Source organism: Silurus meridionalis, chromosome 4, assembly GCF_014805685.1.
Source record: "Silurus meridionalis isolate SWU-2019-XX chromosome 4, ASM1480568v1, whole genome shotgun sequence".
Classification (NCBI taxonomy): Eukaryota; Metazoa; Chordata; class Actinopteri; order Siluriformes; family Siluridae; genus Silurus; species Silurus meridionalis.
The window spans coordinates 8,921,242-9,057,043 of NC_060887.1; the positions used below are offsets into that span (position 1 = coordinate 8,921,242).

Consider the following 135,802-nt stretch of genomic DNA (forward strand, 5'->3'; position numbering starts at 1 on the left):
AATATACAGAATTATGGATACCCGTAATAAAAGAACATTCGCTGTATAAAATAAGCCGCAAAATTGCTTCTGTATATCTACTCAGGCAAGCCAATGGAGCTTTATAAGGATTCAATGTGCTCTAATCCACAAGAACATCACATCAGCCTGTTATAATGGCCATCTTATCTACCAACAATATAAACAGTCATAATTAAACTCTACAGATGAACCCAAGTCATAGCTCATTCCTCAGTTTCTCATATAAAAGCAGATTATTTAGTATGGTGTTAAAGAGTTATGCAATGCGAATGTTACGACTGAAAGTGGGTAAAATGTGTTTATAAGACATCAAGGTTAGTTTGGTTGCTTTATATAAAGCATATTATATAAACTAGGACCAAGCCTTCGTCATGTGTGTATGATATCGAGTTGATCTAGCATCGTTAGCAAGTCTGTCTATTTAAGAAGGATTTCTAAATTAATATGAAAAGGCACAGGGCTTTTTTTCTCTTTTAATTATACACAAGTCAGCCATTAATGTGATAAGTGAGCCATGCAGCATTATCTGATTTTCACTAGACGTTGATCAACATGGAAAGGAGGCAGCTTGCTGCTGAATCAATTTTATACTGTGAAAATCCTTGGACGTTCAACTGGTTTATGCAAATGTAGTGATATGACTTTAAGGTATGCTCATGCAATAGGAAGCTAACATGATTACTGTTAGCATAACAAGGCTCAAGCTTTAGATCTTTAATCTGATTTCTCTGTTCTTTTTTTTTTCTAAAATAAGTATGGTGGCTTTTAAGTCATTTAATATCGTTGCTGTTTGAAATTAAAGCATTATTTTTTTATGTGGAAACAAGTGACCGGCTTTCCTACAAAACAATTAAAACATGGTTCTTCTGTTTTATGATTTTACATTTTCTTTCTTGATCAGGGAAACATGTCTTGTCTCTGATGCCATACATACTGGGATACCTGACTTCACCAGCCATATGTGGTTCTTTCCACAACATTGGAGGCACACAATTGTATAGGATGTCTGTATTATGCACAATTGTATAGCATTACATTTTCCCCTCACTTGAACTCAGAGACCCAAACCTGTTCCAGCACGACAAAGCCCCTGTGCACAAAGCCAGCTCCATGAAGATATTATTTACATGGATAAGAGTGGAGCTCTGACATCAACCCTACCCTATTATAACAGCTAAATGTGGAATTGGATGTTCAAAACACACACTTATGGTCAAGTGTCCACAAACTTTTGTTCACTTTGTGTATCTGTGTATAATTAAGGTGGTGCATGCATTCATTGAAACATGCTTTCCTTTCTATTGCCCTCCCTTTGAACCCATGCTGCATTAATGTGACTGTGAGGTTGAAAATACAGTACAGTACTTGGTTGTACATGAAAATGTCTAATATTTAATAATATGAAATATATTTGGGTCATTATTATAGCTTTGGTGCATCACCCACGTTTCACAAATGCATCGGAAACATTTGTTAAAAGTAAATTCTCCAAGTTGTACAGAGATGGAATTCAAGATCAGGGAAATTCTAAAGAATTGAGATAAGCTGTCTGGAAATCACTCCTCCAGAAATTCTAGGCATAGAAAGTAACAAAGTCTAAACTGATTGAGAAATAGCAGGTGTGAATAGAACATAACTCTTTATATCTTTATTAGTACCTATAATTAATTTGAAATAATACACTCTGAGGATTCATCTCTCTCCCTTTAGGGGTGGGGCCTTGATGGTCCTAAAAGAAGGTATTATTTACTATTTTAAAAAAATTTACATAATTCTTAAATTGTAATTTCCATGATTATAAATTTTTGATAAGTTCTGTTCCTGTGCTAACACTGTTAGGATCATATGCAAATCTTGTATTTTTAAGGACAACATACACAATAATCTATTACAATTTGCATTGTTGACATGGTGCCAATAATGCTCTACCTGTTCAAGCATTAATAAAACATTGCACAAATAATCTCACCTAGATGTTTAGAAGAAGTATAATTAGAATGAAATCCCTAATTCTTGTGGTTTTTAACATGAAACCTTCTCCCCAACCTTTTACATTTTTATGATATAATCCTGAATTTTCCGTATCCGTTTTTCCAACCTTGTGTAAAGGACCTTTGTATTCATTTTCACAGTAAAACAGTGAAATTTTCTTAATAATTTTTTTTTCTTTTCTGGTTTGTATTAATGCATCCATGCAAATAAATAAATTAAAAACAATTTGGGTTGACTTTCTGAAATATAATCTAATGAGTGACTTTTGGGGAAAAAGACATCAGAAAACATTAATGATTTTATAAAGCAGAGAACTGGTTACATCAGGGATTTTTGAAATGCCCAAAGCATACCACTAATATTTGCTTAATGAATTACCTCAGGTGCACTCCCAGTCTATGATAGCTCTTTTTTTTCTTCAGTTTGTTAACTAATTGAGTGATTCCTATCTCTAGTCCTGTAGGACCAGCAGTATTTTAGAGTTTAAAAAAAACTGATGGGTTGGAACAGCTTCATTAATTGAGCACAAATATGCTTTGGGACCAGGTTATGATTTCTTTAACAGACTCTTGTTTCCCTCTTGTGGTGAAACTGCCATTGTACAGTCACTTCATATTATTGGTATTAGCTCTCAGTTAAACTTTTAATATTCATAGGCAATTTTATTTAGAAAAATCTTGTTAAAGATTTTGTTAAAAGTTTTTTTTGTTGTTGGTTCATGTGCATGTGATCATCAGGTGTCCACATACTATATAGAATGCGCTAGATACTATATAGCTCATATAGCTTTTTTTTTAAAAACATGGACAGCAAAAAAAGTGCCACACAATAACTGGATGAAATTATTATGTTTTGGACCTTAATTTTCTGATAAAAGTAATTGCACATTGAAACAGATCTTTATAATAAATATGGGCATAAACCCTCACATACACAAACTATAAGTTTTTATTTACATTAACATTAAGTTGTTTGCTAGCATGAAAGTTTAACCCTCTTTGAGAGAGGATCAAGCTACACTGCTATAAATGCTTAGTTATAACTATATTATTCTTCGAAAACATTATTGTTAAATGCATAACTGTTAGAAAGGATCGCTATCTAGCTCGAATAACCAAATGTGAAAAACCAAGCGTGTCAGTAAAAACATGGTATTCATGCTGTCATCTGCTAGCTGCTGTTCGGTAGGTTGTGCGATGTCGAATGACTGACTGCTAGATGCTATCTGTGTACAGTCGACCCTTAAAGTTGACCTCTGCAGACCTTACTTGTTTATCTACTCCAGGAAATGACCTTTTCACTCTCCCAGTCAACCAAAGGACTCGTGGTAGCTGGGGGTCAACCATCATAACAACAGACCAAACTGCAAGGGTTTTAGACTCTGCATGCCATTTGTGCCATAGCTGGAGATTAGGTAAGTAGTATCTAACGAATCTTGACCAAAAATGATCAGTGAGAACTTGACTTTGCCTCCATCTATGAACCGAATATGTCATTTGAGGTAAAGAGCTGTCTGGTCGCCCCATGAGCAGGAGATTAGAGGAGACATAACCTAGAGGTTTGCTATTGAGAATTCCCTCTTTCTTTATAAGTACTGTTTGGAGAACTTCCTCTGTTACTGTTTGTGCACCTACGACTGTACAGAGGGCATTTTTAAGAGATCAGATCTCTTTCGAAGCTGCCACCAAAGTGAGGGGCATTAGGCGGGTTAATCGAAATTCAATCTTTTGTTTGGTGAAATGTTGTTGAAGTTCCTGGCTGCAATTCATTAAGGCATCTCTTAACTCTCTCTCCACCCTTTAAGTTAGTGCCCTGGTCAGATAACAGTTCTGATAGGGTGCCTCTGCCTGCTATAAATCTCCCCAGAGCCATAAGGAAGGAATCAGTGACTATAGCTGTGAGGAGATCAATGTGTACACATTGAGTCGGTAAACACTTAAAGATTATGCCCCGTCTTTTCTCCAGGCGTCTACCTATTTTGATTTGAAAAGGCCCAAAACAATCCATACCAGTACTGTAAAAGGGAGGATTGTGGAGTCTTAAGTGTGCTGGAGGAAGGGGTCTCAGGTTTAGCCTTCCACTTATGACATTCCATGCAGTTATGTTGGGATTTACGAATTGCCTCACAACCTCTTAGCATCCAGACACTTCTCCTCATTTCGTCGAATACTTGTTCCGGTCCTGGGTGACACAGCTTACTGTCCTAGTCCTGAATGAGTAGTTGTTGGCTCGATGATGAGGATCTAGGATAATGGGGTAAAATGTCTGGAGTTCCAAGCCTTCGGGATGACGTAGACGTCCTCCGACCCGTATAAGCTGACTGGCTTAATCAAACTCTGGGGCTGAAGTGAGTAATAGGCTTGTAGTGGATACAGGCTTACCAGATTTTAGTTGTTCATATTCCTCTGGAAAACTGTCTTGTTTAAGGTTATGGAAGAGGAGATGTTTTGCTGTCACATAGTCCTTAGCTGTAGGTAAACTAGATTGATTTAAGTCCCTTTGACGGTGTTGAACTGTGGCTTCAACAAGGTATTTCCAGGAACTGTACTCACTGGGATTTATGGAATTTGATGTTCGTGTGACAGCGCAGAATACACTGGCTCTCCTTTCCAATTCAGGAATTTTAAGGAATGTCAGAACTAGCCACTCTGAATCAGCTTGAAGTAAGAACGGTGGACCTTGACTTCACTTGTTTGGTGTAACAAGCTCTAGTTTCTTAATCTCTTCATTATATACAACAGGCTCAGTACAGGCTCAATAGGTCTTATAAGGTGAGGATGGTCTACTCCTTTTGAAAAAAGAGGGGTTTTAGTTAGTCAATGGGCTGTAAAGGAATGCCTTTCAGGTGTTGGTATCTCTGCTGGAGTGTTGCAATGGGTTAAGAATGCTCAGCCAAACCTAAGCATTCAGAGGTGAAGGCATTCTGGATCTGGTAGCTCCGTTGTAGCTGCGATATAGAGAGTACTCTAAATGAAACTGCTGCCCCATTGAGTTTCTTAACATTTTGTCAAAATGTTCTTAATGCTAAATCCTCTGTCCATGCTTGAACCCCTAGTTTCTGAACTGCATTTGGGATTAGCATGGTCCTTTTCGGATCCATTATCGAGTAATACATAGGTGTTTAGGGTTCGATTGTTGTGTTGTAATACAACAGGGATCACTTTCAGCAGAATATGCTTGGAACCTTTAGGCCTGTATAGGGTTTCGTTCGTAGAATTTACTAGACAGGTATTCTCTGTTTGAGATCAGTTACTTACCTCATAAAGGATTTGAAGGCGTTTCCCACTGCACAGATGACAGGGCTTCTTGGGTACAATTTCTAGCTAAGTGTGATCGCCCACATTTTCAACAACATATGCTGTCTTTGATACATTTGATCATCTATTCTTTACTAAATGTCTGGAAAATGGTACACTGTCTTAAAAAATGTTTGGTACTGTCTCAGGAGGGCACAGAACTCTAATCTGTTCAGATCTCTGTGAAGGTTCGGACTGACCCGAGGGCTCATTCAGCTCCATGCATGACAGAAGCGAGTCTAGGCTTTGCTATTGTGCCTGGTTGCACCATCTTATGTCTCTGCTCTTTAATTTAATTCAAATTGTCACAGTTTTGACACCAGGATTCAAGCTTGAGCCACTCTGCTAGATCCAGTAGAGTGTAGACAGTCTGATAAGGCATGTGTCGTCTGAATGAGGCACACAGATCTAGGGGTAATTCGGTGAGTAGATGGGCTACATGTGAGCCGCACTGTGTACACGTTACCCTTAGAACCTAATGACTTTAGGAGACCCACGAGAGCTTGAATTTGGAGGGCAAACTAATCAAAACAGGCTAAATCTCCAGGCTGAACATCAGAAGCATCTATGACTGCTGCTATCTTAGTTAAACCTAACTGATAAGGTCGTCCGAATCTGTCCGGCGAGCCTCTTCAAACCTCAAGTGGTCTAGGAGAACCTGATACTGTAAGAGCTCAGTTGCATCAGCAGGGAGAATGTAATCAAGGGCTAACTTTGAATGAGTGAACTTGCCATGCTCAGGACGGGTAAAATTTAGAATTGTTGGATGCCGGTTTCTGGACATACAGTAGGCCGCACCATCAAGGAAGGATATAGTAGATCATGATCGGTATTAGGCTGTGGGCTTGTCTTGTAGGCATATGTGTCTGCTTTTGACTTTAAGGAACTCTCTCTAGGTTGCGCTTGGGGTCTACGGGGAGTAGGTTGTGGAGTATAGGGCACTGGCTTGGGCACCGGTGCTACAGGTGGTTTATAAATAGTTCTCGGTAATGGAACTTGAGTCTCTTTGACCTGCTGTGATTTATGAGCTGGTAAAACTGACTGCTGCTTTACTGTTAAATATCCTTTGAAAGGATCTGTAGTTGTCAGACTTCCTCCTGAATGGCTCCTGAGCTTTACACAGTTGCCTATTTTCTCTCTCAAGATCTTGAAGCTTCGACTTGTGCCAGGTGTGAGTGCAGCCTCGTCCTCTTGTAACATAAGCTCCCCCTCTCCATCACTTACAGAAGGTGGTGTGGTGAACCGCGGTCTATTTGGTTGTTTGTCAACATTATCATATGGACTTGAATGAAGAAAATTACTAAGACCGAGGGGTAACACACATGATTCGACACTCACTGTGTCTCCTCTTCTTGTCCATGTGAACGCTGCATAGGTTATTGCACTTCATTGTCTTTAAGGAAGAAGGTTGCTCTGAAATCCTGTCTCTGTGGTAAGCACACTTATCTGGCTCGAAGGACCAAATGTTAGGAAAGATTGCTATCTAGCTCGAAGGACCAAATGTTAGGATGTTTTACTATCTGGTGTATGCAGTTTAGGAGATTGCACACGCTCCCTCTAGTGGTGAAGCATGGAAATACAACTGAAGGGGAATCCTTTCCTACAATAACTCTGTACTGTACTGCACTGTACCACCTGCTGCCAAGAATGTATGAGGAAAGCTCTGGAATTTTTACCTATTGAACACCTTTGGGATGAATGTGAATGCTGACTGCACTCCAGGCCTCCTCACCTCACCTACATTAGTAGACTGCACTAATTCCTCTGTGGCTGAATGAGCACAAATGTCTACAAGCTCACAGCAAAGCCTACTGAAACATCTTCCCAGAATAATGGAGATTCTTGGAATGTTTAAAAAGCACATACAAATCTTATTGTCAGGTGTCCACAAGCTTTTATATAGTGTTAAATATTGTGTATTTTTGGATGACAAAAAGAAACAAAAGAAAAAAGTGTGATACAAATAAGTCTCAGCAAAAGCCAGTTCATTTGCATTTACACATGTTCTTTAGGCAAATTATTATAGGCTGCTACTCCAACTAACTAAGATGTACAGTAGCTCAGCACTGGTAGCTTTGCGGTGCTAGATTTGATCATCAATTCCACATTTCCTTATTGCTGCATTTCCCCTGCATTTCCCACTGCATCCTACGTCACATTTAAAACACTTAATTTTGTCTATGAAGCCAAACACAGGGAACGTTCCTCCTTAACATCCTAAGGATCCATTAACAACTTTTTGAAGATGGATTTGGAATGTGATTGATATCCACACTCAGCTAGCAACAGGGGCTCAGGAACACAGGTCGCATGAACGGTTTTGCATTTAATCGCCTATATCACTGGCATCCAACTACCTGCCATTGAGCACCTTCACCACAGCAGATGTCTGCGCAGAGCTCACAATATCATCAAGGACCCTTTACATTCCAGTCACAAACTGTTTAATCTCCTTCCATCAAGAAGGAGATGCAGGAACAAATGCACTAGAACCAACAGGTTCAGAGACTGAACTTTAAACTACACTGTTAGATCACTGTATGTAATTTCTGTTGATACAATATACATATTACATATTGTATTTTGTTATAACCCTCATTCTCTGCACATATTGTGCCTTACATACACCTGCACTAATTATTTATGTGTATTTATATATACCCTACTGTACATTCTGCCTAATATTATATAGTATATATTCCCAAGCTGAAGTGGTGAAAAACAGTTACTTTAATGGGTCCCTGAAATCGGATATACAGTATATATATTTGGTGGACTTGTTTATTCAGCTTGCACATTTTTTAATGCCATAACCTTATAACCTTCTACTTGTTGTTCCTATAATCACAGGATGGGGATGAGGATGGGTTCCCCTTTTGAGTCTGGTTCCTCTCAAGGTTTCTTCCTCATAACATCTAAGGGGTTTTTTTCTTGCCACGGTCACCATGGCTGCTCATCAGGGATAAATACACATTGTTCAACTTAACTCTTAAATTCTGTAAAGCTGCTTTGAGACAATGTCTGTTGTGAAAAGCGCTATAGAAATAAACTTGACTTGACTTTACATAAAAATTTTTTTCAATGCCATAGCCTTAGAACCATTTACTTGTACTTCTCAACAATGTCCACACGTCTCTGTACTGCTACAGCCTTTATATTTATTTACTGTATTTATTTAATTTTCTATGTGTGTGTGTATATATATATATATATATATATATATATATATATATATATATATATATATATATATATATATATATATATATAGTACATGCTGTACATATGCTACATATTTATCTGCACCTGTCTATTTGCAGAATTGCTACTATTTAGAATTATCTATCTATCTATCTATCTATCTATCTATCTATCTATCTATCTATCTATCATCTATCTATCTATCTATCTATCTATCTATCTATCTATCTATCTATCTATCTATCTATCTATCTATCACTGCACACCTCAACAATAAACTTACAATTATAAGGAACAGAAATAGGCACTAAATTTAGGCACTTGTTTATATAACTTTATACTTTATCTTTATGTGAAGCTGCTTTATGACAATGTGCATTGTTAAAAGCACTATACAAATAAAAATAAAGACTTTTCTTTTTGCTAACACAAAAATAAACAAAAAATGAATGAAATAAACAATAAAAGAAACCGAAAAAGAGGTTTCTTTTAATATAATAAATAAAATAACTAAAGGTTACTGTGTGTGCAGAGTTTCTGTTCGTGTTCATTTATTCACATGAGGATGGGTTCCCTGTTGTGTCTGGCTCTGTTTCTTCCTCATATCTTCTCAGAGAGTTTTTCTCACCACAGTCACCTCTGGCTTGGTTATTAGGAAAAAATAAATGTATATTCTTAATCTATTTACTTCTTTAAAGCTGCTTTGTGAGAGTATCTTTAATAAAACAGCTATACAAATCAAACCAAAATAAACTGAATTGAATTCCAGTAGGTTCAATTGCTGCTTGGTGTGTAAGTGTGTTTTCATTGTGTCCTGCATTACCTGTTGTACCATTCAGGGGGTATCCCTAGAGTCCTAGGATAGGCTCTGGCCACATCTGATCAGGATAAACAGTGACTGAATGGATGAATACATTTGGTATTATATCCTGGTCTATTTAATAGCATTAGAATATGTTATTATTACATACAAACTATATAAAGCATGCATGAGAGAATACAAAGCTGTTATCAAAGTCTGTTATTTATAATGCAATCTGTAAAAATGCTAATTAATAAAAATGGAAATAATGCCAGCTGTTTCTGTGGTTAAACGCAAGAACCTTGAAGACAGATGTGGACTGAAATTAATATAACCTGCTACTGGCCAGAGGTGGCAAAAGTACACACATCCTTTACTTAAGTAGAAGTACAGATCCTCATGTTTTAAAATACTCGGGTAAAAGTTGAAGTACTGATTATACTTTTTTACTCAAGTGAAAGTAAAGAAGTTTTGGCTCAGACATGTACTTAAGTAAAAAGTAGTTATTACTGTTTCCTGTTTTAGCTGTTAACTGGACCTTACATCATATTAGATAGATAGATAGATAGATAGATAGATAGATAGATAGATAGATAGATAGATAGATAGATAGATAGATAGATAGATAGATAGATAGATAGATAGATAGATAGATGGATGATGAGTTTGAGAGTTTGATTCCTGGTCAAGCTGGTTGCTGTGTTGGTAAATAAAACTTCTGGACCTTGTCCCCTCTGAAAACATTTCAATTCTGTGTTGGATTAATTTCTTGATTTCCTGGTCTTTAATGAAAGATAACTTTAAAAAAAAGGCACTTCTGTGGTAGCTCAGTGGGTTAAGGCTTGTGCCTGAACATGGTCTTTAATATAGTCCACGCTGGTGATTAGGTTTCAAAGCCAGTCCTACATACCTTCTTTCTTACTGCGCTGGCATGAAACAAAGTATAAACCCTCCAAAAAGCACACATGCTTTTCAGCAGTGGTCGCTCAGTGTTTTAAGGCTTGTGCCTCATCTAAACATGCTTTCCAGTCTGATCTCTTCCATGGTTCATCAGATTAAGGCTGGTGCCTCGCTGATGTTAAGGATCATGGTTTGACTCCTGCTTTCTGCCTGCTGGTTGCAATGTCGGTTATATTCCTGCTTCCTAAATCTGTCTTTAGCTTTATATTTCTGTGTTGATGGTTTAAAGGTTGTTTCGAGACCTGCTTGAAACAACCTTCCGGGCTGGTCTTCTCTGATGGTCCAGTGGGTTAATTCAGGTGTCGTGCTTTTGGTGGGCTTCAGGGTTCGAATCCTGCTTTCTGTCTGCCAGTCACGATCAGGATTCACTTCCTACATCTTTCTTTAGCGATATATATCAAACCTGGCTTTCTGTCTGCTAGTCATGAGGTAGGTTAAATTCCTGATTCCTACATCTTCATATTCTTGTTTTAATGGGTTAAAAAGAAAGATAGACCTGCTCTAAACAAGCTTCCCAGCTTGTCCTTCCTGATGGTTCAGTGGGTTAATGCTGGTGCCTTGCCAATGGCATGAATCAGGGTTCAAATCCTGCATTTACCCTTCTAGTCACGATATGGGTTTGCTTCCTAAGTCTGTCTTTAGCATTATATTCTTGTTACCCACACTGTCTATATTGTCTCACATTGTCTGTATTGTCTTGTATAGTCTGTTTTTGTCTTGTTGTGTCTGTTTTGTCATGTATAGGTTTTTATTTATGTTTGTACTTTTGAGAGTAACAAACAGCTGGAACCAAATTCCTTGTGTGTGTCAACAGACTTGGCCAATAAACCTGATTCTGATTCTGATTGTGTTGATGGTTTGAAAGAAAAGATAGACCTGCTCTAACAATTGCCACAGCCTGTCCTTCCTGATGGTTCAGTGGGTTAAGACTGGTATTTTGCTGTTGGTGGGGTTCAGGGTTCTGATCCTGCTTTCTGTGTTTCTTTCTGGTCTGAATTTCTTGCTTTGAAGCATGAAACGAAGGATAAACCCCCCCAAAAAGAAGGGGTGTTGTGGGACTTGATGGCTTTGTGGTAAAAGCTTTGCCTCTGAGCTCAGAGGTTGCTGGTTTGAATCTGGCTTTTCCCCACACTGGGTAAGTTGTGTGGAAATTAGTTTGTGGTGAACAATGGAGTGGGTTACTGTGAATTAAGGCTGTGAAGACCTGCTGGGTTACAGCCTCAGAAAAAGTGGGGGTAATAGTTTTGCAATTGGGGAGGAGAAACATTTTTTTTTATTAAATACATTTCTGCCAGGAGCCTAAGTTGATACTTTTGTCAGAGGGGCAGATGCCTGGATAATGCCCCCCTGGTTCAGGATACGCCCTCTGAAACCATCCACATCCAACATTCCATTTCTGACACCTTCCTCACTACAGTCACGGGAACTTTCCACACTCTTAACTTTGAGCCCGGGCCGGGGTTTGACCCAGCAACCTCCCAACCCAGAGGCAAAGCTATTCCAATTTAGCCACAGGATCTCCTGCAAGAACCTGATTTTTAGGACCTTTTTTGGTTCTTTTATAAAACAATTTAAAGGACAGCTAAGGGGTAGGAATTGAACCAGGTGAGTCAGATAGCAGAGACGGCATCACTAACCACTACACTACCAGAGGGGTGGCAAACATGGGTTTGCTTATTGGACTCTTGGCTTTTCTATAGTTAAGAGACCACTGTTTTCTCTTAGATCATGATGGTAGAGGGTCAAAACTTCTCCTTCCGGTTCATTTTCTCAGTAACTCGAAGTCTATGAGAAGTGACTCAGGTACAAGAACCACATCTCCAACACCTGCACTACTGATATACCATGATTTAACAGCAACCAATTTTAATGACCTTTCATTGTTCTGTTTTTGAAAACTTCTTATAATGTTTAATATGAAACTAGAGGTAAGAATTGAACCAGGGAAGTCTTTCATCATAGATTGCTAATGGCATTACTTCAAAACTCAAAACTTTGTTAGACATGTAAATAAGCAGGAAAGACAGAGACAAAGACAAAGAGACACAGACACAGCTTTAGAAAGAGTTAGAAACAAATAGAGAGACAGCAAGAGAGAGACATATACAGTGAGACAGAGACATTTACTAAAAGAGACACAGAGACAATTAGATAGAGAAAATAGAGAGACAAAGATAGCGAGATATAGCCACTTCCTGTTGGAAGTGTTTTTCCCGAGCGACTCTTAATGATCTCATTTACTAAATGAGCAGTAGTGAGTTAAGGGCTTGCTCAGGTGCCCAAAACTGTCAGCTTGGAGGTGTTAAACATGTATCATATTTACAGCATGTGATATATATGTAAGCATATGTACAGTGATTAAATATGAAGGCTATATCAGTGCAGAGATGTGTGGACATCATTAAGAGCCTTTGCTGATTATATATATAGAAAATTATAGACATTTTACAGATTTGAATGATGTATTGTTTTTATCTGTACGATCAATAAAGACAGTAATTTAAGTTTGTGTCGCCATTATGAGGGAAAAACCCACAAAACGCCACCCAGAGGGTTAATTGTGTAAAACATGGCGGATTTTGGAGTTTGATTTGAGACTAGGCGCAGAAATAAAACAAAAGTTTACTGATTAAAAATATTTTTATCTGGAGTTTATTTATTTTATATCTAAGAAAGGACGTCGTGGATAAACGTATTTTTTGCCGAAGTTTTTAATTGCGCCTCTTTTTTATTTAGTTATTTATTTAGGTATTTACATTTTCTATCTATTAAAATGGTGAAACAGAAATGCGCGCTAAATTGATAGCGTGTTAATAAAATTTAGTGCCGTTTACAATAATTTTAATTTTGACAGCCAAATCTACATATTTATACATACATACATATATATATATATATATATATATATATATATATATATATATATATATATATATATATATATATATAAATACAAAACGAATTAAAAATGTTGTTACCTAATGAATGTGTCCAGGCTGAAGATCCACATATAGAACACAAGCAGAGAAAAGATGATGATGATCAGGAATGTGTCTGTTCTCAGTCATGTTTACGTCACTGACTCCCTCTGTCTCATCCACATTAACCCCAAACTTCTTACTGCCTTCTGCCTGCTGATTCTTAGCTCCATAAACTAGTCTACATCTGTGGTGAGTGAGAGACAGGATTTTATAGACCAGTGGGTTAAAAAAGACACGCAATGACAGGAAATCGGTTGTTCGGCTGAAATTGGAACGCAGTGAAAATAAAAAAAATATTTCACCAAATCAATGGATTAAAACTAAAGTAACGAGCCGGTTTTGAAAATGTAAGAAGTAAAAAGTACAGATATTTGTGTAAAAATGTAATGAGTAAAAGTAAAAAGTTGTCTGAAAAATAAATAGTGGAGTAAAGTACTGATACCAGAAAAATCTACTTAAGTACAGTAACGAAGTATTTGTACTCCGTTACTTCCACCTCTGCTAAGGGCTGCATTTGCAATAAAGTGTTTTGCATTCAAGTGTCCATTAGTGAACAGTCGATAACCAAAACATTGATGGAGCTGTAATGAACAAACATTGGGTGTCACCCAGATGAGTCTGATTCCTCTCAAGGCTTCTTACTCATACTATCTTAGGGAGTTTTTCCCTCACCACTGTCGCCACTGTCTCACTCATTATGGATAAATATTTAGGTACTAATTTATCATGTTTAAATAATATTGCAATCTATTTATATCTGTAAAGCTGCTTTGAGACAATGTCTACTATTCACTTCTGCTTCATGTCAAATCACTTAATCTCAATAATCCATGGAAAATCTTGTAAAATCGTGTATAATTGTTTAATACTCTGTACAGTTTTTTTTCCCTTATTTGTCAGCCAAATATTTTCCTTGAGTCATCACCATGTGCTGATTTGTCTCCTGGCTTGAAACTGCTCATGGCATAGGGAAGTTCCAATTTAACTCTCTTCATGATTTATCACGAGGTCTGAAAATGTGCACTCTGTTTTCGATCAACAAATGTGTTTATTCTGTTGAAAAGATATTGTATACAAACAATGCAACAATGGTATACATACAGTATAGAAATGTGTTATAGCTACATGATAGATTTAGATTAAGGCAATAATTAACACACTCAAAAACACACCCACACAATCATAATGTTATATTTTAAAATTTCAAAATTCAAAGTAATAGAACTAAGAATGTCTAAATCTTGAAGCATTTGTCCAGTTTATAAATTGTTGCTGCTAAGCATCTGAGACCTTTTCACCCGTAGAAGCATTATTTCCGATACTGGTGAAGATCATTGTAAATATCCGACTGTACTCCATAGAGTTCCTGTTACAAATTACACAAAGAAACAGATTCCATTACAACCAGGAATTTTAGTTGTCAAGGAAATAACTGCTTTTAAAAGTGTTTAAGGACGTGTTTTATTACAAGAGGTTATAAGGGATTCCATTACATAATTGTAGCAATACAATTAAATATGGGTTATTTCTACTATTAAGCGTATTAATGTTGTTCATCAGACAAGGTTCTTATTGTTCTTAAGAACTAAACATTTGACCTGATAAGGTGACTCTGTAATTTCCACCTCCTTTGGTTTGCTTGATGACTGCCGAAATTTTGCTTTGACTAAGGGTGAGAAGAAGCATCAAGTTCATTTATGTTCATATCCAAGTCTTTAACATTTCTCAAGCAAATGAACAAACAAACAAGCATGCAAACTCTTACGTGGACGCAAACTGTTCTTCTTTTTTTCCCGTGATGCAAAACAGTAGACTGAGATAGTAATGAGTAGTGTAAGAATTATATCACAGGTAATTATGGCGATAATAACCCCCATGTTCAGCTGATAGCATGTACCACAGTCTGAAAAAGAAACAGACAGACAGAGAGTTTGCCATACGAGGGGAGATAAAAAAAAAAACAAAATACTGGTATCTGTTACCATATCACCATATCTGCGAGGATAAACATTACCTTCAGTTGCTGCCACATAACCTGACAAAACAGTAAAGTATAATTTAAAAAAGCAACCAATGAAAAACCTCTCTCTCTCTCTCTCTCTCTCTCTCTCTCTCTCTCTATATATATATATATATATATATATATATATATATATATATATATAAGCACTTACAGAAAACAGAAACACAAGACAAACTTACCAAGTCCACTAAAAAGAGCCAATGAGTGCAGGATCCAGCCCATGATGGCTACACTTTATCCCCATATAAATGATGCGCAAAGGCTTGTGTTCAAATCCAGATCTCACATTCAGAAGCGCACAATCCTTTCTGTTGACTAAAACCTAAAGAGGGCCACTGCGGTGAGAGTCTGAGCAAAAGCTGAGATGTGTCAGTTTCTGCCGGTCAGTGTGATACTAGGAGGAGTCAGTAGTTGTTGTGCTGGGGTTTTTTTTTCTTCTTTGTCCTTTCTTTAAAAAAATGCAAATGTATATTGCATAAAATTGCTAAAAATACTTACAAAAAAAGTTAAGAGTTTGAAGTGTTACATTTACCAATGTTTCAATGTGGGAATGGTCAGGACAAAACAAACACACAAACACAAAGTTCTTATGTTTGAGCTGGTGTGTAGTGTAGTATGTAGGCGTGTGGCTTGAGCTTATTTCCGTCCTCAGGCCAGTTGAATGCAAACTTTGCCTTCTCAGCATGTGGTTTATTATTTAGATCCACTGTTGTGGGTTTCTATTTTCATGTTAGATCTGTCCGCTGTAGTTTTGTTTTATCACTATAAGCATGCAAAGCTTACACAGTGTCACCTTGGCACAGCCTTTATTTCATAGGATAATGTTCACAGCAGTTGCAAATCATAGTGAAATTGGCTATCATTACAGTCAGAGTTGTTTGGACCGTCATGGTGGCAGTGTGCATTTTGCATAAGTGAAGGTGGTTATGTGGTTTACACTTTCTGTTGTTGTTCCTTAAAAAAATTTGAACATGGTTTACTGTGGGTTTGAAATGAAATAAAAAAATCTTAGTGAAAGAGGAAATTTTTTGTGAAATAAAAGTAGGATGTCTACATACGAAATAATATAGAACGTTTTAGAAATGTGGCCAGGTCACAGTAACACGAACATGGTTGCAAAATATGATATTAATCATTCACTTCCTCTCAACACACACACACACGTGCACACGCATCTCTTTTTCTCTCTCCATTTGTGGGTTTTCCAATGACCTTGATACTAATCAAGGTATAAGCTTTTAACTCTTATTATTAACCAGATAAGTATCAGGGATGAAGAGTGGAGAAGGACTCAGACATAAAGAGGGGTTTTATGAAAAGAGGCGGGTTTAAGATCAGGGTTTGAAAATGGCTAGGTCAGGGGATCAACGCAGAACAAGAAAACCAAGAAACAAGACCTGAGAATAACACCACGAAATGAAAAGAGCTTGGCAGGCAGGTGTGTAGTTTTTGGGTGGTTTGTAAGACTGTGATGCAATAATTAGAAAGCTGGTGTGCTCAGAACACACGGAAATTTGTAAAATAGAATATTTATATTTAACTATTTTAGCCATACAGAAAAACCACAGGCTTTTTGCTAGCTAGCATAGAATTAGTCATTAGCATAATTAATTGATAGGTTGTAATGACCAAAGATGGCATGTATATACATAGACAATCATCCTGACAGGTGATTGGCCTATTATTTACATTTTGCATTTATTTACATTTGACAGACGCTCTTTTTCAAAGCGACTTCCATTTATTTCATTCAAACAACAGAGCAGCTATGTGGTTAAGGGCATTGCTCAGGGGCCCAGAAATGGCAGCTTGGTGTGGCTGGGATTTTAACTCATTACTTTCATATCCACAAGTATAATGGCTTAATCACATGCTATCACCTCCCTGTTAACTCTGAAGGAGGCTTATCAAAGACATACTACAGGGTTAACAGTGAACAATATTTGAGAAATTCTCACAGGACACAGATACATGGAGGACTGAATATACACACAAATCAAAGAGAAACTGAAATATAAAAGTGCAAGTAGTAGAAACACATGAAGGAGACAACCAATGGCAAGACATAGGTGCAGAAAGGACATAAACCTACATTACTAAACAACATTAAACAACAGTGAACATTAAAGTTAGTGCTTTAGAACTGCTGGCTGTTATGAAGAAGAAACCAGTCACAACATTATACCACAATATCCTTCCTCTTGTGTTAGGGTCGGCACCGACCCGTTTGTAGTTTTAAATGCACAGAAGTATCACATAAATTTGTTTATTGCATCAAGGTTTTTTTACTTTGTCAGGAACCTCTATTTAAACAAAATAAAACAAAAAAAATCTCTTTAACTAAATTATCAATTTCTCTGATTAAAATTATAACCTTTGTGGTGTTAGGGTCGGTTTTGACACAGTTATAATATAACATTTTAAAACAATAATTAGTACTAAATCTAAAATCATAAACACACTGTCAGCTCACTAACACAGTCAGCCAACAGCTCACTAACAGTCAGCTCCTTTCCTAACCCTGTAAGCTTTACTTAGGGGCTTCTCTCTTGGCCTGTTTGTCGCCTTCCCTGAACAAGCAAAACAAACAAACAAAAATGGACATGTAAGACATGCATAAGACCAATTCAGTTTAGAGTTGGTGACTTGCAGAGTGCATATATCCAGTTTGCAGCATGCAAAAAATGAGAAGATTGAGATTATCTCTTCGCTGAAAATGAGACAGAGGACACAGAGCAGCATCGTGATAGAGATGAACCAGGAGACACAGACACATCTGATGAGTCTGATGAAGAGGTCGCCAGTGCTGAAGCTGCTTCTGCTCCTTCTGAAACATTAAAATCCAAAAAGTGGTAACATCTGTTGGACCTCAGTACCTCCTGAATTACATGGCAGGGTAACTGCTGCAATTGTCATCAAAATGACCCCTGGGATCACTAGGTTTTTTTGTGATGAGAGTAAGTGACATCAAGACTCCACTTTCTTCAAAATTTGCTTTTACAAACACCACCATTGTTTTTTTATTGTCCAAAAAAAAATGTGCGTGTGTGGAGGGGTACTTATGTCCACAATTCACAAAGATGCAGAAGTGTCATCAGGAAGTGAGACGAAGCCCATACTTATCCTGGACTATAATAAAAACAAAGGAGGAGTGGACAACCTGGATAAGCTGACTGTCACCTATACTTGCCAGGGAATGACCAGGAGATGGCCAGTGGTTGTGTTTTATAACATCCTAGATGTGTCTGCATACAATGCATTTGTGTTGTGGCACCACATCCAGCTAGGGTGGACCTCAACCAAAAAAAAAACAAGCGAAGAATGTTTCTTGAGGAGCTAGAAAGTTCCTCAGTCAAGACACCCATTGAGCGAAGCTGAGACGCAGCCATGGTTAGACAGCTGCAGAGTTCACCTAGCACTCTATCCATGTCATCAGCAACTCAAGGATCATCAGCACCAGCATCCTTCTCAGCCAGCCCTGCCTCAACATCAACCAGCACAGCAACAGCCACAACCCCACTGAAGCCACCTGATTCTAAAAGAAAGAGGTGTCAGGTCTGCCATAGCAATAAGGACAGAAAGACAAACATATTGTGCTTCTACTGAAAAAAATATCTCTGCAAGTTTTTGCCACACATCTAAACACACACATACACATGTATGTTTTTGCAAACAAAGACTTTTTTTGGGGCTAGTACTTGATTTGCTTGATTTGTTGTTTTGTTTGACTGCAAATCTATATACTTTTATTATTACTAGTTTAATTTAGTATTTCTCTTAAAGCTCTATTTAAAAAAAAAAAAAAAAAAAAACTTTTTGCCTTTTTTTTGGAGTAAAAATATATGGGTCAAAATTGACCCGAACACCATAGATGTTACTATAGTTAATAACATTAAAATAATTGTTATTTTTAATTTTTTTAAATTTAGAGATGTGTTCTAATACCCAGTAAACAGTAACAGTCAGGCAACATAACAATCTTTAATTTATTTATATAATTCTCTTGAGGTTCTATTTACACTTTTTTAAATTGAAAACGAGAGGTATGCTATCAAATGAAAGGCCCAGGGGGCCACACCAAAAATATTAAAAGCAATATTTTCATGGGTAAGGAAACCTAACAAGTTAACCAAGAGGTAGGAAACAGATTGGATGATAAATAATAGTTTAGAGGGTATTTTATGACTGTTTTAAGACACGGGTCAAAACCGACCCGTTAACATAAGAGATAGTAACAGAAAGCTAACATAAGATGAAGGATATACTCACGGGTCACGGGCATCCAATATTGCGTTTCAGCCTTGTCTCCTGTGCACAGAGACTTTTCCCCACTTCCTGCACCATCTCCACATCAACCAACTTTCTCTCTTTCTCATTTTCCTCGTTCATCAGCTGCTCAAAATACTCCCTCCACCTTCTCAACACACCCTCCTCACTAGTCAACACATTTCCAGTTCCATTCTTTATTACTTTAACTTGCAGCACATCCATCCCAGCTCACCCCTACACCATTTCTCTTTCCATCCACAACATGATAGAACAGTTTAAACCCACCTCCAATGTTCCGGGCGTTACTCCCTTTCCACTTGCTCTCCTGAACAAACAATTTACACTGGTACCCTGTTGGCTAACAATACCTGTGGCAGTCGTTGGTAACCCGTGCCTCGACTGATCCGGTATTAAATTCTGATTCGTGATCCGCATATTGTTTTTGAGACGTGTTGCTGCCATTCATTTCTAAAAAAAACATATTTTGTTTCTTAAAATTGTACATTTTCTCAGTTCAAATATTTGACATGTTTTCTATGTTCTATTGTCAATGAAATATGGGTTTATGAGATTTGCAAATATTTGCATTCAGTTTTTATTTATGTTTTACTAAATTAAATTGGTGTTGTATGTTTATTTGCATATTTGCCACCATTTCTTATTTGTATTTGGTCATAATATTCTAAACTAGTTTTTTTTTTAATCTGAATGGACCAACAAGAAATTGAATTTAAGGGAAGAATAAAGCAAAATTTTCCCATCATAATACTGACCTTTGACCTTGAGTTGCGGATTTACATCACTTAATCTGAATATTAAACCTTTTACCCATTTGCTCCTTGAAACACTTAACCATGAAAGGTGAAACATGAGTGACCAAATATATATAAATAGCAGTGGTGGGCGGTCAGGACAAGCAAGGCCTTCTCTGCTGGCCTAAACACTATCACAAGCACTGAACTACATTTACAACCTAAATTCTAATATTTGTTCCATGAAATTGTTTTTATTTATTCTCAATAGTTTATACTTTTCATTTTGTAGTGTTTCTCTTGGCTGCACTACTTTCAGTACGTGTATGTGGATGTTTGATTTTTTTGTCCAATCAGATTTCAGCCTCTATGTGCTGCCATGTCAATCAAATCTGCCCAGGGCCTTCAAATTCAGTAGTGCTGACCGATGAACCTTAGACTATATTAGCAATGTTTCTGTTTCTTTAATCAATCTGATTTCAAATATGGCAGCTAGCTGGCCCAGAAAAGCGTCAGCATTTTTCCGGCTGGTCAGAGGGAAACTGTTACAGCCAAGTTTAACTAGCAAAAAACATCTGTAGCGCTCTGCACCCAGTAATACATCTGAGTTTGACTTTTTTAAACGCTGACAGAGGAAAATAATTTAATTTGGTCTCGGACATACTTAAAAATCCATTTTCAAGAAAAGCTAGACATCGTGAGGATAGGTCGGCCCACCCCGAAGCTAGCTAGCATGTCTCAACCTGGAACATGGTTTGTTTGCCACTTCCAGACCAGTTAATACGAGCTGTACCACTGACTTACAGCCTCTCAGGAGCGGTACAAATTATGAGTATCCATCCCTGGTGAGTAGGTTGTATTTTATTTACATTTTTTATGTTTTTGTCATGTTATTAGACAAATATTGATTCTGAACTGCTCCAGATGATGTAGGTGGAACAGTTGGGGTTGTAGTGTAGAGGTTTGGAGTTGTCTTAACTGGTTTTCTGGCTTTAGTGAAATGGTATTCACCCTCCATATGCAAAATCTCTCTCTGTATTGCCACAAGTTGTTATATTGCATTTTTGTACAGTTTTGATGGTTTTTATAATTGCGATGTGATCATGGTGGTATTAAGAGGTGGATTAATTTCGGTAAGTCCCCACTGAAGGCCCAGGTACCAAATGCACGGCCCGCCACTAATAAATAGACACAATGCATCACGCTATATGTGTTTATTGAACATAACATTATACATATAGTCATCTTTGCTGTTTTCACTCTTTTGGGATGGCGTTCCACTATATTATTTTAGGTGCAGCTGTAGGGATTTTTGTTCTTTCAGCTACAAGAGCATGAGTGAGGTTAGGGACTTATATATATTTACAGCACATAAAGCCACTGTCTGTTCTGGTTTTGTCAAGCTGACTTCCAGTTTCACAGTGTAAGAATCAAAACTTCACAGAATGTACTTTTTCAGCTTATTGTTTCCAATCAGATTAGAACAAAATGCTGAAGTGTTTTTCGTTGGTTTATTATCAAGATGAAAGATAAAGAGACTGCTTAGCTGCAGATGGTCATTAGATGTACATACAGACTGCAGTACAAAACAATTCTACTTCATTTACCTCTTTGCACAAATAAAATATTGTTGACAGAACAAACAAAATCAGAGTTTTTTAAAGTAATAAGTAATATTATTATGAAGAAATAGTGAGAGATTACAGCAAGGGAGGCCAACCCGAGGCTCGCGAGCCGCATGCGGCTGTTTGGCTGGTTTCTATGGCTCTTACACGTGTTGTTTTTTTTATGTGTGTGTTCGCTTCGCATTTGACGAAAATACCGTATTGAAGTGAACATAAAAAAAAAACCCACAAACAAAGTGTGTGTTTTCTACCCTGAAACACGTGAAATCAAAGCATCGATCTGTTCTGACTGACACACGTGAAAGAATTGCTTCGAGTGGCAACAACAGAAAACGAGGCAGATTTGAAGGGGATTGTTCAAGGCAAGGAATGGCAAAAGTCCCACTAAGTAACATGCATAGTAAAAGAAAACCGTTATTGTAAATTATTATATTTTTCTTTGTGGACTTGGTTAAACTGAGAGTTTGTGTGTGTGAGACAGTGCAAACAATTGTTGAAAATGACTGTCCTGTGGTCTTAAAACTGTAGGAGTCAATTTCTGTCATTATGTTAGTGTGTGACATTTACAATAAATCTGGCTGAGCAGAGGTGTGTGTGTGTGTGTGTGTGTGTGTGTGTGTGTGTGTGTGTGTGTGTGTGTGTGTGTGTGTGTGTGCGTGTGAGAGGAAGGGATGGGTGATGTTCATGTGTGCCCATGTGTATGATGTGGCTCTTTGCGGTAACACAGTAAAAAATGTGGCTCTCGGTCTCTGACTGGTTGGCCACCCCTGGATTAGACGTTACATAATTTACATGGTTTGTGCAAAACATATATTGTATTTTCACACTTTTATACACTGTATGTATGTTTTATAATGAGCACAAATGTGTAATAGTGGCGTAGGCAACCTTGGAATTAAGGAGCTCTTACAAAAAAAGAACTTGCTGGGTGACAGGACTGGTCAGAAAATATGAGACTTGCATGAAGGTTAAGTTTAATGCTACATTGAATTATATTAAATTATATTAACTCTGAACTCATTAAACAATTTATATGTACTTTTTCAGATGAAAAACAAATCAGTTTTTTTATGAAAATGCATTCATTCATTCTTCCTGAGTTACTGCTTTGTCTTTTATAAAGCACACATTAAATCTCTCCTAAACATCTTCACGCATCTACCAGTATGTCAATGTGGTCCTACTGAATTTCCACTCTTCATCCTCCTAATCGCTGCTCTTCTTTCCTACTTACTAATCCTATCCCAGCTCGGTCTCTCTGCCTGGCCAATCGGTATAAATCCTTTTCTCTTTCTTTATTATCCAACCTCTCATACAGCTCCTCACTTTTCTCATCACTCTATCTATCCCGATTCTGTTTTTTTCCCTTTCTCCTGATGCTTTCCTGCACGTCCTCATTCCACCACCATGTCTCTTTGTCTTTCTTTCTATTTCCAGATGTCACAGCAAGTACCTTACTAGCTGTCTCCCTTATCATTTCTGCAGTAGTTGCCCAATTATCCAGCACCTCTTCACCACCACCGAGCCCCTGTCTGACCTCCTCCCTGAATCTCACACTACACTCTTCCTCCTTCAGTTTCCACCATCTTATTCTTCTTTCAGTCCTCACTCTCCTCTTTTTCTTCATCTCCAAAACCATCCTACAGACCACCACCCGATGCTGTTTAGCTACACTGTCCTCTGCCAACACCTTACAGTCTCTAATCTCCTTCAGGTTGCAGCTCCTACATAGAACATAGTCCACCCTATGTCACCCTTCACACGTCACCCTATGATCCTTCTTCTTAAAATACGTATTTACCAGTGCAATTTCCATCCTTTTAGAAACACCAACCATGAAGGGTAAAACATAAGAGACCAGACATATATAAATAAACACACTGCATCACCCTATATGTGATTATTGAACATAACATTATACATATAGTCATCTTTGCTGTTTTCACTCTTTTATTTTAGGTGCAGCTGTAGGGATTTTTATTCTTTCAGCTACAAGAGCATGAGTGAGGTTAGAGACTGATGTTGGCTGAAGAGTACAGTTCATCATAAATGTGTTCAGTGGCATTGAAGACAGAATCCTGTGCAGGAAACCTGAACTCTTCCAAACCAACCATGTCTTCATGGATTTTGCTTTGTTATGTTGGAGCATGTTTGGGCCTATTAGTTCTAGTGAAACTAAAAAATTAAACCCATATACTGTATATTTAAAGCACATAAAGCCACTGTCTGTTTTGGTTTTGCAAGCTGACTTCCAGTTTCACAGTGTAAGAATCAAAACTCGACAAAATGTACTTTTTCATCCTAGTGTTTCCAATCAGATTAGAACAAAATGCTGGTGTTTTACGTGTGTTCATTATCAAGATGAAAGACAAAGAGACTGCTCAGCTGCAGATGATCATCAGATTTACATAAAGACTGCAGTGCAAAACAATTCTACTTCATTTACTTCTTTGCATAAATAAAAGATTATTGATAGAACAAACCAAATGTTTTTTATTAATAAGTAATAAGTAATATTAGTATGAAGGATTAGTGAGAGATTAGCAGTTATATAATTTACACGGTTTGTGCAAAACATATATTGTATTTTCACACTTTTGGCCACAAATGTGTAATAGTGGCAAAGGCGACCTTGGAATTAAGCAGGCGGGTGAAAAAAAAAAGAACTTGCTGGGTGACAGGGCTGGTTAGAAAATATGAGACTTGCATGAAGGTTAAATTTAATGCTGCTTTCGATTATATTAAATTATATTAACTCTGAACGCATTACACAATTTATATGTACTTTTTCAGATAAAAAACAAATCAGTTTTTATGGCAATGCATTCATTCATTCTTCCTGGGTTACTGCTTTGTCTGTCATAAAGCACACAGTTTTTTTTATTTTTTTAAATGAAACATACCTGGTAAAAATCAGAGAAAATCTCCTGTGATCTAAAAGGGAAACAAACAAAAAATCATGCCGCTACATGTAACAGCAATCACCTTGGAACACAAGGGACCTGTTGGCAAGGCCAGACTTTCTATCTTTTATAAATCATCGCTCTAGTCGCTACAAAATGGTCAACTATCTGTTTCATTTAATAATCTGCTTTAAGATGAGTAACAGAATAACAGTATATGAATGTAATTAATCCCTACATGTTTTAAACAGTAATGTTTACATTTACAAACCCGATTCCAAAAAAGTTGGGACACTCTACAAATTGTGAATTAAAAAGGAATGCAATAATTTACAAATCTCATAAACTTTATATATTTTATTCACAATAGAATATAGATAAAATATCAAATGTTGAAAGTGAGACATTTTGAAATGTCTTGCCAAATATTGGCTCATTTTGGATTTCATGAGAGCTACACATTCTAAAAAAGTTGGGACAGGTAGCAATAAGAGGCCGGAAAGGTTGAATATAAACATAAGGAACAGCTGGAGGACCATTTTGCAACTTATTTGGTCAATTGGCAACATAATTGGGTATAAAAAGAACCTCTCAGAATGGCAGTTTCTCTCAGAAGACAAGATGGGCAGAGGATCACCGATTCTCCCAATGCTGCGGCGAAAAATAGTGGAGCAATATCAGAAAGGAGTTTCTCAGAGAAAAATTGCAAGGAGTTTAAAGTTATCATCATCTACAGGGCATAATATCATCAAAGGATTCAGAGAATCTGGAACAATCTCTGTGCGTAAGGGTCAAGACCGGAAAACCATACTGGATATGACAACATTCCTATTCCTAAACTTGAGCAACTTGTCTCCTCAGTCCCCAGACGTTTGCAGACTGTTATAAAAAGAAGAGGGGATGCCACACTGTGGTAAACATGGCCTTGTACCAACTTTTCTGAGATGTGTTGATGCCATTAAATTTAAAATCAACTTATTTTTTCCTTAAAATTATACAGTTTCTCAGTTTAAACATTTGATATGTCATCTATGTAATATTCTGAATAAAATATTGAAATTTAAACCTTCCACATCATTGCATTCCGTTTTTATTCACAATTTGTTCACTGTCCCAATTTTTTTGGAATCAGGTTTGTAATTTAGTTTTAAATAGTACTATTAATATGGACATTATCCCACAGAACCAAGGAAAAACTCGAGACTTCATGAGGAAGACAAATTGAGTGGAATCAAATTCAAAAACAACCCTAATCATTCATAATAGTTCCATCGTTCTGTCCACTGATGGACACTTGAATGATAAAAACAGTTCATAGTTAATTACAGCCCTAAGTCTGTAGCAAAGTGTTTATATTAATTAAAGTCCAAATCCAACCTCATGGTTCTTGGGTTAAAACCTTCCACAGGATCATCATGGGTCTTAATTGTAGAGCACTCACTGCTGCTCAGGATGGTCCCATCACTTGATTGGGTGACTCAAATTTATAGTATACAGAACTCCATCCAGAAGCAATTTCAACACCTTTAATGGTTTGTTGCTGCGGTGTTACAAACAAGCAAATACCAATATTCAGGTTGATCATACTGTAAATGTCCTTTATTGTTTTAGAGCACAGAAAAAAGTTTAAATAAAACAAACAAAAGAAAATAAAAATAATTTGTTCATAAGTTTGAGAAATGATTCATAACACAAATATACAAAGAAAAATACCAAACAAAGTTATTTACACTTCATGCATTATAATTAGACAAGTCTTTATCATGTTTTGATCATCATTTCTTTGCATATTTTCCAAATCTTAACTATATAAATGTAAATGTTTACAGATATTAGATGTGCATAGTTATTAAACAGCCTATGAGAAAAATGGATAAAAAGAAAAGAGACTGAAGATGTAAAAATTTTCTAAATAAAATGATTCAAGCTATAAATTTTGGTATGAATATTCAACAGCTTCGACACAAAAATGTATGGAGACAAAAAGGCAAAAGTTGACTGCAAAAGACTCAAAAATTAAGGTAAGTTTACCAGGAAACCATTATCCTTGAATGCCACCATATTTCCAAACTGTAAACTTCCAGGAAAGTTCAGAAGTATAACGTGTTAAGTGGGCAGAGACATGGACATCATGGACAACTGCTCTAGAGGTTCATACCATCTCAGGAAGTTTTCCTTGCCACTGTCAAAACAGACCTTTATAGATGAACCAGATCACTAATGGCTACAGAGAACCAGAGACAAGAAGGTGTTCTGCTGTGGGCTGGTGTCATTAATGATGAGGAAGTTGGACCTTTTGAAGATGGACTGAATATAAACTCCCAAAAGCATTGGTTCAGGAAGGAACATTCAAGAAGGCTATGGTTTTAAGAGCAAAGATGACAGAATTATAACCTTCTTCCTTCTTCCTTACCTGACTTAATTCATATTGAGTATTTCTGGGCCATTCTTAGTCATGAGATTTACAATGAAGGAAGACAATTTCACTCTTTAAACAGAAAATTGATCAATAAAGTGGCAGATTCAATGGACAGAAGGCTCATAGTGGTTACTGAAAAGAAGAGTGCCTGTATTTGTTATTCATTTTGAGGCCAAAATAGTTTTTTTTTGCTAATTGTTATATACTATAAGACTGAAGTGTACACAATTTGGCAAAAAAAAAAAAATCTAGTTGCCTAATAAGGGTACATGCAAATAATTTTCGCTAAGAAAGACAAATCTCATTTTTCCCCCTTTTGTTAAACATTTTATTTTTAATGTAAAACATTTACCAATAATGTTACACAGAAAATATAATTTGCTTCAAAAGGCACTGTATACACTATACAGACAAAAGTGCTGGGACAGCTGATTTTTACATCCATATGTGATTCTTCCCCAAACTGTTACCACAAAGGCACGCAATTTTACAGGATGTCTTCAGAAATGGTAGCATTGCATTTTCCCTTCACTTGAACTGGGAGATCCAAAACCTTTTCCAGCATGACAAAGCAATGCTCCATGAACATACGGATTACATGCGTTTAAGTTGAAACTTGTGAGAGTCCTGCTACAGAGCTTAAACCTTAACTTAACTGAACACATTTGAGATGTTTGAAATGCTGAATGCACCCCAGGCCTATTCACCTCACCACTATCAGTACCTAAATTTGTTAAAAAATGGGGACTAAATTAATGGGATGTCAAATGGGATGTTCAAAGAGATTATACGAATCCTATGGTCACAATTTGTGTCCACAAATGTTTGTCCATCAAGTGTATTTCAACAGTGAAATGTCTCTCAATTGAGAATGCCTCAATACATACATATTATAAATTATTACAAATGCAACCAAGTGATATAGTTGTTGGAGTCACAGACAATAAATAACTGAAATGTGAAAGTAGGAAAACAAAATTTTTTTAAAATGCAAAATTATAACTTTGTTACAGTCAAATCTTCATCTTCGTACATCCATTATTGTTTGCAGTTCGCTCTGACATTCATGTAGACTTTATCAGCTGTGAAAACAGGCATACACTTGTTAATGCTAATACAAATACGTTTAGAAGTGCAGAAATTGGCTGATAATAAAAAAAAAATTGGGCCTTTTTTTAGGCTTTACCCTTTTCCTTTTTGATTCTGCGCTTACTAGCACAGTAGTATGTAGCGGCGACAATTATTACTGTAAGCGTGATGTCACCGAGAACCACACCTGCCAGCGTGCCTGGAGCTATCCGGTAGCATGCACTCATTTCTGGAAAAAGGATAAATACATCACCGTGTCTATGAAACTCACAGTACTACACTGTAAAGTGTGTAAAAAACAAAACAAACAAACAAAAAAGGACAAAAATTAACTGAGGTACAAGCAAAACTTCCAAGCTGATGCTTACCTGGCTCTTGTGCACTGGCCATGGCTTAGGACATAAAGGAGATAAAGAATTGGAGGTGAAAAACAATGTGATTCAGATATAAATAATCAAACAATTAATTTGATTAAAATGTTTTTCGGTAGTCATACTGGGATTAGTTTCTTAGTAGTCAGTACATTTAGCTTCCTATTATTCTCAAGAAAACAAAGTACAAATTCTTTGTTACTGTAATTAAGTAGATTTTTCTGGTATCAGTATTTTATATATATTTCTCACACAAATATCTGTACTTTCTACTTTTTGGATTTTTTCACCAGACTCATTACTTTAGTTTTACAGTTTTTCACAGTTGCTTTGGAGCATTTCTGGAATCATCCTTCATATTTGCAAAAGCCTGTACTTTATGTAACCTTATGTAACTTTACTTTATGTAACTATGCTCATTTGCACACGGCTCTTCTTTGTATTGCTGCTCACCATTACCTAACTACCATTGTATATATACCCGCTTTCTGTTTATAGTAATAGCAATATATATATATATATATATATATATATATATATATATATATATATATATATATACACATACACAGTACAGACCAAAAGTTTGGACACACCTTCTCATTCAAAGAGTTTTCTTTATTTTCATGACTATGAAAATTGTAGGGTCACACTGAAGGCATCAAGGGCTATTTGACCAAGAAGGAGAGTGATGGGGTGCTGCGCCAGATGACCTGGCCTCCACAGTCACCGGACCTGAACCCAATCGAGATGGTTTAGGGGTGAGCTGGACCGCAGAGTGAAGGCAAAAGGGCCAACAAGTGCCAAGCATCTCTCGGGGAACTCCTTCAAGACTGTTGGAAGACCATTTCAGGTGACTACCTCTTGAAGCTCATCAAGAGAATGCCAAGAGTGTGCAAAGCAGTAATCAAAGCAAAAGGTGGCTACTTTGAAGAACCTAGAATATGACATTTTTCAGTTGTTTCACACTTTTTTGTTATGTATATAATTCCATATATAATTCCACATGTTAATTCATAGTTTTGATGCCTTCAGTGTGAATCTACAATTTTCATGGTCATGGAAATAAAGAAAACTTTTTAAATGAGAAGGTGTGTCCAAACTTTTGGTCTGTACTGTATATATATATATATATATATATATATATATATATATATATATATATATATATATATACATATATATTCACCGTTCACATCCTTCTGTAAATCTCTGTGTATAGTAATAGGCATCTGTATATCATGTTCACAGTACATATATACTCATCTGTATATTATTGTTCATAGTACATATATATTCATCTGTATATTATATTCACAGTACATATACATCTGTAATTTACTGTTTATAGTCCTATATTACTATTCTATTTAACTTATGTAAATCATGTAAAAACTGTATATCCTGCACTTGCTGTAATTGCACTCTGGTTAGACCCAAACTTCATTTCGTTGCCTTGTACTTGTACATGCGTAATGACAATAAAGTTGAATCTAATCTAATCTAAATCTAATCTTTAGTCAAAATACTTCTCAGTTCAGTTCATCTCTCTAAAGTAAGTATTTGTGTCAATGAACAGATCATTGCCATCAGAATAGCAAGTCCTTTTGTCAATGTTCACAAACGATATCCTCAAAATATTCAGTCATGCTGTCAGTATGACGCTGCACAGTTTCCTGATATAAACTACTGGATTTACACTGATTAAAAATGCACAAAGTTGAATTCCTTCTTTATGGTATATATGACTTTCAGCAGCACAAATGTGTTTATTTGATTGCATATTTGAATTATATTGATTGCAAGAGACCGGACAGAATTCACACTTTTACTGTACAAGTGTTCGTTCATTTCTTGGTTGTTCATCTATTTTTAGAAATTGTAATTCTGTGTTTCGCTCTGTTGCCAATTAAAAGTTCACAAAATGCACCTTGGACCTGTTTTAGAGAACTAGTTGGTGATTGGTTGATCTGATGCCGTACACTCGCCTTCATAAGTTCATCAATTCAATTCATTCATCAATTCAAGACACATTTACAAAAAAAAAAACAATGAATAGAAATTTAAGCTTGACAGATAAAGACAACCTGTTTAACTATTTTGCATTCAATGACCTATGCAGTGAACTGATGCCCACATGTTTTGGGGGTTTAGGGCTATTCAGGTGAAACTAGTATAATATATTTTGATCAACATGACAAACAACTGATGATGTAGGAAACTGCAGACAATTGTACACAATTGATTAAATGAAGTACCAAAGCTTTCGCACAAGTGACTAAATGATGTAGTGGTTTTGAGAATCTCATTTCTGATTTGAGAAATGCTCCAAAACAACTGAGAAAAACTGTAATCTATTTGGTGACATATTTTTTCATCTCATTGCATGCCGTTTTCAGCTTATCAACCTATTTCTTGTCATTGTGTGGCATTTTCAATGTATCATTTCCTGGCTCTCACACACCACAGACATAGGCTAGCCTATGAAGCTAACAACAAGCAAGGTAGAAGGCAACAAGACTGAGAACAGACATTTCTGATCACCTGAGCATCACATTATAGATTACTCTTACAAGGCCAGACTAGGATTAGTTTATTAGTTGAGAACAATTTAGTTCTTAGTACTTAGTACTACTATTGGATTGTTAACATGGGCGTAAATCCCGGGGGGGACGGAGGGGGACAACCCTCGGAGGGGCGGGGGGACATGTCCCCCTCTGTCCCCCCCGGGATTTACGCCCATGTTAACAATCCTAACCCTAACCCTAACCCTAACCCTAACCCAATAAAAATATTTTTAAAAAATCGCACTCTCTATTATATGTATTTTCTATTATATAAAAGATATATGTATGTATAACTAAAATAATTGTGTAAGTTGAAAAAAACCCCGCAAAAATGTTAAACATTTTTTTAATTCCTTGTTTTTATTGTTGTGGTTATTTTTTTAGAATAGTTTTACTTTCTTTATGTAAAGCAGTTTGAATTAGAATTGTAATTGACGCAGTCTCCATGCTACAATAATAATGTACTTTGTCTTTATACTGTAAGTACAATTTGATTGTATTTTTTGTGTCCCCCCCTCAAAAATTGCTCGAGAAATTTTATATTAATTGTCCCCCCCTACTGTTAAATGAAATTTACGCCCATGATTGTTAATAATCAGTCCTTGCATTTTATTTATTCAGGGTTCTATAGTTAGATTCCTCAGGAAAAAAGGTGAAGTAGTTGCATTAATAAGAAATGATCATAAAAATTGGATTTAAAAAAACTAAGCACTATTTAAGTTGATATGTTCTGTATTGTAGATTAGGACTTCAGGACAAAAGCCCCCCTATATATAATGTAAATATATGCATTAATATAAATATACCTGCAAACACAAAGTGGTATAAATTACTCAGATGCTTATAATGTGGGGAAACACAATCTGTTAACACAGGAAATCAGTAGACTTAGCAAACATGGTTATGGTGGTCTCGCTACATATGCGAGTATGTGCGAAGGTGAGAAACTTGAACTTACCTAAGAAAGAAAGGAAAAAAAACAAAGGAAAGCCTTGGTTTGTCATTTCCTGTGCAGCCGGTTGCTGAGATAGTTTCACCTAAAAAACCATAATAAACAGTTTAACAGTTTTATATATATATATATATATATATATATATATATATATATATATATATATATATATATATATATATATATAATCTACAATTTTCATAGTCATGAAAATAAAGAAAACTCTTTGAATGAGAAGGTGTGTCCAAACTTTTGGTCTGTACTGTATATGTGTATATATATATATATATATATATATATATATATATATATATATATGAACAAATTGAAAGCATCAAAACTATGAATTAACACATGTGGAATTATATACATAACAAAAAAGTGTGAAACAACTGAAAATGTCATATTGTAGGTTCTTCAAAGTAGCCACCTTTTGCTTAGATTACTGCTTTGCACACTCTTGGCATTCTCTTGATGCCTACTTTGAAGAACCTACAATATGACATATTTTCAGTTCACTTTTTTGTTATGTATATAATCCCACATGTGTTAATTCATAGTTTTGATGCCTTCAGTGTGACTCTACAATTTTCATAGTCATGAAAATAAAGAAAACTCGTTGAATGAGCACCTTGTGTCCCCAAACTTTTGGTCTGTACTGTATGTGTATGTATGTATGTATGTATGTATGTATGTATATTATATATATATATATATATAAAAACTTGACACACAATGGACCGTATATCTAAACCGAACTACTGAATTTGAACCGGAATCCTTTTCGATATGTTCAGGATGAAATCAGTTCTCATTAAGAAAATTAAGCTAAACTAGAACATTTCCAGAGCAAAAGAGAGCAGCTGAAAACACTGATGAGTTCGACCCATTATAAACCATATTCATTCCAGAACATTAAAATTAGTGGTCCTGGTCTACTGAAGCCTTTTTTGTCTCCAAAGAAAAAGCAGATTTACTCTGAAAGTTGTATCTATCTATCTGCACTAAATCAGCTTTTGGGTTTTCTGTACCAATGGCATTTTTGTATCGCTAATACTACTATAGAGATGCTACTATGCAATTAGAAGCACAGAAAAGTACACACAAGTACATGATAAACCACAACTACTGTGAATTGTACAGGCTGGTGGTGTCAGTGTGATTTCACAAGGCACAATAAAGTATATCTGTACAGAACATGATATTAGGCTGGAGTTTATGAGATAACACCTTAATATATTAGTCTTTACTTTGAGATAATAATCAAACTCAAGATGCAATTAATTTAAACATTTTCCATAATTTGCTAACATTTTACTAAATTCATCCCTTTGGAGTTTAGATTCTGTAGATTCTACTATGACTACAAAGAATAAAAATGACAGAAAAAGCATGCCCACTGTTTAAATAACATTATTGCTGACTTGCTGGTTTTATAGAGAAGAAATAAACCCGATAATGCAAAACGTCCCAAAGTGAAGAATCACTTGCACTTACCGATTGCACTAGTTCAATAATCGAGCTTGTATTACTCTCATTTCGTCAACAGTTCTGTTACTTATTAATAACTGTAGTGTGTATTATCTATAGTAATTTTATATATATTATTAATGCAGTGTCTAACAAAAAAAAAAAAAGGAATGGTTTTAGGAACAATCAAACAATGTTAATCCGTAGGCTACGTTGGGCCACAATAGAAATGTAAGTAAGTTTGCCAGTGAAAAAAATAAATGTCTTACCGAAAACAGTTACGAGTTGCTTAAAAGAATAGTCTGTCAGTCAGCAGGATGAAAACCATAAAGAGGATACCACAAAGTACCGTGGGCGGATGTTGAATATGGAACATACGTTTGCACAGATCTAATAGTTTCAGCGTCCTAAAATGGGGAGTTTCAGTCTGTACCCAATTCGACAGTTTTTTTTTTTTTCCTCTTTTAACTCGCATTCACCACATTCGGTTATCATGGGGTTTTTTTTTCTTTCTATAACATAACAAGTACACACTTTGGGTGAGCACTTAATGCCATTATGTGTTCTTTGGAAACTGCTGGGGTGTGACAATTTCACTTTGCTGCTCTGCAATGCACCACATTTTCCTTAACCTGGTCCCCCACTGTCTGTCTTCGGTTCTCTAAGCTTTCTTCTTCCTCTTCTCTCTTCCGTGCCTGTAATGAGTAAAAAACTGAAGTGCTTATTTATCTAGACTTTCATAATTTTTACTCAATACACAGACTTTAATAGTTGTTAAAAAATATTGACATTAAATTATAAGCAAAAGGTCACATTGTGAGGTATATTTGCTATGGATATATGATATATATCTATATCAATATCTCTCTCTATATACCGTATATATAGATATATATAAACACACACACAGTATCTCACAAAAAAAGAGTACTCCTCTCACATTTCAGCAACCATTTTAGTATAATCTTCTCAAGGGACAATACTATAGAAATGAACCTTGGATACATTTTAGAGTAGATAATGTGCAGATTGTGTAACAGTTCAGATTTACTGTCCTCTGAAAATAACATACAGCCATTACTGTCTAATTATATATATATATATATATATATATATATATATATATATATATATATATATATATTTTATATTATCTGTTTTAAAATGGTCCGATCCAAATAGTCACTAGAAGAGCTGCCATTCAGTCGTCATCCATTATTACGTTTATTAACACCTCTAATGTTCATTTTGACTGTGCCATGAAACAATTGTGAAGCTCAATTTTCGAAACCGATGACCTCCTGTAACATTCGTACCCAGCAGTCTCATGTTTACACAGAATGGAGAGGAAAAACAACACGTATCCAGCGACCGCTGTGGGCGTAAACACCGTGCTGAAAGGGCAGAAATACTCATTTTGAAAAGTGACTGGTGGTCTTGGTGGAATAGACTGTCAGCATGTTAAGTAACTGGTTTACATTAAAACATTCAGGCAGCACACAATATGTCCAAATGTTGGAGGAAAGCTTACCATCACAACCATATGTGCTTTCTGAGAAGAGTTTACACTCGATCTGGTGTGGAGCATCCACAATAAATGAGTGAAGTCGGGTGCTGATGTCGGATGAGAAGGTGAACAATTTGTTTCATTATCAAAGTGCGTGGTTGAGGTCAGGACTTTGCTCGCTTTGTACATTGCCAAGCTGAGACACTGTAACATTGTAGCAACATTATGCTACAAAGAAATACCAATACCAGTAAAACATTCAGATGACCACCTGCCTTTGGCTGTATAATGTACATTGGGACTACAAATCAACGTAAAGTCCAATGTTGTACGCATTTTCAATCCTGCTCCCAAACAATATCAGATAACAACAGTTTTAGTCTTATATAATAACCCACACTGTACATCCATCAAGTGTTATATTAAAAACAAGTTCTTTAAAAAAAAAAAAAAAAAAAAAGAAACATAAAATCAGTTCGGTTTGATTTGAAGCAACAGATAATTATCGATGCATTTAGAGTTTTATCCTGATCTTGGAAAAAAAAAACGAAACGTGACCTCAACAATATTATTGCAATTCAATGTTTTTTTTTTGTGCAAATCGTCTGCAGAAACAGTTCAAACGTTTCAGCGATATTGTTGTACGGTTTCATTGATTCAGTCTCATCCCGAGCGCCGATAATACTGGATTTAATAAAGATTTTTTCTATGATTTAAATTAAAAGTTTCAACTAAATGGAGGAGAGCCTCTCTTTCTTTTTTTTTTTTTTTTAAATCGTCCATTTTTACAAAAGGTTCTTACGGTAGATGAACCTGAATCATTCATTTCGAGCTTTAAGAAAACCCGCCACCTAGAAACAGGCTGAATGTTTCCCATTGTGTTGGTCCAAGTCCTTTTCCGAAATCATTTCCCCGCAAACTTCACACTGCATTACATCGGAGTCGTCACCTAACCTCGTGCCTGCCCTTTCCACCCCCAAGTCTTTCTCCTCGGTGCTTTTGTCTGTCTTGTGTTCATTTCTCTTTGACGATAGCTTGTCTGGTTTCGAGGAGATTTTGGGTGGTGAAGGAATCGCAGATTTGGGCATTTGATCTTTTTCGGGCTGCTTTTTAACTGCTGAACTGTCACCCATTACTGCTGAAGAATCGGAGTAGGAGGACTGAGGTTGCAGTTTTGCAGCGGTGGGACGATCAGTCACTGTGTTTGTTTTAAACCAGGCGTCGCTGCTCTTTATAAGTGAGGGGTCACCGTTTTCCATCCTCGACCCGCTCTGCTTTTCATCACCTGCTTTCATCTCAGAATTGACTGATACTACAGAGATGAGGCTTGATGTATTTTCCTTTCTTGCATCACCACCACCGTTTTTCTTCAGCATGTTCAGGATTTGCAGGATCTCCAAGTTGGACAAAACGTTCTTTTTCAGTTCGTTCTTTGCGTCCGGCTGCTTCGCGTTCGTGTCCAGCACTTGTTCCGTCTCCTTTTTGATGGTGTATATCGTGGTTACTGAACCAGACGTGCTCGGACCTCTACTACCGTCCATTCTGCTTTTCCGCTTTTCAGAGATGTCAGAGGTATTAAAATGTTCGAGCCAGGCACAGGACTAGCTAGGTCTTTAATCAACACTGTTTTGTCCGACTCTTTACTTACAGAGCGGTTATTCAAGGCTAATGGAATGTGAATGAGTTGTGGGGCGGAAACACGTTTCTTGGCGACGTCCGAATTGGGGATGCTTTTGGGCTTGGTCGTAGAGGATACAGGCAGAAGCATCACCAGGGGGACAGGAGTAAGAGGCTCATTATTCAACGTGATTGTGGTCAGAGCTTCGGGAGGTTTGGTTTGGCCGTTTAGTACGGTAGTTGGATGCATGGGCACGAGCTGTGGCACGGATTGAATCTCCTTTGTTTTAGGGATGGTCACGGCTTCCTTCTTCTTCGGATTTGCGTCTTTCTTTTGCTTCTTTGTTGCAATCTGTATATAAAAACATAACAAAAACTAAAAGGTTACACAAGACTTTGGGGTCGGAAATGAAATGTGTCTGCATTTTTTTTTTTTTTTATTTCCACTTTACACAAAGTTCTCACTAAGCAGCAGCACCACCAATTCCTCAGAAAACCATTTTCTGAGGACGAGCACGTTGCGCCTAAAGTTAAATATGGATTCAGCCGAATCTGACCGCAGATTTTTCTGCTGTTTTTTTCTTTCTTTAATGTATTTGTGTAATCAAAATCCTGTCTGGAGTGTGTGTACATGTAAGAGAATAATATAAATATTATTGTCGTAATTATATTAATAACTGAGTGCAATCCCTCATACTAATATGTAAATAACAGGGTTTGGTGTCAACATGCGACTAGTGAACATGCAATTTCATTCAATTTGGAATTTTTTCTTTCAATCTATTGTTTTTTAGGAAATTGATATAAAATGGATGAATACTCATTCAAATCCAACATATTTTTAAAAAGCACAAAGTAAAAAAACAAACAAAAAAAATGTACGCTAAGGGTTTTGACACGATTTCCCAAATCTCCACCATGCTGTGCTACTCATACTACATGACCTTTATTTCTTTCAGCCCGTGCTTTTGTAGATGTAGCAGTTTGCATACTGAGCAAGCAGCAGAAGATTCTACAAGCGCACCTGATCCTCAAATCCTGCTTGTTCATGCATATAATCAGGAGAGCTGTCTATTGTGTAAACCATCTGCACTATTACATACAAAAACAAGAGAGATAAAGGATCAAAAGTTGGTTAAAAAAAAAGAAGAAAAAAAAAAAGGACAGCACGACTCATCTGTTGAACAAAGAGAACTGGAGCTATAATGAGAAAGTGAAAAGATGTGTGATGTAAAAATCTTGACCTGCTATTGACCAATACCTGTGTGATTGTATGTATTGTGCTGCTGCATGATTAGCTCGACAAAAAAAAAAAGAATTTTTATTATTATTAATTAATATTCCTTAAAATATATCATTGTCTATCAAATAAAAAAAGATAGATTATTTACATACAGGACATAAAATCAATTACATATATAAATTACACACACACACACACACACACACACACGTATTAGGGGTGTAACAAATACAAAGATTTTCTAAACTTTTGGTTCGGAATGCAATCCTTTTTAGGTGCGGAACATGGTTACAATCTGAGTTTCCTCGGGAACGTATTAAGGGGCGGACCGCAAGTTTATTTAGTCTTTTTTTTAAAAATATTATGTTAAGCTTAAAAACATAACTAAATTTAGTGTAGTGTCACTGTGGCTACTCGATCCGTACTGGAAATACGATTTCTTTTTTGCGCATGCATGAAAACGATAAAAAGTCTACAGCGCTAGCGTTAGCCGCTAACCAGGAAGTGCTAACTCTAGCGCTTTTGATACTTCAGCGTTTTACCTCCAGTCAAGAATTTCTCTTCTAAAATAAGAAAATCCTGACAATTCCAAATATCGAGGGAATAAAGACATTTGTTAAAGTATGCTTAAATACGTTAAAAAACAGTTAAGTAGATCAAATCTTTGGAAACTTAAATACTACACACACACAAACACACTCTTACACATCTGTATTACCTGAATGGGGTCTATTACATTTTTCCATTTATTTAATTTGGGCCAATTTAATTGATTACTCAGTTTAAATCATATAATAAAAAGTGTATTGTGTTCGTTTGGATTATTCTATTTTAGTTTTTATAGACTCTTATAAAATATTAATTTGGATATTATTTACCCAAGCAGGCAGTTTTGTGTTTTGCATTTTCTCCCCCTAATCGTACCGAAATTGAACCGTACCGTGACTTAAAAGCCGAGTATAAAATAATGTTATAGAAGGAAAACCATAATAAATGTAAATACCTCTGCTGGATTCACAAGCCCACAGGTTTTCAGGTGACTGTCGTAAGCCTGTTGATGACAGAAGCCCAGGCCGCACTCTTGACAGAGACACGGCCGATTAGCCGCATGACCCCCCATGTGCGACATGAGCATAATTGACGAGCGGAAACCCATTCCACACTCCGAGCACCTCATGACCCTCTGATGCGTCCCCGCATGCTTCTTCAGTTCCTCTGAACTGTCGAAGACATGCCCACACTCCATACAGCGGATGTCATTCGTCTTTGTGTTGAGCGCCGTCTGGTGGCCCCAGCAACCGGTGTCCTTCTTGTGCTTCAGGAAGTCCTCTTTGCTCTTAAAGATGCCGAGACATGCCACGCATTGCAACTGTTCCGGTTTACACTCGTGCTTCATGTACTGGGACGATAAGCGGAAATGGCGTTTGCAGCGTATGCAGGTGTAGGGCAGAAGGCCGAGGTGATGAAAGCTGTGGCGCAGGAGGACGGCTTTAGTAGAGAACGCCAGGCCGCAGTCGGTGCAAACGAAGACGCCTTTTTTGTGCCGCTTGAGGTGGTAGAGCATCGAGCTGCGGTGGTGAAAGCTGCGTTCGCATTTCGGGCACGGGTAGCGCTTCGCGGGCCGCTTGTGCGTTTGCACGTGCTTCTTGCACTCTGCCATGCCAGTGAAAATGCGCTTGCAAAGATCGCACTGAAAGAACTTGTCCTCGAAGTGGTTCGTGTCCAGATGATTCTGCAGCTCCTCTTGGTTTGGGAACTTGGACATGCAAATGATGCACTGGTTGGCCAAGGCTTGTGAGTGCGATCGCAGGTGCTTGCGGTAGTTCGTTTGATGGCAGAACCGCTTGCCGCATTCAGCGCATTGGTAGAGACGCACGCCATTGTGTACTTGCAAATGCTCATGTAGGAGGAATGTTGTGGAAAATGTGAGGCTGCACACCTGGCAACGGTGCTCGTCTGAACCATTCGTGTCTGCAAAAACATAATAACAAACGTGTCAATTTTTCCATTTCAGAGGATGTGCAGTAATGTTTGGCTTATTAAAAGAAATCGATCTCTTTAGACGGTAATGGCACCTAAACACGATGTTCCAGGACTTGCATTCTCTGCTCTCCATATCTAAAACCTGGTCCAAACCACTTCTAAATAAATGCTGTAGATAAACTAATGCTCAGCTTCTGTGCAGTTCTGATATAGAAAGGGAGTTTTTGTGAAACATCAAATTTCATTAAGGTCAGCATGTCTTTTTTTTTTTTTTTTTTTTTTTTAGGGGTGGGGGGGGGGTTGTGGTTTTTGACACAGACTTCAAATTTGGACTCTCATGTTCAGATTTCGGTTAAAATCTCATTCTTTCATCTCAGAAACATCGCAAGACTCCGCCCCATGTTGTCATTTTCGGTTTCTGAAAACATCACACATCAGTTACTTTAATGCTTTGTTTGTCAGGGTTTTGAAATCTACATCAAACAAATTACAGTTTGTCTAAAATTCAGCTGCTAGGATTCTGACTAAGTTTACTTTGGTAAACAGATTTCTCCAGTTTTGGAGTCATTGCTTTGGCTTCCTGTCAGATTCCGGATTGATTTTAAAATTTTGACCTATGAAGCCCCACATGGTACGGCACCTCATCTTTTAACTGCATACACTCCAAATCTCCATTCTACTGATTCGGGTCTTTTAGTTGTTCCCACTACCCTGTTACGCTTTATGGGTGATCAGCTTTTCCCTCACACACACCAAAGCTGTGGAATTCTCTCCCTACTGAGATCAGACAGGCCGAGTCTTTTACTGTATTTAAATCTGCTCTTAAAACTCGCTTTTTCAGGACAGCTTTTATGTGATCTTTGTATTCTGTGATGTTTATCTACTTCTTTTACTTTTCTCGTTATTATTTTTCTTATAATTTTTATTTTATGCTTGGAAAGTGCTTTGAGATGCTACTTTTAGAGGGGCTATAAAAATGTTTTATTATTATTATTAACAATGTCCAGCTTCAATTAAGTATATTAAAATGCATTTTGATATACTTATTTGAATTTTTTTTAAGGAAAATGTGTACATTTATATCATATTGTTAATCAATATCACATGAAAAGTGCATATTGATTTAATACAACAGTCCAATAAACAAGGAGTTCATATTAAGAGACTTATGATTTAGACACCACACTGCCTTATTTTGCTCTATTTTACAGACAAAAATTTGTCCAAACAAAGTTTTTTTGAGCAACATGAAGAATATCAAACATTGTAGGAGTCAGCCATCCACGGTAGTCCTTAAGGTACGTACCAGCACAATATCACACTTGGCACAATGTCGTCTAATTACCCCAATTTATAAAATCCCCCCCAAAAATTGAGATACATTTTGTCACAATGTTAAGCAACTTGTCAAAGTTACATTGCAGCTACTGCCATGGACACAAGTTATTTATTTGTTGCTTCCTACATTGGAGTGGTACGTACTGATAGGCAGACAGCTGTCCAGACAGACAGATGCACAGACAGACAGACACACAGATGTTCAGACAGACAGATGTACAGAAAAAACAGACACACAGATGTACAGAAAGACAGACAGACAGACATACAGAAAAACAGACACACAGATGTACAGAAAGACAGACATAAAGACAGCAGTACAGGCTTACAGTTGTACAGACAGACACACAGATGTAGAGAAAGAAAGACAGACAGACAGACAGACAGACAGACAGAGACACACAGATGTACAGAAAGACAGACATAAAGACAGCAGTACAGGCTGACAGTTGTACAGACAGACACACAGATGTAGAGAAAGAAAGACAAACATACAGACAGACAGAGACACAGATGTACAGAAGGACAGAAAGACAGACACACAGATGTAGAGAAAGACAGACATACAGACTGGTGTTGATCCTTTTTTCTGAAACAGCAATGCTTCATCATGTTTTATTTTTTACATATCCGAATCAGGGATTCAACCTTCTGATAAAAGAACCTCTTCCAATTTCAGAAGCACTCATATGAAGGCTGTCAGTATCCACACCTTATATATTTATCAATATTTCAGTGTAATAGATTCTGTGTCTCTGCAAAACAAAATATCTGTCCACCCGGTCAATTCTTACACTCACTTACCTGAAGACAACCCGTCATCGCAGTCCTCGTCTTCAGTCAAGTCGTCATCGTAATCATCTGCTTCTTCGTCGCCATCTTCCTCCTCCTCGTCCTCATCTTCCTCCTCCACGTTTTCTTCTTCGTCCCCTGAAACCACAACGTCGATCTGAGCTCCTTCGTCCACGAACTCGTCTTGTTTTCCTTGATCTTCGTCCATTTTTTTTTTCTTCTCCTTTATTAGTGGCTCATCCGCCATCTCATCATGCCAAGGATGCTGCCTTTTTTCTCCCACATGCCCACTTTGTTCTTCGCAATCAGTGAAAGTCTTGGTGCATCCCCCCGCATCAGTCTCTGTGGGATCTACAGGAACTAAAGTGCCATTAACCTGAGAGCCATGATCACTGGGAAAGGAGTTTGAAGAGACAACAGATCCGAGATCTGGCTCTGTTTCCTCATCCCCAAGGGTTTCCACCCGCCTTGGACACGACCATGATGTTGCCCTGAAAGTTGATAATGATGAGGTTGTTAATGGTGGTGGTGATGATGATGATGATGATGATGATGATGATGAAGCATATTCCAGGTCTGACGTCTGCTGTGTCTCTTTCTGCTTCAAAACTTGAAAATCCCAGCTAGAAAAGCCCAACTCTGTTAGCTGGATGTCTATAGTCAGCTCTGAAGACATGTCTACCTGTTATGGAAGAGATCAAACATGACATCAGGAGAACATAAGCTTACACCATGATTTTTACATGCATCGCGGAAGTGAGTCATGAACGTGCTGCTTTACCCTGTGCACCAAAACAGCCCGGGCTCGTTCACAGCAGCTAGCTAATCCTGCTAGCTATCCAGCACGCCGCTTTATTTCAGATTTCCACTTTCACAGACGGTTCATGCACAAGCTGTCCGACATTTCTTTTTTTCACAATGTGCCCAATTATTCCCTAATACGCCAAAAACATATTTTACAATGTAAAAATGTGAGGTATTTGTATATACTCGCTGTGCTTGTTGTTCTTCTTCGCTGTCGTCATCTGCTTCTTCGGTGGTGTTTATTTTTGGCGGTAGGTGGGACGGGGTAACGTGTGACACCGCCATCTAATGGCCTGGAGGAACGAGAGGGCAGAAATATACATACACACAATATTACACAATCTTCAGGTTATTAAAAATGTGCCATTTGCGATCTGTTGCTGTAAACATTTAATATGTTGTATAGACAGCTGTGGCTACCAGGTAAGGCAAACATCATCAGGGGGAGAAATCAATCCAAATCTATCAGATATGTTGGTGTAATTCAATCTTTAAAAGAAATAACACACCAGGGAGTTTAGGAATTTCATATGTATATGTATATGAAGATGTATTTCCCTGGTAAAGGTGAACATGACTATATGTTTTGTGACTTTTCCAGCCATATAAAGGTCTTCCACAAACAGTTACTACAACGTCGGAGGCACACAATTGTACAGAATGTATTTGGTCGCGGTAGCATTGGATTATCCCTCATGCTTTACATGGGTTGGAGTGAAAGTCTTTTGAAACCCTTCTCAGATGAGTGGAGGTTATTATACTTTACGTGATCTGATGGTATACAAACTTATGACTTTTCCATCAGAGATCCAGTGTCTAAAGCACTAAACTATTGTTAGATCAAAAAGGTCCAGAGTAATGGTTTTATTGGTTTATATGGATGTTCATCGGGGGTCCACATACTACTTTTCGCCATATAGTTTATTTTAAACATGGTTACTGTTACAACCCTTTTGCTTTTGTTATTTCTCTGTGCTCGGGTTTTCTGCGTCACGTGCAGACAACGTCATCCGATTGGCTCCAGCAGGCTGATTGCTGCTGTCTACTGATTGGTGCGCCTCACTATAAAAGCCACGTCATCACTTCCAGAAACTTTTTTTTTTTTTTTGGCGGTGTGGTGGTTGGGCGAGGAGCTCAGAACTTGTGCTAGATTTTGGGATAAAGTTTTTTTTTTTTTTTTTTTTGGGGGAGATTGACTGTTTGATTGATTGAAAGTTGTTTGCTCACTTTAAACCTTTTATTTACACAGGACTTGTTACATTTTTAATGTGTTTAATGCATTTTTGTAGTATTTATTGCATGCGTTATTGCTTAAGTTTGTAAATAATGTTAAAATGTGTACATTTGCCATTGGGATAAATAAAGTATCTTCTCTATCTAAACAATGTAAAGCGTGTAAATGCTAAAATTGGGAGTAAAGAGTTTTAGTTTTGGGTTCAGTAGGTTGGGTGGTGAATTGAGTTGGTTTGGGGAAAGTTGGTGGTTAAACCTTTTTAAAATGTTTTTATTTTGGTCTTGTTGACTCCTGAATTAATCCTCCAATAAAGGAGTTGTTAGTTTTCCTGTTCACACAAATCCTTTCATGGTGTCTTCTCTAGACGGTGTAACATTTAATACATGTGCGACATTTATTTTAAACGTTTATTTATTTGACCTGTTTTTATTTATCTTTATTTTTTTATCAAAGTGTGAACTTGATACGTTTATGATCGCGCCCACATAGGAGCTCTTGTGAAGGAACAAATGTGAAGACTTGTGAATTGCTTATTTAATCTTTTTTATTATTTTAAGGCGCTAAAAATGGGAATTTTCGCAACATTGCACTCGGAGCTTGTAAAGCAGCAGATCTCACCTGGTGACACAGGTGATACTGGACCCCGTTAATCTTCACTAGAAAACCAATCGTTGGCAATCCGGTTAAAGGAACTGAAGCTGAACCGACACCACTACAGTACCAGTGTCTGCTGCTGCATGTTCAGGCCTCCACCTGCTCCCGTGTTACGCTAAATGCTCGTGTGCGCTAAACGCGTCGCTACAGCCTTGTCTGCGTTGCCGGTAAGTACCGACACTAATTTTGATTCGCAGACAAATTTCGTTAATTCCCACAAATATTTGGCATTTATTGTTTTAGTGCAAACTCGTTGGTAAAGTAAAAGTGCGCAAAGTTTGGATTATGGTTCCGTTGAAGCGGCCGTGTTAAGAGTTTACGACAGAAGTTTAGAAAGCATGTGCAAAACAAACATTTGTTATGAAAGGTGGTGTGTTGCATAGCAGTCACAACTTGTAAGCAACAAAGAGTTCTTTAGTAAAAAATATTTTAAGCATTGCATTTCTGAGAAGTTTATTATAATGAACAACGTTTCAGCACCGACTGAACTGCGGTCAAGCCAGCCGCACTTTGTTTTTATTTGCGCGTCTAATCATGCACTTACGGTATGGGTGCTGGAAGCTCTGTGTGTGTATGTATGTGTGTGTATGTATATATGTGTATGTTTATACATACATATGTATGTGTCTATGTATATAATGTGTATGTATGACGAGTGTATTCAAACACACTTTGAAATTATAAAGGCAAAATCACCCAAAACATCAGTGAATTTGAATCATGTTCTATTTAAACACTCGTTAAACAGATCACTTTAAAGGTTTGCTCCTTTATTCAAATAATTTGGAGTTTTTAAATTAATTAGAGTGATAGACTGGGACACTTTTAATAAGACGTCTTTGAAAGTAAAAAGGTTTAAGTGTTTGCATATAAGACATGATTGAAGGTGCGCTTATGTTTGGAGTGATTTTTGCCTTTCCTTTTCTCAAACTGTACAGTAAAATAATGTGAAAATGACTACAGTAATAGACCGGGATGCTCTAAATAAGAATTATTTAAATACATGAGCAAGCCTATAAAAGAATGTTTTGAGCAATTTATGGCAATTTATATGCACTGAAGTTTATTTCTCAAATTGTACAGTAGAAGGGCAGTAGGGTCACTATAAAAATCCACTAAATGAATTAACAAGAAAGGAAGGTAATATAAAGGTGATTTTTGCCTTTACATTTTACTGTATTGACTCAAACTATAGAGTAAGATGTTTTAAGTGTGTGAGTGCGTGTGCATGAATACATACATACAAACGTGTGTAGATGTATATACATATACACACTGAACAAAATTATAAACGCCCCCATTTTTCATGAGCTGATCTCAAAGATCTAAGACTTTTTCTATGTACACAAAAGGCCGATTTCTCTCAAATATTCACATCTGTCTAAATCTGTTGGTGCAGCTTTACTGTATGGGGGGGTCCGAAAACCAGTCAGTATCTGATGTCACCACCATTTGCACCTCCTTCACATAGAGTTGATGAGGTGGTTTGTGGCCTGTGGATTCTTCTGCCATAGACCATTAAGGAAAACGCTTGATGGCGTAACGTGATAAGTTTTCCTTTATATATATATATATATATATATATATATATATATAAGACACAAGCCGGTAAACGCAATAGTAAAGCATATCGTGTAGCGGTCACCACAGCGGATCATCCGTCTCCACACCCCCCTGTCCTCTACATCTGCCTCTTTCACACCAACTACCTGCATGTGTTCCCTCACCACATCCATAAACCTCCTCCTTGGTCTTCCTCTTTTCCTCCTTCCTGGTGGCTCCATCCTCAGCATTCTCCTACCAATATACCCCATGTCCCTCCTTTGCACATGTCCAAACCATCTCAATCTCAGATCGGCCTCGGTCGCAAGGTGTCCTTGAAAGGTTTCATCAGACCCTCAAGACAATGAGCAGAACTTACTGCCTCCAACATAAGTGAGACTGGGATGAAAAGATCCCATTTCTTTTTTTTCTGTACAAGAATTTCTTTCAGAATTCAGTTCAGATGAATTAGTCTTTTGGGCATTTTCCTTTTGGACCCTTAAAGGTGTTAGAATAATGTCAGGTACTTCTAAGAATGTACGATTATGTACCGCATTTTTCGAACTATAAGCCTTATTTATGGATTTTTCCTAGGTTTTTTCCCGGTTTCACAAACTTCAAGCCAAAGAACTGAACCCCATAACATTAGACCAATGAAATTTCTGAACGGAAACGAAAAAATGCACCTCACCTGTGTTCTGAGCTGCACAGCTTCGGGAGAAAAAAATGTTTATTTTTTACGCACGACGATGCCAAAAAAAAACTCTCGAGAGAAATAGTTGTGAAAGGAAGGAGGAAGACAGTGAACAATGACTTTCTTGGTCGGTTACTGTTTAGATACAAGCCGTTGTAACGCGTTGAGTCTGGGTGAAGGGAGAGCTCACTAACTCCAGTTACAACAGAAATCATATAAGCACAGACAGGTTTCCAAAACTCGTGCTTTTTTATTTTTCTTGGCAACAGCGTTACGGGTTAGTCAAATAAAAATGAGCATCAGAAAATAATGAGGACATATTCCTCGGTCTTGCACACATGCAGTAATATCGGAAAAATGCGGCGGCAGACTATTCCCAAAATACCGCTATGCTCCTAATGGAAGCGCAACATATTTCACCCGTTACACCGTGTAACAGACACTGTCTTTCGTTAAAGCCTGTGTAAAGTTCATTAGTTTCAGTGTAGACACCTGCAGCTTATAGACAGGTGCAGCTTATTTATGTTCAAAATAAAAATCTTTGTAAAATTCAGTGGGTGCGGCTTATATATGGGTGCGCTTAATAGTCCGGAAATTATGGTAAATTCATTTTGTGAACGTTTACATTCGGTGTGGCAACTTGCACTACAGTCTTTATGCTCATTCGAGGCTGATCACGTTTTTGTATCGTTCCCATTTCCTGGCTCTGCTCTACGTCAAAGTACATGGCTATATTTGATCGAAGAACAATTAATACTGACTTCATAGTATGAACCCCTGAACAAAGGGGAAAGACTTGGGTCATATGTTTAGTGTGTGTGTGTGTGTGTTAACCCCTACTACTATAACTTATGTGGATTTGGTTCCCTCTGAATGTTCTCCTTGCAAGCATGGTGTTTATTTAGGAAGTGTTTGTTTTTCTGGTGCTCATTTGCAGAACTCTGAGGTTGTAAGTTTTGGGGCAAAACTTTCACATTTGTCTAAATCATCCCAAAGAGAACTTGGACAAGTATTCCTTGCTTTTCTCAGATTTTTCTATGGTGACTCGTGTGCTGAAGCATGGCATTGGTGGTGGTTATGGTCCTCTTAAGCAAAATGCTTATCGTGAAAATCCTGTCAAGTGTGAAATAAAAACAGAAACCCAGTACCTAATTGAATATGGTTTGGCTGGGCTAAGCTGTAGTCCATGGTGTTTCCTATGTATGTTAGTTCTAAAACCTGATGGAACTTCTGGTAATCAGTGCCAAAACATGGTCAATTAACTAAATCAGATTCCCAAAATGGAAGATTGTATTGACCATATCGTTTGTGACCAAGTTGGACTTGCTTAAGGGGTATTGGCAGGTGCAGCTTACTGAGGCTGCTTTTGAGATCTAGTGTGGTCATAGCGATCTGCTGTAGTGTGACCCCTAGTGGGAGCAGCCAAAAGAAGAGATCTAACATGCAAGTGTCACCTACTTGGGTATAGACGTTGGTCATGGTACAGTCCGCCCTTTAAATGCTAAAGTTCAGACCATTGTTGTTTTTTATGCCTAAGTCTGAGATCTTGGACGTTTCCTTGAAAGGGCTAGTTGTTACAGAATTTTGTAAAACCTCTTAAAGATAAGCTTTATAAAGCTGTAATTTAAGTGGAACTCTAAATGTCATCTTGCCTTTGAATCTTTGAAAAAGTGTTGTGTGCTGCTCCCGACTCCACAAGACCTTTAAAATTCGAAGTGGATGCCAGTGGTGTCCTGCTGCAAGATGATGACCAAGGAATCGACCATCCTAAATGTTTTATTTGTTCTCTTTTCTATTCTTTTAAATCAAGCTATCGGGAAGCATTTCTGTTCAACATTTTGACGTTTGTTTGATCTAGCTCACAGCCTGTTGATATATACGCTGATCATAACCCACTTATTTTTCTCCAGCATAGGTGTAACAAAAAAACCACCGTCTGACGCGTTGGGCACTCATTTGACACCTTTGATTTGCGAATCGTGTACAAAAAAAGGTATCTGTTATCGATTTTGTCTAGATGTCATGTTTAAACTTGGCACATGGGGGTATTGCATTCTTGTTTTATTTCTCTGTATTCGGGTTGTCTGTCATGTGTAGGAAACCATCCGTTTGGCTCCTGCAGGCTGATTGCTGCTGTCTCCTGATCGGTGCTCCACACTTTCACATCCCTTCCACAAGGGGAGCCACTCGGTTCGGTTTCTTTGTGCCGTTTGTTGGACTAGCTCAGAACTCCAAAAGATTTTGGGGTTAAGAATTCTTTAGAGGGGGAATGTGATTTGTTTTATTCTTTTGGTTGAGTAATTTAGTGGTTAAACCCAATAATGATTTGTTTATTTTGGCCTGGAGATCGATCATCTGAGGTAAGGTAAATCTGATCAGAGCTGCTACAGGAAGCCAATAGAGGGAATGAGTTGCAGTAGTCCAGTCTACTGGAGGTGCCAAGGGACTGAACGAGCACCTGATGTGCAAGTGTGGACAGGAATTGATGAAATTGTATTAAAAAATTGCTTAATGGCTTTTTTTTTTTTTTGCATTTTCATAATTTATCCTCTCTATTGGTGTAAACCAAAGTTGCTATAAGATGATTTTTTTTGGGCATCTACTTTAAATGGTAGAAATGGAAAAAAAAAAGCTTTGTAATTGCAATGGCCATCATGACAACTTTTCAAAGACTCTTTTAGAAAATGCTAGCATTGTGTGATGGTAGAAATAAAATTTCCACTACGTGCTTGATTCACTGCACATGACCAGTTGGAATGAATTCCAAATACCACGTGAGAGAAATCAGTAAAGAAAATTGCTGGGCCATGAAACATTCACACTGAATACATAGCAACTCATTAAATTGTGGTGGTCTTTAATTTGAAACCATTTAGGCAACAGGGGAGAAATTACACTGAATACACAGGAGTTTTTAAATACATTTCTTTCTAAAGGGCTAGTGGTCAAACTTTGTGCATAATTAATGTAAAAAAAAAAAAAAAAGGCGGCGACGGATCAATCATGTGTCAAATTTACAGATGTAACATTTTTACTTGGTTGAAAACAACAAGACAAACCTGAGCTATCTCTTCTGATTTAAATTAGAACAAACCAATTCTGCACATCAAATAGCTGCATTTAGGAGTTTAAAAACGTACCTGCATTACTATGGTCAAATGAGAGCTGTAAAGAACAACCCTATTAAATAACCATAGTAAGACACTTGCTGGTTAGAATTGAATGATTTACAGAGGGCTCGTGCACCATTAAAAATGATCTCGTAAAAATGTTCGAGCATTCACCCAGTCTCAAAAAATAAAAATTAAAAGTCACTGGAAAAAGGCTGACTCAAACATCTACATAGCAACAGGTTCTGTATACGTCACTGTACTGCTGCACCATTAGGATTAGAAGCCACAGGTTAAAAAATTTTTTTTAATAAAAAAAAAAAATAAAAGTGTAACGTGTAATCAATTTTTATTACAGCCCCAAACTCTAGTCACAGGTAAAGTTAAAAGTAGCACCTTGTGGTGCAAGAGGAGAAATTAAATAATCTAAATGCTAATTGATGCTTGCCATCAAAAAACTGATCACTAACTCTTTCTTTCCTCCCAAATGGTCTAAACAAATTACTTAAAAAAAAAAAAAAAAACATTAAAATATTAGAATAAAAGCCAAATGCAAAGCCTCTTAGCAGGAGTGGGCTTTAAAAAAAATCTGGTTCATGCCCCTACAATTCTGGCGTATGGGAGACATGGGTTTGATTACACTATCGATTTTAAATTGTGGCCCAAACCGTATACTATGCCACAGCTATAAAAACATGATATGAAATGAGGAAGCCATATGGGACTTCTGGGTTTCCAGACTCCAAATAAAACAAGAGTTCTCAACCTGTGAAAGAAACTCCAGCCTGTTTCCAAGCTCTAAACCAAAATCCAGGTTTTTCTCTTCTTCTTTCACTAAAGTCTGCTTTACAAACTGTGAAACCCAAACCCCCGTTCTGTCAAAGCCTCATTCCTCTCTCATGCTCGGTTTATCTCTTGCCTCCCCCACTAGACTTCTCGTCCTCCTTCTCGTGGCTCTGTTGGTGAGCTTTAAGGTTGCTTTCTCGACCGAAGCTCTTGCCACATGTTGAGCAGGAGTAACGGCCAGCCTTGTGTGCACGAGCCATGTGAGCCTCCAGCTGCTCGGCACGGTTAAAGCTTTCCTCACATTCTTGGCATGGATTTGCTTTGCGCTGCGTGTGCTTCTCTTTCTTATGAGCCCGGAGCTGAGCTGGTGCAGAGAAAACGAGATCACATTCTGGGCACGGGATCTGGCGAGCTGTCGGAGAAGCCGCCTTTGTCTTCTTGCTGTCGGATTTGTCTTCGTCTGGTTTGGGATCCTGCGAGGCAGATTTTGGAGGCCGCCCTCGCCTTCCCCCTGCTTTGGGTCTTGCCTCAGCTGGTGGTGGCTCTGCTGCCGCCGGTGCAGGGGGCGTGTCCTCGGGCTTCTCCGCCGCTTCATTTTCGCTCAGTTTTTGTTTCTTCTCTCCGCCTGCTGAGCTCGTTTCGGCTTTGGGGGGCCGGCCACGCCTCTTGACAGGTCCGCCGCCATTGCAGTGCTGGTTTGATGCATGGTTTTCTTGGTGCTGCAGCAGCTCAGACTCCTCTTCAAATCCCCTGCCGCATTTACCGCAGCGGTGGGTTTTGCTGGGATCGTCAGTGTCGTCTCCATCTGGGCGCGCAGGGTGCTGGGCCACACGGTGGGTACGGAGAAGCGCCGGGCTCCGGAATGTCTCGTTGCATTCTTTACACGCAAACTGACGCTCGGGACACACCTGCCGCCGGTGCGTGGTCAACTAGGGACATGATAAGACAAACCGATTGATTAAACAGAGCTGAGAATAAAAAAAGCCTCTGAGCTTCATACTATACAAGTTAGATGGCTTCTTTGTAGAGGTTGATGGATAAATCGGCACTGATTTGCAAGAACGATCGGCAAAAACCCATAACATTTTTTCCGCTTTCCGGTCCGCTGTCATTATGAGAGCGACCTCTAGAGGCAAATCACTGATGCCATGTGATTCTTACACAAGATTGTGTGCTGCATGGAGAGCGCTATATTATATTTATTCTTTTAATTATAGAATTAAAGTACATTTGATTAAATATTAATTTCCTTTACATCCATGTACATTTCGTGAACGAATGGCTCATAACTACCCAAAGGCTTCATGAACGCATGGCATTCACTGTGTGAGGCAATGACACTACATTTTCAATACTCAGAAATCAGACAGTGTTGTTGCTACTAGATCTTTTAAAACAAAGTATGGTTGGAAAGGAAAACGAACAACTAGTTTTTTTTTGCTGCTCAGCCAAAATATTGTCACTGTCGAAGTCTAAATACGTCATGAGATGATCTGATTGAAGCACATGCTTGAATTAGAGTCATGAAAAAAAAAAAGCTCTCTGGAATTTCCCTTCACCTCTGAGAATGTACGAAAACTCTCTCTGCAGTGTGCACACTTGAAGGGCTTGTCCTCCTTGTTGTGAGTAGACTGATGCAGTGTTAGTTCCTCTGAAGATGGAAATGTGCGATCACACACGTAACAGGTGAAGAGTGTATCGCACTAGAAAAACAAAAACAAAATATCCATTACTGGTGCTTGTCCAATAAATATATAAATACATTTTTAAGCAGAAAAAAAAAAGGTTAAGTCAGATGTTGGTTTGAACGATTTCACTACTTTGAATCTAATTACAGATGCTAGATCACCATCTCCTAAAATTTCACAGAGCACAGTATATAGTCTGCTCATACACTCAAATGTTTGGAAAGACCTAGTTTTTGAGCTGTGCATTTTCTTTTTGTTTCTATCCAGCAAACTAAGTAAAAGGCTAATACACAATTAAACAGTGAATGACTGGAACAAAGTTTTGTGGACGAAATGTGACATTTTTGGCTCTAACAGAAAAACTCATGTAAGTCAGAGAACCGGGGAGATGATGTTAGCAGACTGCCTCACCCCCACAGGCAAACACAAAGGTGGAAGCTTGATGGTTTAGGGTTGTTTTGAAGCAGGGAAGGTTGGAGTCTTATTCCAACTGAAAGGAACCAACATGGCTACCATTCCCTACTTAAACAGCATGCAATTCCATATGGACTGCGGCTCATTGGAACCGACTTTACCATACAACGACCCAAAGCATACATCCGAGCTCTAAGTGTTATTTAGACAGTAAACAGTTGCCTGGGCTGCTATCCATTATAGAATGCCCTGCCCAGTCACTGTGCCTGAATCCTATTGAACTGCTCTGGAACGCAAGGTCAGATTTACAAGAGGCACAGCAAAGTATTTCAGCTGAATGTTTAGGAAAAATTTACTGTACAAATGCCAAGAGTGTGCAAAATTATTCTTCATGCTAATAGAGGATTTTTTTACGGTATATAAAGTGACGCATCTGCACATTTATACATTTGTTTGGTCAAGGTAAATCCTCAGTGTTAAATAACCTAGTTTGTTGCATAGGAACAATGGGAACATGCGGACATCTCTCAAATGGTAATGGTAAATATGCTATGGTAATGTTTGTGCATCCTGAGTGCGTTTTATTGAGTAGATAAGAATGGAATTGTCCAAAACCAGTACCTGTATTAATGCACCATTACAAATTAATACATGTCTCTGTTACTAAGAACCCTAGATTCAATATTAATGACCCCGGAGATTGAAAAGGATTTAAAGCTAACCTGCTGCAGTTGCTGTTTATACTCTTCACGGTGACTCTTCTTCATATGCCTCTCTTTGGCTTTAGAGTTACAGAAGGTTATAAAACACTGGAAACACTGCAGGCTCTCGTGCTGGTCTGTAAATTAAACCAAAATTCAAAACAATATGATCTTGTGTTCTAGGATTATATTTCAGTTTGCTTTGTCATCAGAAAAACACTATAATAATGAATTTTGCGAGTAAAAATATGGCACTACAAAGCATTACAACGCTACCAAAATGTCCAATCCAATACGGTTACATTTATCCTGACATCATCTCCGAGTGAAGAGAACCGTTCTTACAGGACTGAATAACAGGTGGCACAGGAGGATCCTGGATGATGATCGTGGTGTACGGCTTCCCCTCTTTCTCGGGGCTCACATCAGCAGGGGCAGCAGTCTCCCCACCTCCCATCACAATTTCCTCTATCTTCAGTATATCAGAATCCATTCTGAAGTGCGGGCCTATAAAAAATATATTTAAAAAAACGAACAATTACATGTACACTTATCCAGGTAGGATTGTAACCATAAAGACCAAACTATTAATAACAGACATCTTCAAGTGTGAAAAGGAAATGATGTAATCCTGCATCCAAGCTTTTGTAAGCTGCTTCCCCATGAGGTCTTGAGATAAACTCACTTTATAAATAAAACATTTAAAGTGAAACAAAAAAACATTGCTCTTGTTAAATCCCGTTACATCGTGGTTCATACACACATTTACATTTAATACACACAAATGCATGTGTATACAGGTGTGTGTGACAACGGTAACTGCAGTAATAATCGGAGAGGTTGGTGATAGGCGGCTTGTTCCTAAAGGGTCGATACTTTTCATACTGGTGTTGTATCAAGAGGATCTATTTTTACGTTGAAATAAATAACTCAAATCCATGGCCGTTATGACGAGGCTTTTATTAATCCTATTCTCCGTCTTTTCCTGGTACTGTGAACCCAAGTGATCGCACAAACTCCAAATCCCAAGACCCTGTTCCTAAAGAGAATCTTCCAATCGAAACTTCATTTTAGAAATAAAATATGTTTTCCCATTAACAAAACAGAACATACTGCATGTAAGGACACTGTAGGTAACATTTATTCGACAAAACAAAATCTTCTTACATTTAAACACAAATGTGAGCGTGAAAATTATTTCTTTTGTTCCATTGTCTAGTCACAAATGATCACATTTCTGCATGTACCCAGCCACTGTTCTATGCTCGATTTCCTCACCGCTGATTGCCTGTTTTGATAACCCATCTCATGGAAAAAATGTAGAAAATTTGTAATAAATCTAATAAAATAACTTAAAGAGAATTTAATAATAACGGCTTTTAAAAATACCAGTATCCATATTGATGATTATGGGTTTGAAAGTAATTGGGATCAGATCTTTTCGGGTCTTTCCACAGATGCACAAATGGGTTGTAGAAAACTCAGGGGATATTCCACATATAGACTAATCTGAAAGTTTCTTTCTTTTTTTCAGATTCAATTCTGAGTGTGTGTGTGTGTGTGTCGAGTTCTGTCCAGGTGCGTGTTAGTATGTTGTGCGTGTTAGTATGGTGTGTGTGTTGAGTTCTGGTCTGGTGTGTGTTAGTATGGTGTGTGTGTTGAGTTCTGGTCTGGTGTGTGTTAGTATGGTGTGTGTTGAGTTCTGGTCTGGTGTGTTAGTATGGTGTGTGTGTTGAGTTCTGGTCTGGTGTGTGTTAGTATGGTGTGTGTGTTGAGTTCTGGTCTGGTGTGTGTTAGTATGGTGTTTGTGTTGAGTTCTGGTCTGGTGTGTGTTAGTATGTTGTGTGTGTTGAGTTGTGGTCTGGTGTGTGTTAGTATGGTGTGTGTGTTGAGTTCTGATCTGGTGTGTGTTAGGGTGTTGAATCCTGGTACGTGTGTCGAGTGTCAAGTCCAGGTGTGGGTTAGTGTGTCGAGTCCTGGCATGTCGCATTTTGTTCTGGTGTGTTAGTGTGCCATTGTGTTTTAAGGTCTGATCTGGTGTGTGTTGAGTTCTAATCTGGTGTGTGTTAGGTTGTTAAATCCTGTTACGTGTGTCGAGTGTCAAGTCCAGGTGTGTGTCGCATTTTGTTTTGGTGTGTTAGTGTGCCGAGTCCCATTGTGTGTTGAGTTCTGATCTGTTGTGTGTGTTGAGTTCTGATCTGTTGTGTGTGTTGAGTTCTGATCTGTTGTGTGTGTTAGGGTGTTGAATCCTGTTACGTGTGTCAAGTCCAGGTGTGTGTCGCATTTTGTTCTGGTGTGTTAGTGTGCCGAGTCCCTGTGTGTGAGTTCTGGTGTGTGTTGAATTGTGCGCAGGTGTTTGTGTGCATCAGTGTGTCGAATCCCGGTATGATTTAGTGCGTGTCGAGTCCCTAAACTCCTATCGCAGTCTGCTGTGTTTATAGTAAACTTTCGCACACATTCGGTGTGAACTGCCATATTAACACATATGAAATCATTACAGATAATAAACATCTAATAGCAGTTTAACAGCTGATATTTCTAAAGTTGAACAATCCCCGTCCTGTGAATGTGTCCTGACCCACAGCCACGGCTCATCACTGCTAACCATTTAGCCACTTGGCTTCACCAATCCGAGTACATACAAATAACTCGCTTTTTAATAAATAAGTTGCGATTAAAATAGTTAAATTCCTAAATCAATATTTTCCCCTGGAGAATAAAACCAAGCAAGTCGCCGCCGTAGTTAAACACAAAACGGTTAAACATGAGCTAACCAAGCTAACTAGTAGGCCTCGTCCGTGCTGCTTGAGAACAGAGCTCCGGTAAAGGCCAGCTGGCTGTGGGGCCACACACACACACACACACACCGCGGAGAAGTGCACTATTCATTTACCTGCTACTTGGTTGCTGGAAAAATAACTTTATACAAACCGAACTCACTGCCGTGTAGATGTGATGCTGCTAATATGAAAGCGAGCTAAGCTAATAGGCTGAGAAACTAAACTAGCCAACTGTTGACGAAACCAGACTGCCTGCCGAGCAGCTCCTCAACCTCCACTTTATATAGAAATCATTTTCAGAGTATTTTGTAACTAGTGGGAAAAACATAAGCCACAAAACTAGGAAGGATTCACGCTTACCTTATATATCTGCACTTTTTATGGAGGGAAAACACCAGCAACTGCTCATGCAAACGATATGAAGGGGGCGCAAGTGAGCCGCGGATGTAACAACTGTAACTGGCGGTGATTTGCAAGCGCCGATAAGACGGGCCTACGGAGGGGACAAACCGCGCAAGCGCGAGCTAATGGGCCCATCGAGGGAAAGTGCGCGTGCGCCGATACTATGGCGCTACATGCGGGAAAAGTGCGCGTGCGCACTTCTCCACACAGACTTGCAGCAACGGTTAAATCCGAGCGAGTCGAATTTAGTGCGTCGAAGCACGTGGGAGTCGACTCTTTTCGGTGTAAACAAAACGGCTCATTAGTAAATGAAGTGAAGGAAAAACCCCAAAACAAAACAATGTTCTTTGTTAAATAATGAAATACATTGTTACATTGACGTTTATACACATGTAAACACAGTTAAAACACTAAATCTAAAAGCAGCAGTAAACTCACAATTTTACTCATTGTTTTTAGTGTTTTGTGTTTTTAGCGAATGCTTATGCAGTTGTACACCAACGCAAATTTTTTCCTTTTAATTAAACCTATTAGTTTGTAGTAATTTGTTTGTTACAAAAGTAATAGGTTTAATTAAAAGGAAAAAATTTAATTAAACCTATTAGTTTGTAGTAATTTGTTTGTTACAAAAGTAACTTATCTGTTTTAAAACGTGATGTACTGTGCCTTTACAATACGATCAGACGCTTGTTTTCAGTGTTTGTATATTTGATTTATGCATATATAATTTATTATACAAATTTGTATTGAAATATTTATTCTATATGCTTATATCTTTACAAATTAACAAAACATCTCTGTATTTTTTAAAAAACAAAAATTGTCAAAACATTATATGTATATTTTATATTGGTTATTTTAAGCACGGTTGTCAACTTGCCATCTGCAAAATACAAAACAAATGTTGATTAACATAAATTGCTTCACCTTGCATACTTAAATGCTGTTTTTGTTGTTTTGTTTTACAGAAAGAAGCAACCCAGCATTAGGGAACTTGTTCAAAGGAGAAATCCCCCATGCACTCAACAAGCAGCCACTATAAGCTTTAAAATGTCTAAATTCATTATGGGGCGTTTGCATTTGTTAAGTACACTTTTATACATAAATACCATGAATTATTTTATTTTGGACAAATATTGCTGCTTTATGCAAATGTATGTTTATTATTAGTGAAACCAATAAAAAAACAAAACAAAAAAAAACAATAGAAACCAATAGAAAAATCACTTTTTTTTGTGATTGTTGTTGTATGTAGCACCAGGGTTCAGGAGGAACTTTGTTTCATTTCACTGTGTACTGCATCAGCTATATATGGTTGAAATGACAATAAAAGCTTCTTGACTTGACCAGACTCAACATAGAGCATGAAGACCAAATATTCTTGTAAATGTTTATGTAATTTTGGTGTTATAAATAACGTAAATCATCAGGACACCAAACGGAACCTTTGCTATGTTTCCACACGGACAGTTTTAATTGCCGGATGTGTGCATTCATATCTGAATTTGACAATTGGCGCATCAATAAAATCATGTTTAGTGATTCAAAAAAATTCTGTGGATTTATTTGTATTTTTTTTAAATATCTAACTAAAGAAAGGACATTGTGAGTAAATGTGAGTTGTGTTTGGAGGTTTTCATTTCTCCTCTTTTATATGTATTTATATTTTTAGTAAAAAATGGTCAAACAGAAATGCACGCTGCAATAATCACACATTAATAAAATGAGTGCCGTTAAAACGAAATTGCGTTAACGCGTTATTAACGTTAATTATGTCAGCCCTATCTAAATGTACATTTATAAAATATAAATCATCTATCAACAGTACAGCAGACCCAGACATACTGATGCCCCACTGCAGCTCCTCACGTAAACTCTCAAATAAGTGTACAGGTATAAATATTTTGCCTCAAACCTTTTAAAATGTTCACATGTAAAATAAAAATAAGTCTGATATTTTACTAATGTGCTTATAAATGTCTAAGGGGACCTTTGCATATGTTTTCAAGCTAAATAATAAAGAGCCCTTATGGAAACTTAAAGCTGTTACACTGCCATATATTATATATAACATTAAATCAAAAAGTTTATTTTCACCATTCTTTACTCTCTACAACTCAACATATCCTACTGTACTATTATCACTAGGAACAAGCTATTAATATGTCGATTTTTCCAAGAATTTCTAATGAAATTACACTTTATGAACATAACAGCTATATTACTAATTCATGGAAAGTCATTTACTAATAAGATTGGCAAACACGCATTACAAAATGAAAAATGATTTGTATAAACATCATGGCAAATTCTCTAAGAAAATATTTTAGTGACTACATCCTCATCAGTAAATGATTTTCATTGTTCTATTTTTGCCTTCAGAATACTCTTCTACTGTACAATATTTGTAATTTCTGGCACTTAACCTGGTAAAAACAAAAAACGAAACAAAAAAAACCAGATTTCTATTATCTCATCAGTAGATGACAAAGTAGTCATTACGGTTTAGAAATAAATGGATCTGTAAAGTCACCGTTTCACACTGAGAAAACATCAGGCATCAAATTGTTGGACTGTTTATATACCGCACATGCTAAAACATTTGAAGGAAATAACAATTCAACATAACTAGAGAGGAAAACTTCCTAACATTCGGTTCTTTGAGCCGGATAGGAAAAACTTCCTAACAGCTATACAGTAATCCCTCACCACATCACAGTTCAGCTTTCGCGGTCTCACTGTCTTCTTCTTCTTTCGGCTCCTCCCATTAGGGGTCGCCACAGCGGATCATCCGTCTCAATACCCCCTGTCTTCTACATCTGCCTCTTTCAAACCAACTACCTGAATGTCTTCCCTCACCACATCCATAAACCTCCTCTTTGGCCTCTTTTCCTCCTTCCTGGTAGCTCCATCCTCAGTATTTTTCTTCTGATATACCCCACGTTCCTCCTCTGCACATGTCCAAACCATCTCAATTGTGCCTCCACCACCTTGTGTCCAAAACGTCCTACATTAGCTGTCTCTCTAATAAACGAATTTATAATCCTGTCCATTGTTGTCACTCCCAATGAAAATCTCAACATCTGCTCTGCTACTTCCAGCTCCACCTCCTGTCTTTTTACTCAATGCCACTGTCTCTAAACCACACAACATCGCAGGTCTCACCACAGTCCTATAAACTTTCCCTTTCACTCTCGCAGATAGCCTTTTATTACAAATCCCTCCCGCTATTACTCTTTTCCACACACAACCACCCTGCCTGGACACTTTTCTTCACTTCTCTAACACACTCTCCATTACTTTGCACTGTTGACCCCAGGTACAGTGAGGAAAATAAGTATTTGAACACCCTGCTATTTTGCAAGTTCTCCCACTTAGAAATCATGGAGGGGTCTGAAATTGTCATCATAGGTACATGTCCACTGTCAGAGACATAATCTGAAAAAAATCCAGAAATCAAAATATATGATTTTTAAACTATCTATTTGTATGATACAGCTGCAAATAAGTATTTGAACACCTGTCTATCAGCTAGAATTCTGACCCTCAAAGACCTGTTAGTCTGCCTTTAAAATGTCCACCTCCACTACATTTATTATCCTAAATTAGATGCACCTGTTTGAGGTCGTTAGCTGCATAAAGACACCTGTCCACCCCATACAATCAGTAAGAATCCAACTACTAACATGGCCAAGACCAAAGAGCTGTCCAAAGACACTAGAGACAAAATTGTACACCTCCACAAGGCTGGAAAGGGCTATGGGGAAATTGCCAAACAGCTTGGTGAAACAGGGTCCACTGTTGGAGCAATCATTAGAAAATGGAAGAAGCTAAACATGACTGTCAATCGCCCTCGGACTGGGGCTCCATGCAAGATCTCACCTCGTGAGGTCTCATTGATCCTAAGGAAGGTGAGAAATCAGCCCAGAACTACACGGGAGGAGCTGGTCAATGACCTGAAAAGAGCTGGGACCACCGTTTCCAAGGTTACTGTTGGTAATACACTAAGACGTCATGGTTTGAAATCATGCATGGCAGGAAGGTTCCCTGCTTAAACCAGCACATGTCCAGGCACATCTTAAGTTTGCCAATGACCATTTGGATGATCCAGAGGAGTCATGGGAGAAAGTCATGTGGTCAGATGAGACCAAAATAGAACTTTTGGGTCATAATTCCACTAAACGTGTTTGGAGGAAGAAGAATGATGAGTAGCATCCCAAGAACACCATCCCTACTGTGAAGCATGGGGTGGTAGCATCATGCTTTGGGGGTGTTTTTCTGCACATGGGACAGGGCGACTGCACTGTATTAAGAAGAGGATGACCGGGGCCATGTATTGCGAGATTTTGGGGAACAACCTCCTTCCCTCAGTTAGAGCATTGAAGATGGGTCGAGGCTGGGTCTTCCAACATGACAATGACCCGAAGCACACAGCCAGGATAACCAAGGAGTGGCTCTGTAAGAAGCATATCAAGGTTCTGGCGTGGCCTAGCCAGTCTCCAGACCTAAACCCAATAGAGAATCTTTGGAGAGAGCTCAAACTCCGTGTTTCTCAGCGACAGGCCAGAAACCTGACTGATTTAGAGAAGATCTGTGTGGAGGAGCGGGCCAAAATCCCTCCTGCAGTGTGTGCAAACCTGGTGAAAAACTACAGGAAACGTTTGACCTCTGTAATTGCAAACAAAGGCTACTGTACCAAATATTATCATTGACTTTCTCAGGTGTTCAAATACTTATTTACATCTGTATCATACAAATAAATAGTTAAAAAATCATACAATCATACAAGTCACACCAAGTACTTTTCTAGCTGCCTCCCATATCACTTCTGCAGTAGTTTCCCAATCATCCAGCACCTCTTCACCACCACTGACCCCCTGTCTAACCTCTTCCCTGAACCTCACACTACAGTCTTCCTCCTTCAGTTTCCACCATCTTATTCTTCTTCACCTCGAAAACCATCCTACAGACCACCATCCGATGCTGTTTTGCAACACTGTCCCCTGCCAACACCTTACAGTCTCCAATCTCCTTCAGGTTGCATCTCCTGCATAGAACATAGTCCACCTGTGTGCACCTTCCTCCACTTTTATACATCACCCTATGATCCTCCTTCTTCTTAAAATAAGTATTCACCAGTGCCATATTCATCCTTTTAGCAAAATCTACCACCATCTGCCCTTCCACATTCCTCTCCTTAAAACCATACCTACTCATCACCTCCTCATCACCTCTGTTACCTTCACCTACATGCTCAAAGTCTGCCCCAATCACCAATCTTTCATTCCTATGTACACCTTCTACCACTTCTAACTTACTCCAGAATTTTTCCTTCTCCTCCATCTCACAACCCACTTGTGGAGCATAAGCAATGATGACATTTATCATCAACTCTTCAACTTCCAGCTTCACAATCATCACCCGATCAGAAACTCTCTTTACCTCCACTACACTCTTACTGTACTCTTCCTTCAGAATCACCCCTACACCATTTCTCTTTCCATCCACACCGTGATAGAACAGTTTAAACCCACCAAATATTCATGGTCTTACTCCCTTTCCACTTGGACTCCTGAACACACAACATATCTACCTTTCTCCTCTCCATCATATCAGCTACCTCTCTCCCTTTACCAGTCATAGTACCAACATTTAAAGTACTTTCGCAGTTTTACTGTAACACGGGTTTTTCGCTGTATCACGGAAATTTGCGGCATGTAGGTAGTAGTGTTGAGTTATTTTCATTAATTCTGCGGTAAAATAAGCATTTTCTAGCCTAAAAAATTAAGCTTTCAGAAGAGATGTAATGCTCTTCTTGGGTATTACAGTACATTCCATCATCATCACCTTCATCATCATTAGTACTGCACACTTAATTCATCATCATTCAAGTTTGCTGGTCTGGAACGTAGCTCCTGCGATAGGTGAGGGATTACTGTAGCCCCGTAAACAATAAAAAAAAATCAAATACAATTCACATTCTTTACTGAACAATCAACTCATTCCAAAAAAAGAACATAACACAAGACATTTTTAATTCAAAACTCAAAGCCGAACTGGCACTATACATTCGCCACTGACATCGACCATATATCAGAGGAATAATAATAAAAAAAAAAATAACCACAGCTCAAATCTGTGGACAGTTCATACTGTACAATGACATTTTTTTTGTACAAAATGTGGGTCTGGGTTTATAAAACAAACAACAAAAAAACAAACGGAGTGCAATGATGGTTAAAATAAACTAAAAACTGACATAGTTGTCTGAAATAATTTACAGTATAAATCTAAATTCTTACAGGAAATGGGTTTCATCAAGCAACATAAATAAGATAAAAAAATATTACGACAGCGAATTAAAATATAAAAACACGCATGTTTAAAACTTAAATTATTACATTTAGTATTATTATTATTAAGCAAACACCTTTGTTGTAGCCCTGAAAGTGTAAAATTCTGCTAAGAAAGGATTTCTGACCTACATGTTTTTTGAGTGCACTCAACACTCAGTTCAATTAGTGTAATATATAATACAGAAATATCAAATCAGTTTCAAATAGTGTAGCTATGTGGGGGCAATAATTAAAAATAAATTATAAATGTACTAGATAGGGCCGCTATAGCAGGGGGGAATAAGGGGCCCTGAAAGTAAAAAATTATAATAATTTACACAAGCGGCAAAATTCCCTATGTAAACGATTGTTGTATACTTAAAGTGTAAAAACATACAAACTGTGCAAAATCGCTTCTTGAGTTTTTTTCATGAGGGGCGTTATCATTCGGACCTAGTGTGTGTCAGGGTTAAGCTTACACAGCTGTAATGATCCACGACTCTCCGGCAAACTGACATGTACAGCCCTGTACCATTACTATAAATCAGCCTGTGGAACAACATGCTTGCATGTTTTAAACAAAATTAGGACAGAGCAAACAATCATGAGGATAAATAAGAATAAAACTCATTGAACTTATGACCTACAATGAGAGCAGCTGAGGAGATTCATGTAGTTCCTTGGCTGTGAAACTTCAGGAAGCAATTGTGATTGCGAGAAATACAGAGAAAAACGCAGCATTTGAGACAACGTACTCTTGACATTTGCTCACAACCCCCAAACCTACACCTGGCCTCCTCGCCCTCGGAGAGTTGTTCTGGCCAGTGGCCCAATCCGTCGTATCGCGTGGCTGCATCAGGTAAAGGTGTCTCAAAGACATCCGAACGTTCTGTGGATGTATTAGATACAGGCCGTGTTGGTGGAGGAAGATACGGGGGTGAGGAGTCTTGCACTGCAATATTGGTGGAGCGGATTAAAGCTTTCGAAACTTCCAGTCGAAATGCCATCAGTGACAGGGGTTCTGAAAGGTGGTTTTGATCTTGCTTGTACTGGAGCCAAGAATTAACTAATGCCAGATCAATAAGGTCCCAAAGTACAGACTGTGGCCAAGCACTGGGTAACAAGCTTGTGCATGGTGTGCGATAAAGGCTCCTCAAATCCCTGTTCAAATTGGCAGCTTTGATTGCCCTCTCAAAGCCACTGACGAGCGATGTCGAGCGGGACTTTTCCTTCGTCACTGCTGACAGGATAAAGCCATGATGGCATCTGAACAGTTTTAATTTCCCATCAGAAGTGACAAACTCATCACCTATTTGCCCCCTAGCACCACCGACTTTGCCGGCACTGCGCACCCCTGCTTCGAGCAGGTGCTCCAACATGGAAGGTGTTGAAAGCTCTGGCTTGCAAAGGAAGACCATTCCTTGATGGTCACTTTTCTCTCGAGCAACCATTCTCTTAACGATTTCCTCCCTGTTGCAGTCATTGACACGCAGGCTAAAATCCACGACCAACCCAGCTGCATTGATCACGACTGTATGATGTAATGAGTGTGTTGGGTGTTTCTGAAAAGGGAGGGGATACTGGTCAACGCCATAATTTCCGTTTCGCTGAAGCGCTTGACACCCTTCTCGAACTCTGTTCACTATCGCCTGAACCTTCCATAGAGGATCTTTCTTTGATACCAAAACCTCGTTGCAATTGCGTGTCCCCTGATCCTCTTGTGCATTCTGTCCGTTCTGGTTCAACCCATCTTCTTCAAGACTGGCCAATCTTAGATTAGATGCAAGTTCAGAAAACATGGCCGCAGACATGGCATCAGCAATCAGTGGCACTCGTGTGAAATCGTCCCAGTACAGCTTCATACTTGGAAACTGAGGGTTAATTGGAAGGAAAAAGAAAAACAGTGACTGGCTTGTTAATGCAAGTTGTTCAGCATCCATACGTTGAGTGTGTGCATCATATTAAATACAGGGAAATTTTTGGGTCCTTGATAGACCTTTATGGAATTTATGGGCAAAAATGATATTACTCACCTTTAGGGTTCCCATTGCAATGTGGATTCCCACAAAATGGGCTACCTCCTCTTTAGTAACAGGCTTTGCCAATTTGGACACTTGCCCTGTGCAGACTGCAATATCCTTCCATATATTCCAACTAAAATACTGAACGAAGTAGTCAATGGGCTCACAATGCTCTTTACTGCCCGTCTGCTGGTCTTCTGCCTCAGGACAACCTGTATTTCTATAAAAAAAAAAGAGCCATAGAAGGTACACATAAGACAGATTTTTGCTCTTTTCCTTAAATAATTATTCACGGCAACAAGACTTACTTTGAAATGTTTGCATGCTGCTCAGCGTTGCCCATCTCACATGGTCGCACTGCTCCATTCGCATAGATACCACAGTAACAAGATAAAATGTGAGTTTCTGCTTCTGGCTCAAAATGGACACCTTCATAGTCCTCCCGGTCTGACGTTTGGGAAAGGAATTCAAGGATGTCTTCGGTTCTCGGCTGCTCAGCATCAGCATTGCCTGCATGTGAAAACAGTTGCACATTCTCAACGGCAAACTTTAAATAAAATAAGCTATGTATTATTTAAGTTATTTATTTGTTTTTACACAAGATGACACTTATAATATCCGACAATGAGATCCGAAATGTATGAAAAATGCCACGCATTTCTTTTTTAAATGCCACCAAACAAATCCCCCTCAAAATGTATTAAATGTTTATAAAATGGCACCAAACGAAAACCAAACAACTACACCAAATACGTATTAAAAATGCCACCAAACAAAATCCTCTAAAATGTATTAAAAATGCCACCAAAAATAAATCACCCCAAAAGTTTATTAAAAAGTGCGCCCAAACAACTACACTCGTATTGGGTGTATTAAAAATGCCACCAAACAAAATTTCCTAAAATGTATTAAAAAAGGCACCAAACAACTACTCCCAATACTTTTAAAAATGCCACCATACAAAATCCCTCCCAATGTATTAAAAAGTGACAAACCAACAACTTTATGTAATATATTACTTACACTCTTCAGTGCTGGAATATATATTATGGTGCACTTCCATTTGTGTGCATCCGATCCTGATCTGACACTCCTCTAATCCAGCTGTACCCCCTACAGATTAGTAGAAAGGACAAATTAGTGTTATGGTGTCCAGAACTTCAGTTCCAAACTCATGCACTGGCTCCAAATATCTAGCGATCTTACATGGCTCTGTCCTCTCTTCTGATCCCTCTGAACCTGTGGTCTCTTGGTTATTAGCTTGTGGCTCTACCAACATCTCCCCCTCCTCCTCCTTTACAGGGTAGAAAATACACTGCTTGGCAGTAGACGACTGAGTGGCTGTTGGTGAGCCAGAGGAAATTCCAACTGTGGAACAGTCCAGGTGCTTTTCTTTAGTGTATGATGAGAAAATGTATTGAATTATAAACAAATGCCAACTAGACTGATTAGATTCAAATATTATAAAGTAATCTGACAAACAAAATCCTTACCTTGACATGCATTGTGGTTCATTTGTATATGCTGAGCTTCCTGTAAAACGTGGGGATCGTTTGAAATTTGCTGATCTTCTGCTTTTACCAAAATCATTTGAACTCCTTGCAAAAAATCTCCATCATTCACCGGGACATCATGGGGTGTGAGGACAGATGGACTGGCTTCCATTTTCACGTCAGCTGAAGTTCCAGCAGAGGTTAATCCATGATCGGACTGCAGATTTAATACACAACAAAAAAAATCATGTGGCCATAGGAAGGATGTTAATCCTGCTGGCTGAACCCCATAAGCTGCTATTCATTTTTTTTTTTTTATTCTTTCACTTTAAACAGTTATCAAACACATAATTAAGAAATCTGTATTATATACCCAACAGAAACTTACCTGTCCTGTCATTCCACTCTGGCACTGTACAGAGATGATTCTCCTCTTCCTTAAGCTAGTGGAGAGACTACAGTTCTTGTCATGTTCTCCAGACTTCTGACGTAGGGAACCATTTTTTGATTTTGTCTCCGAAGCACTGGCATTAACAGGCTGAGGCAACAAGCATACTTCCTGAACTTCTAAAGACTCCGTCGAGGCTGAGCGTGGGGAAGATGCAGTAGCGTTAACTGAGGTGTCTTTTTGGTTTTGGATGATTTCCTCGTTCTTTTCCTCACTGGTACCTGTGAGTGAATAAAGCTCAAAGACGACCTGACAGTCTTCTTCACTGGCCACCAGTTCTTCTGGGTGTTTGTTTTCAGCAGAACGCCTTTTTCCCAGTTGTCTCCTCCCCCTACCCTTGCTTCCTCGTCCTCTTCTACCTCTTGTCATAGAAGTGTTTGTTTGGCTCGCTACCGTCTGAACCAATAACTCGTCTGCCTCCTGCTTAATCTCTGATCGTTCAAAGTAAGAGCCAGGATTAGAAGTGGACGCTGCATTGACAGGATTTGGAGACAGCTGGTTCGGAGTAAATGATGGAATGTGACCGATCGTGGTGTGGCTTGCTTCCACTTCCTGTGCATCAGAAACCTTGTGGGAGTTATTTTGGGAGAGGATGGGTACCTTAGTGGATACATGGGAATCGCCTTCATTTTGAGCCTCAACAGTGACTAAATGTCCATCCATGATTTTCTCTGGCTCAGACAATGAGGCTGGAAGAAGTAAAGGAACACCCATGTTCTCCTGTTCCTTAAGCTTAGTTTTATTTGTTTCAGATTTTTTACCAACCGCCTTTTTAAGTCGAACCGGAGCCTCGTGATTTTTAGCCCCATCCTGTTTACCTTCTACTTCAACAAAAGGTGTCGTCATTGGAAAAGAAGGGGAAGGATTGAGGGCTGGAAATGAAAGCCTGTGCTCATTCCTTTGTTCATCCCCCAAACCGATATCTCTCATTTCTGACTCTACATCCCAGTCTGTCGGTACGCGTATTTCGAAGCCGCTCGAGAGGACTGTATTTGTAAGCATTATTTCGTTCGGCCTTAGGCTAACGTTGGGGATTTCAGAAGCATCGCATGGTACGATAGACGAGAGGGCTCCATGTCCGGAGTGCATTGATGCCATGTGCTCTTGCAAAGCAGACACCTCCGAAAAGCTCTTCCCACAATCATGGCATCCGATTATCAGGTGAGAATAGGGAGGACTTAATGCAATTTCCTGATCGATTTTCGCAGTACCTTTACGCTTCCTTGCAACTTTTTGTTTTGCACCAGGAGCTAATAAGTCACTGTTAATAGGAGATGTCTGCAAGTGAGATGCTTGTTTTGAATCTACTTTGGATTTCCTCCCCATTGTTTTTGGTTTCTTCTTCTTTTGGCTTGCTGATTTACTTTGTAGCCCTTCCTTTGCTGGCTCCACTGTAGTCTCATGGCCATAAATCTCATTGGATTGACACTTTTGTATTAGTTGGTGGTCTAATCCTGTAGTCTTAGCATCCAACTTGTGCACCTTCAGCTGTGGTTGCTTGTGACCTTTCAGCAGAAGCAAGGCCTGTTCCTTTATTTGGTCTACGATTGGGGTGTCTGATATGTCTTTATCTTTCTTCCGCTGCTTCGCCAGCTTGTGGCTTTTCCTATTTGCTTTATTTACTTTGACGTTACTCTTCGCTTTCTTTTGGGTAACTGCCTCAGGAATTTTGCCTGACTTTTTCTTCTTTGGCACAGGGTTTTCATCTTGCTGGGTCTCCTGCGCAGACATTCCTTTCTTCACCAAATCTCTCTGGTTTTCAAACTTCCTTTTCCGGGGTTTCCCTCGGTGTGCTTGCTCCGGCACTTTCACAAGTTTTTGTTCACAGGGGAGACTAAGGGCCTGGATGAGACCAGCAGACCTTTCGGCTTTCCTTCCTTTTTTATTTTTATGTTTAAATTTTCCTATCTCAGTGTGTGAAACAACAGGCACATTTCCAGGATCTATGTCTTCTTGATCTTTATATAGACTGTTTTTGGATATATTCAACAGTTTGGGCTTAGAATTATTTTTCTTGTTTTGTTTATTTCCAAAATGCTTCTTTGTCTTCTCTTGTTTTTTGGAGGACTTTGATACAATTTTCTGATTCTTTGTTATAGACAATGTACCTTTTGTAGCCTCATCCTGAGGTTCAGAGTACTGGGACTGCTTTTTCAACTGCTTTTTAGAACTTTTCTTTTTTACGGGAAGCATTTTCTTAATGTATGGCGAATCTTCTGCCAAAGGATTCTGGTTGTTAGTTTCCACTTCGCTTTGTTGTACACTGGATTTACTACAGGGTGCTTCCTCTGAGATAGAACTTTCTTGATTGGGTGGTTTGAGAAGAGAAGGTTTAATCATCAGATCCTCTGATGAGCAAATTTCCTTTAAATGCTGTTGGTCTAACTTATCTTCAATCGCCTGACTCCGATCAAGGTTAGGATTTACCTGCTCAGTTTTTGGCTGAGGTTCTACAAATGAATCTGTTGCCTCCATCGTCTTTTGACATTGAGACTCTGTGTCAGCATTGGTCTCATCTAGTTTATCTAGAGCCTCTTGCTCAGTTTGCGGCTCGGGTTCTACTAAAAAACCTTTTGCCGCAGATGGCTGTTGATTCGGAGGATCTGCACTGGTCATATCGGAGTTATCTACATTCCCCTCCACAGTTTGGGTCATAGGTTCCATTAATATATCAGCCACCTCTGAGTCCTTTTGACACGGCTCTGCATTAGTGTTGTCCTTCCCTAAAACTGTGATGTCTGTCGGGTTGATCTCAAATTCCTTCTCACTCGCCATTCTACTTTCAAACTCGGTTATGAACGCCAAAGATGGATTGTTCAGCGATTCCGGAGATTTGACATCCATTGCATTTTGAATCTGCAACATGTCTGTTGTAAGCATAAGTTTATGACTGGCCTCCAACTCAGGAGGTAAAAAGTCTTTTTCAGTCAGAAGTTCATACTGAATCCCATTCAACTGTGCTCCTGTCAAGTCTGATTCTATGACGTTCACCTGTTTTTCTGGACACTCTGCACAAATAGTTGCCTGGACCACATTTTTCTCCACAGTTTTCTTTTGTTCATCAGCAACCTCGATGGCGATCGATTCTAACAATGTGTCTTGCTCAGTTCCAGTTGACGCTGTTCCTTCATGCCCTATCCTGTTCTCTGCCGGCTGCAGTACAACTTCTTGATCTGTTGGCTGTGTGAAATCAAAATGCAACTGTTGGATGAGTCCCTGTGGGTGTTGATTTCCAGCATTTTCTGCCTGAAAAGGTACCTGATCAAGTCCAAAAATTACCAGTTGATTTACTTTCTGGACATTTCCCATTTTCTCTATTAGTCTTTTAATTTGTTCGACTCCAAGTGGACTTATTTGCTGCACTGTTGGTCCAATGGCTTCTATGTGTGGTAGGGGTAATTGAACTACATCAGTCAGAGATGGGCTTCCTGTTGCCACAACACTGGACGGCTTAACGAATGAGCACTGTAAGTGCTTTATCCTATTGTGGTGCAACTGTGATTTGGCCGTCTTGAACGATTCATTACATTGTGAGCATTCATATTTCCTAGTGGATGTACCTGGAACAGTAAAAATGTGTTTGTATAAGTATCTTGTTAATCATAACTATGCACATTTCCAAGAAATGCATTTTTGCATAAAAAAAAAAAAGTGTGTCTATGCCTTTGGAAAACCTTTAAATGGACCTTAACAGCAGCTATCTTTTAGTTAAAAGCAACCTCAACCCCTAGCGATTCTCACTTAGTTCCAGTTGAATTATGTTTCTTTATGTTCTTTCTTGTCCCCTGCTGGTTGCAGTGCAACTGTTGTGCAACTATTGGCTACAGAACAACACTTGATGAATCATTTGCATGGCTGGATCAAAAAAGCATATAAAATGTATAGACAGTGAGAAAAAACAAGCAAAAAACACATGTAAAATGTTGATTAAAATGCTTATTATATATTAGTACTGCCTGCTTTGCATGCAGCTGATAGAAGTGCTGGTAGAAATCAATAAAACTGGCCAACAATCACCTATTTTTACAGACAAAGGCAAATAACTGAAATAATTCGATGAATCATAGGTAACCAGAGTGTAACCCCTGGATAGCTTCGTGTGAACTACAAAATTATTTGCAATAAATATTGCTACTATGCAACAATTACGTCCTAGAAAACTCTGTATCTTACTATTGTTGATGGGCCAACTCATTTCTTTATTATCTTCTGCTGGTTTAGTGAATATAATGAAAATACAATCCCTTACAAGACAATGCCCCTGTGCACAAAGCCAGTGCCATGAAGATATGATAGATTTACATTGGGTTGGAATGGAAAATCTTGAAGATCTTGACCCAGATCTACAGGTCTGAGCTAAAATCTTATTGAACACCTTTAGGGTGAATTGGAACGCACCCCAGGCCTCCTCATCCTACATGTGGCTGAATGAGCAGATATCTCTGAAAACACACTCCAATGTCTAGTAGAACATCTTCCCAGAAGAGCGGAGCTTATGTTTCCCACAGCAAATGGGAAACACTAAATGTGGAACAGGATGTTAAAAGATAAAACGCATACCTCGAGCATTCGGGTGGCCACGCTCTCTATTGTGTATGTAAACCAATGTTGTATGACTGTGATATTTAATCTAAATACCAAACCGTATATGACACTTTGTGCAGATAACCGGATATCCAGGTGTAACACAGTGCCTTTGGGAGGTTAAAATAGAACAAACCACATGCCTCAGCTTGTGGCATGAGGATGTCTGGTTTACTTACCCACCAAAATCTTTAAACAAAATCTAGAGCATCCTCTTAGGTAGAGATGCCCAAAGTTTTTAGCCTATGGTGACTTTACTGAGCATGAGGGGAGGTGGTAGCTCACTAGTTAAGGTATTGGACTTCAGGTCCTGGGTTCAAATCCAAGCACCACCAAGCTGCCACTGTGGGGCCCTTGAGTAAGGCCCTTAACCCTCACTTGCTCAGATGTAAGTCGCTCTGGATAAGGGCGTCTGCCAAATGCCACAAATGTAAATGCATGAACTATGGCCATGCTCTATATATACACACATTTATATTTAAGCTGCAAAGTGAGAAGCAAACAAACTGACTCACATAATATACATTATATACTATATAATATACTAAGGATACATAATATTCTTAGCTTTATGTAGTACTGTATTGTAACTTGAATAGCCATTTAAGCATTGAACTCTATAGGTACTATAAATGGAATGTTTTTTAAGTCATCACACAAAACAAAGAAAGCGTTACAAACAAAGTAGAATTAAAAACTGCTTTAGTTGATCAGATTACAGAATCATTTTGTTTATTTATTGATTGTTATCTGGGTGAAATCCGCTGCACAGAAGTGTGTTTACCTGGAATTGCAGACAGACAATTAGACAGCAATCTCCTGAAAAGTCTGAAGCTGTAGGAAGTGGCAGCTAAACAGTACTGGGGCTTGAACCCCCGACCTTATGATCAGCAACCCAGAGTCTTAACCACCACTGTGTATGTACTTTATAAACTTTCTTTCGGCTTCTCCCATTAGGGGTCGCCACAGCGGATCATACGTATTCAGGATCGTCATGTTTGATTTGGCACATGTTTTTACGCTGGATGCCCTTCCTAACGCAACCCTCCCCATTTATCCGGGCTTAACCGGCACTAAGAGTGCACTGGCTTGTGCAACCCTAATGGCTGGGGTCGGTTCAAAAACCGGGGATCGAACCGGGGCCGCAGCGGTGAAAGCGCCGCATCCTAACCACTAGACCACCAGGGAACCTAAAGTGTATGTACATTATGTCTAGGAAAATTGCCTGCAGTAGGAATAGACAGAATAGTAGAATAACAACCCTAGTGGTTAGAGACACTTACCCTTACTCCTCCTTCTCTTTGCTTTGCATGAAGTATTTGTCAAACAATCGACACCCCCGATCTCGTCCTTTTGATGTGCTTCCAGGTGCTTCTGCAGGGCTTTGGGCATGATAAACCTCTTGCCACAGTCTTTATGCAAGCATACATATGGCTTTTCTCCGGTGTGTATGCGCTGGTGGTACTTAAGCAGAGTAAAGGTTTTGTAGAGCTTGCCGCAATCCGAGCAGGTATAACCCTGCTTGTTGTAGTGTACCTTTTTATGGCTTGTAAGCTTAGTCGATCGACTGAAGGATTCTCCACAAATGGGGCACTTGAAAGGCTGCTTCTCTGTGTGAGAGCGCTGATGAGCCATGAGCTCCGTAGAGCAGGTGAAATGCTGATCGCACACATAGCAGGCGAACAGCGAATCCCCGAGCATGCACTGCTCATACTCAGTTGGGTGGTTCATTTTGAGGTGACGCTGCTTGCTCTTGTCATCGCTGAAGATGATGTGGCACTCCAAACACTGCAGCGAGAGCTGAGACGCTGCAAGCGAAGAGAAGAAAATTAGAACCATTCAGCAAGTCAAGAAGGAACAGACAAACACAAACAATGCATTAAGGTGCGTCATGTTTGCCACATGAAAAGCTTATCGAGATGGCGCCAAGGATGGGAGCTTTCTTTTTGTTTATTGTCTGTGTGCTTGTTTTTCCCTAATCTGATAACTTACAGTAGAGAAGAACTTCTTAACATCAGGCAGTTCACTACAGACACTTTTTCAACAGTTTTTACAAACTCGAAAGTTTTCCGAGCTCTTAGTTGGAGTTGCAGCTGCTCTCTATAAAACATTGAGGAGACGCTGGCTGGTGAAGCGCACCGGTGTGCTAGTGAAGCTACGACAGTGGGCATTTAGAACTGCGCTCCAATCGATTCACCTCGTGAAACTACGATCATTGCCGAACAAAATTGACAAACTGATTCCCCCGCTGTCACCTCCAGCATTCAGAAATCCAGCACTGGCGCTCCTCAGGGATGTGTACTCTCCCCATTGCTATTCTTTCTCTATACTAACAACTGAACATCAAGTGACCCAACTGTTAAACTTTGAAATTTGCTGATGATACTACGCTTAGTGGACTCATCCAATATGGCGACGAGTCTGCATATCAGCAAGAGGTGAAGCGGCTGGTGCTATGGTGCAGTCAGCACAACCTAGAGCTAAACACACTCAAAACAGTGGAGAAAATACTGGACTTTAGGAAACACCCCTCAACACTACCCCCCCTCACAATATCCAACAGCCCTGCGTCATCTATGGAGAACGTCAATTTACTGGAAACAACCATTTCCAAAGATCTAAAATGAGAGTCCAACATAAACTCTATTCTTAAAAAGGCCCAGCAGAGGATGTACTGTCTATGCCAATTAAGGAAGTATGGTCTGCCACAGGAGATGTTGATGCAGTTCTACACTGCAGTATTGAATCAGTCCTGTGCACATCCATCACTATCTGGTTTGGAGCAGCAACAAAACAGGACAGAAACAAACAACACCACTGTTAAAACAGCAGAAAAGATCATTGGTGTTCCCCTGCCCACTCTCCAGGACTTGAACCAGTAACCGGGCAGCAAAAATCACTACTGACTCTTCGCACCCTGGACACAACATCTTTCAGCTCCTCCCTTCTGGCAGCGCTACAGAACTTTGTTTACCAAAACCGCCAGACACAAGAACAGTTTCTTTCCCCAGGCAATCAGCCTCATTTATAACTCACCTTAATTATATGCCCTGCTTCATATCTATAAGTATTGCAGAACTGTCAGAACTGTCAGTCATCACATCATCCATATATGTTACACACACTGTGACGGCTGTATATCTTATGTGATGCACAATACTGCTATTCGAACTACTATGCACACACACTTTATGTAGATTACTGATCTGTCATATACTCTGTATATTGTCCTATTTAATACTCATATTGCTTATATTGTCTGTTTTGTCTTGTATAGTCCAAACTAAATGTATAGATTTATTTATGTCTCTACATTTACAAGTCACCAACAGCTTGTGTGTGTCCACACACTCGGCCAATAAACCTGATTCTGATTTCATACACCGTAATAAACAGGTGAGGTGAACTTACAAGTCAAGGGGATCACCGTAGACTTCGTCATGTCCATCTTGAGTGGTTCCATTCTATCCTTCTTTGGCGGGATTGCCTTTCTGGCACTCACATCCTCTTTAGCGATTTCCATCTCTCCAGGAACCGTAGGGTCAAAATCTTCTGGCGCTTCGCAGGGATTTGAGTCGGACCCCGAACAGTCCATGCCTATGATCTCATTTGGCATCCCTGCATCTAAAGGACCATCCAACCTAACGATTTCCTCCTCGGCAGCCTCATATGCAAGCGCGCTTTCCTCCGGCAATTCCTCCGCCGGGGATATTGGTTCGATTATTGCCTCCGACGGGACATAAAGGTCCAGTTTGCCCTCGCCCAGGCCAATGATCTGGGTGGTGATGTCCTGTACTGTGTGATCTAATGTCGTTCCTGCAGGATTCACGTGCTCCAAGGATAGAGACAGATCTCCTTTTGAAAGGAACAGATCGCTCACCGACTGACTGGTGAGCTCCATGATCTTCAGCTCTGGCAGGAATCCGAAGGAACGAGGCGACCAAAGCTCCTGAAACAAATGCAAATGAGAAATTCACAATGAGACTCGAACAGTGAACCAAATAGCAGGCACAATGAGACGATGGAGGAACTGGGATTTACAACCAACAAGAACAATAGGCAACAAGCTAGGCAAGGGGCTGAAGCTTACTTATCTAAGTATCTTGAATTGAAAGGTATTGGGGAAAAACTAAAAACGTGCAAGAAACCATATGATGATGTGCTGAGAATCAATAAGGACCACCAATGCTCAGTAATGGGTTATTGAAGGAGATGTGCACGCTGGCTGGACCTTCAACCCACATATACCTCACTGCACCATGAATTCCCATCAAAAATGCGATGAAAACCTGCACATTTTTCGGATTACTCGCTGTTTAGCCCCAACAAACACGCCGATTTCTCGACTCGCCCATAGTTAGCTGAAGCTGTGGATGAGGATGAACCAGAAGCTAACTAGGGAAGCTGAAGCTAAGCTACCTCTGCTTTTTTCAGTCTTATAACGCTAGCACGACTCTATTCATACACTTCACCCTCTACACCCACACACACACTTTACTGTCATAGGGCGACTCTCTATGTTTATAATACTTACTTTAATGCCACAAAGGTGTCCAAAGTGCTGCTATATCGGCCATTCAACCGACCTGCATTGTTTCTGCTCTGCGAGCAGCATCACCATCAAGAGGAAACCGGGGCGCGTGACGTCACCTGGGAGGGGGAAAGTACTCTTGGATATTGTAGTCGTTTCCCAAAGCAGGCCATGGCCATCTGTTTTCTATTTTCTAAAAACAATTATACCAAGTGCATTTGCAAAAACACTTTCCATTAATCAGATTATAAGCAAAAAATATTATTTATCAACATTCTGCTAGAATCTCAACACCACCTGAAACAGGGCATGAATCAGGCAAAAAGGCGATGGCTTTGTTTATGAACTAACACTCTTTTTCTGTGAAACATTCCTGTATCTTGCTGTAATACGGTATCCCCAGGACATATAATTGTAATGAAGGGACATTCATGCCACCCAGATTCCCCTTTAAATCTGGTTCCTCTCAATGTTTCTCCCTTATGCCGTGCCACAGTCGCAGCTGGCTTGCTCATTAGGGACAAACTCACAATTATAAGGAGCAAATAGGCACTAAACTTATCTCTGTAAAGCTGCTTTGACGCAATGTCTAATGTTAAAAGTGCTCTACAAATAAACTAAATTAAATTGAATATAATGTCATGGCGTATCATTTTAGATTTAATGAGAGCTACACATTCCAAAAAAGTTGGGACAGGTAGCAATAAGATGCCGGAAAAGTTAAATGTACATATAAGGAACAGCTGGAGGACCAATTTTCAGGTTATTAGGCTAATTGGCAACACTCTATAAAAAAAACTCTGTAAGTCAAAAAAGAAGCCATATCTAAACACTGGGACACCATGTCATCCTAAAGAGGATAAGGACATCCCAAGTTGTTATCAGCGTTCAGTTCAGAAGTCTGCATCTCTGATGGTATGGGGTTGCATGAGTGCGTGTGGCATGGGCAGATGTGTAAGCTCCCATGCCACATACAGTGGTAAACATGGCCTTGTCCCCCTTTTTTTTTTTTTTGAGAGATGTGTTGATGCCATGAAATTTAACATCAACTTATTTTCCCCTCAAAAAATATAAATTTTCTCAGTTTAAACATTTGATATGTCATCTATGTTGTATTCTGAATAAAATATTGAAATTTAAAACTTCCACATCATTGCATTCTGTTTATATATAATAAGGTGGTTACTGTGATTAAACTCTTGCTATAGGGCAACAGCTCAACCACCTGAAACAGTTTTTAATTCAGTTTTGTTTAAGGCAAAAGGCTAGAAAATCCCAGACATAGCCTTGTTTATGAACAAACACTTTTTGCCTTGAAACATTCCTGTATCGTGCAGTAAAACACTTAGAATTAACACTGCCCTGTGGGCATGAGGTACACCTGGGGCAATTCATTTTAGTCAGTTTAAATAGTGATGTGAGAAAAGATGATCAGGTGATCAGGAACGTCTCTGTTCTTAGTCATGTTTACATCACTGACTCCCTCTGTCTCATCCACATTATCCAAACTTCTTGTTGCATTCTGCCTTGCTTGTTGTTTGCTGAAAACAGCACGAAAAAACATTTATCATGTCACCAAATAGATTAAAAGAGCCACTACACAAGAGGATGCCAGAGGTATAGGCTAAACATACTGGTTAAAAACTGCAGGCTGGCTCAGTTTGATCAGCATGAAGTCACTGTCAGCTGTATTGTCATTATATTTTGGATGTGTTATGACTTTCTCAGGCCGAATTCTCTGCTCGGTGCCTTTGTCAACAAACACAGTGTTCTCCCAGGTGAAGTGCAAGAACATCAGCCCTTTGGATGGGATTTTGGATGGAAATTACATTTCCGTTGTTGGTTATGTTCTCTGACTGAAACTAACAGAATACATGTTGTGAGATACTCAGGGAACGTAGCAGTGAGCAGCAGACACGGCCCATAAGCTGTTAATTAAGGATGCGCCACATAGTTAGAAGAATCTTCCAGGGCTGCGAGGTGTACATTCATCATCACCTCTGCTGTGGTCTAAATCACAACAGTTACTAACAATATAATATATTTTACAAACCATTATTCATTATTAAACATGCTCCTGAGGCTCCAGTGACCACTGTTTCTGCCCCTCTCCCCTCCGTGGATCTTCCCACTTCGTCCAGGCCTGCCTCTGGATAGTGTTCTCTTTGACTGGAGGCCACTCTGTGCAGCTTGGGATGGTTTCTCATCAACGCCTTGGGTGGTTCCATGAAATTCCGGAGTAAGAACGGGCGCTTTGAGGATAGATTGGACTGTAGTTAATGTCAACAGTCTGTGACACTGACTCAGGAATACAGTTCGATTCTGATCATCATCACTGTACCTCGCAACATCGTATATCTGCTTCAAATAGACATTTGGTGCAACCCAGATGAGGATGGGTTCCCTCTTGAGTCTGGTTCCTCTCAAGGTTTCTTCCTTATGCCATCTCGGGGAGTTTTTCCTTGCCACAGTTGCTCATCAGGGACAAACATACTTACAAAGAACATATTTGCTTTTAATCACCACATTATCTGTGTAAAGCTGCTTTGAGACAATTTTCATTGTTAAAAGCGCTATACAAATAAAAATTAATTGAATTAAATTGAATTATTTCTGTAACTGACACACAAAACAATATCTACATTATTTCACAAGTCTCGATTAAGTAATAAAATATCTACTTATGTACAAACACCAACAGCAAAACAGTTACAATGAGCCTCAATGAGCCTAATTTACACTACACTGCTATGTAGAAAACATGTGACAGACCACACAGACAGTATCTCTGTAAAGACATAAATTCATAAGTGCGTGTAGTACATGCAATCCTTAAAAAACTTTATAAAAATCATACAGAGCCTCTCAGAAGTTAGCAAACATTTAGACTTTTTTGTTTTTTAAGAGACATATGCATCTTTCCTTTGCTTATATGAAACAATCTAGGTGTTATGGAATGAAGATTTATTTTATATTATAACAAATCTATAAATATACAGATGTTACACTTTATTTTCATTGAAAATTCCTAACTGCTTTACACTATCTTGATATCCAGACACTTATTCACTAATCCCTATAAAGTTCATTGCAGTTGATTTCACTATATGGAAATAAGGAAATAAAAATGAGTGAGGAAATTCGGACACTGAGGTAAATATGCTGCATCATAAAGGAGAAGCTGTCGTGGAAATGTTACATGAGAAAAATATGATACACAGTGTATGTATATAAGTGTATCATAAAACACTTTTTTTCACTTTTGCTTCACAATCTTAAATATGAATATGTATAATATATATGTTTAATCTAAAACTAAAAAAATATTTTTTTTAAACACTACTGTCATTCACATTGGTTTTATTTATTTGAAAACATAACATTTTAATAATTAAAACAAGGGTGTACATTTAACATTATATTAAGTGATCCATAGGTTATTTTGCCAAGTGACATTCACTGAGATAGAACAAGAAAGATACAGGAATTTCCTGACTCAAAATTACATCAATTAATGAGTGTAAAATTAAATAGTTTATATTTATAGTTTAGCTTTAATAATTACAGAATATAATCATGCAATAAAAAGGCAAAAACAACAAATACATTTTACAAATAAATGATGTTCAGTATGACTCATATTGTGAATGTGATCGAACAAACCACATGTCATTACCCTGACCAGATTCTGTTTAGAGCTGCTTCTTACACATAATTACTTACATCAACAAGGACATGAAAGAATGTGTCGCATGACTGTAGTTTAAAAAATCAAATGAATCAAATTAAACATATATTCGTGTTTAAAACTATGATGTTGTCTCTTAGTTGGTAGCCATGATGTTTTTGACCCAGTCAGTGTAGCGGCAGACTTCAGCATAAACTCCTGGTAAACCAGGGAGCGCACATCCATCACCCCAGGACACAACACCCTTCAGCTGCCCATTGCACACAACAGGACCACCAGAGTCACCCTGGATAAAAGGTAAAAGCAATGAGTGAGTGCAAAACATCATGAACTCTAAAGTAAATCAATCTGGAGTGCAGTGATTTTTTTTTGTATATTATAAACAAAAAAGAGCTTTTTCAAATGCATCCATTCCTCATGCAGCTCTACTGTGATTTTACCTGGCATGAGTCTTTGCCTCCCTCCAAGTATCCGGCACAGAACATGTTACTAGTGATTCTGGAACCATAGGACGCCCTGCATTTTGCCTCTGAGAGTACAGGCACATTCAGGCACTGTAATACGGATGCATAGATAACTGGAAAAGATGAGAAAATACACAAATAGCTTGTTGTTATTTTAAGTTTAACTGAAAGCAGCATTGCTTTACCATTATTGTCTATGTACCAACTGCAGCAGAAAAGTCAACAAAGTTTACAGAATCTACTATAATCTTGTATTAATCTCTACAGTGCTTCTAATCCTGATCACTTTGTGAATTACTTATGAAGTTCCACTTCTATTTCATGTCACTGTTCCCTTACCTCCAGTGTTGATCTGATTTCCCCATCCAGACACCAGGCACTCCTCACCTGCTGCTACACAAGATGATGCCAGAGGTATAGGCTGAACATACTGGTTAAAAACTGCAGGCTGGCTCAGTTTGATCAGCATGAAATCATTGTCAGCTGTGCGGTCATTATATTTGGGATGTGTTATGACTTTCTCAGGCCGAATTCTCTGCTCGGTGCCTTCGTCAACAAACACACGGTGTTCTCCCAGGTGAAGCATAAGTTGATTAACTCTTTGGATGAGATTTTCAAATATAATAAATGTGGTTTTAATGATTATGTTGCATTATTTTGCATAAACATGTTGTGAGATACTCACGGAACGTAGCAGTGAGCAGCAGACACGGCCCATAAGCTGTTAATTAAGGATGCGCCACACCAGCGCCGTCCGTCAATGGTTAGAAAAATCTGCCAGGGCTGAGAGTGAGGTGTACATTCATAACCCCCGATGATCTTATCATCATCACCTCTGCTTTGGTCTAAATCAAAAACATTAAACAGTTATTAAAAATATAATATATTGTACAAATCATTATTCCAGTAACTGACACACAAAACAAGATCTACATTATTTCACAACAAGTCTCGAGTGAGTAATAAAACATCTACTTACGTACAAACACCAACAACAAAACAGTTACAATGAGCCTCATTGCCACTGGTACAATTACAACAAGAATGAACAAGTCAGACTACAGGATAACTGTGTCTATATATCTTAATATCTATGTGTGATGTCATGGAGCATTGGCCTCAGAACAGCCAGTAACAAATGAGCAAATATTCTTGAACTGAAAGCTGCCAACTGTTCAAACTATTTTATCAGTTGAAACTCTTAGAAAACCTGATTATTTTAGGGTGACAGACACAAACTGCTTTATTTAGCCTACTCAAATAAATAAACCTAAATATTGGAAAACATTTGTTCCTACATGAGTCATGCAGGAAACTTCAAAAAAGAAAATGAATTCACTCAGGCTTATGTTTTACCTGTTTATACTCCATTACTCTAAACATAATGTATTTTTTTGTAATACTAAGACACACTTTTTTAGTAAGTTTAAGTTTTAGTACATTTGTCCAATTTTATCTAAATATCTTTAGGGCAGGGGTCCCTCAATTGTAAAAAGTAAAATGAATTCACTCATGTTTTACCTGTTTATACTCCATTACTATTTTTTTAAACAAATGCAGGCTTTATTTAATATGGTATTCTATGGTATTTTAGTCCTTTGCAGGTTAACTACATTTTCCCCATTTTATCGATGTTTTTAGGAGTTAGGAGGTCATGCATGTGGATATGTAGAAAACATGTGACAGTCCACACAGACCGTATCTCAGGCTCAGTGTTGATCCTGTATGGGTTAATGACATAAATCCATTAGTGCTCAAAATACATGCACTGTTAATCAACAGTCCAGTGACTAGGTGTACATATTGTTATGCATCTAACTTTTGCTTATATGAAACAAACTGGGTAAAATATTGGTATAAAGAATGACTTTTACCAAACAAATCTATAAATATACAGACGTTAAACTTTATTCTCATTGGAAAATGCTCCCTTAGCATTAGTTACTGCTTTACACACTCTTAGTATCTGGACAGTGGCTGCATCTGAAATCCCTCAAGCTTACACTAATTCACTAATTCCTTTATAGTGCATGACAGTTCAGTTCACTATATGGGAAGAAGAAAATGAAAATGAGTGAGCGAATTTAGACACTGATGTAAATGGTGAGAAGCTGTCATGGAAATGTGTACTCCTGCATTACATCTGCATTAAATGTAATTTTTCATGTTTGGTTCACCATGTAGTTTATTATTTCAAACTACATTACATTACATCATGTTATAATTTTAAAAAAGTTATTTGAAAACACACTCATTTTATTTATCTTATTTGTTTGAAAACAGAACATTTTGGTTTTGGCAAAACCTTTTTTGAGAAGAAGTTTTTTTGTGTGTGTGTCGTTGCAGTATGAGACAGAGTTTGTTAGCAAGTGTACATTGGATATACGTTTATAATCAGAGTGCATTGTGGGTAAAAATGAGTGTAGGGAGTGTAGGGAATGATGTTGTTTACTCATATATTGAAACACCACTACAAAAGTACGATAGTACTTTAGTACTGGGATGTTATAGTGCTGTGCCTCTTTATTGGGACATCTGCTTCTAAAAGGTGATATTGGTAAGTGGCACTCACTCACATGGGACGAGAAAGAAACAGGTGAACCCTGACTTGGAACTACTATGACTTTAATATTTACAGAATACAATCTTGCAATGAAAAGGCAAAAATAACAAACTACATTGTACAAATAAATGATGTTCTGTACGACTTATATTGTGAATAGGCTTGAACAAACCACATTACATTGGCCTGACCAGATTCTGTTTAGAGCTGCTTATTACACATAATTACTTATTGGCATCATCTGATCAATTAATAAACAAGGACATGAAAGATTATGTGATGTGACTGTAGATTTAAAAAAATCCCAATGTATTGAGATTTATCAAATTTATCATTTCAAATTTTTAAATATAATGTTGTCTCTTAGTAGTAATTATGTTATTGACGCTCTTAGTGTAGCAGCAGAGTTCAGCATAAACTCCAGGTAAGCCAGGAAGCACACATCCATCACCCTAGGACCTCCAGGATTATCCTTCAGCTCCCCATTGCACAAAACAGGACCACCAGAGTCACCCTGGATAAAAGTAATACATCTAAAGGGCAAATGTATTACTGGGCCCATCTTGGCTTATGCCTTTAATTTTGGAAGTGGATGCTACCTATACATTATTATCACGAAAGCAGGATGCAATGTCAGGCCAACAGCCTTTGCTAGCCGTGGCCTCAGCCCTCCAGAATGTAACATGCTTAAATATATTTTATTAAATTTAGAGTTTTTGGCATTGAAGTGGACTGTTACAGAAAACTTTTGTGAATACGTTTTAGGGCATAAGTGCATTGTCTATACTGACAACAATTCTTTGAGCCATTTTGCTACAGGAAATTAAAGAGCAACATAGCAGCGTTGGGTGGCCCAGCTTGCTTGATCTGATTACAAAATAAAGTATAGGTCTGGAAAAATTAGCAGAGTACTCCCCACTTTCTAATGTTATGTCAGTCAAGATCCATATTTCCCAGTGGACTTTTTGTTGTTCAGGGTACAAGAGCTAGAGGCTGCGTCTGTGAATGAGTGGATCAGAGCCCATCAAGCTTGACTTCAGGTTGCTTATGATAGGGCTACATAGTAATTGCTTAAGGCTGCCTCACAATGAAAGAGTTACCATGATAAGAGGTACACTATGAAACCCGCCACAGAAACAAGTATGCAAGCTTGCAGGGACAATAATACTGGTAGTCACTCCAATAGAGGGACCCCTGCCCTAAAGAGATTTAGATAAAATTGGACAAATGTACTAAAACTTAAACTTACTAAAAAAATGTCTCTTAGTATTACAAAAAATTACATTATGTTTAGAGTAATGGAGTATAAACAGGTAAAACATAAGCCTGAGTGAATTCATTTTACTTTTTCAAGTTTCCTGCATGACTCATGTAGGAATAATTGTTTTCCAATATTTTCCAAGGTTTATTTATTTGAGTAGGCTAAATAAAGCAGTTTGTGTCTGTCACCCTAAAATAATCCGTTTTTTAAAGAGTTTGAACTGATAAAATAGTTTGAACAGTTGGCAGCTTTCAGTTCAAGAATATTTTCCTCATTTTTTACTGGCTGTTCTGAGGCCAATGCTCCATGACATCACATATAGATATTAAGATATATAGACACAGTTATCCTGTAGTCTGACTTGTTCATTCTTGTTGTAATTGTACCAGTGGCAATGAGGCTCATTGTAACTGTTTTGTTGTTGGTGTTTGTACGTAAGTACAAGAGACTTGTTGTAAAATAATGTAGATCTTGTTTTGTGTGTCAGTTACTGGAATAATGATTTGTACAATATATTATATTTTTAATAACTGTTTAATGTTTTTGATTTAGACCACAGCAGAGGTGATGATGATAAGATCATCGGGGGTTATGAATGTACACCTCACTCTCAGCCCTGGCAGATTTTTCTAACCATTGACGGACGGCGCTGGTGTGGCGCATCCTTAATTAACAGCTTATGGGCCGTGTCTGCTGCTCACTGCTACGTTCCGTGAGTATCTCACAACATGTGTATGCAAAATAATGCAACATAATCATTTAAAATACATTTATTACATTTGAAAAATCTCATCCAAAGAGTTAATCAACTTATGCTTCACCTGGGAGAACACCGTGTGTTTGTTGACGAAGGCACCGAGCAGAGAATTCGGCCTGAGAAAGTCATAATACATCCCAAATATAATGACCACACAGCTGACAATGATTTCATGTTGATCAAACTGAGCCAGCCTGCAGTTTTTAACCAGTATGTTCAGCCAATACCTCTGGCATCATCTTGTGTAGCGGCAGGTGAGGAGTGCCTGGTGTCTGGATGGGGAAATCAGATCAACACTGGAGGTAAGGGAACATAGAAATAAATATGAAATGGAACTTTATAAGTAATTCACAGTGTGATCAGGAACAGAAGCACTGTAAAGATGAATCTCAAGGTTACAGTACATTCTGAAAGCAATGCTGCATTCGGTTAAACTTAAAATCGCAACACAAGTTGATTGTGTATTTTCTCATCTTTTCCAGTGATTTATGCATCCGTATTACAGTGCCTGAATGTGCCTGTACTCTCAGAGGCAAAATGCAAAGCATCCTATGGTTCCGAAATCACTAGTAACATGTTCTGTGCCGGATACTTGGAGGGAGGCAAAGACTCATGCCAGGTAAAATCACAGTAGAGCTGCATGAGGAATGAATGCATTTTTAAAGCTCTATTTTTGTTTATAATATAAAATTTTTTACTTCACTCCAGATTCCAATTTTTTACTTCACTCCAGAAAAACTTTGTAGTTTATGATATATTGCATTTACTCCTTGCTGTTACCCTTTATCCAGGGTGACTCTGGTGGTCCTGTTGTGTGCAATGGGCAGCTGAAGGGTGTTGTGTCCTGGGGTGATGGATGTGCGCTCCCTGGCTTACCTGGAGTTTATGCTGAAGTCTGCCGCTACACTGACTGGGTCAAAAACACCATGGCTACCAACTAAGAGACAACATTATACTTTAAAATATGAAACTTTGTTTTACTTGATCTTAATAAATAAGAGTTCTTTTTTTTTTATCTAAAGTCAAGTCAAACATTTTTTCATGTCCTTGTTCATAATTAATTAGATGATGGCAATAAGTATTTATGTGTAAGAAGCAGCTCTAAACAGAATCTGGTCAGGCCAAGGCCATGTGGTTTGTTCAAGCCCATTTACAATATGAGTCATACAGAACATCTTATATTTGTACAATGTATTTTGTTATTTTTGCCCTTTTACTGCAAGATTGTATTCTGTGATTATTAAAGTCATAGTATTTGGTGTTACATATAGAAGTTGATGTAATTCTTGTTTATTACACAGTGTAAAATGTAAATAAAAACAAAGAAGTAAAGCTGGGCAGAGCTTCACCAATCTATGAAAGACTGTGGAACAATTATACAATAATGTTCCTCAACATAAAATTGCTAAATCTCTGTGTACAAGGCACACGGGCAAAAATCAATATTGGATGCCTATAATCTTTGGGCCATCAATGCTGTACTTATTACAGGTTCAACAAATGCTTCCATTAAGAAACATCTTTTTCAGGGAAGGCCTTACATACGTGAGGAAGGCAATGCTAACCACATACTGCATCTATTACATTAGCATGATTTTGTAGTAGAAGATTCCAGGTGCAAAACAGGATTGCGTGCAGTCTAGACCAGGGGTCTTCAACCTTTTTTCAGGTCAAGGACCATTTGGGCGATTGAGACATGGGGCAGGGACCCTTAATACAACATGTCAAATATATCCACTAATATTAATAGAAACAAATCATATTATGCTAGTTATATTATGCTAAGACAATTAGAACTATGTTGTTGTTGTGTGTAAATGCATCATTGTCTTATTTGACTGATCATTTTCAGTTTGTTGATGTTTATGGTGAGTTCTTCACACTCTCTGGTGTTCTGCAAGGATCTGTCTTAGGCCAACTGCTTTTCTATTTACATCTGTTGCCTTTAGGTGAAATTATACGTAAACAGGGCATTAGCCTTCATTGCTATTCTGATGATACGCAGTTGTATGTTTCAGCAAAACCAGATGAGAGAGATCAGCTTAACAATGTTTAGAAGTGTGTAAAGGACATTTGTGGATCCTTGATAATTTCCTTCTGCTCAACTCCAATACTTTTACTAGGTCCACATGCAGCTAGAAGTAAACTTTTGGATTACGTAGCATCTCTGGATGGTGTTTCTGTCTCATTGTGTACAGCAGCCAAAAACCTTGGTGAATTATTGAATGTAGTCTTTCCTTTGAGGTACATGTGAATAACATTACCAGGATTGCCTTCTTTTACTTTAAAAATATTGCTAAAATTAGAAATATGATGTTGTTACAGGATGCAGAAAAACTACTTAATGCCTTTGTTAGTCTACACTTTTATACAACAGTAAGGATACTTAATCATTGATATCCCCCCCCCCTCTCTCTTTCTCTCTCATGGTCGAGTTATACATGCTCCTGAGGTACCAGTGACCCCTGTTTCATGTCCCTCACTTCTCATCGGATCTGCCCGCTCCATCCCGGCCTGCCTCTGGATGGGTTTCTCTTCAATTGGAGGTCACTTTGTGCAGCTAGATATGGTTTCACATCAAGTCTGGGAAACCATGAAATTACAGAGTAAGAACGGGAGGATTTGAGGATTGATTTGGACTGTACATATGGTCAACAGTCTGCTACACTGACTCAGGACTACAGTTTGCATTTAATAACTATCACTGCACACCTCAACATTGTTTAACTGTAATTAATGGACAGTCGGTGCAACCCAGATGAGGATGGGTTCCCTTTTAAATCGGGTTCCTCTCAAGGTTTCTTCCTTATGCCATATCAGGGAGTTTTTCCTTGCCACAGTCACCACCAGCTCACTCAAACTTACACTTTTAAAAAACATCTTAATAATTTTTTATGACCACATTATCTGTGTAAAACTGCTTTGAGACAATGTTCATTGGAAAAGCTCAATACAGATAAAAATGAATTGATGTGAATAAATTTGTGCATCATAACAAACATATACAGTACACTCGCAATCAGAAATATTCAACCCCCTCACCTTAATAGACAATACAGTGATGTTGATGAAAGATAATGAAAATAAATTATAAAAAACAATATTTATTGATACATATTTTAGTTATTTTGACAACAGAAGTTGACTTAACTTTGAAGTTCAAATAAGAATTGTAAGTCTTGTAACACATGAGCATGTGCAGTACTATTATTCTTCACCTGCAAAAGCCTCTAACTCAGTGCTGTTTGACGGCTTCCGTGCTGCAACTGCCTTCTTCAAATCCCACCAAAGATTTTCAATTGGATTTAAATCTGGTGACTGAGAAGGACACTCCAGGACACTCCAGCATCTTTTCCCCAACCAAGCTTTGGTTGATTTGGAGGTGTGCTTGGGATCATTGTCTTGCTGGAAGATCCAATATTCACCAAGGTTTAATTTGTCAACAGAAGGCATCACGTTCTTCTTCAAAATGACCTGGTATTTCTTGGAATCCATGATGCCAGGTATACAATCAAGATTGACAGTTCCTGCCGCTGAAAAACAGACCCTCATCATTATTGACCCAACTCCATGCTTGACCGTGGGGATGGTATTCTTCTGGTCATAAGCCTGACCTTTTGCACGCCAGACATACCGCTGGTCCATATGTCCAAAAAGTTCCAGTTTGGTTTCATCAGTCCATAGAACTGTATCTCAGAACTCTGTAGTTTTATCCAAATTCCTCCTGGCATATTCTAGTCGACTCCTGATGTTCCTTGAGGTCAAGAGTGGAGTGCGTCTTGGGGTCCGGCCATGAAGTCCTTGATTGTTCAGTGCACGTCTTATATTTGCCACTGAAGCACTTGTACCAGCCTTCATCATGTCATCCTGTAGCTGTCTTGCAGTCACACAGGGGTTTTTCTTAGCTGTCCTGACTGTAAGTTGCTAAGGGCACTTAATGGAATTGTAAGCTTTCTATCACAGCCAGGCAGGTTTGCAGCTGTTCCGTAAGTTTTAAACTTCCTTATAATGCTCCCAATGGTGTCTCTTGAAATGTTAAATCTTTTGGAAATCTTCTTATACCCAAGGCCCTTCAGATGTGATTAAATAATCCCCTCTCTCAGCTTTTGTGGAAGCTCCTTTGTCCTTCCCATGATTGCAACTCACCTTGAACACCTTCAAGGCCGGGGTTTATATATGCATCACAGCTGAAGCAAATAAAGGATTGTTATAGAGTTCCCAAAGGCTTAATATTGTTTCAGCTCCACTTCAGGCCATAAAAACTGTCAGAAAGCTTTAAAAACAACAATATTATATAGGGGTTAAATAATTGTGACATGGCGATCTTAACAAAATATACTGTTACACACAAATACTACATCATACATTTTCTGTGTTGATTTTATGTATCACTAAACTCATTAAGAAGCCATCCAAAGCAGAATCCTGCACTTGGAATAGTATTTTATTTATAAATCATGTTATAAGTGAATTAATAATATTGCCATTTTTAATATATTCTGATAAACAGTGGTGATGTGAAAGTAAACTGAGGTAAGCACTCAGAAATGCTTCTGAGCATGGCTAAGCTTCATTATTACTTGCCCACTGCATGTATTCTCGTAACAAATAACTACATTTAAAACCATTAAATCACTTTTTTGTTATCTTTTCTTTTACAGATGGAGGTCAATGACAGTGACTGATAATGACAGTGTACTATGTACAGTAGTATTGGGATGTCATAGTGCTGTGCCCCTTTATTGGGCCATCTGCTTCTAAAAAAAAAACTCCTGCTTTGCTTAATCTGGTTTAAAATCACCTTTATTATCATAGCATTTTAATTTTTAGTAAGAGAAATAAATATGTACATTTCACTTAATAAACAGGAGAATTACATCAACTTCTAAATGTGAAACCAAATACTATGACTTTAATAATCACAATACAATCTTGCAGTGAAAGGGCAAAAATAACAAAATACATTGTACGAATATAAGATGTTCTGTATGACTCATATTGTGAATGGGCTTGAACAAACAACATGGCCTTGGCCTGACCAGATTCTGTTTAGAGCTGCTTCTTACACATAATTACTTATTGGCATCATCTGATCAATTATGCACAATGACATGAAAATGTGTGACGACTTTGGATGAAAAAATAACTCTTATTTATTAAGATCAAATAAAACAATGTTTTATATTTTAAAGTATAATGTTGTCTCTTAGTTGGTAGCCATGATGTTTTTGACCCAGTCAGTGTAGCGGCAGACTTCAGCATAAACTCCAGGTAAGCCAGGGAGCGCACATCCATCACCCCAGGACACGACAGCCTTCAGCTGCCCGTTGCACACAACAGGACCACCAGAGTCACCCTGGATAAAAGGCAAGAAATTAAAAAAGCAAGAAATTAGTGCAATATATCATAAACTATAAAGTGAATGAATTTGAAATGCAATGCAGGGTCACTAACTGCCCACTGATTATTTGTACCAGCCCACCCTATTATAATTACCTAGAACAGGCCCTGGTGCATCAAATCTCTTTTGATATATATATATGTATATACAGTGAGGAAAATAAGTATTTGAACACCCTGCTATTTTGCAAGTTCTCCCACTTAAAAATCATGGAGGGGTCTGAAATTGTCATCGTCATCGATACAGCTGCAAATAAGTATTTAAACACCTGAGAAAGTCAATGTTAATATTTGGTACAGTAGCCTTTGTTTGCAATTACAGAGGTCAAAAGTTTCCTGTAGTTTTTCACCAGGTTTGCACACACTGCAGGAGGGATTTTGGCCCACTGATCCACACAGATCTTCTCTAGATCAGTCAGGTTTCTGGCCTGTCGCTGGGAAACACGAAGTTTGAGCTCCCTCCAAAGATTCTCTATTGGGTTTAGGTCTGGAGACTGGCTAGGCCATGCCAGAACCTTGATATGCTTCTTACAGAGCCACTCCTTGGTTATCCTGGCTGTGTGCTTCGGGTCATTGTCATGTTGGAAGACCCAGCCTCGACCCATCTTCAATGCTCTAACTGAGGGAAGGAGGTTGTTCCCCAAAATCTCGCAATATGTGGCCCCTGTCATCCTCTCCTTAATACAGTGCAGTCGCCCTGTCCCATGTGCAGAAAAACACCCCCAAAGCATGTTGCTGCCACCTCCATGCTTCACAGTAGGGATGGTGTTCTTGGGATGGTACTCATCATTCTTCTTCCTCCAAACACGTTTAGTGGAATTATGACCCAAAAGTTCTATTTTGGTCTCATCTGACCACATGACTTTCTCCCATGACTCCTCTGGATCATCCAAATGGTCATTGGCAAACTTAAGATGTGCCTGAACATGTGCTGGTTTAAGCAGGGGAACCTTCCGTGCCATGCATGATTTTAAACCATGACGTCTTAGTGTATTACCAACAGTAACCTTGGAAATGGTGGTCCCAGCTGTTTTCAGGTCATTGACCAGCTCCTCCCGTGTAGTTCTGGGCTCAGGGGCATCATTGAGACCCCACGAGGTGAGATCTTGCATGGCGCCCCAGTCCGAGGGAGATTTACAGTCATGTTTAGCTTCTTCCATTTTCTAATGATTGCTTCAACAAGGGACCTTTTTTGACCAAGCATTTCCCCATAGCCCTTTCCAGCCTTGTGGAGGTGTACAATTTTGTCTCTAGTGTCTTTGGACAGCTCTTTGGTCTTGGCCATGTTAGTAGTTGGATTCTTACTGATTGTATGGGGTGGACAGGTGTCTTTATGCAGCTAATGACCTCAAACAGGTGTATCTAATTTACGATAATAAATGTAGTGGAGGTGGACATTTTAAAAGCAGACTAACAGGTCTTTGAGGGTCAGAATTCTAGCTGATAGACAGGTGTTCAAATACTTATTTGCAGCTGTATCATACAAATAAATAGTTTAAAAATCATATATTGTGATTTCTAGATTTTTTTTTTTTAGATTATGTCTCTCACAGTGGACATGCACCTACGATGACAATTTCAGACCCTTCCATGATTTCTAAGTGGGAGAACTTGCAAAATAGCAGGGTGTTCAAATACTTATTTTCCTCACTGTATATATATATATATATATATATATATATATATATATATATATATATATATATATATATATACACTGGGCATCAAAATTAGAGAACAATTTGCAAACAATTGAACAATTCTGAAATAATGTCGTCTTCACTGCTCAACAGTTGAAGGAGTGTTTGTCTTGTCTATACCATGCTACCAGAACACCTTTTACACAAAATAACTAAAGCATTTTAAAAAAAACCATTATTTTGCAGAAAACACACTGATCAAAATTTGAGAACACTTTCAGATACCTCCCGGTTATTGGTGTTAATCTGGCACCTGGTGCTAAATTCCTTGATTTTCTGTCAACCCCTATTTAACTGGCAGCATAACTTCCAGTTTCACTGACTCTGCAAGATGGTGGGCCGGTTTAAAGTGACTGAAAACCTCCGGCAGCAGGTTGTCCAGATGAAGGCCAAAGGGATGACCCTATCAGCCATAGCAAGACAAGTTGGTCGTTCCAAATCTGTGATTTCAAGAATATTGAATCTTTACAACATCACAAGCTCATTCAAGTCCGCCAAGAAGGCTGGTCGCCCACGGAAGACAAATACAAGAGAGGACAGGATACTGCGGAGGATCTCAATGGGCAATCGTTTCCACACTGCAGCTGGAATTGCTCACCAGTTCAGCGCTGAACAGGGTAAGGATCTGTCACGTCATACAGTGTCTCGACGTTTAAGAGCATTTGGACTGAAAGCCCACTCTGCAGTGACCAAACCTCTCATTAGCAGAAAGAATCAAAAGACTAGACTAAGCTTTGCTGAGGAGCATGTTGTGTGGACAGAGGAGAACTGGTCCAAAGTTCACTTCAGTGATGAAAGCAAGTTTAATATATTTGGGTCCGATGGAAAACATTATGTTTGGCGACCAACTGGAGAAAGACTGAACCCAAAGTGTGTAAAGAAGTCAGTGAAAAGTAGAGGAGGAAGTGTCATGGTTTGGGGCATGTTTTCTGCAGCAGGAATTGAGCCTTATACAGATACATGGCAGAGTGAATTCAAATGTTTATCAGAACCTTCTTCAACAACATATGGTTCCTTCCCTGCGTTCATCACCCAATCAGCCCGCAGTGTTCATGTAGGACAATGCTCCATGTCACACAGCAAAACGGGTAAAGCAGTTCCTGGAAGCTGAAAACATTGAAATAATGACATGGCCTGCCCAGAGTCCTGATCTCAACCCAATAGAGAACCTCTGGAAAATCCTTGGTGACAAAGTTATGGCCAAGAAACCCACTACAGTCAGAAACATGTAAGAAACATGTTATCTATATCTGATGCAGAGAAGCTCGTCCATGCGTTCATGACCTCCAGAATAGACTACTGTAATGCGTTACTAGGTGGATGTCCTGCATCATTAATAAACAAGCTTCAGTTAGTTCAGAATGCAGCAGCCAGAGTTCTTACAAGGTCAAGAAAATATGATCACATAACCCCGATCTTATCGTCCCTACATTGGCTTCCTGTTAAGTTTCGAATAGACTACAAACTATTACTCCTCACTTATAAAGCACTAAATGGTTTGGCTCCCATATATCTATCCAGTCTTTTAACACGCTACAATCCGCCACGCTCCCTGAGATCTCAAAACTCTGGGCTTCTAGTAGTTCCTAGAATAGCAAAGTCCACTAAAGGTGGTAGAGCATTTTCACATTTAGCTCCTAAACTCTGGAATAGTCTTCCTGACGGTGTTCGGGGCTCAGACACACTCACCCAGTTTAAGTGTAGATTAAAAACATATCTTTTTAGCAAAGCCTACACATAACATACGTCTCACATCATAACCTTGTGCTCCAGAACATCTGATCACATGCACATTATCAACTTGTGCTGTTAATATCATGAACAGCAGCTACGCTAATTCCTCTCCACTGCTTCTCTTTCTCTCCCCATCCCCAGACACCCTGAGGTTTGGCCAGCTCCAGTCACCTCCCACCTCGTGATGATTACGGACCTTTGAAGAAGTAGATGCCGAACTCACAAACATCCCGAACCATCTAGAGACGTACCAGTGCCATTTGGATCCCGCTACATGTGTGGAGTTTTGACATTGGACCTCCTGGAGTGTTTAAAGGCTCTGGCATGGAGAAGCTGATGCTGGATCTGTGGTGATCACAAATGCTGAGCTCATAAAACTCGGAGCTACTAACCATATAGACTGTATAAGACTGCAGAAAGAACATCACTTATAATCTTATACTCCAGTAATCATGTTAGTTCTCACTGTCCAGTGTTCTTTATTGTTGAAAGATTCATGATCAAACTCTTGTTGTCACCCAGATGAGGATGGGTTCCCTTTTTGAGTCTGGTTCCTCTCAAGGTTTCTTCCTCATAACATCTAAGGGAGTTTTTCCTTGCCACAGTCGCCACGGCTTGCTCATCAGGGACAAATTCACACCATTCACCATCACTGTTGATTTGTGTAAAGCTGCTTTGAGACAATGTCTGTTGTGAAAAGCGCTATACAAATAAACTTGACTTGACTTGACTTGACTACAGTCACCGAACTGTGGAGGAGACTGAAAGAAAAGTGGACCAAAATCACACCAGAGCAGTGTGAGAGACTAGTGCTGTCCTGTGGCCACAGATGTGCTTTAGTCATTCAGAGCAGAGGCCTGTACACTTCCTACTAATTGCTGACTGTTGTAACCTACAGAAAATTTTTGTTGCAATCTTTTTCCATGCTACAGTCATTGTTCTCTAATTTTGATCAGTGTGTTTTCTGCAAAATAATGTTTTTTTTTTTTAATGCCTTAGTTATTTTGTGGAAAAGGTGTTCTGGTAGCATGGTATAGACAGGACAAAAGCTCCTTTAACTGTTGAGCATTGAAGATGACATTATTTTAGAATTATTCAATTGTTTATGAATTGTTCTCTAATTTTGATTGCCAGTGTGTATATATATATATATATATATATATATATATATATATATATATATATATATATATATATATATATATATATATATATATATATATATATATATATATATATATACAGGCACATTCAAGCACTGTAATGCGGATGCATTCAGACACAGTGCCTGAATGTGCCTGTACTCTCAGAGGCAAAATGCAGGGCGTCCTATGGTTCTAAAATCACTAGTAACATGTTCTGTGCCGGATACTTGGAGGGAGGCAAAGACTCATGCCAGGTAAAATCACAGTAGAACTGCATGAGGAATGGATGCATTTGAAAAGCTCTATTTTTGTTTATAACTTAAAAATTTGTACTTCACTCCAGATTTATTCACTTTGCAGTTTATTATATTTTGCATTCACTCATTGCTTTTACCTTTTATCCAGGGTGACTCTGGTGGTCCTGTTGTGTGCAATGGGCAGCTGAAGGGTGTTGTGTCCTGGGGTGATGGATGTGCGCTCCCTGGCTTACCTGGTGTTTATCCTGAAGTCTGCCGCTACACTGACTGGGTCAAACACATCATGGCTACCAACTAAGAGACAACATAATAGTTTAAAATATGAAACTTTGTTTTAGTAGAGTTCCTGTTTTTAATCTTAAGTCAAGTCACACATTTTTTTATGTCCTTGTTCATAAGTGATAAGTGATGATGCCAATAAGTAATTATGTGTAAGAAGCAGCTCTAAACAGAATCTGGTCAGTCCAAGGCCATGTTGTTTGTTCAAGCTCATTTACAATACGAGTCATACAGAACATCTTATATTCGTACAATGTATTTTGTTATTTTTGCCCTTTTACTGCAATATTCTATTCTGTAATTATTAAAGCCATACTATTTGGTGTCACATTTAGAAGTGGATGTAATTCTTGGTTATTACACAGGGTAAAATGTAAATGAAAACAAAGAAGTAAAGCTGGGCAGAGCTTCCCCATCTGTGAAAGACTGTGGAACGATTACACAATAATGTTCCTCAACATAAAATTGCTAAATCTCTGTGTACAAGGCACACGGGCAAAAATCAATATTGGATGCCTATAATCTTTAGGCCATCAATGCTGTACTTACATACATGAGGAAGGCAATGCTAACCGCATACTGCATCTATTACATTAGCATGATTTTGTAGTAGAAGATTCCAGGTGCAGAACAGGCCTGCTGTTGTTGTTGTTGAACATGCATTATTGTCTTATTTGACTGATCATTATCAGTTTGTTGATGTATATGGTGAGTTCTCCACACTCTCTGTTGTTCTGCAAGGATCTGTCTTAGGCTAACTGCTTTTCTATTTACATCTGTTGCCTCTCGGTGAAATTATACGTAAACAGGGCATTAGCCTTCATTGCTATTCTGATGATACACATTTGTTTGTTTCAGCAAAACCAGATGAGAGAGATCAGCCTAACAATGTTTAGGAGTGTGTAAAGGACCTTTGTGGATCCTTGATAATTTCCTTCTGCTCAACTTAAATACTTTTACTAGGTCCACATGCAGCTAGAAGTAAACTTTTGGATTACGTAGCATCTCTGGATGATGTTTCTGTCTCAGTGTGTACTGCAGCCAAAGACCTTGGTGTGATTATTGACTGTAGTCTTTCCTTTAAGGCTCACATGAATAACATTTCCAGGATCGCCTTATTTCACCTTAAAAACATTGCTAAAATTAGAAATATGATGTTGTTACAGGATGCAGAAAAACTACTTCATGCTTTTGTTACATCTAGATTGGACTACTTGCTTTACTGTCTGGGTGTGCGAGTAAGTGCATAAATAAGCTTCAGTTAGCCCAGAATGCAGCAGCAAGGGTCCTTCCTGGATCTAGAAAATATGACCACATCACCCCTGTTATAATTCAATTCAATTCAATTCAATTCATTTTTATTTGTATAGCGCTTTTAACAATGAACATTGTCTCAAAGCAGCTTTACACAGATAATGTGGTGATTAAACATAAATATGTTCTTTGTAAGTATGTTTGTCCCTGATGAGCAACTGTGGCAAGGAAAAACTCCCCGAGATGGCATAAGGAAGAAACCTTGAGAGGAACCAGACTCAAGAGGGAACCCATCCTCATCTGGGTTGCACCAAATGTCCATTTGAAGCAGATATACAATGTTGTGGGGTACAGTGATGATGATCAGAAGCAAACTGCACTCCCGAGTCAGTGCAGCAGACCGCCGACACCAACTACAGTCCAATCCGTCCTCAAAGCACCCGTTCTACTCCGGAATTAAGAGACCGTCCCGAGCTGCACAGAAGTGTGAAGATCCAAGGAGGGGAGAGGGGCAGGAACACTGGTCACTGGAGCCTCAGGAGCATGTTTAACTCGACCGAAAGAGAGAGAGAGAGAGAGAGAGAGAGAGAGAGAGGGTGACGGGAAGAGAAGGATATGGATTATTAAGTGTAACTATTGGTGTATGAAAGTTAATGTCACTGTGCAGTTTGGACTCCGGCAAGACTCGCTATGGCAGCATAACTAAAAGGGAGAACCAGAAGGTAACACAGACATGAGGGATCTCTATAATGAGTTTACACTGCTCCCAATTAAATCTCACATTAAGTGAAAAATACTTTTACTGATGTATAAAGCACTTAACAGTCTCGCACTGCAGTATTTGAGTGAACTTCTATACCATTATGATCCCCCACGCCTACTTAAATCAAAATTTTCAGGTTATTTGTTGGTACCTCAAATAATGCAGACTATAGCAGGGGGCAGATCTTTCAGTTATAAAGCCCCACAGTTATGGAACAGCCTTCCAATTAATGTGTCAGGACTCGAGTCGAGGCAGAAACATATTTATTCAGTCAAGCCTTTTATCAGTAGATTTTTCTTAGGTAAAGGAGCAGATCTAGAGGGATCATGGATGTAGAGTGTTTGGTGAACTGGGATATTTGTATGCTGTCGTCCCCTCACTCGTTACTCTTAGGTTTGTTGATTGTGGTGTGGTGGTGTCTCTAATTCCAGAGATCCCTCATGTCTGTGTTACCTTCTGGCTCCCTTTTAGTTATGCTGCCGTAGCTAAACCTGCTAGAGTCCCCAAATGCATGTCTTTAACTTTTATACAACAATAAGGATACTTCATCATTCATATTTCTCTCTCCCTGTCACCACTCTTCTCTCTCTCTCTCTGTCACGGTCGAGGTATACATGCTCCTGAGGTACCAGTGACCCCTGTTTCGGATCTGCCCGCTCCATCCCGGCCTGCCTCTGGATAGGGTTCTCTTTAATTGGAGGTCACACTGTGCAGCTGGATATGGTTTCACATCAAGTCTGAGAAACCATGAAATTACAAAAAAAGAACGGGAGCTTTGAGGATGGATTTGGACTGTACATATGGTCAACAGTCTGCTACACTGACTCAGGACTACATTTTGCATTTAATCACCATCACTGCACACCTTAACATTGTTTAACTGTAATTAATGGATATTTCATGCAACCCAGATGAGGATGGGTTCCCTCTTAAATCTGGTTCCTCTCAAGGTTTCTTCCTTATGCCATATCAGGGAGTTTTTCCTTGCCACAGTTGCCACTGTCTCACTCAAACTTACACTTATAAAAAACATCTTAATAATTTTTTATGACCACATTATCTGTGTAAAGCTGCTTTGAGACAATGTTCATTGGAAAAGCGCTATAAAGATAAAAATGAATTGATGTGAATTAAATTTATGCATCATAACAAACATATATTTTGCTCTTTAAATCATAATTTGTTGTCTTTTGTTTTGATAGATTTATAGTTTCATACAATTTCCTTTTACTATCAGGTGGACTACTAAACATTTACATGAAATTCAGCATTCATTTGAATAAGATTTAATTGATTTTAAATGTGCTTTATAATTACAATTTTATTCGATATCATAAAACTGTCTTGTAACTTTTTGTTGAGGAACATTATTCTGAAATTGTTCCACATATTTGTAGACACAATCTTTCTCAAATTGGTGAAGCTCTGCCCATCATTACTTCTTTGTGTTTATTTACATTATGCACAGTATACCAACTTTGTTTGGAATTGGGCTTCTACTTACGTTCCTCTGTTAGAGCCACAGATATCGCATTTGGACTCATCTCTCCACAAAACATTCCACTATTTACTGGCCAATTCTTGGGTGTTTTTGAGATTTACCCTCGTTTGTTGAAGAACAGGAAAAGGAAAATACATGTGTCTCAAAGACAATAAACAGAGGTGGCAAACGTACACACATCCTTTACTTAAATAGAAGTACAGTTACTCATGTTTTAAAATACTCGGGTAAAATTTGAAGTACTGATTAAACTTTTTTACTTAAGTAAAAGTAAAAAAGTTTTGGCTCAGACATGTACTTAAGTAAAAAGTAGTTATTACTGCTACCTGTTTTAACTGTTAACTGGACCTCACATGATTAGATAGATAGCTAGATAGATGTGAAAGCCTAGTGGGTTAATGTCAGGGTCCCCATGAGGATGAGTTTGAGAGTTTGATACCTGGTCGAGCTGGTTGCTGTGTTGGTAAATAAAACTTCTGGACCTTGTCCCTTCTGGGAACATTTCCATTTTGTCCTTTCTGTGTTGGATTTATTTCTTGATTTCCTGGTCTTTAATGAAAGATAACTCCACCAAAAAAAAGGCACTTCTGTGGTAGCTCAGTGGGTTAAGGCTTGTGCCTGAACATGGTCTTTAATATAGTCCACGCTGGTGATAAGCTTTCAAAGCCAGTCCTACATGCCTTCTTTCTTACTGCGCTGGCATGAAACAAAGTATAAACCTTCCAAAAAGCACACATGCTTTTCAGCAGTGGTCGCTCAGTGGTTTAAGGCTTGTGCCTCATCTAAACATGCTTCCCAGGCTGATCTCTTCCATGGTTCAGTGGGTTAAGGCTGGTGCCTTGCTGATGGTGAGGATCAGGGTTTGAATCCTGCTTTCTGCCTGCTAGTTGCAATGTAGATTATGTTCCTGCTTCCTAAAACTTTCTTTAGCTTTATAGTCTTATGTTGATGGTTTAAAGGTAGATAGACCTGCTATAAACAACCTTCCTGGCTGGTCTTCCCTGATGGTTCAGTGGGTTAAATCAGGTGTCTTGCTTATGGTGTGGTTCAGGGTTCGACTCCTGCTTTCTGTCTGCGAGTCACGATCAGGATTCACTTCCTACATCTTTCTTTAGTGATATATTTTTGTTATTAATGTGGTTGAAAAGAAAGATAGACCTGCTCTAAATAAGCATCCTAGCTTGTCCTCACCAATGGTTCAAAGGGTTAAGGTTGGTATCTTGCTGGTGGTGGGGATCATGGTTCGAATCCTGGTTTCTTCCTGTAATTTACAATGTGGGTTCAACTTGTGCTACTTACATATGTATTCGCTTCCTACATCTTTCTTTGCCGTTAAATTCTTGTGTTGATGGCTTGAAAAGAAAGATAGACCTGCTCTAATCAAGCTTCCCATCCTGTTTTTTTCTGATGGCTTAGTGGGTTAAGGTTGGTACTTTGCTAATGTTGGTGGTCAGAGTTCAAATCTGGCTTTCTGTCTGCTAGTCATGAGGTAGGTTAAATTCCTGATTCCTACACCTTCATATTCTTGTTTTGATGGGTTAAAAAGAAAGATAGACCTGCTCTAAACAAGCTTCCTAACTTGTCCTTCCTGATAGTTCAGTGGGTTAATGCTGGTGCTTTGCTAATGGTATGAATCAGGGTTCGAATCCTGCTTTGTCCCCGCTAGTCACGATATTGATTTGCTTCCTATGTCTGTCTTTAGCATTATATTCGTCTTTTGATGGTTTGAAAGAAAAGATAGACCTGCTCTAAACAACCATCACAGCTGGTCCTTCCTGATGGTTCAGTGGGTTTAGACTGGTATTTTGCTGTTGGTGGGGTTCAGGGTTCGACTCCTGCTTTCTTTGTTTTTGTCTGGTCTGAATTTCTTGTTTTGAAGCATGAAAAAAGAAAAAAAAGAAGAAGAAGTACGTGTGTTGTGGGACTTGATGGCTTTGTGATAAAAGCCTTGCCTCAGAGGTTGCTGGTTTGAGTCTGGCTTGTCCCCACACTGGGTAAGCTGTGTAGAAAGTAGTGTCTGGTGAGCAATGAGGTAGTTGACCCTAAACAAAGGCTGTGAATACTGGCTGCTTCACAGCCTCAGAAAAATTGAGGGTGATAGGTTTTTGGCAGAATTTTTCCCTATATATGCAAAACTAAGAGAATACTTTTTTGCTTTATAACCCCCTGTTTTCAGCTTCTCAGACACCAGGGGGGCAGATGCCTGGACATTGCCCCCTGCTTCAGGATACACCTGCCAAAACCACACCCAACCTTCCACGCAGCCATTTCAGACACAATCCTTACTACGGCCACCGGAACCTTCCACATACTTAAGTTTGAGCCCTGGCTGGGGTTTGAACCGGCAACCTCTAAACCCAGAGGTAAAGCTCTTCCAATTGAGCCACAGGATTCCCTGCCAGAACCTAATATTTAGGACCTTTTTTGGTTCTTTTTGAAAACTTTTTAAACAATTTAATGGAAATCTAAGGGATAGGAATCGAACCCGGTGAGTCAGAGAGCAGTGATCACGTCACTGACCATTACACCAACACAGGAGGGCAAACAAGCCTTTGCTTATTGGACTCTTGGCTTTTCTATAGTTAGGAGACTGGTGTTTTCTCTTAGATCATGATGATAGAGGGTCAAAACTTCTCCTTCCTGTACATTCTCTCAGTAACTCGAAGTCTATGAGAAGTGACTCAGGTACAAGAACCACATCTCCAACACCTGCACCACTGATATACGATGATTTGCCAGCAACCAATTTTAATGATCTTTCATTGTTAGATGAATAGAGATTAGATAGAGAAAATAAAGAGACAAAGATAGCGAGATATAGCCACTTCCTGTTGGAAGTGTTTTTCCCGAACGACTCTTAATGATCTTATTTACTAAATGAGCAGTAGTGAGTTAAGCGCTTGCTCAGGTGCCCAAAACTGGCAGCTTGGAGGTGTTAAACATGTATCATATTTACAGCATGTGGTATATATGTAAGCATATGTACAGTGATTAAATACAAATGTTATATCAGTGCAGAGACGTGTGGACATCATTTAGAGCCTTTGCTATGTTTCCACACGGACAGTTAATGAGGTGATACCGGAGAAAATGCACCTCTTCAAGTCAAGTCAGGAAGCTTTTATATATAAAATTATAGACATTTTACAGATTTAAATGATGTATTGTTTTTATCTGTACGATCAATAAAGACAGTAATTTAAGTTTGTGTCGCCATTATGAGGGAAAAACCCACAAAACGCCACCCAGAGGGTAAATTGTGAGAATCATGGCGGATTTTGGTGTTTGATTTGAGACTCAGAAATAAAACAAAAGTTTACTGATTAAAAATATTTTTATCTGGAGTTAATTTATTTATTTTATATCTATGTAAAGAAAGGAAAAAATGTCATGCCGTTTAAAATAATTTTAATTTTGACAGCCAAATATATACACACAAAAATTTCACCAAATCAATGGATTAAAACTAAAGTAACGAGTCTGTTTTGAAAATGTAAGAAGTAAAAAAAGTTCAGATATTTGTGTAAAAATGTAATGAGTAAAAGTAAAAAGTTGTCTGAAAAATAAATAGTGGAGTAAAGTACTGATACCGAAAAAATCTACTTAAGTACAGTAATGAAGTATTTGTACTCCGTTACTTCCCACCTCTGACAATAAATGACTAGGTGTTGCCAAACAGGCACTGTATTACACAATCATGTTATAGGTCAATCAATAATATTGCTGTTTTTAACATATTCTGATAAACAGTGGTGATGTGAAAGTAAACTGAGGTATGCACTAAGAAATGCTTCTGAGCATGGCTAAGCTTCATTATTACTTGCCCACTGCATGTATTCTCTTAACAATTAACTACAATTAAAACCATTAAATCACTTTTTTGTTATCTTTTCTTTTACAGATGGAGGTCAATGACAGTGACTGATAATGACAGTGTACTATGTACAGTAGTATTGGGATGTCATAGTGCTGTGCCCCTTTATTGGGCCATCTGCTTCTAAAAAAAGCTCCTGCTTTGCCTAATCTGGTTTAAAATCACCTTTATTATCATAGCATTTTAATTTTTATTGAGAGACAGAAATAAATATGTACATTTCACTTAATAAACAGGAGAATTACATCAACTTCTAAATGTGACACTAAATTATATGACTTTAATTATCACAGAATACAATCATGCAGTGAAAGGGCACAAAAATAAGATGTTCTGTATGACTCATATTGTGAATGGGCTTGAAGAACCCACATGGCCTTGGCCTGACCAGATTCTGTTAAGAGCTGCTTCTTACACATAAATACTTATTGGCATCATCTGATCAATTATGAACAATGACATGAAAAAATGTGTGACTTGACTTCAGATTAAAAACAGGAACTCTAATAAAACAAAGTTTCATATTTTAAACTATTATGTTGTCTCTTAGTTGGTAGCCATGATCTTTTTTGACCCAGTCAGTGTAGCGGCAGACTTCAGCATAAACTCCTGGTAAACCAGGGAGCGCACATCCATCACCCCAGGACACAACACCCTTCAGCTGCCCATTGCACACAACAGGACCACCAGAGTCACCCTGGATAAAAGGTAAAAGCAAGGAGTGAATGCAATATATCATAAACTACAAATGAATAAATCTGGAGTGAAGAAAAATTTGTATTTTATATACAAAAATAGAGCTTTTCAAATGCATTCATTCCTCATGCAGTTCTACTGTGATTTTACCTGGCATGAGTCTTTGCCTCCCTCCAAGTATCCGGCACAAAACATGTTACTACTAATTTTGGAACATTAGGACGCCCTGCATTTTGCCTCTGAGAGTACAGGCACATTCAGGCACTGTAATACGGATGCATAGATAACTGGAAAAGATGTGAAAATACACAATCAACTTCTGTTGCGCTTTTAGCTGAAAGCAGCATTGCTTTACCATTATTGTCTATGTACCAAAAAAGTCAACAAAGTTTTCAGAATCTACTCTAATGTATTTGTTCATCTTAACAGTGCTTCTAATCCTGATCACTTTGTGAATTACTTATGAAGTTCCACTTCTATTTCATGTCACTGTTCCCTTACCTCCAGTGTTGATCTGATTTCCCCATCCAGACACCAGGCACTCTTCACCTGCTGCTACACAAGAAGATGCCAGAGGTATTGGCTGAACATACTGGTTAAAAACTGCAGGCTGGCTCAGTTTGATCAGCATGAAGTCGTTGTCATATGTGCGGTCATTATATTTGGGATGTGTTATGACTTTCTCAGGCCGAATTCTCTGCTCGGTGCCTTCGTCAACAAACACACGGTGTTCTCCCAGGTGAAGCATAAGTTGATTAACCCTTTGGATGAGATTTTTCAAATGTAATAAATGTATTTTTAATGATTATGTTGCATTATTTTGCATAAACATGTTGTGAGATACTCACGGAACGTAGCAGTGAGCAGCAGACACGGCCCATAAGCTGTTAATTAGGGATGCGCCACACCAGCGCCGTCCGTCAATGGTTAGAAAAATCTGCCAGGGCTGAGAGTGAGGTGTACATTCATAACCCCCGATGACCTTATCATCATCACCTCTGCTGTGGTCTAAATCAAAAACATTAAACAGTTATTAACAATATAATATATTGTACAAATCATTATTCCAGTAACTGACACACAAAACAAGATCTACATTATTTCACAACAAGTCTCAAGTGAGTAATAAAACATCTGCTTACATACAGACAACAACAACAAAACAGTTACAATGAGCCTCATTGCCACTGGTACAATTACAACAAGAATGAACAAGTCAGACTACAGGATAACTGTGTCTATATATCTTAATATCTATGTGTGATGTCATGGAGCATTGGCCTCAGAACAGCCAGTAAAAAATGAGCAAAATATTCTTGAACTGAAAGCTGCCAACTGTTCAAACTATTTTATCTTCGAAAACCTGATTATTTTAAGGTGACAGACACAAACTGCTTTATATAGCCTACTCAAATAAATATACCTTGGAAAATCTTGGAAAATCTTTATTCCTACATGAGTCATGCAGGAAACTGTTCAAATAGGAAAATGAATTCACTCAGGCTTATATTTTACCTGTTTATACTCCATTACCCTAAACTAAAGGTACTCTTGATTATTTTAGTCCTTTGAAGGTTTTAGTATTAAGATGGATACATTCCTATGCTGTCTGCTCACAAATGGTGAAAATAGGTGCGAGAGTGTGGGTGGGCACTTCGGGTTGTTTATCCGGGTGCAAAAGAGAGAAAAAAATAACATTGTTTTGGGCAACAATCTTTTCCTTGAAGAGATTATTCTCTTTTGTGCTGTTTCACATGCAATATTAGAAATAGTCTGTTAGCATGTAGATCGCATGCACCAGGCAGAAGAAGTTACTTAGAACAATAAAAGATGCAGATGGAAATGTATTGACTAGTGAGGAGAGTGTGTTAAGAAGGTGGAAGGAGTATTTTGAGCAGCTGATAAATGAGGAAAATGAGAGAGAGAGAAGGGTGGATGGAGATGGTGAAGCAGAAAATAGATAGGATTGGAAGTCAGAGCAGGAAAGGAGCATTTGCGTTTGCATTGAACAAAAAATAATCACTTTTCCACTTTGGTTTAAATGTTTTTCATCACCAAACTGTTCTTGGATGGTTCGGAGAAAGTTGCTTTTTGTGGATGTTTTATACAATTCTTTATTCTGGTTGTGAGTGAGCCCACTCACTTGTGTAAGAAGCAACATCCCGCATGCTTTACTGTTGGCATGACTCAAGACTGATGTGGCGCTCACCTTTACTTCTTCAGACAAGCTATTTTTCCAGATGCCCCAAACAATCGGAAAGGGGGTTCATAAGAGAAAACCACTTTACCCCAGTCCTCAGAAGTCCCTGTACAGTTTTGCAGAATATCAGTCTGTCCTTGATGTTTTTTCCTGGAGAGAAGTGGCTTCTTTGTTGCCATTCTCAACACCAGACCATTCTCCAAAAGTCTTCACTTTGTGTGCAGATGCTCTTGCACCTGCCTGCTGGCATTCCTGAGCAAGCTCTGCACTGGTGGTGCCCTGATCCTGCAGCTGAATCAAGGAGATGTCCTGGAGCTTGCTTGACTTTCTTGGGTGCCCTGAAGCATTCTTCACAACAATTGAACCTCTTTCTTCGAACTTCTTGATGATCCGATAAATGGTTGTTTTAAGTGCAATCTAATCAGCAGCAATATCTTTGCTTGTGAATCCCTTTTTGTGCAATGCAATGATGGCTGCACATGTTTTCTAGCAGGTAACCTGGTTAACAGAGAAAGAACAGTGATTTCAAGCACCACTCTCCTTTTGAAGCTACAAGTATGTTATTCTAACTCAATCAGCATGACATAGTGATCTCCAGCCTTTTCCTTATTACACTTTCACCTGTGTTAACTAGAGAATCACTGACATGATGTCAGCTGGTCTTTTTACGGCAAGGTTGAAATGCAGTTACAATTTTTTAGAGGGGGGGATTAAGTTAATTTTCATGACAAAGAGAGACTTTGAAATTAATTGCAATTCCTCTGATTAATATAACATTGTGTTGAAATTCCTTCATAACATTGTGAAGCATCCCTCACATTTCAGCAACTATTTTATTATATGTTCTCAAGGGGCAATACTACAGAAATGAAACTTGGATATACTTTAGACTAGTCATTGTGCAGCTTGTATAGCAGTACAGATTTACTGTCCTCTAAAAATAACTCAACATACAGCCATTATTGTCTAAATAACTGGCAACAAAAGTGAGTAGACGCTAAGTGAACATGTTAAAACAGAGAGTTCCCAGAGAGTTCATTTTTTGTGTGAGCACCATTGTTATCTAGCACTGCCTTGAACCCCTGGGCATGGAACTCACCAGAGGTGCACAGGTTGTTGTTGGAATTCTCTTCATTCTCTTGCACTCTTCCATAATGACATCACGGAGCTGCTGGATATAAGACACATGGTGCTTCTACACCTTCTGCTTGAGGATCCCCACAGGTGCTAAATAGGGTTCAGGTCTGGAGACATACTTGGCCACTCCACCACCTTCACCTTTAGCTTCCTCAGCATGGCAGTTTGCCCCAGTTTCTGAAGGGAGGGCATGAAGTTCTGTTAAGAATGTCACAGTTCAAGTTTAAGTTCAAGTTTGTTTCTACAGCGCTTTTCACAATGGACATTGTCTTAAACCAGCTTAACAGAACGTTAGAATTATTGAACAAAAAAATGTGTATATAATTGAAATATGTTTATTAATCCCTGATGAGCAAGTCTGGGGTGACTGTGGCAAGGAAAAACTCCCTTAGATGGTATGAGGAAAAAACCTTGAGAGATACCAGACTTAAAGGGGAACCCATCCTCATTTGGGTGATATCAAGAGTATGACTATAAATTAAAAAAAAAAACAAACACTGGATAGTGAGAACTACCATTAATACCAGAGTGTGTGTTCAGCAACATTCAGCAACCAGGAGTCAAGAGTCAAGAGGCTTTTTATTGTCATTTCTACTATACACAGTGGTACACAGTACACAGTAAAAACGAGACAATGTTCCTCCAGAACCATGGTGCTACACTAAACAACAACATAGAGCTACAAAACAACACAAGCTACATAAAGTGCATCGAGTGCAACCTAGTGTAAGACGAAAAACAGTACAGACAGACATTACAAGACAAAATAAGACAAGACAAGACAAGACACAAAACCCAAGATAGCGCCGACCAGTAAACCTACTGTATACTTCGATTATACAGTACTGTGCGAGGAGAACTGTAAACCTATAACTGGGAATAATATAAACAGACACAATGCAGTGCTAAAAAAAACGCTGAAGCAGCAGTCAAGAGGTGCAAAAAACAGCATGTACACAGTGTAATACACTCAAAGGTGCAAAAAACAGCGGTAAACAGTGTAATGCCATCAAGTATAGATAATAATTAATAAATGATGGTGGAATGGATTGAGATGAGTAATGAGTTTGTGTTAAGTTCAGGTTGTACAGTTCAGTAACACACATTTGTGTGTGTGTGTGTGTGTGTGTGTGTGTGTGTGTGTGTGTGTGTGTGTGTGTGAGTTCCATTACAGTCCTGTGTATTGAGGCTGTACTGATGGCTTGCAGGAAAAAACTGTTGCACAGTCTGGATGTGACGGCCCGAATGCTTTGGAACCGTTTTCCTGACGGCAGGAGTGTGAAGAGTTTGTGTGACGTGTGTGTGGGGTCGTCCACAATGCTCTTGGCTTTGCGGATGCAGCGTGTGGAGTAAATGTGAATAATGGATGGAAGAGAGACGCTGATGATCTTCTCAGCTGTCCTCACTATCCTCTGTAGGGTCTTGCGATCCGAGACAGCGCAGTTCCCAAACCAGGCGGTGATGCAGCTGTCCAGGATGCTCTCAATGGTCCCTCTGTAGAACATGGTCAGGATGGGGGGAGGGAGATGGGCTTTCCTCAGCTTTCTCAGGAAGTAGAGACGCTGCTGGGTTTTCTTGGTGATGGAGCTGGTGTTGAGTGACCAGGTGAGGTTGTCCGCCAGATGAACACCAAGGAATTTGGTGCTCTTGACGATCTCCACTAAGGATCCATCGATAATCGGTGGAGAAATATCACACTGTGCTCTCCTGAAGTCCACAACCATCTCTTTGGTTTTGTCAATGTTTAGCGACAGGTTGTTTGCTCCACACCAGGCTGTTAACCGTTGCACCTCCTCTCTGTATGCTGACTCGTCGTTCTTGCTGATTAAACCCACCACGGTCGTGTCATCGGCAAACTTGACGATCAAGCTGTGCATTGCTACACAGTCGTGAGTCAGCAGAGTGAACAGAGGTGGGCTGAGCACACAGCCCTGAGGGGCCCGAGTGCTCAGTGTGGTGGTGCTGAAGATGCTGTTCCTCATCCGAACTGACTGAGGTCTCCTAGTCAGGAAGTCCAGGATCCAGTTGCAGAGAGAGGTGTTCAGGCTCAGTAGGCTCAACTTTTCAATCAGGTGCTGAGGGATGATTGTGTTGAATGCTGATCTGAAGTCAATGAACAGCATTTGTACATATGAGTCCTTGTTGTCCAGGTGGATGAGGGCCAAATGGAGAGTTGTGGAGATGGCATTGCCCGTGGAATGGTTTGGACAATACGCAAACTGTATGAGGTCCAGGAAGGGTGAAAGCTGGCTCTTAATGTGCCTCATGATGAGCCTCTCGAAGCACTTCATCACGATGGGTGTGAGCGTGACGGGACGATAGTCATTGTGGCAGGAGACAGTATACTTCTTCGGCACGGGAACAATGGTCGATGTCTTGAGGCACGTAGGAACAACGTTGCTGCTCAGGGAGATGTTGAAGATGTCTGTAAAGACATCGGCTAGCTGTTCTGCACATTCCCTGAGCACTATGCCAGGAATGTTGCCAGGTCCAGCAGATCTCCATGGGTTAACTCTGCATAGAGTTTACCTCACTTCAGCTGTGGTTAGACAGAGCACCTGGTCATTGGAAGGAGGGTGGTCTTCCTCACCCTCACGTTGTTCTGTACCTCAAACCAGGAATAGAAGTCGTTCAGCGCATCTGGGAGGAAGGCGTCATGGTCACAAGCAGGTGATGTTGTCTTATAGTAGATGGCCTGGATGCCCTGCCACATGCGCCAGGTGTCTCTGCTGTCATGGAAGCGGTCGTGGACTTTCTTTGCGTGTGCGTGCTTCGCCTCTCTGATGGCAGAGTCTATTTGTTTCAGCAGCACACGCACATTTGCAGTCATCCACGACTTCTGGTTGGAGCGTGTAGTGATGGTCTTGGAGATGGTCACGTCATCAGCGCACTTGCTGATGTAGCTGGTCACTGTTGACATGTATTCCTCCAAGTTGATGGAATCGCCATTGATTGCAGCCTCCCTAAACATGTTCCAGTCAGTGCACTCATAACAGTCTTGAAGAGCAGAAGTAGCTCCTGCTGCTGTTTTAGAACCAGTTTAGAGCGTCTGACTAGCGGTCTGTATGCTGGAATTAGCATAACAGAGATGTGGTCTGAGAAGCCGAGATGGGGGGCTCTGCACGAAATGCGCCGGGGATGTTTGTGTAAACAAGATCCAGCGTGTTCGCTCCTCTTGTTGCAAAGTCCACATGCTCATGGAGTTCATAGAGCACAGTCCTGAGATTCACATAGATGAAATCTCCGATAATAAACAATCTGTCAGGGTAAGCATTCTGCAGGTCGCTAATAGCGCCGTAGAGTACACAGAGGCGCTACTGAGCAACTCATAAAATAGTTCATCAGCTGAGATCATCATAGATCCAACACCAACTCCTTTATGCCAGAGTCTTTGAATGTTCAAAAAGGTCTAATGTCTAAAATCTACAGTGTGATCCAAAGGGCACTCGTACGTCTCTAGATGGTTCAGGATAATTGCGGGGTCGGCATTTACTCTTTGAAGGGCCATAATGTTGATGAGGTGGGACAAAGCTGGAGCTAGCCCAATCTCAGGATGCCTCTGGATGGGTAGAGAAAGAAAACAGAGGATAGGAATTAGCGTAGCTGCTGTTTATAAGATTAAAAAGCACAAGTTGATAATGTGTTTAATCAGATGTACTGGAGCACAAGGTTATGATATGTGAGATGTGTTCATTGTAGGACTAGGTAAAATGGTACATCTTTAATCTACACTTAAACTGGGAGAGTGTGTCCGAGCCCCGAACACTGTCAAGAAGGCTATTCCAAACTTAAGGAGCTAAATGTGAGAAGGCAATACTGTCTTTAGTGGACTTTGCTATTCTAGAAACCACTAAAAGCCCAGAGTTTTGAGACCTTGACTAGTGTGATGGATGGTAGCGTGTAAGAAGACTGGATAGATGCATGGGAGCTAAACTATTTAGGGCTTTGTAAGGAAGCAGCATTAGTTTGTAGTCAAAACTAAACAGGTAGCTTGTGTAGGGATGATAAAATTGGGGTTATATGATTATATTTTTTCGACCTTGTGAGAACTTTGACTGCTGTATTCTGGACCAACTGTAGCTTGTTTATTAATGATGCAGGACAACCACCTAGTATTGGATTACAATATAACAGTCATGAATGCATGGACGAGCTTCTCTGCATTATATACAGTATAGATAACATGTTTCTTAGCTTAGCAATATTTCTAAGGTGGAAGAAGGTTGTTTTTGTAATATGGGTGATATGAGTTTTAAAAGACAAGTTGCTGTCTATTAGTACTATGTCTTTACTGTTAAACTAGTAGTTACAGTACATACTTCTAAATGTAAGTGGAATTGACAGAACTTCTGTGTACTGGTTTTCGTTCCGACGAGCAATATTTCTGTCTTATTAGAGTTTAACAATAGAAAGTTATTTGTTATCCAATCTTTTAATTCTTTAACACACTCAGTTAACCTGGCCAATTTGTCTAGTTTTAATGAGATATATAGCTGGGTATCATTAGCATAACAATGGAAGCTAATCTCATGCTTTCTAATAATATTTCCCAAGGGAAGCATGTATATTGTAAAAAAGCAGACGTCCTAGAACTGAACCTTGTGGCACCTTGTATTTTACTTACATTAGCCTGGATAGTTCTCCATTTAAATCTACAAAATGGTAATGATCAGACAGGTATGATTTAAATTAACTTTATGCTTGTCAGGTCAGGTCATTTGTAATTTTAACTATTGCAGTTTCTGTGCTATGATGGTCCTGAAACCTGACGGAAACTGTTCAAAGATCTTGTTTTCTTGTAAGAAGAATACAAACCCCTCTGTCCTCTACATCTGACTCTTTTAACCCAACTACATGCATGTCTTCAACACATCCGTAAACCGCATCTTTGGCCTTCCTCTTTTCCTCCTTCCTGGTGGCTCCATCTCAAAACGACCTACATGCTCTGTCCCTCTAATAAACTAATTTCTAATCCTGTCCATCCTCGTAACTCCCAACGAAAACCTCAACATTTTCAGCTCTGCTACCTCCAGCTACACCTCCTGTCTTTTACTCAATGCCACTGTCTCTGAACCATACAACATCGCAGTTCTCATCACAGTCCTATAAACATTCCCTTTCACTCTTGCAGATACTCTTCTATCACAAATCACTCTTGCCATTCATTTCCACCCACTTCACCCTGCCTGCACTCTTTTCTTCAATTCAATTCATTTTTATTTGTATAGCGCTTTTAACAATGAACATTGTCTCAAAGCAGCTTTACACAGATAATGTGGTGAAAGTAAATAAAAGTGAATATGTTCATCATAAGTAAGTTTGTCCCTGATGAGCGAGCCAGTGGCGAATGTGGCAAGGAAAAACTCCCCGAGATGGCATAAGGAAGAAACCTTGAGAGGAACCAGATTCAAGAGGGAACCCATCCTCATCTGGGTTGCACCGGGTTTCTTCACTTCTCTAACACACTCTCCCTTACATTGCACTGTTGACCCCAGGTAACTGAACTCCCCCACCTTCTCCACCTCTACTCCCTGCAACCGCACCACTTAACTGCCCTCCCTCCCATTCACACATGTACTCTGTCTTATTCCTACTGACTCATTCCCCTTCTCTCCAACGCATACCTCCACCCCTACAGGCTCTTCTTAACCTGCTCTCTACTCTCACCACAAATCACAATATCATCTTCAAACATCATAGTACATGGAGACGCCTGTCTGACCTCCTCCGTCAACCTGTCAGTTACCAACAGAGGTGGGAAGTAACGGAGTACAAATACTTCGTTACTGTACTTAAGTAGATTTTTTTGGTATCAGTACTTTACTCCACTATTTATTTTTCAGACAACCTTTTACTTTTACTCATTACATTTTTACACAAATATCTGTACTTTTTACTTCTTACATTTTCAAAACCGGCTCGTTACTTTAGTTTTAATCCATTGATTTGGTGAAATATTTTTTTTATTTTCACTGTGCGCCGATTTCAGTCGAACAACCGATTTCCTGTTACTGCGTGTCTTTTTCAATCCACTGGTGTATAAAGTCCTGACTCTCACTCACCACAGATGTAGACTAGTTTACGGAGCTAAGAATCAGCAGGCAGAAGGCAGTAAGAAGTTTGGGGTTAATGTGGATGAGACAGAGGGAGTCAGTGATGTAAACATGACTGAGAACAGACACATTCCTGATCATCATCATCTTTTCTCTGCTTGTGTTCTATATGTGGATCTTCAGCCTGGATACATTCGTTAGGTAACAACATTTTAAATTCGTTTTGTATTAATATATATATTGTGTTGGAGATGTGGTTCTTGTACCTGAGTCACTTCTCATAGACTTCGAGTTACTGAGAGAATGAACAGGAAGGAGAGGTTTTGACCCTCTACCATCATGATCTAAGAGAAAACAGTGGTCTCTTAACTATAGAAAAACCAAGAGTCCAATAAGCAAAGCCTTGCTTGCCAACCCTCTGGTAGTGTAGTGGTTAGTAATGCGGCCTCTGCTATCTGACTCACCTGATTCAATTCCTACCCCTTAGCTATCCTTTAAATTGTTTAAAAAGTTTTATAAAAGAACCAAAAAAGGTCCTAAAAATCAGGCTTGTGCAAGAAATCCTGTGGCTCAATTGGAAGAGCTTTGCCTCTCAGTTGAGAGGTTGCTGGTTCAAACCCTGGCCAGGGCTCAAAGCTAAGAGTGTGGAAGGTGTGGAAGAAAAGGAATGTTGGATATTGACGGTTTTAGAGGGCGTGTCCTGAACCAGGGTGGCAATATCCAGGCATCTCTCCCCATGGCATCTGAGAAGCTGAAAACAGGGGGTTATGAAGCAGAAATGTCCAAAAAAGTATCAACTTAATTTCCTGGCAGAAATTTATTTAATAATTTTTTCCCCTCTTCTCTCCTCCCCCTAAATGCAAAACTTCCACCTGACTTTTTTCTGAGGCTTTAACCCAGCAGGTCTTCACAGCATTTTTCACAGTCACCCACTTCATTGCTCACCACACACTAATTTCCACACAACTTACCCAGTGTGGGGAGAAACCAGATTTGAACCAGCAACCACTGAGCTCAGAAGCAAGGCTTTTACCACAAAGCGATCAAGTCCCACAGACACCCTTCTGTTTTGGGGGGGTTTATCCTTCGTTTCATGCTTTAAAGCAAGAAATTCAGACCAGAAAGAAACACAGAAAGCAGGATTCAAACCATGAACCCCACCAACAGCCAGTCTAAATACCAGTTTTAACCCACTGAACCATCAGGAAGGACAGGCTGTGGCAATTGTTAGAGCAGGTCTATCTTTTCTTTCAAACCATCAACACAAGAATATAATGCTAAAGAGAGACTTATGAAGCAAACCCATATCATGGCTAGTAGGGACAATGCAGGATTTGAACCCTGATTCACACCATTAGCGAGGCACCAGCATTAACCCACTGAACTATCAGGACAAGCTGGGAAGCTTGTTTAGAGCAGGTCTATCTTTCTTTTCAACCCATTAAAAACAAAAATATATCGCTAAAGAAAAATGTAGGAAGTGAATCCTGATCGTGACTGGCAGGCAGAAAGCAGGATTTGAACCCTGAACCCCACCTGATTTAACCCACTGGACCATCAGAGAAGTATTAGATAGCTAGATCATATTAAATAGCTAGATAGCTATCTAATATGCTGTGAGGTCCAGTTAACAGCTAAAACAGGAAGCAGTAATAACTACTTTTTACTTAAGTACATGTCTGAGCCAAAACTTCTTTACTTTCACTTGAGTAAAAAAGTATAATCAGTACTTCAACTTTTACCCGAGTATTTTAAAACATGAGGATCTGTACTTCTACTTAAGTAAAGGATGTGTGTACATTTGCCACCTCTGGTTACCAATGCAAACAGGAAAAGGCTCAGAGACGATCCTTGATGCAGTCCAACCTCCACCTTGAACCAGTCTGTCATTTCTACTGCACACTTCACTGCTGTCACACTGTCCTCATACATGTCCTGCACCACCCTCACATACTTCTCTGACACACCAGACTTCCTCATACAATACCACAACTCCTTTCTCGGCACCCTGTCGTACACTTTCTCTAAATCCACAAACACACAATGCAACTTCTTCTAAAATTTTCTTCACTTCTCCATCAGATACATAATCAACGTTTTGTTGCTTCTGCTAAACGAATAACATGACCAGATGTGGAGTTCTTATCGTCAACCGTTTTTATGTTCTCGCAGTATGGTAATATGTATCTTGTTGCCATTAGTACGTATAGCAATTTTGTTGTATGCTTCTAGAATAACCTTTTTGTATGCTTCTGTTGACCATACCCTGAACTATCCTTTTGTGGCATGTGTTACTTTGCTCGTACACACGCAGCCCACCCCCTTTCTCTCCTTCAGTTTGGAAGTATATCTTCATGTGTGAGACTATAAACTTTAAAACTTCTCTCTGAAAGCTGACTTGTGTGTTTCATTGAGACTTCCCCATGCACGTAGGAGAGCAAAGATCGAGAGGAAAGGCTGAATTCGGGGGGACAGAAGGCAATCCTGCCCAAGCGGCAGAGGATAAAACATTTCCTTACAATTCTCAAAGCAAATAATGCATCTGTAGTGCTCTTCCTCAGCATTAAACCATACAGTTGCTCACAGATGGTCACCTCTTCTCTCAGCCTGGCTTCCACTACTCTTTCCCATAACTTCTTGGTGTTACTGATTCCCCTGTAGTTACTGCAGTTCTGCACATCTCCCTTATTCTTAAAGATCGGTACCAGCACACTCCTTCTCCATTCCTCAGGCATCTTCTCACCTTCCAAAATCCTGGTAAACAATCTTGATAAAAACTCCACTGCCATCTCTCCTAAACATCTCCATGCTTCTACCGGTATGTCATCTGGTCCAACCAACTTTCCACTCTTCATCCTCCGAATAGCTGCTCTCACTTCCTCCTTACTAATCCTATCCACTTCCTGCTTCACCATCTCCACACCATCCAACCTTCTCTCTTTCTAATTTTCCTTGTTCATCAGCTGCTCAAAATTCTCCCTCCATCTTCTCACCACACTCTCTTCACTAGTCAACACATTTCCATCTCCATCCTTTATTGCTCTAACTTGCAGCACATCCTTCCCAGCTCGGTCTCTCTGCCTGGCCAATCGGTACAAATCCTTTTCTCCTTATTTAGTGTCCAACCTCTCATACAGCTCCTCATATGCCTTTTCCTTGGCTTTCGCCACATCCCTCTTTACCTCCTGCCACATCTCCTTGTACTTCTGCCTGCTTTTCTCATCACTCTGTCAATCCCAATTCTGTTTCACCAACCTCTTTCTCCTTATGCTGTCCTGCACTTCCTCATTCCACCACCACGTCTCTTTGTCTTCCTTTCTATTTCCAGATGTCACACCAAGTACCTTCCTAGCTGTCTCCCTTACCACTTCTGCAGTAGTTTCCCAATCATCCAGCACCTCTTCAACACCACCGAGCCCCTGTCTGACCTCTTCCCTGAATCTCACACTACAGTCTTCCTCCTTCAGTTTCCACCATCTTATTCTTCTGTCAGTCCTCACTCTCCTCCTTTTCTTCTTCACCTCCTTCATCTGATGCTGTCTAGTTACACTGTCCCCTGCCAACACCTTACAGTCTCCAATCTCCTTAAGGTTGCATCTCCTACATAGAACATAGTCCACCTTTGTTACTTATCATCAAGTTCGCCAATGACATGACCGTGGTGGGTCTAATCAGCAAGAACGACAAATTAGCATACAGAGAGGAGGTGCAACAGTTAACAGCCTGGTGTGGAGCAAACAACCTGTCTCTGAACGTTGACAAAACCAAAGAGATGGTTGTGGACTTCAGGAGAGCACAGAGCGGCCATTCTCCACTGATTATTCCTCAACACCAGCTCCATCACCAAGAAAGCCCAGCAGCGTCTCTACTTCCTGAGAAGGCTGAGAAAAGCTCATCATCATCAAAGCACACACACACACACACACACACACACACACACACACACACACACACACACACACTTAACTGTGTGTTACCGAACTGTACAACCTGAACTTAACACACACTTATTACTCATCTCAATCCATTCCACCGTCATTTATTTATTATTATTTATACTTGACCGCATTACACTGTTTACCTGCTGTTTTTTGCACCTCTTGACTGTATTACACTGTTAACATGCTGTTTTTGCACCTCTTGACTGCTGCTCTTGCTGTTTTTTGAACTGCATTGTGTCTGTTTTTATTACTCCCAGTTTTAGTTTTTACAGTTCTCCTCGCACAGTACTGTATAATCGAAGTATACAGTAGGTTTACTGGTCGGCACTATCTTGGGTTTTGTGTTTTGTCTTGTGTTGTCTGTCTGCACTGTCTGTCTGTACTGTTTTTCGTCTGCACTGTTTAATAAAGGTTGCACTCAATGCAGTTTACGTAGTTTGTGTTGTGTTGTACCTCTATGTTGTTGTTTAGTGTAGCACCAGGGTTCTGGAGGAACGTTGTCTCGTCTTTACTGTGTACTGTGTACCACTGTGTATAGTAGATATGACAATAAAAGTCACTTGACTTGACTTGACTTGACTTGACTTGACCTGTGTGCACCTTTTATCCACTCTTATACGGCACCTGATGATCCTTCTTCTTCTTAAAATACGTATTCACCACTACCATTTCCATCCTTTTAGCAAAATCTACCACCATCTGCCCTTCCACATTTCTCTCCTTAAAGCCATACCTACCATCACCTCCTCATCACCTCTGTTCCCTTTACCTACATGCCCATTGAAATCTGCCCCAATCAGCAATCTTTCATTCCTAAGTACCCCTTCTACCACTTCATCTAACTCACTCGAGAATTTTTCCTTCTCCTCTATCTCACAAATTCCACTTGTGGAGCATACGCACTGATAACATTTATCATCATGCCTTTAACTTTCAGCTTTACGTTCATCACCCTATCAGAAACTGTTTTCACCTCCACTACACTCTTACTAAATTCTTCCTTCAGGATCACACCTACACCATTTTTCTTTCCATCCACACCATGAAAGAACAGTTTAAACCCACCTCCAATGTTCCTGTCCTTACTCCCTTTCCACTTGGTCTCCTAAACACACAACATATCTACCTTTCTCCTCTCCATCATATCAGCAACCTCTCTCCCTTTACCAGTCATAGTACCAACATTTAAAGTACCAACCTTAACCTCCACTCTCCTGCACTTCTTGTTTCCCTGTCGTCTCTGTAGACGTCTTCCTCCTCTCCTTCTCCTTCTTCGGCCAACAGTAGCCCAATTTCCACCGGTACCCTGTTGGCTAACAATACCTGTGGCGGTCGTTGGTAACCCGGGTCTCGACCGATCCGATATGAAATTACCTTTTGTGATCCGCATGTTTGATTTGGCCCATGTTTTATGCTGGATGCCCTTCCTAACACAACCCTCTCCATTTATCCGGGCTTGGGACCGGCACTAAGAGTGCACTGGCTTGTGCCTCCCTAATGGCTGGGTTGGGGATCTGCTTATCTGGCTTCTGATAATAGTCAAGTCTGTTTTAAAACTTGGATTTTAACTTACACTGAAGTAATAAATGCTTCTGAGCAATTAAAACTATTAAAGCCCTTTTTTTTATCTTTAATTTTACAGACCGAGGTCAATGACAGTGACTAATAATGACAGCAGTGTATTATGTACATTAGTATTGAGATGTTATAGTGATGTGCCTCTTTATTAGGCCATCCGCCTCAAAAAAAAAGCTCCTGCTTCACGTAATCCGGTTTAAAGTTACCTTTATAATCATAGCATTTCAATAAGAGAGAGAAAAAAGTTTGTACTTCTGAGTGCAAGAAATTGTATGTCATTACTTATTACAGAATACAATCATGCAATGAAAAGGCAAAAATAACAAAATGCATTTTACAAATATAAAATGTTCTGTATGACTCATATTGTGAATACGCTTGAACAAACCAGATTCTGTTTAAAAAGCCTATTTACACATAATTACTTATTGGCATTATCTGAACAATACATGAATAGAAACTCCAATTTATTGAGATTTATCAAAAATAACAAAGTTTCATATTTTAAAGTATAATGTTGTCTCTTAGTTGGTAGCCATAATGTTTTTGACCCAGTCAGTGTAGCGGCAGACTTCAGCATAAACTCCAGGTAAACCAGGGAGCGCACATCCATCACCCCAGGACACAACACCCTTCAGCTGCCCATTGCACACAACAGGACCACCAGAGTCAGCCTGGATAAAAGGCAAAAGCATGGAGTGAGACCAATACATAATAAACTACAAATTAAATAAATCTGGAGTGCAGTGAATTTTTTTTTGTATATCAGGAACAAAAAGAAAGAACTTTATTGGGCTCCTGAATGGCACAACAAAGACTCAGGACTTTTCTGGTGACAAACTCATGAAACTCACTGATGAAACTCATCAGAATCACTTACTTACTGTTTAATATATTTTTGTCAAAGAATATGTATTAAATAATTTCCTATAGTATATTATATTCATTTCATGTTGTTTAACTTGGTTGCGCTGCTGCAGCACTGCCGAGTTTGAGTTTCAGATTAAGCTTCTATTCAATCAGAATTAGTCACATTTTGTTTTGCCATACGGCCAACAGGAATAAAAAGCACGGGCTCTTGTTAGATTCAAATCTATGTTTCTTGAAGCTTTTGCTTTAACAATCAGACTGCATGCTAGAAGGCATAGAAACATGTCATTTTGCGTCCTTTGGATGGATGGTCAAAGATCGAACTACTGCAACCTACATATGTTGCAGACTGCAGATCTCAAATCTATTTCTGTGGATTTAATAGCTGTATTTATTTTTTTATTCCACCAAGGAAAGTAATTTATTTGGTAGCAGCTATAATTACAAGACCATTTACAATAAGGACTTTTCAGGAAAAGCTGGACATCATGGGAAACAGTTCAAAACAGTTATTACGCTTTTTCATGAGCCTTTTATACTTTTATGTTTGCTTTCCTGTAGAATTTGCACAAAAACACAATTTGCCTTCATTTCAAATCTCCAGGATAACCATAATGTTTGGGGGAAAAATGCTTTGGCTGCAGTGAAAGGAGACACTTGCATTGTGTTTATACGATTTTTTTGCTTTAGTAATGGCATTTATGAAATGTAGCCAGAAATGTGGTCAATTTTTTTTTTGTATTATTATTAGATAATTTATAGCAACCATTTAGCAACAGTTAACTTATATCTAATAATGTGATGCCACCCCTACTGCCCAAAAAATGCTGCCATCCGGGAACAGTTCTACTGTGATTTTACCTGGCATGAATCTTTGCCTCCCTCCAAGTATCCGGCACAGAACATGTTATCAGTGACTTTGGAACCATAGGACGCAGTGCATATTGCCTTTGAGAGTACAGGCACATTCAGGCACTGTAATACGGATGCAAAGATCACTGGAAAATATGAGAAAAGACACAATCAGCTTGTTGTGATTTTTAAGTTCATCTGTCTATGCATCAACAGCACCAAATAAATTAGTAAATGCACAAATCAAAAAGTTTCCAGAAAATACTCTAAGCTGGGTGTTTGTCTTAACAATGCTTCTAATCTAACACACTGTAAATTACTATTTTAAAAATTACTATTTTGTAAATTACTATTTTAATAACTTTTTTATCACTATTTTATGTAACTGTTCCCTTACCTCCAGTGTTGATCTGATTTCCCCATCCAGACACCAGGCACTCCTCACCTGCCGTTACACAAGAGGATGCCAGGGGTATAGGCTGAACATACTGGTTAAAAACTGCAGGCTGGCTCAGTTTGATCAGCATGAAGTCATTGTCATATGTGATGTCATTATAGTTGGGATGTGGTATGACCTTCTCGGCCCAAATTCTCTGCTCGGTGCCTTCGTCAATGAACACGTGGTGTTCTCCCAGGTGAAGCGCAAGACGATGAGCCCTTTGGGAAGGAATTTTCAAATATAGTAAATGTTGTTTAAGTTAGTCAAAGCATACAATATTAAACTCCTGGCTAAATTGAACACATTAATATTTAAATCATAGTCATCATTTTGACTTATGTTCTCTGACTGGAACAAACAGAATACATGTTGTGAGATACTCACGGAACGTAGCAGTGAGCAGCAGACACGGCCCATAAGCTGTTAATTAAGGAAGCGCCACACCAACGCTCTCCGTCATCATGGGTTAGATAAATCTGCCAGGGCTGAGAGTGAGGTGTACATTCATAACCCCCGATGATCTTATCATCATCACCTCTGCTGTGGTCTAAACATTTTGAACAGTTATTAACAATATAAAATAAAACAAAAAAAGATCTACATTAGTCTCAAGTAATATAACATTTACTTACGCACAAACACCAACAACAAAACAGTTACAATGAGCCTCATTGCCACTGGTACAATTACAACAAGAATGAACAAGTCAGACTACAGGATAACTGTGTCTATATATCTTAATATCTATGTGTGATGTCATGGAGCATTGCCCTCGAAACAGCCAGTAAAAAATGAGCAAAATATTCTTGAACTGAAAGCTGCCAACTGTTCAAACTATTTTATCAGTTGGGCCTGTCAAACAACATGACTATTTTAAGGGTATATACACACACAAACTGCTTAGCCTGCTCAAAAAAAAAAAAACCAAATACAGAAACCTTGGAAAAGCCTTCAAAGATTTTATACCTACATGAGGCTGGACGCTGTTCAAGAATTAAAAATAATTTTACACAAGCCTAGGCTATCCCCTGAACAAAATGTAATACTATAAAATAATTACATAATATAATACAATCTCTGTAATACTAAGGCACACTTTTTTTTAATTAAATAACTCTTTTGTATTTTCGCTATGGCTCCAATTCATCCAAATGCATTTGGAAATTTAGAAATTGTGACACTACGTACAGACAGTAGCTCAGGTACAGCCAATCTGTCTGGGGTTATGACATATTCTAATTCAAAGGGCAATAAGTGGGTTTATATACGGTAATGTAGCCCTGAAAGCCCATCTCTTACTATATGTAAATCATATGTCTAACCAAACACAGGAATTACCTGACCTTATGTAACGCCAGGTAAATGATTAAAAAACTGAAGTAGGTCTTATCAAATCATCATATCATGATGTTTGTAGCATGCACTATGTATTAGACACATAAAAGCAGATCTTGCACCTAATTCTAGTCCAAAGTTCAATTCAATTCTATTATTTTTTATTAGTATAGCACTTTTAACAATGAACATTGTTTTAAAGCAGCTTTACACAGATAATGTGCTGATAAAGAGTAAGGTGTTCTTTTTAAGTGTAAGTTTGTATCTAATAGCCGGAGTCGAATGTTGCAAAACTGATGGCATAAGGAAGAAACCTTGAGAGGAACCAGACTCAAGAGGGAACCCGTCCTCATCTGGGTTGCACCGAATGTCCATATATTACAGTTAAACGATGTTGAAGTGTACAGTGATGGTGATATAAATGCAAACTGTAGTCTTGAGTCAGTGTAGCAGACCAAATCCATCCTCAAAGCTCCTGTTACACAAAGGAATGGCTTAGGGACAACAGAAAGTCCTGGAATGTGCAAAAGTTGTTGCATCATACCCAAAAATATTCAAGGTTGTAATTGGCACTAAACGTGTTTCAAATTAGTACTGAGTAACGTTTCTGAATACTTATGAACAATGCGATGTTTTCATTTTTTTCCCTCTTTTTAATAAATTTACAGACATTTCTAGAATTCTGTTTTCACTTTCTCATTAATCTACTGAGTGTAAAAAAAAATCTATTTAAACGATTCTAGTACCAGGCTGCAATATTACAAAATTAAAAAAAGTAAAAAGGTTTTGAATATTTACTAAAGAAAATTGGAAATAGGAATAAAGAAAATAAGACCAGCCTGATTTAAAAAGGTGAATGCGAAAGCGCAAATCTTTCACTTACTCTTAGTCAAAGAGTAAAAATCTAGTTGCAAAGTGATACCACAAAAAAAAGTGATGGGCTGGGTTAAAAAGAATTAAGTATTGTAAACCCAACACAATGAAAAGTCCTCATGTTCAGGATAAGATAACTTTACCAGGATGTCCCCACCCTGATATATTTTACATCTCCTGCATGAAAAAAAGGCACAAAAATCTAATCTAACGAAGAAAGATGGGACATTACTAGATGTAAAATAAACTATTTCCAATATACAATTATTCTCATCTAACCAAACATGAACCGTAAATTTTTAACCCAACAGTCCTCAGTAGATTAATCATGTATACCAATCTCAGCTATGAATCTCAGTTTGTAGCTGTTCCAGGTGTATCTTGGTTCAAGGCTTGAATAGGACTATACATACCACTGGAAAGAAGGAGTCTAGCCAAACTGTTAATTTACTTGAGCCCCTGGTAATAAAATATATGTTTTGGTAGTTTAGTGGTATTAACATAGGCTCCAAAGGTCATTAGTTTAAATCCCAGCCTCACCAAGCTTGGACATCCAATAACACCTGTTTATTGCCCCATTGTAAAGAAAATAGGACCAACATAATTCACTCTGGAAAGCGAGACAACAATTTGAATACAATAAGCCATAAACTAAAACGTAAATAAATCTGCATCATAACTGCAAACTAAAGTACTCAAGTTAAGTAGTTACGTGATTGTCTAGTCCCTGGTGGTCTAGTAGTTAGGATGTGGCGCTCTCACCGCTGCATCCCGGGTTCGATCCTCGGTCAGGGAACCAACCCCAGCCACTCTTAGTGCCAGTCCCAAGCCCGGATAAATGGGGAGGGTTGCATTAGGAAGGGCATCCAGCGTAAAACATGTGCCAAATCAAACATGCGGAGGATCTGCTGTGGCGACTCCTAACGGCAGGAGCCGAAAGAAATTTTTTTGTAGTTAAGTGATTGTCTTGCTACCTTAATAAATAATGAATTGGGTATTTCTGGGAGAGTATCCAGATTTGCTGAAATCTTCCCCAAAATCAAGCATTTACTGAAGATAATAAAGATGTTCTATGTACTTATTAATAAACACAGTATTATCTCAGGTAAAATATGACTTGCTTTGTACGTGGTGACCGTCAATTTGGCCTGACATGCCATATATAAGATGAGGGGGAAAAAAGGAAGAAGAAAAAAAAGATCATTTCTAATTTAACATAATTTTTTTAAGCTGAACAGTGAGTGCTTAGGAAGATGCACCTCAGTGAAATTTGGGTGGATACTTGTCCTGTTTCAGGAAGAAGGAGCAGTTAAAAGTAAAAAAAATGTGTGCTGCAAAATAAAAAGCTAAAAGATGCACAAAAGAATGGAGGAAAAATAAACTTTTGAGTTATCTAAGCCTTCCACGAGCTGAGGAACATTTCAGTACTCAATTTATTCAAAAGAGCAAGTCATCAACTAATTTTGTATAAAAAATACTCAAGCTTTAGAATTTTTGGTTTTTCAGGTCAAGGAAGAAAATGACCATTTTGCACAAATATGAGGGCTTCACTTGATTATTTTACACTCGTACCTTCTCGTATGGTGCAAATACTACGAATAAATCAAGAAAGGCAAAGAAAGATGAAGAAGAGGAAAATGGGGAGGAAGGTGATTTATTATTAATGTCCTATGTGTATTTTATTTTTTTTATTTTTTACCTGTTTACTTTTTTTCTGTAAATGGAGTTAGATTTTCCTCCAGTTGGAGGTTCAGAACTCATCAGCGGCAGATCGGTGTTGCTGAGGTTGAAACTAAAAACTTTCTGATCAGAAATCCAATGTCTTAACCACTAAGCTACCAATGGACACATGACCATCATTCCCATATGTGCTTTCTAAACATTTAAATCCAGAATTACTCCTCCCTTTACTGCTATAACAGCTTTCACAGGAACATTATTAAGGTCAGACACTGTTGTTGGGTGAGGAGACCAGTCAGCATTCATTCATTTAAAAGGTGTTCTATGGGGTTGAGGTCAGTGCTGTGCAGGAGCCTCATATTCTTCCACTTCGTGTCTTCATGAAGCTCATTTGCACAAGGTTACTTTTATACTGGAACAGAATTGGGCCATTTACCACCACTGAAGGGATGTTTTACAGCAACAGCAAACAAAAACATGAAAAATGTATTTCTTTTAAAATTGTGGTAACAATTTGGGCAAAACCCTCATATTAGTATGATTAGCAGGTGTTCGCATACATTTAGCAATTAAGTGCAGTTACAATGTCTTTATATGGGGGTTTGACTCTTACTGTTGAAAAAGCATTATGTGTATCATCTCTATTAGATGGTATGTAACCCATCTAGTTTTTTGTGTTCTTCACCACAAACACCACGAGATTTTGGATAGACTTAATACAGCAAATAATGCTGTTCCGGTTCTCTGAGGTAAAAGAAGAGAGAGAAAAACTGAGGCAAACTTCATTGAAATTTGATCGAGTTACCTCTTCCATTTCAATCACACTCCTGGAAACTGTTTATACTCTTACTTTTGCCTGCTGTTTATTTTTCATTCGAAAATGTGCACCATAAAACATTCAGCAGATTCACAGGTTTATTAACTCGTTCGCGTGTTTAAATACACCACACATCATTACAACAGCATTCCTTTTCATCAAGAGATCTTGCACACCATGTTTGTCCCAAGTTTGTGGCTGTTCTGTCATCATCATCATAGGAGGAAGGAACAAACAAAAAAACAATCAGGTCTAAATACCTACAGGAAAAAACATTTAAAGTAAGGAAATTAAGTGAATCGCTGTTATAACTACATTCATTTTAATGCTTACTGATGGCAAACGATAAATATACCAGCTATAATACTATGTAATGAATCATTTAAAAGCATTTTTAAACAAAAGTTCATAAGGCATAAACACAGTACACGCATGACGTGGGTATGCACTGTCAGATCTTTATCACAAAGTAATCACGATCATGAAATAAAGATTACAGCGATTGGAAAATGACTGTCCATGAGAAGGACACTGAGCATCTTTAACTATGTGCAGCACAAATGCAAATTAATTACAACAGCTGGAAAACACTATAATTCCAAAACAAAAAAAGAAAAAAAAAAGAAGCTGCTGTAAATTCATGGTCCACCTGGTAAATTCACACGATGAGTCCTTGATACGTGGAACTTAAAAGCTCTGCCAAGTTTTTTTATATCATATAAAAAAGGGACAGAACTTTCCACCATAACGAAATCCACTGTTATATACCCGCTGAACCGCGTTTAATCAAACGTCAAGCGATTGAAGAAAAGAAAAAAATCTACATAGAGGTGATTCGAAGCTTATTAATCTCCACGAGGAATCTCAAAACATAAAAAGGTTACAAAACCAATTCAGTAAACACGAAGACCACCAGGTGACGGAAATAAAGTATACACACATTATTCACATGTACATAACAAGTGTGCATTCTACATGTTCATTTCAAACATTTCTGTTACGGACTGTAATGCCTTCATTTCGTATAAATTTTTTTTAAAAAATTACATAGACTTGACTTTGGATGTATAATATCTCTACGTTTTATTTTATAGAATGTAACAGGTTAAACCGCTGAATAACTGAAGTATGCGACAGCATTTAAGCATTTACAAGACGTGCTTCATTCGTATAACAAGCTTCTTTTTCTTTTCAAATGCATAATCAAACGGGAAGAGAAACCTGAAAATGCTTAGTTTTATTCTTTTCGTTCAGTTTTTCATTCTGAAAAGGTGAAAAAAAAATCCTTAGCAATGAGACAACTATTGTTATTAAGTGCAGCAAAATGTCTCATAACAAGCCAGAATAGAATGGTAGAGTCTAATGGAGCCAAATCGTTTGAACACTAGAGTCGTTAAATATTACAAAGCATTTTCATGTTAATCAACTACCTCCGATGAATTAAGCCAAACCTTTCAGAACTCGCCACGTGCATGATCGATGTAGTGCTGATGCAAGTCTGTTTCCTGGCTGAACGAAACCCCACACTCGATGCACGTCAGGCTCTCTGTATCTCGAAAAGAACTTGCGGGGGCAGTGTTGTCTCCCACTTCTTGATCACCCAAACACTCCTGATGATGATCAATGAGATCCTTGATCTCGACAAACGTCTTCGGGCAAAGAGAGCAACGGTAAGGCTCGTCGGGCTTGTGGAGAGCCTGGTGCTCCTTGAGTGCACGTGGGGAGAGAAACACTTTGCTGCATTGGTGACATTTGTAATTCCTGTCCGCTTGCACATTAGCAGCAGTTGAAGGTGATTTCGCTGGAGATACCAGGTTTGTGCTCGAGACCTGGGGTTTGGCCGAGGATCCCGAAACTATGGAACTGTTAAGCCTGTAACGGAGTTCAGTTGGGAGACGGCGACGTACTTCATCGTGCCAAATGAGGTGCTGCTGTAGCTGAGATTCAGTCCAGTAGCCACGACAGCACAGTGCACAAGAGTGTAGCCGTGCGTTCGCTGCCTCTTTATGGGCATCCAGTTGCTTCTCACTAGAGAAGGCTTTACCACACTTTGGGCATTTGAAGAGGCACTTTGTACCGGGCTTTAAAGGCCTATTTCGTGATGGTTGCTCTTCTACTACATCTGGATTGTATGGTTGTTTCAGGCTTTCGTTATTTCCGATGCAGGTCCGTTGATGGTTCTGTAGGGCTGCTTGTGATCTGTAGCACTTCTCACACTGCGAGCAAGGAAACGGTTTTACGTCTTCGTCTGTGTCCGATGCCGACTGTCCTCTGGTCTTCCTGTGCATCTGCCATTTATGCGCACGAAGACCTCTCGCATTTGCAAATTTCTTGTTACACTGGATGCACTGGTATTTTATCTTTGGTTTGTCTTCTCCGTTTGCCGAAGTCATAGCTGTGGGTGGACTCGCTACTGGCAGGGCAGGTTGACTAACGGGGGCCTCCTCATGTACCTGCTGCTCGATTTCAGCTTTGTGCGACTTGGCATGATGAGAGGCAAAGTGGGCTGCAAGGAGAGTTCCACTAAGGAAAGATATGTCACAATCTGGGCAGTCCAAGGTGCCCTTCAGAGACGGACCGCTGAGGACTTCGGTAATTTTAAGGTTTACTTCAGGGCCCGGCTGTGACAAGATCGGCGGGTGATATTTCTGGTGCCTACGAAGAACGCACAGGTAAAAGAATCCCTTCCCACACAAGTTACACAAGAAGGGTCCATTCTCCATAGTTTTCCTTGACATTTTACTGCTCTTTAATATAAACTTGGCCAATTTTTTGTCTTTATGCCACCGCCGGTGTGTACCGAGGGCAGAATTTGAAGAAAATCTCCTACCGCATTCGGAACAACAAAACGCAGCCCTGCCGGTTGGTTCTTCCGAATTGTTGGGGGTCACATCCTGCGACTCCATGGAATCAGGCGCTTTATGGTGAATTCTTTTATGAAAATTAAGGGCGCCTAAAACAGAAAAGCTCCTGTCACATTCGTCACATGCGTATTTTGTGTCAGATGTAAGGAGCTCATCGTCGAGATGGTCCGATTTGTCCCCATGACACGTTTCTATGTCCTCTTTTGCTCTCAAGCAGTGTTTTTGATGACCTTCTAATGACGTCTCGCAAGGGAAAACGGCATGGCAGATCGGGCACTGAGGTCCGCCAGGAGCACTGGCCAACACCGTGTTTTCCACTGGAAGCCCCGTTTCATAGCCATGGCTTTTCATGTGGAATTGAAGTTCCATGGCATGAGAACATTTTTTGCCACAGTCAGGACAACAGTACATGTTCTTTTGCAACTGGTTAACCTGATGTTTAAAGGACTTTACTGGAGGTGGGATAGACTGGTTTTGGTGAACAAGCTTATGTTTCAGAAAGCAGCCAATAACACGATACGATTTATCGCAAACGTCGCATTTAAACAATTTTGATTTGATGCGATCGGTCATTACGCGAGGTTTGTAGTTGTCGCTGCCCGTCAAGCCTCTCTTACGACCTCGTCTTTTACGTCTTACGTGCCCATTCTCGGATTTGATAGCGCCTCCCGAACTGCTAGCGTTAACCTCGCCACATTGCAGATGATACTGTTTATGATGAAAGAAGGCGCCCACAGACCAAAATCCCTTCCCACATTTTTTACAATGGTGAACTTTAGGACCCAGCAGTGTCTTGCTCGGATTAAACTGCTCCAGCTTTTTGTCCTGGCCGCTGAGAGGATTGCAGTTCAGAGGACGATCGCCAGTGCAGACTTTCTGATGGTTGTAAAGAGTACTGAGGTTCGAATAGCTTTTATCACACTGAAAGCATTCGTATGGTTTCTTCTCTTTTTTGTGATGCTGCTGATGAGACTGCAGAGCCGAGAGGCGCGAGAACTGCATTTCGCATTCGTCGCATTTGAAGCTGTTTTTCTGCAGATTTGCGAGCTGATACATAATAGACTTGTAGGGTTTTCGCTCCTCGTGTTTTCCCAAATGTACGTAATGAGAGGCCTTGGTGAAACTTTCATGTCCACAAATCTCACATTTGATTGTAACTCTCCGGACAGGATTCAACATGAGACTTTTTCGCCGGTAACGTGACTTTTTCCCCATTCCTCCCCTGTGCCATAACATATGACAGCGCAAGGAACATGCTTTATCAAATGACCGATTGCACTCCGAGCATTTGAAAACTTTTGTGTCTTGGGAAGGACTTTGGTCTGTCTCCGTGTTTCCTAACCCCTCATCGAAATTCACACAGTCTATCTGTACAATATTTACATCTATCTCTGGATCTATAGGCTGAGGAGTAAGCACAGTTTCTTTGCTTGGTTTCGAAGTAAAGTCTTTTTCCTCTTGGTCTGATTCACACACCAACTCAAGATCAGAGTTTTGTTGGAAGCCCTGGTCGTGTTTATTAAGATCAGAAGCTGCTATGATGACCGGTTTAATATCTTTATATGTTCTAAATGTTGCTTCTTGCTTTGATTCTTTTTCTAAACTATTGGTTTGCATTATGTTACGTGAATATGCTGAGGTTCCAGTGAAACGAGCGACGCGGTCTGGATTATTTAAGTGCGAATCAATGATTTGTCTATCAGAAGACTTCTGAGAAGTGCCCTCTATAATGTCACTAAAGACGTCGGTGTGACAGAGCTGATGCGACTGCAATGCAGAAGCACGAGAAAACCGGCGACCGCATTCCTGGCATTCGAAAGCTTTCTTCTGGAGCTGAAAGACTTGATGGAGAAAACTCTTGGCTGGTGTCTCTTTAGTATGAACCAAACGTTGGTGTTTATTGTAGAAGGTCTCTGAAGTAAAAACCTTGCCACATTCCTTACACTGAAACGGTTGATCATTACCGTGGAACTGCTCCCGCCTTTTATGCCAACGCTGATGGCATGCCATTGCCATGGGACGGTGAAAAGTCTTTCCGCATTCGGTGCACTCGAACGAACGCTTGGCACGCACCTTGTCGGTCGTGTTTGAACAGTTGACTGAGAATCTCTGGTGTGTCCCAAGGCCACACATAGTACGGAAAGATTTTCCACAGTCTAAGCACTCGAAGAGTTTTTTTGGAGACTCCTCTAACTGTTCAGAACTGGTGTCGGTGGAGTCTTCGGTTTTAACTTCGGTTTTAACTGTAACTTCGTCCAGTGGCTGTTTTTCCCCGTCACTGTTTCTTGCCTTAAACAGCTTTTCCTCGTGGCAACGCCGATGCGCATCGAGAGCCGATGCACGAGAGTAAGAGCGGCCACAGGTGGGGCACTGAAAGGATTTTTTCTTTAAATGTGCCAGCTGATGGAAAACCGATTTCGAGGCCTGCTTGTGTGAACGCTGATGATTGAGGCATTGTCCGATCGATGAGTATGCCTTCCCACAGTCTTTGCACTCAAAAACTCTCTGTTTTGACAAACTCTCACCAGCCTCCACGATCGATTCTTGTTTAACGATCTCGTTACGGTGTTCAAGTTGGTGAGTAAAAAACTCTCTGGAGTTGGAAAACCTGCAGCCGCACAGTGCACAGCACAATGTTCGATGACCTCCGTCTGTGGAGACGAGAAGGTTGTCCCACTGAGAGTCTGTGTCCAGACAGACTATGGGGCCATCATGGGTGTGCGCCCGTCGATGCTCCTTGTTCCCAAAAGCCTCGCTCCTCTCTTCACTGGAAACTGGCCAATCCCCTAAAAACAGAAAAATTACAATTACAAGGCAGGAATCACCAGAAAATGGGAAGAAAGAATCAAACCCATTCCAAAATCTAAGTGTACGGGGTGGGGTGGGGTGGGGGTCGTGAAACACACATACACACACCTTCCTCTTCAGTGTTTTTTCTTCATTTTATCATTATTGTACATTAATACTAAAGACAACCAAACTATTGGACATTGGAGACTTGCTTGGGCCAATAAACGCAAACATCTCTGGGAACTTCAAGATAGTTTGAAGTCACCATTCCGAGTGACTGGAACGCTTTGGCCACGAGTGTGAAAAGCAGTCATTAAAAGGCAAAAGGTGGCTACTGTGAGGAATCAGATATATAAAATATATTTTAGGTCATTTAATATGTTTTGTTGACTCCATAAATCAGAATATGTTAACAGTCTATATTCGGTTAGACAGTTAGTTCCTTTTCCCATTTACATTACAGCTCTAGCTAACAGTGAAAGCAAACTCGTAAACACTTTTTAAATCATTTGTAAATAAATTTCAACATTATACTTTTTATATTATGATAAACAACGTTTCCAATCCGTGTATTCACTAATTCTAAATTAGGCGGAGCGTCTTCCGGGCAAGTCTCTACACTTCGCCATTACTGTGGCAACAAAACGCATTACCAACCAGCGCATTGATATTAAAACGTCGTCCATATTTTAGCCAGATCTACTTTCAGAGTTCTATGAAAAAGATGTCCATCTCTCATGACCAATCAGATTCGAGCATTTCACCGCGCTTGTGCATGTGTAAATAATTACAGCAAATTATAAAACATAAGGATAAAAAACTATTAAAAAAAAGGGATGCCAACGCTATTTAATCGTTAATTTTGTATGCTTTTGTTTGTTCACAAACAATGCAGATTTACGACTAAATACATGTGCAGAAATACAGTAAACGCTAACAAATACGTCCGGGTACATAAAACGACACTTCCCATAATGCAGTGGGGTACATCCATAGCGGAAACATGAGCCACGTGACTATAGGCCAGCTATTCGCCATTGAAAGCAGACGCTCCTTAACTTTGTGAATCGAGTCCAAATAATACTCCAGAAATACTGACAGACTGCAGTGTGGACGAGTGTCAGATAAACAACCGAGTGACGATTTATTATTAAACTCCACTAAAAAAAACAAGCTTTTATTTACTTTATATATGTATATAAAGAGCGTTAGTGTATCGACGTGAGCACTGGTGTAATACTCACATCTGACCGGAGTGACCAATCAAACAGACACTTTTCCCTTTAAATATGTACAATAACACCCTGTCATTTCCATCTGAACGTAGATAAAGCGCACTGCCCCCGGGGCTTCCAGCAGGGTCCAGGCGGCGCTCTTGCAGTTGCCCTGCAGGTCCGCTTTGTTAGTAATCGGTGAATCGAGCCGCTTACCCTCATCAGCGCGGCCATCGTTTTCTCCGACCGGTAAACGAGCTCCTGGGGCCGCCTGCTCGTCCCAGTCCTCCTCCCCGATATCCTCCACGTGCACTTCCACGTACTCGCTCTCTTCCCCCTCATCTTCATCCACAACCACCTCCTCCTCCACGGGCTCTTCTTTGATTCGGATCAGAGGAACCGCGGCAACGCTCACGGCCGCATCTCCTGCGTGCCCGCGGGCCTGTGGTGCAGCACTGACGCCTCCTCCTGCCGCAACACCTCCCACAGCGCCGCTCGGGTCTCCACTCGAGGCTTCATCGCAGTTGTTCTCCCGGGATGAGTCATTATTTCCCGGCGACACTTTCTCCATGCTCAGCCGCAGCCTGGTGGTCTGCTTTTTCGTGTAAACAGCAGCCATGTTGCTACGGGAGCGCCCTCTCCCCTGGTTCTCCCGCCTCTTCCTTTTCCTCTCTCCTGGTTATTCCTCCTCTTCCCTTTCCTCTTCTCTGGTTCTCCTTCCTCTTCCTTTTTCTCTCCCACACGGTATCGCGATCTTTCCCTCCTCTTTCTCCCTCTCACGGAAACGCGGTACAGTTCGCCGTGAAGGACACTGTTAGCACAGCCGGGAGGAGGAGCAACGCGTCCGCTGACAAACCTGCACCCAGGCCTTTTCCCCGCCTCCTGTACATGTGATTGGCTACTGACAATCGCTGGCTCAGCTAATTGGCTTTGGCATCCGCTAGAGGGCGCTGACACACAAACACACACACGTGATGGATAAGATCGGATCATTTTAATGACTTGGTTCTTTAAATCTAGTTTTTTTAAAATATATATAATAAAAATTTTAATCTTTTTTTTAAATTCATTTAGGTTTATTTTGTTCATACGATAAAACAAAATGTTACATTTTTAATAAACAGATCCCCCGACACGTCTACATACACGACCTTGGAATAATATTCCAATAATAAAATGATAACAAATTATGCTTAAACGAATAAATAGCTCACCTCTAATATCTTCTGGTCTGTTTCGGTCATTCTTTTGTCACCTGATTTTTTATAATTATTGTAACAATAATGTAAAGATTCATTGTGTAGCGCTTCTGGGAGTCACGTGACAATCAAAAGCTTCTATTAGTCTATGGTCACTTTAATTCTCTAATTTTTGAGACAGTTTCCTGTTCTAACTTACTTAAAATTACTTCAAACAAATGAAAAACAAAATCCTGATGGCACACGAAACCTAAACTTTTTTACACGATTACTGCTAACAAGTGATTTCTAAAGCCCTTAATTAGACTTTTACATCAGTCCACAGCTGGTTTGACTTCAGATGTCTGAGGTTTGAAACTGTAACCCTTTCCACAGTTCAGTCAGATCAGGCCTCACAGAATGCCAGTTCAGGATAGTCCAGCATTTAGTTTTTAGCCATTTCTGAGTGTCTTCAGCTGTATGTTTTGGATCATTATTCTGCTGGAGGACCCATGAGCTGTGACTGAGACAGAGCTATCTGATGCTAGGCAGTACATTTGCCTTCAGAATGACTCAGTCGTCTTTCATTGTGCCCTGCACATATTCAATGCTTCCCCTGCCAGATGCCCTATTTATCTGGTGACCTTCTTCTGGACTTAAAAAGCTACTTTGCATCTGTGAAGCTAATTTCACCAAAGGACGTTCTCCCAAGAGCACTGTGGCTTTTTAGTAAATAATAAAAAATGTAGGAAATGTCTTTTTTCAAGCCAAGTATTGGTAAGCTTTCACCTCCCATAGCATATATATATATATATATATATATATATATATATATATATATATATATATATATATATATATATATATATATATATATATACACACACACACACATATATATATTTGAGGTGTATATATATATATATATATATATATATATATATATATATATATATATACACATATACACACACACACACACATATATTTGAGGTGTATATATATATATATATATATATATATATATATATACACATATACACACACACACACATATATATTTGAGGTAGTGTTATAGGACCTAGAACAGCCTTACATTACAAAGGCCTTACATTTTGCCCTACCTTTTTCTAAATTGTAGACTTTAAAAAAATCTGGAATGCCTGTAACTATACATTCTAAAAATAATAAAAATAAACCCACTGAATTTAGTTTAAAACACTGATGCATGCTTGCAAAGCTAAAAATGGACCAACACCTTCTTACCTCAAAGCTCTTGCTCTCTTAGAGCTCTGCTCGACTGTTCCACCTTCTCTCAGGGTAAGAGGTACAGTATCTCACAAAAGTGAGTACACCACCCACATGTCAGCAACAAGTATACCTTTCCTAAGAGACAATACTATAGAAATGAAACTTAGACATATTTTAGAGTAGTCAATGTGCACCTTGTATAACAGTAGATTTATTGTCCTCTAAAAAATAACAACATAGAGGCATTATTGTCTAAACAACTGGCAACAAAAGTGAGTACACCCAAAATGATAACAGCTGTACGTCACTTAACCGTGCAAAGCCACAAGTCCTATTTATCATGTTCATGTTTTTGTCTGCTTGACACGACCATACAAATCTGTGCATCTTGTATTAGAGCAGTTAAAATTTGGTGCTGTGAGTACAATTCTCTCATACTGACCACTGGAAGACTCTGAGGACTTAAGAATTAGAATTGTTGCTCCCCGCAAAGATGGCCATGACTTTAAAAAGATTGGTAACACCCTGAAACTGAGTTACAGTACAGTGGTCAGGGTACAGAGGTTTTCCAAGATGGGTTCCACTCGGAACAGGCCTCACAAGGGTCCATCAAAGAAGTTGAGACCTCTTGCTGTGCATCAGGTGCAGAAGCTGCTTAAAAAAATAGACATGAGTGCTGCAGCATTGCTTTAGATGTTACAGAAGCGGACGGTCCACCTGTCAGTGCACAGACCATACGCTGCAACTGCAACAAGTCGGTTTGCAGGCCGTCATCCCAGAAGGAAGCATCTTCTGTAACTGGCTCACAAGTAAGCCCACAAACAGTTTACTGAAGACAACATGTCCAAGAGCATGAATTACTGGAACCATGTCCTGTGGTCTGATGAGAATAAGATAAACTTGTTTGGCTCAGATGGTGTCCAGCATGTGAGGCAACACCCTGATGAGAAGAACCAAGAAATTGTGTCTTGCCTACAGTCAAGCATGGTGGTGGCAGCCT

General features: G+C 39.0%; 9 protein-coding genes and 1 pseudogene across 14 annotated transcripts; 1 reads left to right on the plus strand and 9 right to left on the minus strand.

The window, feature by feature from the left end:
• Positions 1 to 14,281: 14,281 nt before the first annotated feature.
• LOC124384930 (transmembrane immune signaling adaptor TYROBP) lies at positions 14,282 to 15,836 on the minus strand. Its single transcript, XM_046847940.1, has 5 exons — positions 15,456 to 15,836; positions 15,268 to 15,288; positions 15,019 to 15,156; positions 14,852 to 14,919; positions 14,282 to 14,619 (listed from the first exon to the last, which is right to left on the minus strand). Exons 1-5 carry the CDS (start codon positions 15,496 to 15,498, stop codon positions 14,563 to 14,565), a joined length of 327 nt encoding a protein of 108 aa, XP_046703896.1. The 5' UTR covers positions 15,499 to 15,836; the 3' UTR covers positions 14,282 to 14,562.
• A 10,572-nt stretch (positions 15,837 to 26,408) lies between these two features.
• Positions 26,409 to 34,324, minus strand: hcst (hematopoietic cell signal transducer). Of its 2 annotated transcripts, none has more exons than XM_046846242.1 (5): positions 33,963 to 34,324; positions 32,230 to 32,308; positions 28,702 to 28,725; positions 28,431 to 28,562; positions 26,409 to 28,326 (listed from the first exon to the last, which is right to left on the minus strand). In XM_046846242.1, exons 2-5 carry the CDS (start codon positions 32,273 to 32,275, stop codon positions 28,283 to 28,285), a joined length of 246 nt encoding a protein of 81 aa, XP_046702198.1. In that variant the 5' UTR covers positions 32,276 to 32,308; positions 33,963 to 34,324; the 3' UTR covers positions 26,409 to 28,282. The 2 variants fall into 2 exon arrangements, with proteins under 2 accessions (XP_046702198.1, XP_046702199.1); XM_046846243.1 differs by lacking the exon at positions 33,963 to 34,324 and adding an exon at positions 33,721 to 33,934.
• Positions 34,325 to 35,766: 1,442 nt separating this feature from the next.
• On the minus strand, positions 35,767 to 43,270 carry wu:fe05a04 (zinc finger protein 572). Of its 2 annotated transcripts, none has more exons than XM_046847296.1 (4): positions 43,164 to 43,270; positions 42,186 to 42,855; positions 39,064 to 40,031; positions 35,767 to 37,169 (listed from the first exon to the last, which is right to left on the minus strand). In XM_046847296.1, exons 1-4 carry the CDS (start codon positions 43,260 to 43,262, stop codon positions 36,702 to 36,704), a joined length of 2,205 nt encoding a protein of 734 aa, XP_046703252.1. In that variant the 5' UTR covers positions 43,263 to 43,270; the 3' UTR covers positions 35,767 to 36,701. The 2 variants fall into 2 exon arrangements, with proteins under 2 accessions (XP_046703252.1, XP_046703253.1); XM_046847297.1 differs by having other exon boundaries at positions 42,955 to 43,229.
• A 6,671-nt stretch (positions 43,271 to 49,941) lies between these two features.
• LOC124384448 (zinc finger protein 502-like) lies at positions 49,942 to 57,096 on the minus strand. 2 transcript variants are annotated; one of them, XM_046847298.1, is made up of 5 exons: positions 56,941 to 57,096; positions 54,146 to 54,307; positions 53,822 to 53,937; positions 52,557 to 52,700; positions 49,942 to 51,926 (listed from the first exon to the last, which is right to left on the minus strand). In XM_046847298.1, exons 2-5 carry the CDS (start codon positions 54,291 to 54,293, stop codon positions 51,120 to 51,122), a joined length of 1,215 nt encoding a protein of 404 aa, XP_046703254.1. In that variant the 5' UTR covers positions 54,294 to 54,307; positions 56,941 to 57,096; the 3' UTR covers positions 49,942 to 51,119. The 2 variants fall into 2 exon arrangements, with proteins under 2 accessions (XP_046703254.1, XP_046703255.1); XM_046847299.1 differs by lacking the exon at positions 56,941 to 57,096 and adding an exon at positions 56,694 to 56,901.
• Positions 57,097 to 62,950: 5,854 nt separating this feature from the next.
• LOC124385065 lies at positions 62,951 to 76,525 on the minus strand. Of its 2 annotated transcripts, none has more exons than XM_046848161.1 (10): positions 76,398 to 76,525; positions 75,275 to 75,812; positions 73,147 to 73,671; positions 67,220 to 70,839; positions 66,832 to 67,048; positions 66,545 to 66,706; positions 66,362 to 66,451; positions 65,647 to 65,848; positions 65,351 to 65,558; positions 62,951 to 65,188 (listed from the first exon to the last, which is right to left on the minus strand). In XM_046848161.1, exons 2-10 carry the CDS (start codon positions 75,762 to 75,764, stop codon positions 63,986 to 63,988), a joined length of 6,717 nt encoding a protein of 2,238 aa, XP_046704117.1. In that variant the 5' UTR covers positions 75,765 to 75,812; positions 76,398 to 76,525; the 3' UTR covers positions 62,951 to 63,985. The 2 variants fall into 2 exon arrangements, with proteins under 2 accessions (XP_046704117.1, XP_046704116.1); XM_046848160.1 differs by having other exon boundaries at positions 66,545 to 66,730.
• Positions 76,526 to 79,737: 3,212 nt separating this feature from the next.
• On the minus strand, positions 79,738 to 81,622 carry LOC124385303 (trypsin-like). The gene is made up of 5 exons (XM_046848548.1): positions 81,526 to 81,622; positions 81,232 to 81,391; positions 80,886 to 81,145; positions 80,523 to 80,659; positions 79,738 to 80,368 (listed from the first exon to the last, which is right to left on the minus strand). The coding sequence occupies exons 1-5, from the start codon at positions 81,563 to 81,565 to the stop codon at positions 80,219 to 80,221; spliced, it is 747 nt and encodes a 248-aa protein (XP_046704504.1). The 5' UTR covers positions 81,566 to 81,622; the 3' UTR covers positions 79,738 to 80,218.
• Positions 81,623 to 84,739: 3,117 nt separating this feature from the next.
• Positions 84,740 to 86,391, plus strand: LOC124384315 (trypsin-like). Its single transcript, XM_046847058.1, has 5 exons — positions 84,740 to 84,804; positions 84,923 to 85,082; positions 85,170 to 85,429; positions 85,610 to 85,746; positions 85,919 to 86,391. Exons 1-5 carry the CDS (start codon positions 84,765 to 84,767, stop codon positions 86,066 to 86,068), a joined length of 747 nt encoding a protein of 248 aa, XP_046703014.1. The 5' UTR covers positions 84,740 to 84,764; the 3' UTR covers positions 86,069 to 86,391.
• A 16,903-nt stretch (positions 86,392 to 103,294) lies between these two features.
• On the minus strand, positions 103,295 to 104,955 carry LOC124384313 (annotated as a pseudogene).
• Positions 104,956 to 119,089: 14,134 nt separating this feature from the next.
• LOC124384314 (trypsin-like) lies at positions 119,090 to 121,531 on the minus strand. The gene is made up of 5 exons (XM_046847057.1): positions 121,433 to 121,531; positions 121,185 to 121,347; positions 120,759 to 121,018; positions 120,371 to 120,507; positions 119,090 to 119,313 (listed from the first exon to the last, which is right to left on the minus strand). Exons 1-5 carry the CDS (start codon positions 121,470 to 121,472, stop codon positions 119,164 to 119,166), a joined length of 750 nt encoding a protein of 249 aa, XP_046703013.1. The 5' UTR covers positions 121,473 to 121,531; the 3' UTR covers positions 119,090 to 119,163.
• A 3,992-nt stretch (positions 121,532 to 125,523) lies between these two features.
• si:ch211-261d7.6 (zinc finger protein 729) lies at positions 125,524 to 133,357 on the minus strand. Of its 2 annotated transcripts, XM_046847486.1 has the most exons (3): positions 132,590 to 133,357; positions 126,957 to 131,155; positions 125,524 to 125,708 (listed from the first exon to the last, which is right to left on the minus strand). In XM_046847486.1, exons 1-2 carry the CDS (start codon positions 132,990 to 132,992, stop codon positions 126,960 to 126,962), a joined length of 4,599 nt encoding a protein of 1,532 aa, XP_046703442.1. In that variant the 5' UTR covers positions 132,993 to 133,357; the 3' UTR covers positions 125,524 to 125,708; positions 126,957 to 126,959. The 2 variants fall into 2 exon arrangements, with proteins under 2 accessions (XP_046703442.1, XP_046703441.1); XM_046847485.1 differs by having other exon boundaries at positions 125,524 to 131,155.
• Between the last annotated feature and the right edge of the window lie 2,445 nt (positions 133,358 to 135,802).

Coding starts and splice junctions, on each gene's coding strand:
- LOC124384930 (XM_046847940.1), bottom strand. CDS start 15,498: ATGGGCTGGATCCTGCACTCATTGGCTCTTTTTAGTGGACTTG. Junction 15,289..15,455: donor GGCTCTTTTTAGTGGACTTG/GTAAGTTTGTCT, acceptor CTGTTTTGTCAG/GTTATGTGGCAGCAACTGAA. Junction 14,920..15,018: donor GAAGAACAGTTTGCGTCCAC/GTAAGAGTTTGC, acceptor TCTCACCCTTAG/TCAAAGCAAAATTTCGGCAG.
- hcst (XM_046846242.1), bottom strand. CDS start 32,275: ATGACAAACCAAGGCTTTCCTTTGTTTTTTTTCCTTTCTTTCTTAG. Junction 28,726..32,229: donor TTTTTTCCTTTCTTTCTTAG/GTAAGTTCAAGT, acceptor TTATGTCCTAAG/CCATGGCCAGTGCACAAGAG. Junction 28,327..28,430: donor CAGAATCAAAAAGGAAAAGG/GTAAAGCCTAAA, acceptor CTGTTTTCACAG/CTGATAAAGTCTACATGAAT.
- wu:fe05a04 (XM_046847296.1), bottom strand. CDS start 43,262: ATGGCGGTGTCACACGTTACCCCGTCCCACCTACCGCCAAAAATAAAC. Junction 42,856..43,163: donor AAGAACAACAAGCACAGCGA/GTATATACAAAT, acceptor CTTCCATAACAG/GTAGACATGTCTTCAGAGCT. Junction 37,170..39,063: donor GGCTTGTGAATCCAGCAGAG/GTATTTACATTT, acceptor TTTTATATACAG/ATTGCAACAAAGAAGCAAAA.
- LOC124384448 (XM_046847298.1), bottom strand. CDS start 54,293: ATGGATTCTGATATACTGAAGATAGAGGAAATTGTGATGGGAGGTGGG. Junction 53,938..54,145: donor GCCACCTGTTATTCAGTCCT/GTAAGAACGGTT, acceptor TTTAATTTACAG/ACCAGCACGAGAGCCTGCAG. Junction 51,927..52,556: donor GTTTTCGTACATTCTCAGAG/GTGAAGGGAAAT, acceptor TCATGTCCCTAG/TTGACCACGCACCGGCGGCA.
- LOC124385065 (XM_046848160.1), bottom strand. CDS start 75,764: ATGGAGCTCACCAGTCAGTCGGTGAGCGATCTGTTCCTTTCAAAAGGA. Junction 70,840..73,146: donor AAAGAGAAGGAGGAGTAAGG/GTAAGTGTCTCT, acceptor TTACTGTTCCAG/GTACATCCACTAGGAAATAT. Junction 66,731..66,831: donor GAACCACAATGCATGTCAAG/GTAAGGATTTTG, acceptor CATACACTAAAG/AAAAGCACCTGGACTGTTCC.
- LOC124385303 (XM_046848548.1), bottom strand. CDS start 81,565: ATGAGGCTCATTGTAACTGTTTTGTTGTTGGTGTTTGTAC. Junction 81,392..81,525: donor TTTGTTGTTGGTGTTTGTAC/GTAAGTAGATGT, acceptor TTTTTGATTTAG/ACCAAAGCAGAGGTGATGAT. Junction 81,146..81,231: donor GCTGCTCACTGCTACGTTCC/GTGAGTATCTCA, acceptor TCTCATCCAAAG/AGTTAATCAACTTATGCTTC.
- LOC124384315 (XM_046847058.1), top strand. CDS start 84,765: ATGAGGCTCATTGTAACTGTTTTGTTGTTGGTGTTTGTAC. Junction 84,805..84,922: donor TTTGTTGTTGGTGTTTGTAC/GTAAGTACAAGA, acceptor TTTTTGATTTAG/ACCACAGCAGAGGTGATGAT. Junction 85,083..85,169: donor GCTGCTCACTGCTACGTTCC/GTGAGTATCTCA, acceptor TCTCATCCAAAG/AGTTAATCAACTTATGCTTC.
- LOC124384314 (XM_046847057.1), bottom strand. CDS start 121,472: ATGAGGCTCATTGTAACTGTTTTGTTGTTGGTGTTTGTGC. Junction 121,019..121,184: donor GCTGCTCACTGCTACGTTCC/GTGAGTATCTCA, acceptor TCCTTCCCAAAG/GGCTCATCGTCTTGCGCTTC. Junction 120,508..120,758: donor AAATCAGATCAACACTGGAG/GTAAGGGAACAG, acceptor CATATTTTCCAG/TGATCTTTGCATCCGTATTA.
- si:ch211-261d7.6 (XM_046847486.1), bottom strand. CDS start 132,992: ATGGCTGCTGTTTACACGAAAAAGCAGACCACCAGGCTGCGGCTGAGC. Junction 131,156..132,589: donor CGATGGCCGCGCTGATGAGG/GTAAGCGGCTCG, acceptor TTCTGTTTTTAG/GGGATTGGCCAGTTTCCAGT.